We start from the raw sequence: 133,297 nt of genomic DNA, 5'->3' as shown, positions 1-133,297 counted from the left end.
ACATGAATATTCATAGCTGATTATTTCATCAATAGATAAAAACTGAACATAACCCAAATGTCAATTAACTGGTGAATAGATAAATCGAATGTGGTATATCTACACAATGGGATATTATTAAGCAATAAAAAGGACAAATTACTGACGCATGTTAAAACATGGATGAACATCAAAAACATTACACCAAGTGAAAAAAAAAGCCAGATGCAAAAGACCTACATATTGTATGATTTCATTTATATGAAATGCCCAGCAAAGGCAAATTTATAAAGACCCAAATAAAGCAGATCAGTGTTTGCCTAGGCTTGGGAATAAAAGTGGGGATTAACTACAAAAACGCACAAAATAACTTTTTGGGGTGGTGTAGATGTTTCAAAACTGGATGGATGGTGGTAATGGTTGTACTGGATAAATTTACTAAAAAATCATTGAAATGCACATTTTAAGTTGGACTTATATATAAACTATACCTCAATAAAATAAATATTAAAATTTAAACATGTAGAAAACACCACACCCAACACATGGGTAAGCTTTCTTGGAAGCAGATCCTCCAGTCCTATTCAAGCTGCCCAGGCTGTTACCTCTTGGGGTAGAGGTCAGCTGAGACAGCTGACCTCTGCCCAAGTTGAAAATTTGTGGGCAAAAGAAATACACACACATACACAAACCAATGGCCTACTAATATAAATAAAATCTCATGTTCTCACAGATTCTAATATATTTCCCCTACTTTCTTGAAGAGAAAACATCTGTCACTGGAGAATCCCTAGCAGTGAAGTGCATTTTACAGTCACTATCACCTTGAAGCCTCACAAAAACCCTAGCAGGTAGTTACTAGTAGTATTAGAGTTCTCCAGAAGGACAGAACTAACAGGATATATGTATATATAAAAGGGAGTTTATTAAGGAGAATTGACTCACACGATCACAAGGTGAAGTTCCATGATAAGCCATCTGCAAGCTGAGGCGCGAGGAAGCCAAGAGTGGCTCAGTTTGAGTTCCAAAGCCTCAAAAGTAGGGAAGCCAACAGCGCAGCCTTCAATCTGTGGCTGAAGACCAGAGAGCCCCTGGCAAACCAGTGGTGTAAGTACAAGAGTTCAAAGGCTGAAGAACCTGGAGTCTGATGTTCAAAGGCAGAAAGCATCCAGCATGGGAGAAAGATGAAAGCCGGAAGACTCAGCAAGACAGCGTATTCCACCTTCTTCCACCTGCTTTTTCTAGTCACACTGGCAGCAGATTGGACGGCGCCCACCCACATTGAGGGTGGATCTTCCTCTCCCAGTCCATTGACTCAAATGTTAATCTCCTCTGGCAACACCCTCACAGACACACCCAGAAGCAATACTTTGCATCCTTCAATAGAGTCAAGTTGACACTTAATATTAGCCATCACACTAGTATACAAATAATGTAAAACAGCTCAGATTGTAAGATAATTCCAATTTCATTGCTATGATTTGAATATTTGTCCTCTCCAAAACCCATGTTGAAATTTGATCCCCAGTGGGGCAGTATTGAGAAGCTGGGCTTTAAGAGATGATTGGATCATGAGGGCTTTTCCTTCATGAATGGATTGATTCATTCATGGATTAATGGGTTATCATGGGAGTGAGACTGGTGGCTTTATAAGAAGAGGGCATGAGCATCTTAGCAGTCTCAGCCTTCTCACCATGTGATATACTACACTCTCTTGGGAGTTTTCAGAGTGTCCCCACCAGCAAGAAGGCTCTCACCAGATGTGGCCCCTCAACCTGGGACTTCCCAGGCTCCATAATTGTAAGAAATAAATTCCTTGTCTTTATAAATTACTTCATTTGAGGTTTTCTGTTAAAAGCAACAGAAAATGAAGTAAGACAATTCATAAACATTGAAATACCAGAAAAAAGTCCACCTTCCAATGAAGGAGATATTTTATTAGCCTCATTTTACATATACAGAAACTGAAGTTTAAAGAGAAAAAATAATCTTATGAGATCCCATAGCCTGTCAGTGACCACACTAATGGCCATGCTATTAGCCAGGGCACTGTACTGCCTTCCACTGCACTATTATATGCTTTTTCAAAATATATATGCTACACGCACACACACACACACACACACACACACACACACACACATACCCAAATCCTATTTTGAGGATAGTTGATCTCTCAGAGGGTGGGATTTGGCATTCACTGTCTACCCTGGTAAGCCCTGGAAAGTCAGGCCAAGAAATGTTGCTTATTCCTTTATTGTAGGGAGAACAGATGAGTGACCCTCAACTCAGTGAGCCTGTCCATGTTGTGTGTCTGTCTCTTGGGCTTTTATTTGTCCAAGGGCTCCATCCATTGGTGTCCTAGGGAAAAGGGACATACTCTGTCAGGAGATCAGAAAATGGAAAAAGTGAGAAGAGATTGAAAATGAGAGGGTCGATAGGTGCAGTAAACTACCATGGCACACATTTACCTATGTAACAAACCTGCATGTCTTGCACATGTATCTAGGAACTTAAAATTAAAAGAAAAGAAAAGAAAATTAGAGTGTCAGCACACTTTGTGAAACTTGAAAGTAAAAAGAATACAGCTTCCGGCCAAGCTTGGTGGCTCACGCCTGTAATCCCAGCACTTTGGGAGGCCAAGGCAGGTGGATCACGAGGTCAGGAGTTCAAGACCAGCCTGGCCAATACAGTGAAACCCCATCTCTACTAAAAATACAAAAAATTAGCTAGGCATTGTGGCATGCGCCTGTAGTCCAGCTACTCAGGAGGCTGAGGCAGGAGAATCACTTGAACCCAGGAGGAGGAGACGGAGGTTGCAGTGAGCCGAGATCGCGCCACTGCACTCCTGCCCGGGCGACAGTGTGAGACTCCATCTCAAAAAAAAAAAAAAAAAAAAAGAATACAGCTTCCTGGGAAAAAGTGGACAGAAAGCATATTTGACCGGGAGAAAAGGCTTAAGACTTTGGGCGAGGCCCTTTTGCTTGCTACAGGAGACTGTGCTGTTTGGAATAGGGAGTGGGGAGAGGGCAATTGATTAGAAATGGAAAGGAGAGCCACAATTTCTGGGTTTTGACAGAAACATCCCATAAAGGATGTGCTTACATAAGTGATTGCTCTGTTGTTAATTTCTGAACTCTCCCCAGCCCACCACCTTGGCAGGGAATGGGAAACAACTAAGTCACATCTTAACATTAACATCCCGCCCACCTCAAAACAAAGCAAACTTTTGGTATCTGGATTAAAATTTCTCCTGCCTGTGTAGGAAAAGGAGGTGGAATTAGTATAAATGTAGGTGTTTTAACTACACAGCTGCTGTAGCCTTTGCACCTTAGCAAAGAAAGATCACCGTATTCAGCTGGTGTTAAAAAGTCTCAGGCAACTGGCAGGTTTAAGAACATTAAGCCTCTCAGAATAATTTTCAGATATTTCTAACATAGAACGCTGGAGAGAGGAAAGGAAGAAGGAGAGAAAGAGTGAGGGGGAGAAAGACAGAAACAGATAAGAAACTGCAAGACAGAAAATTCAGTATTGGAAGCAGGGATACTGCCAGGTCATTCCTGAATACGTCATTTAGTGCTGGATTCCACAATCCCCTGGATTACTGTGGTTTAGCATTTGGGCAGTCATAATAGATATGGCATATGTTTGGATCCTTGCTCTGAGTTTAAGCCTAATGGAGTAGAATTTAATAATAATTACATTACATAGAATTATGAATACACTAATTGATCCAGCAGTGTGCCAAGGTTGTAAGGATATAGGTGCTGTTTGCCCTGGTGCAGACCATAGTGGGCTTATTGTAGGGAATTTAAGAATAATATAAATCTTTCAGTAATTCTACAGAATGCCAGTGATGACATACTCCTATCCCCCAAAATATATTACTGATTTAAGTTCTAAATAATCACTGCAGTTCCTCTTAAGGTTTTTTACCTTAATTCACATACCATAAAAGTGACCTATATAAAGTGTACAATAAAATGATTTGTAGTATATTCACAGAGTTGTGTAGCCATCATCATAATCTAAATTTAGAATATTTTCATCACCTATTGAGTTTTAATACACTTACATAAGCTTCTAATTAGTAAATTTACATTACTAATCCTTTAATAGCTTTGCATACTACTACATGGAAGTTAATTTGGAGAATTTCCAGTTATACTGTTAGCCTCTGACCCATGGAATTAAACTATATGCATTTGTTTTGAAAGTAAGCTCATAACAGATGATAATTGTTTGAAGTTTCTGGGCAACCAACTCCATCACTTACGCATTCCTGCATTTAAACAGTGGATTCAAGACAAACAATCATAGATGTAAGCAATATTTTTTGAATTTTTTTATGGCACAAAATTTTTAGATGAGGTTAATCAGATATAAAAGTGTTTGCAAATAGCCACAATCAGACTTGAATAATATACAATGAAACACAAAACTTTAAAATTATTCCTTGAAGATCTGTGTATAGATATTGTAGAGAAGGCTCTACAACAACAAAATGTAAGAAACTTGGATATTTACATTTAACAAAGGATACAAGTTCAAAGAATGCCAAGACAAACAATGAAAAAATTGGTATTTCATTGCTAGAAGAAATCAAAAGTCAGTGTTTGAATACCAAGCACTGGATACCCATTTTAAAGCAATGGATTAAAAAAACCAAAAAGCCAATGTTTACTATTATTCAATCATTTTTCTCAGATTCTTGTATAAGATGAAAACCGGGAAGCTTTTACTAAATTATAGAAAAGAAATTTCTGACAAATATTTCTGGTGAAGATAGCATTTTAATAGAAATTTTTTGGGAGACCTTTGAAAGCCCTTAGAATTATTCCTAAAGACAAAGATATAAGGATATTACAAATTCCAAAATTTCTTGTTAAATCCAATATTTATGACTCTGCCAAAATTATCTTCATGTTTAAATGTAAGTCTGTTGCCTCATGTGAAAGAAACTTCCAAATTAAAATTATTATAACATATTGTTTTCTCTCAATATAGATTGGTAGGTAAATCCTGCTAGACTATTCATTGAATGTGAAGATGTGAAGGTCAAATTTGATGAGGTCATTGATAAATTTGTCTAAGTTAACACTTAAAAAGAGAAAATGTAATGTTATTCATTACTGCTATAGACCAATATATAGGTATTTTCCTTTGTATCAAAACTGTTAATGTGGTTAAAAAAGATCAATGTTTTATTTTCCTTTATTTTACTGAAATGTTTAATTTTTTTATTCTTACTTTTACCAAAATGATTATGTATTTGAAGTTAGATAAAAGAAAATTTCTCCATCTGCATTTCTTTTCTGGCCATTATTAGTCATTTCTTTTTACGGTGTTACTGAAAATAATTTTGTCATATAGAATGGATGGAGGGGATATTAATATAAAATTCTGCCCTGCACAATATTTGACTACTGCACTGTTTATATTTGAAAATTATGTTTATGTTTGCTTTCTTTTCTTTAAAAAAAATCCATGTTATAATGAATAAATATGCACCAATGACTTCCTTTCTACAAATTACTTTGTTAGAGCCTAGGGGGGCAACATGACTCACATCTGATACATGTATCAGATTCTGGGGCAGGCAGTGTTGCTTGATTCAATCATCACATCAAAACCCTAAAGTAGGTTTTATCATTTTTATTTTATAGATGAGGCTTAGAGAGCTTCAGTGCAAGGTTACATAGTAACATGTGGTTTCCAGCTAGTAGATTTGAATCCACATCTGTCTATCTCCAATGAGTGACATTGCTCTGCAGGTGTTCATGGTCTAATTAGGAATTCAGAACACGTACATGAAGATAATATAAGTAATATGTCAAGTACCCAGAAAAGACCTGGACCAAAACCTCTATAGGGCCAGGAAAGGGTGCCATTACTGAGGGCTCTCACAGTTGAGATGTTTTGTGGGGGAAAGCTTGAGTAGGGCCTGAAAAAGAAGCATTTTGATTCAGAATTTAAAAAAAAAGAGGAATAAACATGAGGAAATCTGAAGGGCTGCTCCTGGCCTGTTAAGACTCTAAGTACTGAATTTAATTGATTTAGAGGGACCTGCTTAGAGAAGAAAGTTAATGTCCTCTTGGTCTACTGATGTAAGTGAGGCAAAACCCTACTGTTTTTGTTCCCACAGGTGCAGGCTAGCTATTTCATTGCATGCTTAGCTAACAGAGACTGGATTGTTTCCAGCCATCTTCAAGTTTAGGCTTGGATTTCAGAAACTATTGACATTGCACTCAGTGTAACAAATATTTAGATAATGGTAGCTATGGATAAAGCTTTGCATTGATTTTTCTTGAAATTTTATGGTATTGTAATTACTTATATATGTATATATGCACAAATATACACCTGAATATATATTTTCATGCAAATATTGTGAAATGGTAGCTATGAATGGAGCATATACATACTGTTCTGCACCTTACTTTTCTTAACATATATTGTATAGAGTTTCATATCAATATGAAAATATCTGCCTCATTTCTCTTAAGGGCTGCCTTTTAATTCATTGTGACCATGTGCTGTGATATAGTTAATTTGAACCCTATTCTTTAAACCTCAGGTTGTTTCTTTTGGTTTGCTATTACAAATTTTTTCCATGCCATGTAGTAATCTTAAACCTATCTCATTTACTCATGCGTGAATAAATCTATAGGACAGATTCCTAGAAATAAAGCTTTTGGGCCAAATGTTAAGTGACTTTTTAATTTTTAAAGATAGTCCCAATATTCCTTTCATAGACATTGGCACTGATTTTAACTTACCTGGAACCTAATTATTTTCTTGTAGAAACAAAAGATTGATTCATTAATGCTTTGTAGTGTCTGCTGGGTTCACCGAAGCAGCCTGCTATGAAAGCACATTCAATTCATTTAATCCCATGGTACAGGAGCCTGTGCTATGTGCAAAGCATATTTTAAAACAGTGAGCAATAAAATGAACTGTGGGAGGTGACATTGTAGAGATACACTACAAATACTACAGAATACAAAACTACCAACTCCATCAAACATCCACTTTCACACGGGTGGAAAGCACTAAGAACAGCGTGCAGAGAAATCTTGAAATAAGACATCTTTTCTGTTCTTCCCTGGGCTGCTCTCAAAACCTTGAGACACTTGGGGCAGATGAGGTCAGTGGTGTCTTTGGTGCCCCAGTCTTGAGAATCCAGCAACAGAGATCAAACTTGGAATAAATACCCTGAGAAAATGAACACAATTTAGGTGATCAGTCAAGAAAAAGTTTGGGTGGCTGAAGAAGAAGAGGAAAATAGCTTTGGAGGGGAAACAGAGAGGAAGAGGGGTTTGGATTCTTTGGTGGGCAAAGAGAAAAGCTCATGGGGAGACAGGCAGCTTAGAGAGGTCATACAAGAAAAGAAGCCGGTAGGGTTTGTTGAAAAAGGCTCATTGCTGTCTTTACTGTCATTATCTCTCAGGCTTTTTCCACCGAAAGACATTTAATGGGTTCTTACTACCTAGAATCAAATTATTTCCATTTTCTTTCCACTGAAAAGACTCTTTTTCTCTCTTTTGGTCTTCTTCCACGTGACACAGGCCAAAACATTTGGTGTCTTGCCTTCCACTTCCTTGCTTCTTTCCTTCTCTGCACCAAATGGTTACTGCAAACCTAAGCACACAGTTACCCCATTTATGAACCAGAATTCTTATTCCTGTACCTCTTCTTCATCCCAATAGACAGGATGCATGATGCAGGGTAAATCCATCACCTGAATGCAGCCTAAGGTTTGGTTTGTTGAGAAAAGCTCTGAGCTCACTCTATTTCCAATTTCTTCATCATGTCCTCCAAGAAGAATTCCTCTTAAATATCAAACTCAAGAATAAAATACAGATGAAATGCCTAATGGAAGCAAACACTTAGTAACTTCATGAAATCATAGATTAGAAGTTAGGAGAAGATATTAGGGGTCCTTGGTCCCATACTTTAACAAATACAGGAATCACAGACCACTGGCCTGTAATAATAAGAAACTAGTGAGTTTGGGGAAACAGATCAGCTCCTGGGGTAGTTTGATTATTCATACTCCTCCTTATAGTGAGCCTAAACTTGCTTTCCTTGTAACATTTACCTATCAGTCCAATTGCTATCTCTAGAGTCATATGAAATAAATGTAATTTCTCACTCCTCTGATTGCTTATAGTACTTACTATCTATGTCATTTTTCTGGGACTTATTATCCCTTATCTTGAGATATTTAATATAGCAGTTCATCAGTGAACACCTATGAACAATCCATAATATATGTCAGGCGTTTGCATACATTCTGTGAGTATTTCAATAAATAAGACAGTCTATGCCCTCAAAAGCTGATAGTACAAAAGGGGCATATAAACAAATGATAATACCAAGTGTTAAGTCCTATCTCTATTAGAAGTTTGAACAGAACACCACGGTACAACAGAGGAGGGAATAATGGAATGTGTAGATAAGAGACAAAAATTTGAAAACAATTTAATGGTTAAATGAATAGTTGATCTGCATTTTGAAGGATGATTATGCATCTGGCAGGTGACAAAATGGGAACAAAATTTGAGAAGATGTTGGTTTTGGGGATTTCTTTTAGGCTTACAGAGAGGCAAGCTAGAGTATGGAGGCCTAACCTTCTCTGCTCCCTGTTGTGGACAGACTTTAAGATGGCCCCTGAAGATTCCCATCTTCTGGTATCATGCCCTTGTGTAATCCCTTCCCTTTTATTGTGGGTGGGATCTGTGACTTGTTTCTAACCAACAGAATACTACAAAGGTGATAGCATATAGCATTTTACTTCTGCAATTACATTATTAAGGTACAATGCCCATCTTTTAGAAAAGGTTTTTGTGGATACATAGTAGTTGTATATATTTATGGGGTACATGAGATATTTTGGTATAGGCATGCAATGAGTAATAATCGCATCATGGAGAATTGGGTATCTATCTGCCCAAGCATTTATCTTTTATCTTACAAACAACCCAATTATATATACCCTTTTAGTTATTTTAAAATGTACAATTAAATTATTATTGAGTATAGTCACCCTGTTGAGCTGTTGAATATTGGATCTTATTCATTCTTTCTATTTTTTTGTACTCATTAACCATCCCCATTTCTGCCCCCAACAAGCCCCCCACAATGCCCATCTTGCTGGCATTGATGAAGCAAAGGGTCATGTTCAGGAGGCCCATGTGGCAAGGAACTGAGGGTGGCCTTTGGCCAACAACCAGGCAGGAAATGAAGACGGCCTCCATTGACGGCAAGAAAAAGAGGCTCTCAGTCCAATAGGCCATGAGAAACTGACTTCTGCTACCAACCATCTGAGTTTGGAACAGATCTTTCGCAGTCAAACCAACCTGACCAACACCTTTGATTTCAGCCTTGTGAGACCCTGACACTAAGCCATGCCTGGATTCCTGACCTACAGAAGTTGTGTCATACAACAGCAAAAACGTGGAATCAATCCAGGTGCCCATCAAGGATGGATTGGATAAGGAAAATGTGGTGTATACACACCATGGAATACTACATATCTATAAAAAAAGAAAGAAACAATGAACTTCACAGCAACGTGGATGCAGCTGAAGGCCATTATCCTAAGCAAGTTAATGCAGGAACAGGAAACAAAATACTGCATGTTCTCACGTATAAGTGGGAGCTAAACATTGGGTACACATGGAAGGCATGTTTACCATAAAGATGGCAACAACAGACACTGGGGACTACCAGAGGGAGGAGGCAGGGAAACAGGGAAGTGCTGAAAAACTATTGGGTAGTGTGCTCAGTACCTGGGTGATGGGGCTGTTTGTACCCCAAACCTCAGCATCACACCATATATTCACGTAACAAACTTGGACATGTGCCCCTGATCCTAAAATAAAAGTTGAAAAAAAAAAAGAAAAAGAAAGTATGAGCTAATAAATGTGTTATTTTAAGCCACTAAATTTCTGGGAATACTGCTTTGCAATAATAAGTAACGAATATACTTCCCATCCATCTTTTCTCTTCTGATTCCCTTTTTTCCCTCTTCTTTAAATTCTTTCTACTGAGGTATCTCCAGCTTTTCATTTATTTATTTATTTATTTATTTATTTATCTATTTATATTTTTTGAGATGGAATTTCCACTCTGTCACCCAGGCTGGAGTGCAATGGTGCTATCTTGGCTCACTGCAACCTCTGCCTCCTGGGTCGAAGCAATTCTCCCACCTCAGCCTCCCAAGAAACTGGGATTACAGGTACCCGCCACCATGCCCAGCTAATTTTTGTATTTTTAATAGGGACAGGGTTTCACCATGTTGGCCATGCTGGTCTCAAACTCCTGACCTCGGGTGATCCGCCCGCTTCAGCCTCCCGAAGTGCTGAGATTACGGACGTGAGCCACTGCGTCCTGCCTAAGAGCTTGGATTTTTAGAGTCAGAGAAACTTAGATTTGAATCCTGACCTCTCTACTTAACAGCAATGTGAACTTGGGCAAATTATTTAATGTCTCTGAATTTCACTTGCAATATAATGGCTATAAAAAATGGACTCTCAACGCAGCTAATGAGTGGCTAATGGCTCTCAACAGCAATGCCAGCTAGTGTTAACTTGCAGCAGAGGACCTAAAAGAAAGCTAACTTTTCACACTGTTGAAATTAGCCTCCTGTCAGCATAGCTCCAGTATACAGAAAGGATGCCTGTCTCCTCCTTGGCGTTGAATTGTACTGCTCTTCTGTGTTTTCACAGCCTTAGTGTGTACCAGGAATCAAAAAAGAAATGCAAGAAAAAAATTTGCCCCACCATGCCTTGCACCACTATGTCTTCTAGAATTTTAAGAATAGCATACTTGCAGTTCATAGTTACAGCATTTCCCTCCTTCTCCCTCTCTTAGCCTCCTGTCCTTCCCAGAAAACTCTGGGCATGAGCCCATGTGATGGTGGAGACTTGGCTCAATGAAGAATCTGAGTAGAAATATTATGTGTTACTTAAAATCATTCCTTCTCAGTGATGACTAAGGCTTTGGTCCTAGATTAAGTTTGTCTGCTTCTCTTTCTCTCTTTAAATTGTGATCTATTTTAAGCATTTGGAAAATGCCAAAATTATGTTAAAAATCCCCACTCCCATGCCCACACCCTAGATTCAATGAATGTATATATTTACAATATTTAATGTTTCAGATAAAATTAAAGACATTTCATCTCCTACTTCTTTCTGAAGAGGTAGTTCCTATACTGAAGTTTTGTGTGATCCTTCTTGTGTATGCTATTATAAATTTATTACACATTCACAAACATATAGCTGTACATATTATATTATTAGCTATATATAATATTGCTTTGTGTCTTAAAATAGCACATTAATGGTATCACATTTTATCAAATTATAATCTCCTTTCTTTGCTCAACAAAAATATCTTTTAGTTTTATTGATTTTTATGCATATAGAACTTCTTAAGTAATTTTAGATTTTTTTATTTTTATTCTTTACTATTTGATTTTTAATTTTAATTTCTGTGGGTACATAGTAGTTGTATATATTTATGGGGTATATGAGTTTTTTTTAATACAGGCATGCAATGTATAATCATCACATCATGTAAAATGGAGTACCCATCCCCTGAAGCATTTATTCTTTGTGTTACCAACAATCCAATACATTATTTTAGTTATTTTTAAATGTACACTTAAATTATTATTGGCTACAGTCACCCTGTTGTGCTGTCAAATACTAGGTCTTATTCATTGTTTCTAACTTTTTTTTTTTTTTTACCCATTAACCATCCCCATTTCCCTCTCCCACTTCCCTTCCTAGCCTCTGGTAACCCCTCTTCTACTCTCTATCTCCATGTGTTCAATTGTTTTGATGTTTAGATACCACAAATAAGTGAAAACATGCAATGTTCGTCTTTATGTGGCTGGCTTATTTCACTTAGCATAATGACCTCCATAGAACTTATTAAGTAATTTTAATTGCTGTATATTATATAAGAATATATGACAGTTTGTCATTAGCTCATGTCAATGGACATGTAGATTATTTCAGTTTTTTATTTTTACTAATAATACACCACTGACGGCTTTTGCTTTTTGGATCTTAGAATTGAGCAAAAGTTTTTCTGAGTTAAATTCTAGACATGAAATTTCTGGGTCATAGAGTACATGCATTTTCAATTTCACTCAACTTCGCCAAATGGTTTTCCAAGCTTGTTGTACCAACTTACACTCCCTCATTCTCCTCAACATTTAGTATTATCAGACTTTTTTGATAATCAGATGTATGTCAAATGGTATTTGTGTTAGGCTGTTCTTGCATTGCTGAGAAGAAACACTTGAGACTGGGTAATTTATGAGAAAAGAGGTTTAATTGGCTCATGGTTCTACAGGCTGTACAGGAAGCATAGTGCCGGCATCGGCTTCTGAGGCAGGCTCAGGAAACTTACAATCATGGCGGAAGGCAAAGAGGGAGCAGACATCTCACACGACACAGCGGGAGTAAGAGAGAGAGGGGAAAGTTCCACCCTTTCAAACGACCAGACCTCAAGAGAACTCACTCACTATTGTGAGGACAGCACTAAACCATGAGAGACCACTCCCATGATCCAGTCACCTCCCACCAGGTCCCACCTCCAACACTGGGGATTACAATTGAACATGAGATTTAAAGGGGATGCATATCCAAATTATATCAGTATTTTCTTGTTTATTTTTAATACTACGTTTTCCTGATTACTCAAGAGGTTGAGCACCTTCTCCCTGATTATTGATCATTTGGGTTTGGGGGTCCTTGTCTGTGAACTGCCTGTTCACATCTTTTGCCATTCTTAAAATCTTTTCTTTATGAATTTGTAGAAATTCTTTATACATTCCAGGTTCTAGATGGATTGTATTTTGTTAAGTAGAAGTTTTAAATATCCATGTAATCAATTATCTGTGTGATCTATATAATTAGGTCTTTTTCTTCAGAGTTTGTGCTCTTCGGATGTTGTTTAAGAAATCTCTCCCTATGTCAACTTCATTAAAATTTGTTTAGCTGTATGTTTCTTTTTTTTTTTTTCCCCAAGATGGAGTCTTACTCTGTCTCACAGGCTGGAGTGCAATGGCATGATCTTGGCTCACTACAACCTCCACCTCCTGGGTTCAAGTGATTCTCCGACCTCAGCCTCCCTAGTCGCTGAGATTACAGGTGCCTGCCACCATGCCAGGCTAATTTCTTGTATTTTTAATGGAGATGAGGTTTTGCCATGTTGGCCAGTCTGGTCTTGAATTCCTGACCTCAAGTGATCTGCCTGCCTTGGCCTCGTAAAGTGTTGGAATTACAGGCGTGAGCCACCACACCTGGCCGCTGTTTGTTTTCTAAACATTTTAAAGTTTGCATTTTATATTTAGATCTTTAATTTACCTGAAATGTGTTTTTGTATGGAATGATAGAGTTATCTGATCTTATCTTTTTCCATATGGTTAGACAATTGTCTTGCTACTGTTCATATTTATGTGGAACTGTTACGAACTCGCTATTCTTTTTCACTGGTATTTTTGTGTCATATTGCAGTATGCTGTTTCAATTATTCTGGCTTTATAATGAGCTTTGCCTTCCTTGTAAGATAAGCGTCCCTTTCTTATTTGCCTTGAAAATTATGTTGCCTTTCTTTATTCTTTCATATGAATTTTAAGATCAGCCTGTAAATGTGTATGAAAAGCCTTGTAGAGATTTCAATTTTAATTACATTAAGTGTAAAGATTAATTTGGGGAGAAACTGACATCATTATGATGACAGTTCTTACAATTTTTGTATACACTGTGTTCTTCATTTACTTAGGTCTTCTTATGTATTCTTTACTAAAATTGTATACTTTTCTCCATAAAGATCTTCACATCTTTCATTAAATTTATTTCTTGGTATTTTGGTAATTATTGGTTGTATACGAATATAATGGATTTTGATATCATGAGCTTGTATTCAGCAACCTGTATGATTTTCTATGCTCTAATGATTCCAAGATGTTCATGTCAACAATCTTTAGGGTACCATGTATATCCCAAAATCAAGAGTAATTGTAAGGTGACAGCTAAGACTCTGGAAATCATGAAGTGACAGACAAATAGACCACCTAGAATTGTATTCATCCTTATCAATTCTTTTGTCTCTTATTTAAGTTTCTTGGTCTCCCTCGCCCAACTTCCCCACTGACTGACTAGGACCTTCAGGGACTTGTCGGTATATAGTTTTTAAATTTTTCTTTTAAAGAGATGGGGTCTTGCTATGTTGCCCAGTCTGGCCTCAAACTCCTGGACTCAAGCAATCCTCCAGCTTCAGCCTTTGGAGTGGCTGGGGCTATAGGCGTGCACCACAATGCCTGGCTTGTACATAATTTTCATAGTCAAATAATACTACAAGGTTCTGAAGAGAAAACAGCTGTCCTCTTAGTTACCCAGTTTGGGGAAAATCAAATTTAATATTTTAATTATTATAATCAGAAAAATAGTATTCACAGCAGAGCTACGCACAACTTTTTATTGTCTTATATCACACTTACTTGTCTTGGAGTTTATAATGCATCTATTAACTTTAAAATTTTTTCGCTGTTGTTTTTTTTGCTTCAGTTTTTCACATTAAAGGTTTACCTCACAGGTCTGTCGATGATTGTCTATCGGTTCACATTTAGGAGTGATGATGGGTATTACTTTAGGGTTATTTATTTGTATTACAAATGTTAGTATTTTCGCTTGGCTACTCTGTCAGGCTACAGTGGAGAGGGGACATGGGAAGGAGTTATAAGCAAGCTGTCAGTAAAAGGGTTATAAGGCTCACCATTTAATAGATATATCTTAACTTCGCCCTTTGGTTTTTAATTCAGCTCTTCACCGTATCTAGGGTGCTGGAGTCCAGTGTCCCTCCATGACAACTTCTCCCCAGGGTAAACCTCAAATCGTCTTTCAGAAAATGTGCAGAGGGACAGCCATGCCCAAGTGAGTATCACAGGGTATTTGGTAAGAGGTGTCTACATCTCCTTGGTCAGATGGTTAAGCTATCCTTCTGTTTGCAGTGCCAAGCTTCTCCCACCATGTTCAAAGTTAATGCTCAGTTCCTGACTCTCCATAGGGTTTATGTTCCTTCTTCATATTTTTATATGAGATTTTTGAATTAAATTTTTATTAATACAGAAAAATTGAAAAGTAACATTATATATGTTTGTAATACTTGCATATATAACCCTCTCCTCCTCCCAATTTCTTATTCATCTTTTGACTTTATTTCTTGGGTGTTTGTGATGCAGAAGTTTTTTTTGTTTTGTTTTTTAAAATGAACTCGAAAGTTATGGCTTCTGTATTTTGTGTTATAAAAGTCTTTACTACCTGAAGAGTTAAAGAATATTGTCCTATCTTTTCTTCTAGAGCTTTATAGTCCCTCTTTGTCTTCACAGTTTTGGGGAGGTACATGAATCTGAAATTTATCTTGTTTTCAGATATATCAGGTAGTGGTAGGTATCCAACACTATTTTTTTCCCAGCTATCTATCTAGTTGTTTCAGCACAATACTTTGGATTTCTTATCCTTTTTATGATGATTTGAAGTGTTACTTTTATATTGAATTAAGATCCTTTCTAAGTTTCTATTCTTTTTCACAGATTAAAAAAATATGCTCCATTTATCACATCATTCCAATTATTATTGTAGTTTAAATATAGGTTTAACTATCTGGCTTGGTAATTTGGGGTTTAATAATAGGTTTTGCTATCCTCCTACAGAAATCTGGAGAACATCCCAGTAAATGCTCAGGTCAAAAGCCTTGCAGTAATCCTTTTCTCACACACTACATTTAATCCATCAGCAAATCTGGCCCATTCTACCTTCAAAATATATCCTGAATCTGACCAACTTTCTAGCACTCCATCCTAGACAAAGCCACCATCATTTCTGTCCTCTGGATTATTGCAATAGCCTCCCAAATGATTTCCTTGCTTCTGTGCTTGGTGTCTCTATTATTTAGTTTCCACACAGAAGCCTGGGTCAGAATAAAAGCCACCATGGCTAACACAGCTCTAATGACCTCTTGGACCTCATCCCCTCCCACTCCCTCTGTCACTCAGCTCCAGCCCCACGGGCATTTTAGCTATTTCTTAAGCAAATACATCAACAAACTAAGCATAATTTACCGCAGGATACCTTTACCCTTGTCATTCCCATTTCCTGGAACTTGCTTCCCTCAGCTATCCATTTAGGATGGTGGCAGAGACGCAAGACAGGGAGAAAGAAGTGTAAATATACTATGTCATAATTTCTTAATAGGTAGTAGCTAAATACCGTCTAAACAAATAGGGCCAGGTGCAGTGGCTCATGCCTATAATCCCAGCACAGTGGGAAGCTGAGCACAGGCGGATCACCTGAGGTCAGGAGTTCTAAACCAGCCTGGCCAACATGGTGAAACTCCATCTCTACTAAAAATACAAAAAATTAGTTGGGCGTGGTGATGGTGCTTGTAATCCCAGCTACTCAGGAGGCTGAGGCAGGAGAATTGTTTGAACCCAGGAGGCAAAGGTTGCAGTGAGCCGAGATCACCCACCGCGTTCCAGCCTGGCTGCCAGAGACGCCATCTAAAAACAAACAAACAAACAAACAAACAAAACAAATAGAAGAGTATGTATATTTCACAATAAAGATAAAACAAAAATACAAACTTTTCCAATTGTCAGAAAAAATGTAACAACACAAAACAAGCATAGAACATATAGTGAAATATCATTAAAAATAAGCTAAAAATAAGAAAGAAATCATCAAAAAAATGATAGAACTAGCACTCATCTGTTATATCCATAAATGTAAATATGCTAAACCTATCTATTATAAAATAATCTGCTTGGATTATAAAGCAAAGAACATTTACATTGTATACTCTGTATATAGAGAGAGCACTAAATTAAAATTACTTAGAAAACTTTAAAAGAATGAACAAAGACATTCTAAGAAAATACAAATAACAGGAAAGTAGAAGTTGCAATATAAACATCAGATGAGACTAAATTTGGAAAATAATTACAAAGATGGCACTTTATAAAGGAAGCAATACACAACGATTTTACAGATATGTCCAACTTATGTATACATTTTGACTAAAATGTTGGAAGTTGGAACTGGGATAGGGTGGGCAGTGGTAGACAAACTGGAGGCCCATGTGTTGCTCTCTATGGCCTTGAACCATCATTTAAGAGCCCCTTCACTTTTTAGGCCATGTCCAAGGACTGCCTGTCTAGTTATTTACCTTTATTTTTCTTTAAAGTAATTCATTTCTTAACTGAAATAGGTTTATTTAAAATAAAAAATGTGAGAGTTAATACCTTATCTTTAAAGGTCAGCTGTTTTTCCATTCTGAGACTACAGTCCCATGTTACCAGATCATTCAAAAGAAGTTGGAAATCCATCTTTTGGATAAAATCTTCTGATTTTTAAATGTTAGCTTAATGGGACAAACACAACTTGCCTATGATTCTTTTGAGCATGAGTCCAACAGCTTTCAGTCTTTATGTTGGTAGGTGCTGGGAACACACAAAGGGAATCCGTCTCCTTGTCTCCTCTCTCCAGTCTCGGCCAATGGCTCCCACAACTCAATACCTCCTTCTCTCTTCTCCCTTCATCCTCAGCCACTGATACACCCCTTATGACACATCTGAGCTTTAAACTCCTTAAGGGCAAGAATTATGTCTTACTGCACTTTCCCTCCTAGGGCCTACCAGAATTTCTGGCACATAACAGGTGCCCATTGACTCATTCATTCATTCAACATATGTTAGACAGCAGGGAAATATATAAGACTTTATAGCTTAAGTAAAAAGGTTTATAGTCATTGTAAAACTATTGACAAAAGCTATGCACAGTTCTAAGGGCCATAAGGAAGGGGCACCTAATTTACCTGACTGAAGGAGTAGGGATGGCTCTGCAGAGGAAGCAATATGCAGATTTACCCAGGAAAAAAAAAAAAAAAGACCAGCCTGGGCAACATGGTGAAACGCTGTCTCTACAAAAAAATACAAAAATTAGCTGAGTGTGATGGCACATGCCTGTAGTGCCAGCTCCTCATGAGGCTGAGGTGGGAGAACTGCTTGAACCCAAGAGGTTAAGTCTGCTGTGAACTCAAGATCACGCCACTGCACTCCAGCCTGAGTGACAGAGCAAGACTCTGTCAAGAAAGAAAAGAAAGAAGGAGAAAGAGAAAGAAAGAAAAGAAAGAAAGACAAAAGCAAAGAAAGAAAGAGAAAGAAAGAGAGACGTGGGGAGGTGTTGCAAGAAATTAGAGCAGCTTGGTGTGGGATCTAGATTAGATTGGAATAGCTGATTTCTAGGGTATGGGTTGCAGATGAAGGATGACAGTGCCAGAGGGGTAGTCAAGCTTGGTCTTGAAGAACTACACTGAATAACCTTGATCTACACTAGCATACTACGCAACCTAATGCCTCTTCTTTTCCCCAGTGGCTTCCCGCCCCCCATCCCCTACCCCCACAGCCCCTCTTAACTTCCTCTTATTCTTGGACTGGGCACATCTCATCTATTCTTTGTGTGCCAATTCAAGTGCCACTTTCTCTGGAAAGACAGTCAGTCTAACCACCCTGTAGCCCCCAAGAACAGAATTTGAATAGACTGAACAACTGTACTTTGCATATACTTTTATTTTAACACTAGTTATTCTGTTTTATAGGTATTATTATTAGTTTTCCTGCTAGGCTGGAATTGTTTTAAATTTTAAAAATTAATCTTTGTATCCAAAGCATCAGTATGATACCTTGTACTTGTTCCCTGAATGAATAGATACCTGCATATGAGTGTTTCGGAAATGCAAAAGGAGTAAGATTGTCAGTGATGTCAGAGGACAGAGAATTTGAAATGGACATTAAGAATAGGTAATGTTTAACATAAAAAAAGAATGAGAGAAGACATATGCAAATGGAATAGCATAAGCAAAGATACGGAGGCCAAAATGTGAAGGCAAATACTGCAGAATAATGAATAATGACAAGGGCTGAAACGTAAGGCAGGCATTAGGGAGTATTTAATGATAAGAAAGTTAAGTTAGGGCTATATTATGAAGGGCCTTGAATATCCAGTGAGGGGTTCAGATTTAATCCATTAGTTCATATGGACATTATTCATAAATGTTTATTTTCAGATTTTTAAAAAATTAAATAGAGTAATCAAAAGACAATGGGAAGACAAATGCAAATGTATCTACTTTGGATGTTTATTTGCGGATTGTCCAGGAATCGAAACGTGGGAGTTCTAGCTGTTTAAGAGCCCTTCTCTCTGAGGTCAGTTTACATCTCTGAGGTCATCATGTCTAATATAGGACTAGACATTACAGTGAATATTTAATCAGTATTATTGGCGTCCTGAATATTGATGGCTGCTTTGGTAGAAGGTTAGCTAGTAGTCCACTTTGAGAGGGAATAGAGTCCTTGAAAAATAATTGATGGAGAGTAAAAAGATTATGCCATGAAGTAATTGGGAAGTAAGCACTGGGAAGAACTGAAATTGAGAAGAGGAAAAATAATAATAATAAATAATAACATGGTGTCTTGGCACTTATTATGAACCAGACATTGTGCTACGTGCTTTAGGTATATTATCTGCCTTGTTCCTGACAACAGCCTTTTGAAGTAGCTATCACCTTTTGTATATTACACACACAGAGTCTGAGGTTCAGAGATTCAGAGGTTCATTTGCTGAGGGTCACACAGGTGATAAAGTGGGGTGGAGCCAAGATCTGCAGCCAGCTTTGTCTGATAATAGTCGTCTCAAAGAGTAGAAAGGTAGCAGAAAAAGAAGCAAAAGAAATGTTGTAACATCTCTCTCTTTTTTTAAATGTATAAAGGATGGAACAAAAAAAAGCAGAGAGATAAATTCTGCTGTACCTTGAGGAGGGGAAAAGGCAAAAGGAACTTCTGATAGGGTTGGGACATCTGCTTATTCCTCTAAGGTCACCGGAATTAAAAAGGACTGCCAGCAATGTCTCAGGGAAAAAAACACTTCATCAGAAATCTCTGCGAAGATTATCTGTTGCTAGGATTAATTTCCAAGTCAGCTGGTCCTCAGGGATTATATAGGTGAAACTTTGATGTGAAATCCCATTTTGCCTAGTTTTAGACAGACTGTGATGGAGTGTGATGTAAAGCTTATGGTTTATGTGTGAAGAAACATCTGAAGAAATAAGATCTGAAGAACAGTTTTTAAAGGACACAGGATTAAGCAGCAAGCTAAATATTTGTCTACATACATTATTATTCAGGAATAAAATTGTTGGAGATCATATGATTAGGTGGAAGACATATTGTGGTAAAGCAGCATAATATTATAATCCAGGGCAGATTTTTGATATGTGGACCTGAGAATATAAAGGTTTGGTGGCACTGTGACCAGTAAGTCCCAAAAAAAAAAAAAAACCACTCTGAAATCTGATATCCAGTTAGAGACTATTTTAGATGTTGTGGAAGCTGAAGTCTGTGTAATGAATAGAAGTCCAGAGAGCATGTCAATTTGGGTCAACTCATGCTTAAATGCCTCAGATAAGAAGGAAAGGGACCAATTCACATATAAAATCTATGCCAAATAGCCTGTTGTCTCTAGAGTCAGAATAGAACAAACAGGAGGAGGACAAAAAAATCAAAGGAAAGTAGACATTATCCATATCCTTGCAAAAGGTGTGTAGCCTGAAGGATCAGAGCTACATAAATAATAAAGAGATAAATAAGTGGGAGAAATTTGTAGGCTTCAGGAAAAAAAAATTAAGGGAAGATCTTCAAAAAAGAAGCATGGAGATAGAGGAAGGGACAGAAGAGAAAAAATGAATTAAAATGAGTTAGATTCACATTTGGTCATGATACAAGAGGTGATCTGTTGCTGCAGAAAGCATATAGGACTTCACGTCAACATTATATACCTTCTTTGTTAATGGCATGACCTTTGCAAGGCACCTAACTTTTCAGGCCATCTATAAAATAAGGACCAATAAACCCTACCAACTTTACAGATTTGCTGTGAAGATCAACTGAGATGATATATGAGAAGCATTTTAAAATCTCTATAAAACCCTATGCAGAAATAATAGTATTCATTAGCAGGCAGGTTCTTATAAAATCTAGTTTAAACTGATGGTGCAAGTGATTAAGTGGGGATGAAAATTGAATGGAATTTGCTTAGAAGGAAGGTTGTCATGGAATTCCATGTCACACTGAGCTCTGCTTCTATTGTTTGGGCTGTATTCAAACATTGAGAGTGAGCCTATTTGTTTATTTGTGTTAGTGCCATTGAACAGACAAGTATGACAGGTGTTTCCTTACAGGTCTCTTCCTTATGTATACTATTATAAAGATCCAGGTCATGCTGGATTTTTTCCATGCAGTGTTTTCCAACTATTAAAACCCAAAGAGCTCCCACCTCTTTTCTGGATCTCTCTGAATTTTCTGCTTATACAATAACTTCCAATATAAATTATAATCAGGCTGGGCACGGTGGCTCATGCCTGTAATCCCGGTACTTTGGGAGGCTGAGGCAGTGGATCACTTGAGGTCAGGAGTTCGAGACCAGCCTGGCCATCATGGTGAAACCCCGTCTCTACTAAAAATACAAAAATTAGCTGGGCACACCTGTAATCCCAGCTACGCAGGAGGCTGAGGCACGAGAATCACTTGAACCTGGGAGGCAGAGTTTGCAGTGAGCTGAAATCGCACTACTGCACTCCAGCCTGGGCGACCAAGCGAGACTCGGTCTCAAAAATAAATAAATAAATAATAATCCCCAAAGGCATGTTTACTTCTTTTCTAATTGCATACTTTATACCTTGATTTCTATCTGTAAAGTGACTTTTTAGCTTGCAGTTGGTATTTGTAAGACATCATAAATACTACAAATATATAAATACACAGAGATATACCATAGAAAGTTGACTCTTCATTTCATCCGAGTGCGGAATTATGAATATATGGAATCCTTCTTACCCAGCAGGAAAAAAAAAACCCATAAACTTAAAAGAGTAAGGGTAGAGAAATGTGCTTCACCCCAGAAGTGTATTAAACATTTCCTATAATTTAAGATGTATTTGAAGGCAATGTGAGATTAGAAATTTTATTTGATATTACATGTGGAATTTCTTAGAGCTCTCTGCCAGTGTGCATTTTTCTGTCCTACTGATAAAAGAACAGTCTAAGATCCCCTTACTTTGATCAGCTTACAGTCTGGTTTTTGATTCTGCCCTTAGGGTTTATATTCGCCCCTTTCTTAGCACACCAATAAAAAATTAGACGGTTGAAATCAACTTGCTTCTTTGAAATCAAGTGGCACACGTGCATTCGTCAACAGTATCACTGTTTTTCTAATCTTGATGAAGTGTTAATGAGAAACTTCTACAAAAAAGAGACTTTGACCCACTCCCACCTATTACCTTACCACAGAAATGTGTTGTCAGGCCTCCCCCTGGTGGACATGGTAACAAGTGCATAGAGGTCCCTAAAACTTGGATTTCTCACTAGGCTTTCCCCCTATGGAGCAGATATTAATAAAGGAGGCTAAAGGACAAAAGAGGAACTAGAAAAAAGTAGAAATGTTTGAGCTACTTCTCTCAGTTCAGATTTCCAACCTCCTCACCTTTGTGTGATGTGTTTATTGCTTCTGTCCTTCTCCAGTTTCTTCTTCTGGGTCTTTTAACATTATTAATCAAAGGGTATAACAAAGAAAGCAACCTTAGTCCCCAGAACAACTGTAGTTGGTTGACTATAGTTACCACTAAGCTATAGTTTCTAATAAAGAAAATGGCTTCTTTGAATGGAAACACTCATGACTATGCAGTAGTTATGATTCCTACTCATTCTGACATGCTGTTAAACTGCTGAACCAAAATGGACAGTAATGAATAATGGAACACACTTACCAGGTGTTGTGCACAGTGGAAAGTGCTTCCTGTGCATTCCACCTTCATGACAACTCTGTGAGATAGTTTTCTTATCCATGTTTTTTTTTTTTTTGAGACGGAGTCTCGCTTTGTCGCCCAGGCTGGAATGCAGTGGCGCGATCTCGGCTCACTGCAAGCTCCACCTCCCGGGTTCACGCCATTCTCCTGCCTCAGCCTCCTGAGTAGCTGGGACTACAGGCGCCCGCTGCCACGCCCGGCTAATTTTTATTTTATTTATTTATTTTTATTTTTTAAATTTTATTATTATTACACTTTAAGTTTTAGGGTACATGTGCACAATGTGCAGGTTAGTTACATATGTATACATGTGCCATGCTGGCATGCTGCACCCATTAACTCGTCATTTAGCATTAGGTATATCTCCTAATGCTATCCCTCCCCCCTCCCCCAACCCCACAACAGTCCCCAGAGTGTGATGTTCCCCTTCCTGTGTCCATGTGTTTTCATTGTTCAGTTCCCACCTATGAGTGAGAATATGTGGTGCTTGGTTTTTTGTTCTTGTGATAGTTTACTGAGAATGATGATTTCCAATTTCATCCATGTCCCTACAAAGGACACGAACTCATGATTTTTTATGGCTGCATAGTATTCCATGGTGTATATGTGCCACATTTTCTTAATCCAGTCTATCATTGTTGGACATTTGGGTTGGTTCCAAGTCTTTGCTATTGTGAATAATGCCGTGATAAACATACGTGTGCATGTGTCTTTATAGCAGCATGATTCATAGTCCTTTGGGTATATACCCAGTAATGGGATGGCTGGGTCAAATGGTATTTCTAGTTCTAGATCCCTGAGGAATCACCACACTGACTTCCACAATGGTTGAACTAATTTACAGTCCCATCAACAGTGTAAAAGCGTTCCTATTTCTCCACATCCTCTCTAGCACCTGTTGTTTCCTGACTTTTTAATGATTGCCATTCTAACTGGTGTGAGATGGTATCTCATTGTGGTTTTGATTTGCATTTCTCTGATGGCCAGTGATGGTGAGCATTTTTTCATGTGTTTTTTGGCTGCATAAATGTCTTCTTTTGAGAAGTGTCTGTTCATGTCCTTTGCCCACTTTTTGATGGGGTTGTTTTTTTCTTGTAAATTTGTTTGAGTTCACTGTAGATTCTGGATATTAGCCCTTTGTCAGATAAGTAGGTTGCAACAATTTTCTCCCATTTTGTAGGTTGCCTGTTCACTCTGATGGTAGCTTCTTTTGCTGTGCAGAAGCTCTGTAGTTTAATTAGATCCCATTTGTCAATTTTGGCTTTTGTTGCCATTGCTTTTGGTGTTTTAGACATGTAGTCCTTGCCCATGCCTATGTCCTGAATGGTAATACCTAGGTTTTCTTCTAGGGTTTTTGTCAATAAATGTAATCCAGCATATAAACAGAACCAAAGACAAAAACCACATGATTATCTCAATAGATGCAGAAAAGGCCTTTGACAAAATTCAACAACCCTTCATGCTAAAAACTCTCAATAAATTAGGTATTAATGGGAAGTATCTCAAAATACTAAGAGCTATCTATGAGAAGCCCACAGCCAATAGCATACTGAATGGGCAAAAACTGGAGGCATTCCCTTTGAAAACTGGCACAAGACAGGGATGCCCTCTCTCACCACTCCTATTCAACATAGTGTTGGAAGTTCTGGCCAGGGCAATTAGGCAGGAGAAAGAAATAAAGGGTATTCAATTAGGAAAAGAGGAAGTCAAATTGTCCCTGCTTGCAGATGACATGATAGTATATCTAGAAAACCCCATTGTCTTTGCCCAAAATCTCCTTAAGCTGATAAGCAACTTCAGCAAAGTCTCAGGATACAAAATCAATGTAGAAAAATCACAAGCATTCTTATACACCAATAACAGACAAACAGAGAGCCAAATCATGAGTGAACTCCCATTCACAATTGCTTCAAAGAGAATAAAATACCTAGGAATCCAACTTACAAGGGATGTGAAGGACCTGTTCAAGGAGAACTACGAAGCACTGCTCAATGAAATAAAAGAGGATACAAACAAATGGAAGAACATTCCAAGCTCATGGGTAGGAAGAATCAATATCGTGAAAATGGCCATACTGCCCAAGTTAATTTATAGATTCAATGCCATCCTCATCAAGCTACCAATGACTTTCTTCACAGAATTGGAAAAAACTACTTTAAAGTTCATATGGAACCAAAAAAGAGCCCACATCGCCAAGTCAATCCTAAACCAAAAGAACAAAGCTGCAGGCATCATGCTACCTGACTTCAAACTATACTACAAGGCTACAGTAACCAAAACAGCATGGTACTGGTACCAAAACAGAGATATAGATCAATGGAACAGAACAGAGCCCTCAGAAATAACACCGCATATCTACAACTATCTGATCTTTGACAAACCTGAGAAAAACAAGCAGTGGGGAAAGGATTCCCTATTTAATAAATGGTGCTGGGAAAACTGGCTAGCCATATGTAGAGAGCTGAAACTGGATCTCTTCCTTACACCTTATACAAAAATTAATTCAAGATGGATTAAAGACTTAAATGTTAGACCTAAAACCATAAAAACCCTAGAATTTTTTGTATTTTTTTAGTAGAGACGGGGTTTCACGGTGTTAGCCAGGATGGTCTCGATCTCCTGACCTTGTTATCTGCCCACCTCGGCCTCCCAAAGTGCTGGGATTACAGGCTTATCCATGTTTTGTAGGTTCTTAAAGAGGCTAAATGACCTGACCTAACGTCCTTATCTCTTTGTTAGGGATTCCCCCAATGTGCTCAATAATGAGCAGTGAATAATGAAAAGAATGGTCTTGATATAAATACCCACTTAACCTTCTTCTTCAAAAATCACATGGTGGTATAGCTTAATGTATTTATTTTTATTTTTAATTTTTTTGAGACAGAGTCTTGTTCTGTCACCCAGGCTGGAGTGCAGTAGTGTGATCTTGGCTCACTGCAACCTCCGCCTCCTGGGTTCAAGCGATTCTCCTGCCTCAGCCTCACGAGTAGCTGGGATTACAGGCACCCCCCACCACAGCCGGCTAATTTTTTGTATTTTTATTTTTAGTAGAGACAGGGTTTCACCATGTTGGCCAGGCTGGTCTTGAGCTTTGGACCTCAAGTGGTCCATCTGCCTCAGCCTCCCAAAGTGCAGGGATTACAGGCGTGAGCCGCCACATGTGGCCGGTATAGCTTAATTTAAAACATCACTGTTTGTACTGAGATCATGAAACATTTGTATCCAGGTCAGGTATTTCTTCATTAGGAAATGAGAGGACATAACCACCAGTGATTTAACATTTTAGCCTCTCTGGTGAAGTGATCATGGTTGTGTAAACCAAAAAGTATCAGACAGGTCTCAATCAATTTAGAGATTTATTTTGCCAAGGTTAAGGATTGCGACCCATGACATATCCTCAGGAGGTCCTGAGAACATGTGTCCAAGGTAGCTGGGTTATAGCTTGGTTTTTGTGTGAAGTATATATTGGTTCCATCCAGAACATCAGGACCATTCAGGTCACAGGTGGATTCAAAGATTTTCTGATTGGCAATTTGTAGAAAGATCTAAGTTATTATTTACAAGCTGGGATAAACAGAACAGGGTGTCTGGGTTAAGATAAGCAGTTGTGAAGATCAAAGTTATTATGTAGGTAAAGCCTCAAAGGTGGCTGCTTTTAGAGGCAATAGATGGCAAATATTTCCTCTTCAGACATTTAAAAGATGTTAGAGACTCTCAGCTAATCTCCTCAGGATCAGAAAAAGATCTGGAAAGGGAAGGGGATTCTCTATGGAATGCACATTTCCCCCACAAGAGGCAGCTTTGCAGGGCCATTATAAAATATGTCAAAGAAACATATTTTGGGACAAAATACTTTCATTTCCTTCAGGGCCTGCTATTTGTCATGTAATGCTATACTAGTGTCAGGTTATTTCATCTTTTTTTTGAGACCAAGTCTTGCTCTGTTGCCCAGGCTGGAGTGCAGTGGCACGATCTCGGCTCACTGTCACCTCCGCCTCCTTGGGTCCTGTTTCGGGATCCTGAGTAGCTGGGATTACCATCACACCCCACTAATTTTTGTATTTTTAGTAGAGACAGGGTTTCACCATGTTGGCCAGGCTGGTCTTGAACTTCTGACCTTAAGTGATCCACCTGCTTTGGCCTCCCAAAGTGCTGGGATTACAGGCATGAGCCATGGCACCCGGCTGGAATTTCATGTCTTGTTGCTACCAAGTCTGTCAGTCTTAAGATCTCTATTTTAATGTTAATGCTGGTTTGTTGTGTCTAAACCCCAAAAGGAAGAGGATATAATGAGACATATCTGAGTTCCCACTTCCCAACATGACCTGATCTGGTTTTTCATGTTTGTTTGGCATCACTTTGGCTGAGAGGGGGTCCATTTAGTGGGCTGGGAGGCTTAGTTTTATTTTTGGTTTACATTTGAATACAAGACCTTTTAAGTCTTGGCCAAGGCAATGTGAGCTGCCTCTTCTAACTACTTAATCCTGACATTGAGTCAGGAGTGACAACTAGATTTCATCTTGCATATTAAAAGTCAAGAGAAAAAAAACTATTAATGATATTATTCTACCGGAAGGCACACTGCAGACATAACAAGTGGTGGAACCAATCACATCCATCTTGGTGGAAAGGGCAAGGTGTATTTCTCTGAACTGGTCTCCAAGCCTTGAAACTTGCTGCCTCCATTTCCCTTCAAAAACATAACTCATTTTTTAATTCTTATTGCCCTGACATGGGTGGTTCTAGATTTATGCCCCTTGTACTTATATAGCTTTTGTACTTCACTCTCTCACCTCATAGCTCTAATCATATTAATTAATAAGGACCTTTTTATTTGTCTCTAACACTAGCCTTTTCTCCTACTAAGAGGGATGTGTGTATGTGTATTGATGAACTCCATGAGGGCAGAAATTGTTTCCGTCTTGTTACCTACAGTCTGGCAAACAGTAGGTGCTCGATAATGTGAAAGAAAAGTAACTCAGAGCAGTCTGAGCTATGTGAGGTATGCAGAATTAATCAGGCGAGAGACAGGAATAAGAGACTTCAATCACACCCTTACCCACTGATATGGTCAGGCTTTGTGTCCCCACTCGAATCTCATCTTGAATTGTAAACCCCATAATCCCCATTAAGTCAAGGGAGAGACCAGGTGGAGGTAATTGAATCATGGGGGTCATTTCCCCAATGCTGTTCTCACGATAGTGAGTTCTCAGGAGAGCTGATGGTTTTATAAGGGGCTCTTCCCCCTTTGCTTGGCACTTCTCCTTCCTGCTGCCCCGTGAAGAAGGTGCCTTGCTTCCCCTTCACCTTCTGCCATGAGTTTAAGTTTCCTGAGGCCTCCTCAGCGGTGCTGAACTGTGAGTCAATTGAGCCTTTCCTTTATGAATTACCCAGTCTTGTGCAGTACTTTATAGCAATATGGAAACAGACTAATAGACCCACCCACTCATGCCTGGGGGCAATTTTTTAAGGGCACTTTGTTTCTCCTTTCCTTTCCTGTAATTTCCAGACTAGCTAATAAATTACCTAAAATGTTATCACAAGTTACACAATGTAACCCTTACCTGTTATCTTCACGTTACTGGAATTTGTAATAGGAAGAACGATGTATAGCCCATCAATAGCTTATTATGGTTAATGAACCAATGAACCAATGTAAGAACTACTGCCCCCCCCTTTCCCCCACCCCCACCATACACACTTTTTTTTCCTTTAAAAACCCACTTGTAACTGCTGCTAATCAGGGTATACCTTCAGGGCAACTTCAATCTGTGTCTCCTGGGTTGCAGTCCTCAAATATGGCCCAGGTAAACTTTTTGCCTATATTAATTTTGACTCAGTTTCTTTCTTTAAGCCAACAATAATTATTTGTAGAAATTACTATAAAATGGTCATTTTTTCTCTCATGCATAAAAGTTCTAAAAATTTTCTTTTTCCAAAATTGTTTTAGGAGGTTAACAAGTTTGCCAATGTTCAATCATTTCTCCATATTAAAATTATGTAGGAAACAACTCTGAATCATTGTACTACTTTTAGCAAGTGACATGATTTTAGGCTAAGGAGGCTAAGCTAGTCTATATTATGTGCGAGATACTGTGATAGATATTTAAATTCATTATCTCTAATGCTTGAAGGGTAAGGACAATCTCCCTTTTACATGATAAAAAAGTAAATAGGATGGAGAGAGATTATTAGGAATTGGTTCACGTGATTACGGAGGCTGACAAGATCTGCAGGGTGAGTCAGCAAGCTGGAGACACAGGAGAGCAGATGTTATAGTTTTAGTCTGAAAGTAGGCAGGCTTGAGATCCAGGAAGATTCCTTATTTCAGTTCAAAGTAGTCAAGCAGGAAGAATTCTCTCTTCCTGGAGAAGGACAACATTTTTGCTTTATTGAAGCCTTTAAAGGATTGAATGAGGCCCACCCATGTTAGGGACGGTAATCTGCTTTACTTTGTCTACTGATTTAAATGTTAATCTCATCCAAAACCACTCACAGAAACACCCAGAAGAATGTCTGAACAAATATCTGGGCACCTTGTAGCCCTGTCAAATTGCAACATAAAATTAACCATTAGAAAGAATAATTTCTTCAAGATCTCAAATAATGAGGGGCAGATCAGGGATCTGATTTTAAGTCTGACTTAGAATTCCATGATTGTTGTCCCCACATTGCCCCAAGGGCAATCACCAGGACTTCCAGGCTGACAAACACTAGAAACTTTAGTTGTCTTTATAGCAGCTTTCTCCCAGAGCACTGGCCAGATTTGAAATAACCAAGTACCACATATCTCCCCAGTTATGTATGATACACCATGTGCACACTGGTTTAAAACAAGCTGACTTGGATAGCAGTTTTGTTGGTTGGTTGGTTTTTATACCACAAGTTTAGCCACAGAAGTGCTGATTAGGTAGACTACTTTATAGCCAATCTTGTCAGAATAAGAGCTATTCAGTACATTTTCCTAAAAGCCATGTTCAAAAATTTAGAATACATGATGTAAACAAATATGAAAAAAAAAAGGTAATCAGGTTTGGGGGCAGAACAAGACAAAATATTGACTTCTTGGCAGTTACCTTTGTATCCTTTAAAAATCGTGCATTCAAATCTATTTATTAAACAAGTATTTACTGAACATCTGCTATGTACTTGTAACTGTTCTGGGTACTGAGACTACTGTAATAATCAAAATTTTAAAAATTATTTTCTTTCTCAGGGATTAAAAAAGGTGAGTGCTTGAACGTTATAATTATTTTCCAAACCAGATGCCAAAAGCGTAAGGGAGTCACAGAAATGTAAACTGCTGCAAGTGACCGAACTTTTTGGAGTACAAAGGTACTGCAAGTTCAGGGACATATACCAAATGCATATACTAGATGGCATTGTTAAATTATGAAATGTAATTTATGGTTTCATATTTTCATTATCAGAGACTCAACACTAGGTGGCATCCAGGGTCAGGCTGAAAGCAGTAACTAGCAATGGAAAGCCAATCATACTAGCTTCTGTGCTAGATGCAGCTTCCCTGTGGATTCTAAGAGAAACAGTTTTAAAAGAGAAAGCGGTGAGGTTGCTTTAACTAATGATCAAAATGTTCTTTGCTGGGAGGGATGTGAAAGTGAAAAGATATAGAAGGTTCATGTGAAGGCTACAGGGTAGACTGCATTGGAAAGATGAAGGCTGAGACATTTTAAAAGTTTAAAATCATGGTATTCAAGGAAAACACATAGCATTATTGTCTAGAATAAGGAGAAGAAACCTGTTAAGAAAGTTTAGGATTAAAAAAAAGATTACTGTGCAGATATGGATGACATAAGTGGAACTCTACTTTTCACAGCTGGGAGACTCTGAAATAAATTTAACAGACTTTGCTAAGTTTAATTGATGATAAAGCCATAAGAGACATAATCTCTCGTCTGTATCTCATGTCGATCTTGTATAATGAGTTAGATAAACCACTGCTTATGAAATTGTTGGCAGGCAGTATCACCAGCAGAAAAATTATTTACCTCCCAGTAATGAGCATTCAGGCAGGTGGGCAATGCTCGAAATTATTTTAAATGAAAAAGCTGGGAATCTACATAATGCTGCATATTTACAAATGAAAACGATGTCACAATTAAAGAACAAAATATTAACATGAATTGACTTCTGGTTATCTGTAAGGGACAGGATGGAAGAACTAGAAATACATTATCCACAGAGACACAGGTATTAAAGAGAACATCTATTTTACACAATATCTAGCTGACAACATTCTAAGCTCAGCATTTTTCTGTTCCATGCTTGGGGTTGAACTGTCTTTTTTGTTGTTCAGGGATGTAAGAGCTAACACCATAGCAACACTTCTAATTTATAATCTTGTATTTCCTCACTGATTTACTGATTAAACAATTTTTCCCCTTTAGGGCAATTCCTGGCAATTTTGGTTAACACATTAACAATAGATCTCCCTGTTGTGTGTTTCATTTAATCATTTAAAGTTATGGGTTGGGCACATATTAGGATGTATTGGCTTTACCCTTAGTTTGGATCCATGATGGTAAACTGAATGGAAGTAAGGACTTTTTTTTGTTTTTTACAGTAACTTTCCATGAAGTCTCACCTCAACACATTGTGCTAATGAAAAATTCCATATAACACAAGCTAAATCTCAAAATAAAACTGTTACTTTAATACCTTAATAAGTCTCAGAACTTTAGATAGGATGTTGGCTTAGTGGTTCCCAGACTTTTAAATTCCATGGAGCAGTGAAAAAAAAAAGTAGGGATCAACATTGGGCTGCCACCTTACTATTTTGCCAAGCTACTACAATCAACATTTCATAAAAGACACTTAAATACCATAAGAGCTGAAATAATCATAATAAAAAAATCAAATTTGAGCTTTCTATCAGCATTATTTATATTTTTCCTTTGAGGAGAGCTGAATATTTACTGTTGGCCTAGAATATGGGAACAATTGCCTAAAATGCCATTTAGTCCATTCACTTCACAATTTAAAAGGCTGAGAGGTGAGTGGCTTTGCCTGAGGTCAGCTAGTATTAAAATCAAGGAGAAAAAGCACAGCTTCTGACAACTAGAATTACACACCCTCACAGATACCCAAGCACAAAATACTGTGTGTTGCTAATCAGAAGCTATAGTCAATGCCTATCTTAAAGCAAAACCAAATCAAAAACCTCCCTAACTAATGTAAAATCAAAAAATCTCACCTACTTTGTAGGAGAAATAGTAGGTATACATGGTTGTAGCTGTTTTTGTCAAGAAAGTAAATCATAAATTATCATAATTATATAACCTATGCCATAAATAGTGTGAGCTTCTAATTCTCCAAAATGTTTCTCTGTCTCAATTATATGGTCTACAGATGCCTAATAAATGTCTGTTGCATGAACAGATGAACAAGATTTTTCACATTAGAAACTTCTCAACCTAGTACACTCTTCAGAAATAACTAGAATATAAATGACATAGAGAAAAAAAAGATGAAAGCCCCACTTGTCTTGCCTCAACGAAATGAAAAGCACTTAGAAGCATTAAGGTGCTTAGCTAGAACAGTAATTGCACACAATGATTTTTGTGTAAAAAAATCTCATATTAACCTAACCACACTCACTTTGGTTTTTAGGTCAAATAACCTGAAAAGGGTTTTAATCATAAATGAATGCTAGTTCAAAAGCATGTAAACATTTTAACATGACCTTGAAAATACATTTACCTAATTATTTTGGCCTTTCAAAATGCTCAAGATCTATATTTCACAGTAAGGTGGTCATTTATAATTTTGCCATATGTATACACACACTCATATAATCCTATAGTTTTGAGAACTGGTACCAGGTTCCCCCTGACATTACAAAAATGCATGACTAACAATATAATTTCAAATTCAAGATAAAGAATAGTCTGTTAAGTTAGAAGGATGTCCCTTTATCAGAAACACTGGGAGTTGATGCATTTATTTTTCTTTAAAACAGTTCATCTTTAAAAGCATGATTGCTCTGTTTTGCTGACATGCATACTTATCTTAAAAAGAAGGAGGTGGGCAAAGAAAAAATTTACCCTAAGAATCTAATAGAATCAGTTTGTAGGATTTTAGATTTTATGATGAATATGTGACTTAAAGACATGTCCAAGTTAGTTACATGGGCTTCTTAAAACCACTGTACAATTTTGTTACCAACTTTTATCTACAGTAATACACAAAACTACATATTTAAAAATAGCCATGATCATATATTACATAGGATATGCTGCTGTCAGGTTTGATTCCTGTCAAGGTAAATGGATTTTAGCAAGTAGAAATTTGTGATTGACTACTACTGAGAATTCATGTATACTAAAATAAATGATGATGTTTACCTGCTTTATCAATTTCAATTGTTTGCCCAATTTTCTGTAAATTTTGCCATGATTTTCCTTCTAACCTATGAAATTCAAAAACCTAATCTCTTTAAAAATATTTATGAACTATTTGTCTTAAATCTTTTATTGCTAATTATTTTCAGTTTTTATATTTTCTTTTTTCTGAATCAACAATGAATGCAATGTTTCTGCTCGGAGTCTTTGAAGAATATTACATAAACAAACACTTGTCTTCAAATTTTTGCTTTTAAGAAAAAGATCATACAATTTAAAAGCCATGTGCTTGATTAGCTAGAGTGGGAAAAAAAAAAATCTTCCCACGCCTTTGATCTAATCTTGTGACTACTATTTCTGTCAGGATATGTGGCTTAGTGATCAAAAGACTTGACATTATATGTTCCAATTCCTTCAAAATCCTCAGTTCAAGTGCTTACCATTCCTTGGGCCAGAATTCTGGAACATTAGATTTTAAGACATTCTTCATGACTAATTTAAATCTAATATCACCTTTAACTAAATTTTCACTATTGGCTCCTTTAATGGATCCATCTTCATTAAATATCTGTGAAGATAAATATGAGGAAGTTACCACCCCTTTATTATTGACCTGACTTATGAAATTAAACAGAATAACATTTATCAATCATTTTGATTGAAAACGGTGAAAAACAGAAGCCATATTTTCTCAGTGTCATTACCAATGTCAAGAAAATCAAGGCTACAACAGGTCTTTCCTAGATTGTATTAAGAAATTAATGTAGCTGAATCACATCCTATTTAGTTTCCAGGTCAATATGAAAAGATGGTAATTTTTCTTTGAAACTTACAAGTACAATCTGCAAATACATAATTTTGAGAATAATTTAATATGTTGACTTCAAGATACAACTATATTCTATATAAGGTACAACTCTATATGTCAGTATTTTAAAGAAATGGATCCTTACAAGACCAAAATAACCCACAGGCCATGCAGGTTGGTTTTTCCTTTTTTTTTTTTTTTTTGTTTAAACAAATGTGCACCACGATGTTTCAACAAGACAAATGCCATAAATGTGAAAGCTGCAGTTTGCAATATACCACATTTAGAATCCAGCGAAGGTGAATCAGACAGAGGTGGTAGTCATTCTAATTAAACAATCAGGTAACTTCACGACAAGCTGATTTGCAGCATCAAAAGTGTCCATTTAAGTTTCTTTTTTCTTGATGATCAGAGGGCCCACATTGTCTCCAGTCTCTTCGTTATGTTTTGTGTGAGCCCCATCACAGAATGGGAACTAGGAAGAGAAAGAATGAATGTGAAACATCTAATCTCAAAATCAGTATTATGCTCGGCAGAGTGGAAGGTGATGCTTAATTCATATAACATAAAGATTTTCTTGGCTATCTTATATAGGCTTTCTTAAACAGCATATGTAAACTACATATGCTACTTAGTAAGATGAAGAAATTGACTTGTGCATAATACACACATCATTTATTGAATTTCAGTGTGATTGTGATGAGTGTTGAAGGCCTTTCTTATGTTTATATATTAGTTACATTCCTTTCTAGTGAACATGTCCATTGCCTATTTACTTCTAAGAGTTTAAGTTCATTTATTTAAAATCAATTTGCGGCCAGGCGCGATGGCTCATGCCTGTAATCTCAACACTTTGGGAGGTTGAGGTGGGTGGATCATTTGAGGTCAAGAGTTCAAGACCAGCCTGGCCAACATGGTGAAACCCTGTCTCTACTAAAAATACAAAAATTAGCCAGGCATGGTGGCGAGTGCGCATAATCCCAGCTACTCAGGAGGCTGAGGCTTGAACCTGGGAGGGGAAGTTGCGGTGAGCCGAGATTGTGCCACTGCACTCCAGCCTTGGTCTCAAAAAACATAAAAATAAAAAATAAAAAATAAATCAACTGCATATTATTCCTCTGTTATTTTTGCAGCAGTCTTTCCCAAATCTTTTCATTTTGCTTATTTTTTCATATTCTCAATTTCTCCACTTTCATACAAATATGTCAATATCTCCCTTTTTAACATCATTCATGGAGACAGCTTTCTTCTAGAGATGTGAGAAATACAAATTTCCATTCATTTTCATGAATTCACATTTTAGATATAACTGCTGTTTTGGTGTCCAGTGGGAGGGAGAGGGACAAAACTAAATTTCTAACATAGTGTTTTGCAGAGTGTGGTCCAAAGAACCTGAATCCTGCAAGACACTCTGATTTGGTTTCATTCTGTGTTAAAAAAACATATCATATAGCCCATTTGAATCACAGCACACATTATTTTAATTTTGCTATAAAAAACACAATTTTATCCCAGAGTTTCTCAAGGTGACTGGACTATGGACACTTTAAATTTTGATTTCTATTATCATAGTTTTCTGTAGAGCACACTTTGCAAACGCTGTTCTAAGATCCTGTTGCTTCAGCATTACTGGAGGCTATTGCTTCCCACATTATTACCTTTATTCGTAACTTTATCAAAATAAATTCTACATGTAAAAGCACCTATTTATAGGTTCTATGTTACGTTGATCGGCCTACTACGCTGGGATATTTGCATTTTAAACATTTCAGTGTTTTGTAGGGCTAGTTTTCCTTCATTGTTTCTTTTTTTTACTTTTTTTTTTTTTTTTGAAACGGAGTCTTGCTCTGTCGCCCAGGCTGGAATGCAGTGGCGCGATCTCGACTCACTGCAAGCTCCGCCTCCTGGGTTCACGCCATTCTCCTGCCTCAGACTCCTGAGTAGCTGGGACTACAGGCGCCCGCCACTACGCCCGGCTAATTTTTTGTATTTTTAGTAGAGACGGGGTTTCACCGTGTTAGCCAGGATGGTCTCGATCTCCTGACCTCGTGATCCGCCTGCCTCGGCCTCCCAAAGTGCTGGGATTACAGGTGTGAGCCACCGCGCCCAGCCTGTTAACTTTATTAAACTTTATCACTTTATTCCTCCAGATAAGCTTGAGAATGTTTTTTGCCAAGTTTTAATTTCTTTTGTAGTTTTCATCCTCAGATCTCATGTATATTCTGGTAAGATTATTTCTGTCATATTTTTAATCACTATTATAATTTATTTTCATATCTGAACATTCTTGCTATATAAAATCATTTTTAACAAGTATATCCTCTATTGTAAAATGAAAAAATAAGAATTTAATAATATTTCACTTAACTCTTCAGGATTTTACACTTAGAAGGAATAATTATCAGTAATTTTTTTGTTTCTCTATATTTGTATCTTTTATTTCTATTTCATGTCAAATGACAAGAGCTAGCATCTTTGCCTTAATCTTGGTGTTTTGAATGTATCTACACTCTAGAATCTAGAGTTTCACTGTTTAGTCTAAGGTACACTGTTGCTTTGAAGAAGCCTATTTAGAAGAGTAAAGTAAGAGGATTCTTAGCCTTATGAGTAACAAGTACCTCATTACGTGCAGTGAAGGGAGCATAACAGATCAGTGAAACTTCACAATGATGGTATTTAATCTTAAACTTTGATATCCAAAAGGCTACTTAATGTTAAAGTAATCAAATTTTAATCTATCTGTAAATAATTGCAAGAGGCACTAAATTAGCTAAAAATTACAGAAAAACTCAAGGTATTGGCATATCTTATATTTCCAGATATAAATTCTATCCTGTCGTAGAGGGCAGTGTAAATGTAATATATGTAAAGTTTATATTATTTCTTTTTTTGAGGTCAATAAGATGTGGTACACAGTATATTCATATTAGAAACAAGCCTTGATGCAAAAACATAAAGTCAAGCTTTCAGTTTTTTCTTGGCATGGATGAGGAAAGAGGCGATAAAAATTAAACTAAAATGTATCCCACAGCAAAGTACAGCATTTCAAAGTGACATATGTTTAATAAACAAACACAGATGATTTTACAGTGAGCATAAAAGTTTACATTGTAAAGACTCTTTTTATAAATAGCACACACAAAACACTTCACTATAAATTAAATCCATGCAGGCAACATTTCTGAAAAATGAAATATTTCTAAATAACTTACTGAAATGGCATGTTTAACTTTTATTTTTTAATCTTATGTTGAAAATATTAGAAACTAACATTTTCTCAAATTATTTTCCTCCATATACAGAATAGGAGAGAAATCTATAGAAAAAATATACAAAGAAAATCTTACAAAATATAAAGAAAGTCATATATCAAAAGTGAGAATACATTTTTTCTCATCACCCAATTCTGCCTAAAAACTGAAATTAGCCTGTTTCTTCATATTCTTAAAAGCAAACACATATTTCTTTAAAAAGCAATGAGTAGTTTATCCTGGTTATTTGTTAATAAACTTTCATGCGATTAAAGTGTATAAAGCTTTTATGCCTTTATAATGCAAACTAGGTGTTAAAAATAATTTTGTGCAGAGACGTATTTTTTAATAGTACTTTTTATATCACTTAACCCTAGGAATTACTGCCTTATGTGTCTTGCTTTATTTCTGATCTATGCAGGAGAAAGATAATATGTGGTGGGTATACAGTTTTTTTTTTTTTTAAGAGATTAAATTAGATTGCACAGTGGTGCAATCGCAGCTTACTGAAGCCTCAATCTCCCAGGCTCAAGGGATCCTTCCATCTCAGCCTCCTGAGTAGCTAGGACTATAGGTGCATGCCATCACACTCAACTAATTTCTGCATTTTTTTGTGGAGACAAGGTTTCACTACATTGGCTGTTACATTCTCAAAGTGTTGGAATTACAGGCCTAAGCGACTGTGTCTGGCATTATATACTTTCAAATACAATGTAGGAAGTACAGTAATTTTTACATTAAATAATGTACAAAAATATGAGAATTTTATTAACTTTTTCATTAAACATTTTGAAATTTGTTAAATTGTTTTAAATTATGAAAAAAACACAAAGAATATTAAATTCAGTTCGTGTAGTATTGATACTTAATTTATTCTAAGATGTCAGCGTTTGTTTATTAACAAATCCTGGAAAAAGTCTGTAAATCAAATTTCCTTTATGTCCAGAAAACATCCTTTTATGTTTGTTAACCCAATTTGAACACTACAAATCCCAAATATCTTTAAAAGTGGGGGAAGAAAGGGTTAGAAGAAGTTGGAATAAAGCTTTAGTAGAAAAAACAGTGGAGGTCCTTGCTCTCCACCTGGAAAGCTAGCAATGCTATATGGATCTTCATAAAAACACAACATTTCTTTTTAATGGCCCCACATCTCAAGTTATGCCTCTGTTTTAATAAATGCTCCTCTTTGACTTATCTCTTCCACCTGAAACAATTTTCTTTTAAAGACTATCTTCCTTCTCTGAACTTCGTACTTTGTATTAGAGTTTTGATTTTCTGTCCCAAGGAAGTTGCCTGGCACCATTTTGGCTCATTACCATAAACTGTCCAGAAAAATATGCTTGCTTTGGTTGAGAACGAAAACGAAGTAATGAGATTTTTGAGACTAACCTAGAGATTATGACATTTTATACCATTCTTATGTACCTATTTCAATAAACCTAAGACAGTAGCTATAATATGAAAATGTACAAAGATAAATTAAGATTTTTATAAGACTGTCTTTATGTGGATTGGCCAAGGAATGTCACCAACATTCAGAATATCGTTTTTATGAAGAAAGACTCAGTAAAATGCACTTCTAAGCCATTAACAGGATGGAGGATTTCTCTTTTTCCCCCAACACCCTCCCGCCAAAAAAAAACACCCAGGATCAAGCCTACTACCAACGACAAAACAAAAGTATCATTAACTCAAATCTTACCCTGTAAATGAAAGAAAATGAGTCTAAACATGTCCAGTTGCATTTCATTTCAATTTCAGTTCAGCTCCTGATGTTAACTGGTAAGACTTTCCTCTCTTTCTTCTTAGTCTGTATTCTTTTGCTGTCCTTGTTTGAACTGCCTCCTAGGTGGCCGTCATACAACTCAGCAAGTGATGTAACCAACCTGAAGTTGCAGGGAAAGGAACCTAGCAATACTACATCCCATACCCTTCCCTCTTACATCAGAGTCCTTTCATCTTCTTGTTTCGAAAGTAAGACTATCTCTTCCTTTTTAAGGCTGAGTTTCACATCTGTGCTGTTACTCTCATTTCCTTCCACCCTTTGTCAAGATACCGCTGACTCAAATAGTATCTTTCCCTGTAGTCACTTTAATCATTTCCTCTATACTGGCTCCTTTCATTCTCACTTCAAATATGGATAGCCCTTTTGTGAAATACAATTGGCCCCATCTGTATCTGTGGGTTCCACATCCATGGATGCAACCAACTGCTGATAGAAAATACTCGCTAAAATAATTGTATGGGTACTGAGCATGTACACTTTTTTCCTTGTCATTATTCTCTAAACAATACAGTATAACAACTATTTACATAGCATTCACACTGTATTAGGTATTATTTGCAATCAAGAGATGACGTAATAATTTAAAGTATACAGGATTATGTGCATAGCTTATAGGCAAATACTGTCATTTTAAATCAGGGGCTTGAGCATTCTCAGATTTTGGTATCCATGGGAGGTCCTGGAACCAATCCATGGACACCGAGGGAAGCCTGTACTATAAAATAAACCAATTTCTGGGCCGGACACAGTGGATGACACCTGCAATCCCAGCACTCTGGGAGGCCAAGGCGGGTGGATCACTTGAGGTCAGGAGTTCAAGATCAGCCTGGCCAACATGGTGAAACCCTGTCTCTACTAAGAATACAAAAATTAGCCAGGCATGGTTGTGCATGCCTGTAATCACGGCTACTCAGGAGGCTGAAACACGAGAATTGCTTGAACCCAGAAGGTGGAGGTTGTAGTGAGCTGAGATCACGACACTGTACTCCAGCCTGGGTGACAGAGTGAGACTCTCTCAAGAAAAAGAAAAAAAAAAAAAGCCAAGCCAATTTCTGAAACATCAGATGACATACCAATGCTGGCAAGAGAAGCACTGGACAAAAGGGAGGGATATGTTTTTAAAAAATGTAATTTCTGCACATTACTAAGAAATCTGATTCATTAGGGTTGGGAAACCTGCTCAAGATGTTACAGACACACAACAGGTTACTAGTGACTGCACCTTAAGAATGAATTAGATTTGAAATTTGTATCGCATATAACATTTTTTCCATTGGTAAAATGATGTTTAAATTTTGTTATAAATACAACTGGTTTGTATGAGGGAAAAATTACTGACTATAAACTCAATGTAGCCACTTAATCAAAGGTATTAATTAGTCTTTGTGAACTGGCGTTTAAGTGTGTGACTTGGCACCTGTGTGATAACCTTAGAACCACAGGAATGTGGGGAGTTTCCAAAAGTCTCTGAAGAATAACAACATTTGTTAACTTGGGTAATATTCAAAGCAAACTGTTAATTGATTAATGCAGGAATAAGTGCCCAAGATGCAATGAAAATTCAGAACTGACAAATTCAAGACACAAAGAGGATCACTAAACAGCATAAAAGATAAGCCAGAGGGGGAAAAAAAGGCATGAGAAAACTGGAAATAAAATGACTGGTCTCATTCCCTCTCTTAGTCCTCTCTCAGTCCACCTACAGGAAATGGCAGTCCCTGGCCTAACCATCTGGAAACTCTAAATTGTAAAATGAAAGAATAATCCTGGAATGTTTTGAATTATAAAGTCTAATAAACATTTACACCACTAGTTTGTGTCCACTGGTGATTCTTCCTGAAATATTTGAGATCTTAGTTCATGAAAGCCCATATTTAGTTTATTGGATTCTTTGCCCTCTGGGAAAACCCAATCAAAGCAAACACCCTTTACTTGATCTCAAAGCCAAGCTGTAGTGTTCACTCAAGCAATTATGTTACTTTTCTTTCCATTCACTGTTGCATCTACGGAAAATATGACATAGACTTCTGTCGTTTCTTTATTAGTTAATTTGCACTTTAACTCACATGGACATAGCTTCTATTCTAATTACTCCGTTGAAATGACACCAAAATGGCAATTGCTTAATCTAATAGTCTTGTCTATTCATGTAGCTGTCTTTGCACAGGCCAATGTTCAGTACCAGATCATTGAAACTTTTCCCTCTTCTACTTTGAAGCTATGATATTTTTAGTTTTATTCTAACCTCTCTGGCCCATTCCATCTCCTTAAATGGCTCTTGTCCCCCTTCCAAAATGCAGAAAATTCCCCAAGATTTCATATTTAGCCCTTGATTTTTATCCATATCAAAGATCAGTTGCATTCCTACACTTGACTCATCAGTTTTGCTGATCTCTATCTCCAACCCTGATGTCTCACATTTCGTGTTGTCTGCTGTGCATTTCCATTCAACTATCATCTCAAATTCACTCTCTGAAACAGAACTCCTTATCGCTGTCCTGGAAAATTTGCCTTTTACCTCGAATCTCTTATTTCTGTTAATGGCATAACCCTCTTCTAATCCTACATGCTTAGATCCTTCAATGAGCTTTAGTTTTTCTCCCCTAGTCTTTCACACAGAAGTCAGTGCATTTGGCTGATCCTTTCCCCGAAATCTTTTATGTCTCTGATCATTTGTCTCCATTTCCATAGCTAGCACCCCGGTAAAAGTATCATAACTCTATGTTTGAAACCCCTGTCAAGGAGCTCCCCATGTCTGGAGTCACAGACTCCTCACACTGGTCCTCAAGATTGTCCTCAGTTTAGATTTATTCCTTGGGGAAGGGCAGTACAAGAACCAGACTAGATTCTTTATTCATTTCACCTTTGTTCACAAGTCCTTCCTTGCAGATTTTGAGAGTCTCCAATATATGCAGTTTATTCAAATGTTACCAATTTTTCTCAGAGCAATTTAACTCCCAAGTATATGACTATGCTTTCCCAGAAGATGTGATGTTTTTTTAATTAAGAAAAAACAAAAACAAACAAAAAACAGAGACTGGGTCTCACCATGTTGCCCAGGCTGGTACTGAACTCCTGGCCTCAAGTGATCCTCCTGCCTTGGCTTCTCAAAGTATTAGCATTACAGGTGTGAGCCACTGCACCCAGCCTCATGGTGTAATTTCTTCCTTTTAGCTTCCATTTATTTAGACCACTTACACTGCATGTACTATATACATCTGTGACATCTGCTGTTTTACTCTTTAATGTTTCTCACGCATGCATATATAGTAGATAGTAAATGAACTACTGAAGATCACTAAGGAACTATAAAACTCCAACTTAGAAATTCCACAATTTCTAGATTACTTTATTATTTTCTAGTAACCCCACCAGTACTTATCAACAATTTCAAATTCCAAATGAATAGTGCTCTTCATAATTTGTTGTAATGAGCCTATTAATTTCTGGTTTATATTCAATATAGTCATCAAGGAATTTTTGAACAAAATGGCATAATCTAAGTACTTTATCACTGGATTTATTGGGAGAAAGGAGTGAAATATGCTTTCTAGTATGGGTTGAGTAATCCTTATCTGAAATACTTGTCATAAAAAATGAAAATAAATGCTTGGGACTTTTCATAAAAATGAAAAGAAAATCTGAAATCCAAAATGTTTTGGATTTCAGATTTTTTCAACTTTTGAAATGTCTGCATATACATAATGAGGTTATCTTGGGGATGGGATCCAAGCCTAAACACAAAATTTACTTATGTTTTATATATACCTTATACATGTAGCCTGAAAGTAATTTTATACAATATTTTACATAGTTTTGTGAATGAAACAGTTTGTATACAAGGAACCATCAGAAAGCAAAGGTGTCACCATCTTAGTCACACATGTGGACTATCTGTGGTTATCTTGTATCACCATCATTCCCGACTATGAATTTATATGCTACTGATAAGCAATCATTTTCTTGCATGTATTCACATGTCAGTACTTAACAGTAAAAAACATAACATACCATTAATTCAGTTAACAAAAAAAGTGCTCTGGGAAATTAAGCAGCATAATAGCACCACCAGAATACCTACATCAGCAGCTGGGGGGGCCTTTTTTTCCCTTTGGGTCACTGACTTAACTGTGTCCTCTGCGTCTGTGTTTTGACTTCAACCGGTGAACTGTCACATGAGGTCAGGTATGGAATTTTCCACTTGTGGTGTCATGTCAGTGTTCAAAATATTTCAAATTTTTGAGCATTTCAGATTTCAAATTTTTGGATTAGAGATGCTCAACCTGTACCTAGTATGTGGCTTCTTCCATATTTGTGACAAGTTATTTGCGAAAATGACCCTCTACTATGGGGAGAGATCCCCAACATAACGTGCTTTCAAAAACAGATACATCATTTTTATTGATTTTTTTGGGGGCCCTTTAACATTATTTTTTTCATTGTATTTTATTTTATTTTTTGAGACAGGGTCTCATTCTGTCGCTGGAACGCAGTGTGATGCAATCACAGCGTGATGCAATCACAGCTAACTGCAGCCTCAACCTCCTGGGCTCAAGTGATCTTCCTGCTTCAGCTTCCTGAATAGCTGGGACTACAGGTGCATGCCACCATGCCTGGCTATTTTTTTTTTCAACAGATGGTCTCACTATGTTGCCCAGGCTGCTCTTGAACTAATGGGCTGAAGTGATCTGCCTCAACCACCCAAAGTGCTGGGATTACAGGTGTGAGACACCACGCCCTGCTGAAATCCATTTTATTTGAATGCTAAGAGTGATAGTACAGTGTTTATACCATATTTCTCACAACACACCAGAAATCCTGAAGTCATTCGGTGTACAAATCCTTTTGAGATGCTCGAGACAGTATTTTATCAACTGTGGATCACTAGCTGCCATCATGTCTAAAACCTGCAGGTTTCATAGATGACACCTCCAAAAGGGACTTGATAAAATACAATTCTCATATAAGAAAATAAGATTTTAGGATCCTATATTGTTAGATATTTAACTAGAGGAGTTGCAGCTGAAAGAAGGTATAGGACATTTACCACATAAGTTTTTACGGGTGATTTTAAAGAAGTTTCTTTTCAAATTTCTAACACTTGTCTTAGTATCTGGTGCTTGAAAGCTCAAAAAAAATTTTTACTTCTTCTGCTTCTCTTTGTGATTAGGCTGTACACTTCACTTTCTGGGACAGTGGAAGCTAAGAAATCCTAAGAGCAAATTAAAGGGATTTTCTTCTTTTCTTTGGCCAAGAATATGGTTAAATCTGCCTGAACTCGATGAGGGTACAACGTAATTCTACTGCATACTGGTTAGATATTTTAGAAAATATATTTCTTTAAGAGCATATGGAAGGCAAAGAAGAATAGGATTCATTAAAAAAAAAAAAAGAAAGAAAAAGTGATATTATAACAGGTCACACGTGGTGGCTCACACCTGTAATCCCAGCTACTCGGTGGCTGAGGCACAAGAATCACTTGAACCGGGAGGTGGAGGTTGCAGTGAGCTGAGATCACACCACTGCACTCCAGCCTGGATGACAGAGCAAGACTCTGTCTCAACAACAACAAAAAAGGGATATCATAACAATATCTGGTGAACAAGTCTGACAGAATAATTTAAAAAGAAATATAACATTAAAAATGGTACTGTATGAAGGAATTGCTTTCCTCACCTTTTTGGACCTCCAACAACGGCAGTACACAGCTTTATCTCCCAAATCCTCCATGTCAAAAGCATGTACTATCTTGGGGTTGTCTTTCTGGATGTGAAGGTTTATCATAGCTTTATTTCGATGATCTTTAACATAAAATCTTTTGTAAGCTAGATAACCAATTGCAGCTGTCCCAGCAGCAATGGTAACTGCTGCGATCCATTCAACTAGAGCAGGGAAGGAAAACAAATAATTATCAAAACCAAAATATACACCAATAATATCACATGCATGTCAGAAAATCCAGTTTTTGAGTATTAAGCATCCTAATAGTCCAAGGTTTTTAATGTTAACAAAATGATCAGAAAACACTGGTATAATAGTCCTTTGTTATGACTTTCCCTGGCCCTTATTGAAGCAATTGTGTATTTTCTACTGAGTGATGATAGCTACATTAAGTAGAAGAAACTTAAAATTATTATTTTAGAGCTGGAGTAAAAAAAACCCAAAGCTCAATAATCATTTAAAAAGTGTTTATAAGTAAATTTTAAATAACATGTGAACTTGCAGGTAACTATTGCTTAAAAAAAAAAAAAGCCCCGAAACATAAAAATTCAGATTACAAATAACATTTTGTTATGTTAACAAAATGACTCCTTTGAGTTTATTTAAATAGTAAGATCCCTTAGTGATTTTTAAATTATTTAATTTACCAAAACTCAATTGCAACTATCACAGAAAGCTGTAAGAGAAATGATACCCAAAGAAACAGATAAACAAAACAAAACCACCCTTAATGTTAATTTTCAAAGGAATATATGTAGCAGGATTCCAGGTTTCAAAGTCATTCTTCATTCAAAAGTCCTTTGTTTAAAATTTCAAAGTGTTTTCTCATTAAAATAAAAATCAGAATGTACTAACTTCATATTTTGTAGAAAACATGATTATATAAGTATAGTTATATTCTCATTTAATAAATTCTAAATATATTTTAATTTTCTATAAAATTTATTTTAAATTTAATGGCATTATTCTGCTTTCTAATAATAAAAAAACTGACTAACAAGCCATCTAGTTATTCTTTTCAAGCAGCTTTTCAAGTCTTTAGAAACCCAAGGACTTAACAACTACCCCAGCTCCAGGCAATGTTGGAGAGAAGAAAGTTCTGCATAATCTGGTTAGCCTCAGCCTCAGAGGAGAGTTGTCTATTCCCAGCATGGAGTGGGCTGCAGGAAGAAGTTGAACAGGGGTCAGGATAAACACACTGGACTCCTTCCCAGCACTTCCTGAGTCAGATCTTCAGTGTTTGAAATAAGTTCCCAGACTATCAAATAAAACCCTAGACAGACAAGTACAAAAAAACACATCCCAAGGCCAAATAAAAACACATAATTAATAATTAGTTGTATAGTTTACTTGCACTATTGAGTCAAATTTCTTATTTCACCATACCTAATAGTACCTTACATAAAACTGGAGCTTAATCTTCTAAAACTGTAATATAAAGGATCATTCTCAGTCTCTTGTATCTTGGTCTTCTTTTCTAGTTTATTTAATAATTTAGACTTTATCTAACTTATTCCTGCATTTTGCTCATCTCGTAAGAGAGCATAATTTCTGCCTCTTCCGGTTTATCCTCACTTTCTAATTAATGTGTTCCTTGGATTTTATTTTCAACCACGGTAGTATTTTTCTTAACAAATTAATTTATACTGTTTTCCTTCCCGTAGCATTATCATTCTTTCTTGCTATAATTCCCTAATAAACACTAATGTTTCGTCTTTCCCAGGTCCTGCATGACTGAGAAGACAAGTTAAGTTAATATATCACCTGACAGCTTCAAACCTTTGGCCTCATCAGAAGACATTTTTTAAGTAGGTACACATTATGTGTAGATTTATCTCCAACTTTAGTGCTGCTTCATGGTATTACCCTGTGGTTATTCCAAGCAGGTCTACAATTTTGCTATGACTTCTGGCTAGATTCATGATCTTCCTTTCTAATGTTATTTACCATGGAACTTTCTTGAGAAAACATTTCCTATGCCAGGAGCTGTAGCAATCCACTTCTTAGCTAATGGAAAGCCACTCTGAATAGCTAATGTACCTATCACAAAATGGGCGAAAATGCTGCTTTGCATAGTATATGCACCACAACATTTGCTGAACATCATCTTTAGTACAAACTTAAAGGGGGGCAATATCCCAAAAGACTAAAATAACGCAACTTCCTTAATGCTGTCGATTTTAGTTACACTTTACTTTTTAGGTGAATTATAAAGTACTTCATAACATATTTGTTTGATGGCACCTGCATATTGCAAACAGTCCTGAGATCCAAAGAACTACAATTGGTTAGTATTGGTTAATTTGTTTCATGACCTAAAAAGAGAATACTATAGGAATTTCTACATGAAACTCATCATGATAAGTGAAAATAATCTCTCCTAGTCATTAAATCCCATTCTTCTTGCATTCTTTTTTCTCATGTAATTTGCCAACTGCACCCACAGGTCACTTTTTTTTTTAAGCTTTACCTCCCTTGGATTTTGTGATGGTGGGAGACAGGACAGAATAACTGACATGGAAAAGGGGTAACACCAAAGGCATCATTGAAAGAAATGGAAACTGACTCCAGATACCCAAGACTAGCTGCCCCATGGGGAATCAAAACACACACTTTGTGCTCTACCCCCAACCCCTAGCAAGGGCCACTTATGACCCTATGCCAATGTCACAGTACCATGTGTTCGAGGAAAATAGCTTTGTATTTGCTCTAAGGTCTTGAGAAAACAATTTCCATTTCTTTTTTTTTTTTCCCTTCCCAAATTCTAATTCTGTAATCTCATTAGGGACAAATGCAACAGTTCCCAGAAGTAAAAAAAAAAAAAAAAAAAAAAAAAAGTTGTTATTTTATCACTTCATGAGTGTAGCCTGAATCATCAGTCTTTTCTGGCAAAAAGCTGTGGATGCCACTGGCAACTCTAAAGGAAAAGGAAACTATACAGAGATAGACAAAAATGATGACAGGTCCAAAAATCAACAATTAGGATAAAGAAAGAACTGAAGACCTGAGAAATTGAACAAATAAAAATAGCAACATCCAATAATCCCTGATAAATGGGTATATGCCTATTAAGAATTGTCATAATCTCAGAAGCAACAAGGAACTTTACTGAGACCCAATTCTTTTTTCTTTTTTCTTTTTTTTTGAGATGGAGTCTTGCTCTGTTGCCCAGGCTGGAGTGCAATGGCACAATCTCAGCTCACTGCAACCTCTGCTCCTGGGTTCAAGCAATTCTCCTGCCTCAGCCTCCCAAGTAGCTGGGATTACAGGCGCCCACCACCACACCTGGCTAATTTTTGTAATTTTAGTAGAGATGGGGTTTCACCATGTTGGCCAGGCCGGTCTTGAACTCCTGACCTCAGGTGATCCGCCTGCCTCGGCCTCCCAAAGTGCTGGGATTACAGGCATGAGCCACCATGACCAGCCCTCGCTTTTCTTTTCTATAGACATTTCTCAAGGACAGTTAATTCCTGTAGTTAGGTCAAACCTCACCCTACCAGACCTTGTGTAATCATGCTTTATATCTACACAAATACCATTAAAGATCACAAATGTAGAGAAAGGTAACACTTCCAATAATTTCTGAATAATCCTCCCATTTGCTTATTCTTCCATTGGAGTACTATTGTATAATCTTTGGTTTTCTCTTTAAAATTATTCAGAGAGAGAGAAAACGTGGACTTGTTCCCAAACTCATCAGCCTTGTATATAACCCAATCTTCAGCTTTTTTTTTTTCTTTTACTGTGAGCATTATTTTGCTTTAACTTAGAAATCTCTCTCGGCTTCTTTTACCTTAGCCCCTTTTCTGCTCTAAACTGCCCTCTCCAGCCCACCATCAACTGCCATAGAATCATAATGTTTCTCCTCTTCTATGAGGAGAGGGGGAGGGGAGCTGTGCTTAAACCCTTCCCTCCCTTAGATCTCCCATAGGCTGGCAGGCCGTGCCTGGTAATTTTTTTTTTTCTCAAGGCCTGGCATATAAGTGATATTCAATAATGTTGGTTGAGTCAAAAGAAATAATGGATGACTAATTTAAATTTGCAATTCCTATGTGCAATTTTTCTATCCTTACACTGCATTGCTCTTATACTAAATGACTTATCTTTACCTTCTTCTTAACCTGCTGTATCAGGGTGTGGAATTTACTCCCTGATACATATATTAAAAACAAACAAACAAACAAACAAAAAACTTCAGGTATATATAAGAAGCTATGTTTTAAAAAAACTTTATTATGGACCATTTCAGACACACACAGGGAATACTATAATGAATCCCATTTACCCTCAATTAGCTCTAACCACCATCAATTTGGCCAGTCTATAGCTCCAAACTCCCCCCTTATTTTTCTTTTTTTTGCGATGGAGTCTCGCACTGTTGCCCAGGCTGGAGTGCAGTGGTGCAATCTCAGCTCACCGCAACCTCTGCCTCCTGGGTTCAAGCAATTCTCGTGCCTCAGCCTCCCAAGTAGCTGGGACTACAGATGCGTGCCACCATGCCTGGCTAATTTTTTGTATTTTTAGTAGAGACGGGGGTTTCACCATGTTGTCCAAGCTGGTCTCGAACTCCTGACCTCATGATCTGCCCGCCTTGGCCTCCCAAAGTGCTGAGATTACAGGCGTGAGCCACCGCACCCAGCCCTCTTATTTTTCATTTATTGTTTATAACTTATAGGAGCTATCCCTTTTATTTTCAGTATGATCCATACCTTTCTTTTCAGACAAAAACCCTTAAATAATGACTTTAAATGACTTGGTGAATTTAGTGAACCAAAACAATATTTTCCTATGTTGTGGTTAAATGAATTAGAAAATTAGTTTCAATAAAATACACAAGAATATGAAAGAGAATAAGAATTTATGAAATGTAATTTTGGTTACAAGCGTTGTAGTGATCAGGGTTTGGGATAGATAATGAAGTACAAGATGAACAGACAAATCCCTATGTTGCAACTTGAGGGTAAAGTAAAAAAAAAAAAGTGATTTCAGGGGAAGGCAGGTTAAGGGATGCCTTTCAAAATTACCTGGTATAGTTGGCTTTTTTTTTTTTTTAAAGATGAGGGTGAATTATGAGTGACTTAAGGCTGAAGAAAATCTTTATGAGGCACTAAATATTTACGAACAACAGATATCACTGAGGCAAAGATTTAAGCAAAAGAAAACGGCATCTGGAGGACATGGAGAGAGAACAGCCTAAGAGTTAACATCTTCCTTGCAAATAGAAGAGAAAGGGTTAAGGGTGAGAGTGATCAATGAGTGCTAGAGTTATCAAGGAGCAGGATGATGTTCAGAAAGGTCATCTATTTGGATATGAGGAGGAATCATAAGAGACTGGACGAGTAGGCAGTGAAGGCCACTTAGTACTAGAAAATATAATAAACTAATGGTCTTATCGACCATACTGGTATCAAGAGCTATCTCAATGATCAGGATCTTAAGAGTATTTCAGTTCCAATCATTCATTCTCACTGCCTCTGCCTGATTCCAGTCCTGGCCTGATTCCCGTTAAATTTTTTTTTATAAACTACCTTTTATTTTTCTTCTGATGATGAACAAGAGTTCTGCATACACGTACACACTTTATATTTAACATATATTTATATAGTGCTTACCACTGTCACATATCATTCTAAACCCTTTATAATTACAAATTCATTTAATTGAGAAGAGACATGATATCTTTCCCCCAATTAAAAGATCTAAATTGATTTTCAATCTGTAGGAATAAACTTGGTTTAAAGTTTGAGAAGAGAACCAAACTTGTGTGTGATCTAAACATTAAAAGTTAAATCCCCTCGACATTCTCTTTCCCTACCTTGCCTACCTACTACTATATTGAGGAGGAAAATGTTGGTAGAAGAGATTTACAAAGGCTTTGGGCCTCTCCCTACAGTCCTCATGACAACTTGCATGCTTTTTGGTGAAATAAAAAATAGTCGGCCGGGCGCGGTGGCTCACGCCTGTAATCCCAGCACTTTGGGAGGCCGAGGCGGGCGAATCACGAGGTCAGGAGATCGAGAGCCATCCCGGCTAAAACGGTGAAACCCCGTCTCTACTAAAAATACAAAAAATTAGCCGGGCGTAGTGGCGGGCGCCTGTAGTCCCAGCTACTTGGGAGGCTGAGGCAGGAGAATGGCATGAACCCGGGAGGCGGAGCTTGCAGTGAGCCGAGATCCCGCCACTGCACTCCAGCCTGGGCGACAGAGCGAGACTCCGCCTCAAAAAAAAAAAAAATAGTCATGGCAACGTGTGGTGTCTCACATATGTAATCTCAGCACTTTGGGAAGCCAGGGGACCAAGGAGAAAGGATGGCTTGGGCCCAGAAGTTCAAGGTTGCAGTGAGCTATGATCACAACACTGCACTCCAGCTTGGGCCACTGAGTGAGACTCTGTCTCAAAAAATAATCACTCCTCCTAACAAAGTTGAATACTTCCAGTTGAAGCCAATAACCTGCTTCAGTGATTTCCTATTCCTTAGGCAATGGAAAATGATTGGGAAAGTTGCCTTTGAATTCCCCTATGGTTAGACTTGAAAAACAAAACAAAACAAAAAACCTTGTCTTGTCTAAAAAAGAAATCCTGCAGACCAGCCTGCAGATAGCGGTAAGTCCTAAGGGGTTCACCCGTTTCACATTTCAATAATATGCAACCTAAATAGAGTTTAGTGTTCATGTACACAAAATGATCCCGTATTTTAAACACACACTGTGGAATCTTTTGGTCCACCTCAAACATGTGCAGTCTTCCTGTAAAATTAAAAATATCAGCGGCACAAGTCACATGAACATCTCATTTCACAAGTCTTAATCCCAAGAGAATATAGTTTTTTAAAAAACAAAAACAAAAATCACACCCTATTTTAAATGCACCAAGCTGCCTCTATTAAAAAAAGTCTCAAGATGAGTATCCTTTAATATAATTTTTGCAAATAATAATCTCTATATCATTAGTAACTTCGAAATGTCATGGAATATCACCCTTAGCCAGGTAAATTTTGTCAACAGAAGTGGAACTCTCCAATTTTTGGAAACTACCTATTAAAAAATTAGGGCTCAAGTTAGTAGGGACTTTTTATTACCTGGCACTACAGATGTTCAATATTTACTGAACGTATTTTTAATTAACCTCTAGACAGTCTCTTTGCCTTTACTCAAAACCTTGCGAAGTGGCGTTTTATAGAGGGGCAAAGATCACATATATTGTGTGTCTGGTACACAGTATTATATTAACAATTATAACATCACCAAGAATGGTTATAAAGTGAAACTCCACATTAAATGACTGCTTATAAAGTCTCTTAATTTTATTATAACGGGACTTTCTGCGAAATACTGTTTCCAAACGCTAGGTACTAGCACAGGGGAAAGAAGACTCAGAAAGCTGAAGGTTCAACGAACGCAGTTTTCAATCCTTTATCCTGGACTACTGCCACCGAGTGTCAGATGCCAGAGGAATAATAAAAAACCGGGAAAACTGAAAACCTCGGATTGCGTTTCATCCCTTAAAAAAAAATCTGCAAAACTAAGATGTGATTAGTCACGCAATGCTTCAGGATTGCAGGAAATCGACGTTGTGGCCCGACGCTGACTGAAACATGAGAAGGGCAAACAGGTTTGCTGTTGTTTTCTCCCACCTTTCCTTCTTTTCCAGGCTATGTGACTTAAGGACATGAAAGCGTCTTAGGGGTGAACAAGAAAAGCTAGCGGCGCGGTCATTAGGTGTTAGGGTTTGGCTAGCTGGGGTAAACGTGGACTCTGGTCCGGCATGGCCCCAAACCATCAATCCATCCCTGACCTCGCCCCCTTTCGCTGTCCGGCCCGGAGCCCGCAGCCGGGCCGAGCGCTTGCCCTTCTGCATCTCAAGGTTATAGGACCGGCGGGCGCGTAGGGCAGTGGTAAAACAACCCAGTCGAACTGCGGGCGCGGCAACCGCTGAGCCTCACCAGCCTCACCCGCTCCCAGGCCCCACTTCACCTCGTACGCTGGAACTGGAAGTCAGACTCATGGCGCCGTCGCTTGCAAGGCGTGTGCACTAGGATACCGAGCTCAAACGGGTTCGCGCGGCCGGCGAGAGTAAAGGTGCCAGCGGCGTACTAAAGCACCGACTCCGCGATGCTACCGCGCAGGCGCCGCGGCGGGTCGTAGGCACGTGTGTGAGCTCGACCCTGGTAGGTGCTGAGCATGCGTGGAGCTGTCCTGGCCATAAGGAAGTCTGGACTCCGGATTTTGACAGCTACGGGAGGTGGGAGGAGGAAAAGACTTAGGTAGCAACAGAGTTTGCGCAACGCCGAGGGGCGGGGCCCTGAAGCCGAGGGGCGGGGCCCTGAAGCCGAGGGGCAGGGCCCTGGGATTAGGGAATCCAGGCCAGATTTTACGTCTCTTCCAGGTGTGTGGGCTTCTGGGGGCAGAAACAGGTGTTAATAGGACACTTACTTTAATCAGATACCTAAGATTTGACCCCAGTTTTTCTTGCTCGGGGCTTGTGACGATTTACCTTCAAGGCCAGGTCCAGCTTTTATATAACATGCCAGCGGCGGACATACAGGAATCAATGACTGAGTCCCATTCCAGAACCTCGCGTAGCTACCGGTGTCCATCCCTTTCTGCTTTTGATATAATTATCTACTCAGGACCTTGGAACCTGCACTATCTTAAAGGTCGAGTGGGAGAGAAAAAACTTGCTCCTTTCTTTAAAAAACATGTTCACTTAAAAAAATTAGAAGTTTTCTCTGTCTTCTACAGTCTGAAATTCGTGTCGGTTCCAATTTTATTTTATTTTTATGTGTTTTACTTTTTGGTAAGAGCGGTTTAGAGACAGCAATCCGGGGAGGGGGGCTGAGATTAACTCGAAGGGTATTTTGAAGGCGCATCTCTAATAAGCTGCCTGCTTTTACTTCTGTTGTTTTCGTGCGGGGTGGGAGTTGGAGGGAGTTGAGTGCAGTTAGGGGTGGCCTTTAGAGCCACCCTTGGCAATGCTAGTGCCTTCCAATTCTTGCCGGACTGCTCCGCACACTTAGAAGTCCCTGGCTTCTCTGAGCTGACGCGCTGAGAAGCGTGTTGAATGAATGAGGCCACAGCAGCACGCGTGACTTCGAAATGCCCGCGGGGTGGGGGTGAGAAGAAACAGGGGTGCGCTCGCCCTATCCCTGTCGCCGTCGCCAGGTCCTGGCAGCACGGCGCGCCCGCCCCGCTGACTTGGGGGGCCGGAATCCCGTTGGACGGCCTCTGGGCATGCTCAGTAGCGGCGGCAGCGGCGGTGCGGGCGGCGGTGACGCGCGCGCGGCAGCTGAGGGGACTGGAGGACGGCGGGAGGGGGCGGGGGCGCAGGAGGTGGGNCCGCCGTCGCCGTCAGGGCCCCAGGGAGCGCGGGGCGCCGCTGCTGCTGTTCTTCGGCTCGGTTCTGTCTACCGGGCAGCGCCGGGGCCGGCGGCTGCGGCGGCAGAGGAACAGGAGCCGGGAGCCGCGTTCCGCCGAGAGTTGGGCAGAGGAGCGCCCGCGCCCCGGCGGCGTCATGGGCCCCCTCCCCGCGCTTCAGAGGGCACCAGCCGCGGGAACCCCCGGGCCTCCTCGCGCCCGAGCCTGAGCGACCCTCGGGTTCTCCGGCGCCCCCTCCCTCGCCCTATTTTTTTTCCTACTCTCGCTGCCGTTACCGCTTCTGCTCTCCGTTATGGCAACAGAGCCACCATCCCCCCTCCGGGTCGAGGCGCCGGGCCCCCCAGAAATGCGGACCTCACCGGCGATCGAGTCCACCCCTGAGGGCACCCCGCAGCCGGCGGGCGGCAGACTCCGCTTCCTCAACGGCTGCGTGCCCCTCTCGCATCAGGTGGCCGGGCACATGTACGGGAAGGACAAAGTGGGTAAGTGGGGGTGGCATAGGTCTCGCCGCTCCCCTTCCGCCTGTGCGAGCCCCCTGTCAGCGGAGGCAGCCTAGCGCTCTCGGGCCTGCCTGGACGCCCCCCTGGTGTGCACGCCAAATCCCTGGCCTCTTCCGCTGTCCCCCGAAGCCTCGCCACTCGAGCAGAAGGGGCTCGGAAAGTGGGACAATTCCTAGGGTGTGGGTCGTCAGGCTTGCAGCACGGGTGGCAGGGAGAGGCGTGTCTGGTCTCACCCACCCCCCAGGGAGGTTGGGTGTTGATTGGAGACGGCGTTGTTAGTGAAAATAAGGAACTTCATTTTTACTGGACGGGGAAGTAAATTCTCCCTTGAGCACAAGGTCTGTTTATTATAGGCGAGTAGCTATTGCAAAAGAAAAGGAATGAAATGCAGATGATGCTAATCTAGTACTTCTCTGCTGGGTGCAGCTGCATAGCTGGAGGGGAAGAAAAACACTGGGCTTTTTTAGGGGGAGGTGAGAAGGGAAGAAAGCTTGTCCGTGATTTTTCCCTGTCCCTTGAGGAGGTTTTTCTGGTGTCTCCTTGATTTCTCTGGGAGGCGTGGTTCCAGTAGTGCAGAAACTCGGATTCCTGGTGGGAAATTCACACGCATATTGTACCAGAATGATACACAAAATGTTCAGCTATTCTTGTTCATTTTATAAGGCTGTATCATGGCCACTGTAATACATTTTCTGAGTTCACAAGTTTAAAGCCTATCTCAGTTTAGGAACTCTAATTCATCTAGTTTACCCGTAGTGGTTCCCTGGGCCATGATTACTGGGGTAATCTGATGGATGAGTATGTGAGTATTGTGGATCTTTGACCCGGAAGAGCCACTAGAGACAATTTAGTTTATGCCGGTAAAACGATTCGGGTTTAGGTTGCTAATACTGACATTTTTAGACGAGGTGACTAAGGCCAACCCTGGTTAAGAATGACGTGCCTGAAGTCACGTTACAATATGTTAAGAATTGTGAAACCAAGAGTTCTTCCTTTGAGTACTGTATTTTTTCACCATGTATTGTGTTTGCTGAAACAACTCAAGGCTTTTAGAAAATGGATAAGTATTAATTTGAGTATATGCTATTTCTCAAAGCGACATTTTCCACTACTTTTATTTTTACCTACTTTGTTTGTGTGCCTTTCTCCCCACTGAATTGTGAATTCCTAGATGTTAGAGAGAGAATCTGTATTCTCTCATAGCCTTGTGCACGGACTGGGAATCAGTAACACTCAGGAAATATTGAATAGTGAAAATTGACAGTTGTTTTAGTATACCGAGGTAAAGAAACAACGTCCTCAAGTTGCTCAGCATAGACATTTCCTCCTGTGTGCCAGTGTCTTGTAATGAGAATTTGAGAGTACTCATGGGGTTTCTGTTAATAGAGGAATGCCTATTGATTTATATTAATACATTGTGATTTTACTATTCCTAATAATATTCTAGATGCCTGAAAAAGTAAATGTTTCCCTAAAGGTCCCTAGAGATTGACTTATATGCAAAGGAGAATAGATTTTAAAAATCTCAACATAAAAACAATCTAAATAATTGTCACTTAAGAGTGTAACCACTGCTTATTACAGTATGTAATAGTGATCCCATTCAGAGTGATTGCAAATAGTGGCTGAAAAGTTAATTTGTCACCCAAATTGCCTAATTAATGGAAAAGTTTAGATTCTAGAGGTAGTAGTCCTTAATTTTATTATGGCATTCAGTGTAAAATAAACTTTTTTTGCAATTTCATAAGGGTCTTTTGAGTAGGGACAGTGTTTGTGTCACCATAGTAGAATGGCTTAAACATACTGTGCTAGCAACCTAATATTTGTTGAATTTAATTCTCAGATAGTTATACAATCCTGACTGTATTGTTAAGTAAAAGGATACTTGACTGATGATATATTCCCTATTTGTAAAATGGATAAGATGGTCACTAATTCAAAGTTCAACAGTTTTATTATGTTTCTCCACTGTCATAAGTCATGTACAGTTTACATCATTTAGATCATGCTTTGGTCTGTCAATTGAAATAATTCTCAGGATAAGCTTTGTTAAGGACGTTATGTTGGTATTTGTTTTGTTTTTAAATTTGTGTTACTATCAGTAAGTAACCAGAAATGTTCCATTTAGAATTATTTTACCTATTTCCAAAAAGGAGTTGTTGGCTTTGTTAGTTTAAAAATTAAACTCATGGAACTTGATAGAACAAAGGTGCTTGAACAGAAAAATAGATCTTGTTATATATGCTAAGTAACAAGCATATATTAGTAGTTCAGACATCCGTTATATTTTGTGTTCTTCACTGAAACCATATTTCATCAAAATACATTTAAATCTTAGTTCTAAGAATACAAAGTATTTTGTTTTTTAAACTGTAAAAATTGTATAGTACACGGATCTTTTAGGAAAAAAATTCAGTTTAAGTAGTGCCCTTCCCCCTACTCATTCTCCCAGGGGCAATCACTGGTAACTACTTCCTGTCTATCCTTTCAGGCCTTTGTTTCTGGGCACATACATAAACACATTAGCGCGGTTCTGTTTTTTTATACAAATAAATCTATCAGCAACTTTTCTCATTCTGTATTATATCATGTATTATACCTATATTTTTGCACTTACGGTATACTTTATTCTTTCTAAAAATTGTGTTCTACAATGTGGATGTATCACAATTTATTTAACTATTTCTGTAATCATAGATTTTTAGACTTTTCACCATTTGTTTGCTGTGATAAGTAATGTACTTATTAAACATTCTTGTATATAATAGCATACCTTGCACGTTGTGTACCTATCTCTGTAGGAAGTTTTCGCAAAAAAAAGATCAATATAAATTCCCAAAACTCACCAAAGTTAGCATAAAATTCTTTTAATATGTATCATTAAGTTCTTTAAAAAGTCCTTAAAGTTTTAAACAAATGATGGAAATCTGATATTTCTTGATCTGATGTAGGATGTAGAAATGGGGTAGTCTATAGGGAAAACAAGGATTTAAACTGATAATTGTTGTGGGGGAGAAAGACCTACAATTATCTTGGCTTAGTAGTCTCTTTTTATTAGATATCCTCTGAAACTAATTAACCTAAAATAATTTCAAGCCTACAGAAAAGTTGCAAGAACAATAGAAAAGTAACATTTTGCAAAATTTGTTTTATTATCTCTCAATGCAAATAATTTTTCTTAACTATTTGCAAGTAGGTTGCATACATTATGCCACTTTACATGTTAATACTAAAGTGTGTCTTCCTTAAGAACAAGGATATTCTCTTCTGTAGCCACAGCACATTGATCAACTATGGGAAATTTAACAGGGATATAATACTTTAATCTATAGTCCATAGTCTCACTTTGTCAACTGTTCCAATACTGTAATGTCTTTTATCACATTTGTTTTTCTCAGTACAGGATCTGGTCCAGAATCATTTATTGCAATTAGTTGTTATGTCTTTTAGTGTCCTTTCATTTGTAACATATCCTCAGCCTTTCCCTGTCCTTTATGACATTGTCATTTTGAAGAGTACAGGCCAGTTATTTTATGAAATGTTCTTTAATTTGGGTTTCTGATAGTTCCTTACGATGGGATTCAGATGATACTTTTCCAGCTGGAACATTGTGTAAGTGGAGGCCAACAATAGCTGCCCTTTGGTAGTGGATTATTTCTGGTTGTCTGATTCAAGTGTAGTCTGGCTTCTTCAGTATATCGTTTTGTTTGTTTGTTTTTTGAGACAGGCTCTTGCTGTGTCACCTAGGCTGGAGTGCAGTGGCGTGATGTAGTTCACTGCAGCCTCAAACTTCAGGGCTCAAGCAATCCTCCTGCCTCAGCCTCCTGAGTAGCCGGGAGTATAGGTGCACACCACTAGGCCAGGCTAATTTTTTTTTTTTTTAACGGAGTCTTGCTCTGTTGCCCAGGCTGGAGAACAGTGGCGCGGTCTTGACTCACTGCAACCTCCGCCTCCCAGGTTCAAGTGATTCTCGTGCCTCAGCCTCTTAAGTAGCTAGGATTACAGGAGTGCACCACCATGCCTGGCTAATTTTTGTATTTTTAGTAGAGACGGGGTTTTGCCATGTTGGCCAGGCTGGTCTTGAGCTCCTGGCCTCAGGTGATCCACCCACCTCTGCCTGCCAAAGTGCTGGGATTACAGGCATGAACCACTGCTGGGCCAGGCTAATTTTAAAATTTTTTGTAGAGATGGGATCTGGCTTTGTTGCCCAGGCTGGTCTTGAACTACTGGCTTCAAGTGATCCTTCTGCTTCAGCCTCCCAAAGTGCTAGGATTACAGGAATGAGTCACCATGCCTGGCTTCAGTATATAGTTAATGTTTTCTGTTCTACATTTAATAAGCTATATGTGAGGAGACACTTTACAGTCATGCAGCTATCTGGATTCTCATCAACTTCATCCCTAGATTTGGCATCTGTTGATTCTTGCCTGAAGCTGTGTTTATTCTGATAGTTACAAAATTGTGATTTTTTCCCCCCATTCTTTCACTCCCTCTGCTTTAACAGCTAGCATTCCAAGAAATAGCTCTTCCTTTACCCTTAAGTATTTATGTCCTTATTTATAATCAGTTTGCATCATGGATTCCTATTTGATAACATGTATCATTACCCATTATGGAACTTATTTATTGGACTTTAATCACATCTCAATGTTTTTAAAAAAGGAACTTATTTATTTTGTTGCTCAAATGGTCCCAAATTTGACCATTGAGAGCACTTCCTTTCTGTCATAACAGATTTTTTAGAATTATCTCATAACTTTCTTCCCCAGCCCTAGAGTCAACCATTTCTTCAAGGAGCCCTGGTTTCTTTTTAGTGGAAAATGGTATTTAGAAACCAAGATCTGTGTTACTAGGTATTGTCATAACTGTTGGAGTATCATTTCTTCCAGGACTTTTCAATGGACATGATTTTTAAAGTATGTATAAATATTTTAGAAATTATAATTTCATATTTCAAATTTCATTTAAACCCGAGTTCTTCCTTTCCCTTGATTCTAAATTTGTATTTCCCTTCTTCTGTAGTAAGAACCCTGGCTCCCAGTGATATTAATATGTTTATTCTTTTGCTTAATCTTACAATTTTCAGAATTTCTACACCCATACTACTTCAGAAAACAAGCCTAGAATAAAGAATTCAGGATGAGATTTTTTTATTTATTTATTATACTTTAAGTTCTGGGGTACATGTGCACAACGTGCAGGTTTGTTACATATGTATACATGTGCAGTGTTGGTTTGCTGCACTCGTTAACTAGTCATTTACATTAGGTATTTCTCCTAATGCTATCCCTCCCCCATCCCCCCAACCCCACGACAGGCCCCGGTGTGTGATGTTCCCTGCCCTGTGTCCAAGTGTTCTCGTTGTTCAGTTCCCACCTATGAGTGAGAACATGCGGTGTTTGGTTTTCTGTCCTTGCGATAGTTTGTTCAGAATGATGGTTTCCAGTTTCATCCATGTCGCTACAAAGGACATCAACTCATGAATTCAGGATGAGATTTTCTTATACTGAGGGTATAAACTGTGTTCAAAAATTACTTGGGGCTGGGCACGGTGGCTCATGCCTGTAATCCCAGCACTTTGGGAGGCCAAGGCCAGGAGGTTGAGACCAGCCTGGCCAACATGGCAAAACCCTGTCTCTACAAAAAATGCAAAAATTAGCCGGATGTGTTGGTGGCGCCTATAGTCCCAGCTACTCAGGAGGCTGAGGCAGGAGAATCACATGAACCTGGGAGCGGAGGTTGCAGTGAGCCGAGACTGTGCCACTGCACTCCAGCCTGGGTGACAGAGCAAGACTGTCTAAAAAAAAAAAAACAAACAAAAGTTAGTTGGATTAGGTTTTTTGTTTTTGGTTGTTATTTCTTTTTCTCCCTTTTCGCAGTAGTAGTATTCATTTGAAATACAGTTGGGTTCATTTGTTTCTGTTTAAATTCATCCCTGCTTCCTCAAATTTTGTTTGTTTGATTATATATTTGAAAGCTTATAACATTAACATGCTTCCAAAAAACAAAACTTTACAGAAAAGTATAATAAAAAATTTCACTCCCTTATCACTCCACCCCATCCACTCCTCAGCATCTCTTGTAGGTAATCAATTTCATTGTTTTCTGATTTACCCTTTTTGAGTTTCTTTTTACAGAATTAAATAGATCTATGGAAGTTTTATTTCCCTTTCTTTCTGATACAAAATCTAGTATGCTGTATATACTGTTTTTCACATGGTTTTTAAGAGTTAAGACTATATCCTAGAAATTCGTATGTATCAGTTCATAGAGTTCCTCCTCATTTTTTTTTTTTTATAGCTCAGCCGTGCATATTCAATCAATTTCCTGGATTTGCTTTTGGCCTTTTATTTTCATTGGCTTGTTTATCCTACTTCACGATCTTGATTCAAGTTATTTTATAATAAGTCTTCATGCATCCCACTTACTATTTCAAGATTGTCTTGGCTTTTTCTGGTCCTTTGCATTTACATACAGATTTTAAATCAACTCATTACTTTTCCCCAGAAACAGGATGAGATTTTATTTGGCATTGCCTTGAATCTGTAGATAGCTTTGGTGAGAATCGATTTATTTGCAATATTGAGTCTTCCAATACTTGAACATGGTATATCTCTCTATTTAGTCCTTTAATTTCTCTCAGTGAGTCATAGTTTTCAGTGTACAGGTCTTACACATTGTTTACTAGGCTTTTCCCTTAAGTATTTGATTTTACTGTAAATTGTACTGCCTTAAGTTTTTTTTTGAAAAAAATTTAAATTTATTAAAAATATGCCAGAATAGTACAGTGAACTAATGTATGCCATTCATCTGGATTTATCAATTGTTAATATTAATTTTGCCACATATGCTTTATTACTCTCTGTATATGATGATTGTGCATAAACATTTAAGAATAAATTTTAGACATCATGACCCCTTTTCTCTAAATAATTGTGTATATTGCCTAAAAATAAGACAATTTTCTCACCTAACCATAGTAAAATTACAAAATTCAGAGTATTTAGCATTTGGCTTTTGCCATTATTCCAATAATATCATTTACAGCACTTTCCTTCATCCAGGATCACACATTGCATTTCGTTGTTACGATTCTTTAGTTTCCTGTTATCGGGAGCACTTCTTTCTTCTTTCTGTATCTTTCATAACCATGGAATTTTTGAAGAGTATAGGTGTATGACATTTTAGAATGTCCTTTAAGTTCAGTTTGTCTGATTGTTTTGTCATGATTATATTCAGATTATGCATTTTTGGTAAGAATATTATATGACTATGTCATGTCTTCAAAGCATATCATAAGACATAGGATGTCAGTTGCATTATTGGTGATGTAACTTTGATCACCTGGTTAAGTGATTTCTGCCAGGTTTTTCCACAGGAAAGTTATCGTTTTTGCTGTTAAGTAATTTGAGAGGAATATTTTGAGACTGTTAGATATTCTGTTCCTCATGAAACTTTACCTTGATTGATAATATTTGACAGACTCATATAGTACTATGATAATTGCAAAATAGTAATATTCTAACTATCATTCGTGTTACATTTGTTTTTCTTTTTGTTTTTTGAGACAGGTTCTTGCTCTGTTACCCAGGCTCGAGTGCAGTGGTACAGTCATGGCTCACTGCAACCTCCGCCTCCCAGGCTCAAGTGATCCTCCCACCGAAGCCTCCTGAGTAGCCGGGACTATAGGCATGCACCACCATGCCTGGCTAATTGTTTTTTTTTTTTTTTTATGTAGAGATGGGATTTTACCATGCTGGCCAGGCTGGTCTTGAACTCCTGAGCTCATGCGATCCACCCACCTCAGACTCTCAAAGTGCTGGCATTATAGGCGTGAGCCATTCTGCCCAGCCCTCATTCCTATTACATTTGTTAGTTGGCATTCTATGTTAAGGAATAGATTTCCCTCCTCATTCATTCATTCATTCATTCATTCATTCATTATTAAGGTGGATTTTTTTCAAATTTCAGTGGATAGATATCCATTATTGTTGCTGCTTGATGTTATGGTTGTCTCAGATTTGAGCAGTGGGAACTTCAAGCTGGCTCCTGTGTCTTTTTGATATTTCCTGTTTTTTCTTTCAAAGCATTTTTTAACTTTCTGGCATAAAAAGATATTCCACATTCCTTTTGTGTTTTCCCTGTCTCGGCCCTGAAATGAGCCGTTTTTCTTCAAGAAACCCTTGTTCCTTTAGGGGTAAATGGTATTTAGAAACTATGGTCTGGCCACTAGGTGTGCTCATGGTTCCTTGGGTGTGATTGCTGTTTGTCCATTCACAGACTGGACTAAGAAATGTATTTCATATTATTAAACATTTGAGTTAATCCCCATACCTATAATTTAAATTCAGCACCACAAAGTTCTTTTTTGCCTCCCTCCATTCTGTATTTACATCTCCCTTCTTCCTCAGTGAGAACTCTGTCTCCTCAAAACATCAGTATATTTATTCATTTTGAAATATTTAAACCAACTTATTTTCCCAGAACCATCTAAAAGAACCACTTTTTAAAATTGCATTGATTTTTCTTCGTTGTCCATTTCTTATTTCTTTGATTTTTCATTCCTATCTTTCTATTTATTTGGAATTAATATGTTCTTTTTTCTGACATCTTAAATTGGAGACTTCCTTTTTCTTCTCATACAAGCATTTAAAACTGCCCATTTCCCTTTAAGTACTAAACAATATATTAGCTGCGTTTCACAAATTTTGATATAGATTGAGTTTTTATTATAATTTATATTAAAAATACTTTCTAATTTCCATTGTGAATTTTGATCCATTAATAATTAGGAGGGTGTTGTTTACTTTCCGACTATTTGGTATTTTCCTAAATATCTTACTGTTACTTCCATTGTGGTCAGAGAATATTCCCTATGTGAATATTCTGTGTGATTCCAATCTTGTTAGATTTTAGACTTGTTTTATGGTCCAGCACATACTCAATCTTGGTAAATGCTCCATTTATATACTAAAAGAATGTATATTCTGTTGGATATAGCATTCATTCTGCAGGTGTCAATTTGGTCAACTTGTTTGTTGCTGTTCAAGTTTTATATATCATTACTAATATTCTATTTTTTGTTTGTTTGTTTTGAGATGGAATCTCGCTCCGTCGCCAGGCTGGAGTGCAGTGGCATAGTCTTGGCTCACTGCAACCTCCACCTCCTGGGTTCAAGCAATTCTCCTGCCTCAGCCTCCCAAGTAGCTGGGATTACAGGCACGCACCACCATGCCCGGCTAGTTTTTGTATTTTTAGTAGAGATGGGGGTTTCACCATGTTGGCCAGGCTGGTCTTGAACTCCTGACCTCATGATCTGCACGCCTTGGCCTCCCAAAGTCCTGGGATTACAGGTGTGAGCCACCACGCCTGGCCTATTCTATTTGTTTTATCAATTATTGAGAAAGTAATTGTGGATTTGTCCTTTATGGATTTGTCTGTCCTTTCAGTTCTGTCAGTTTTTGCTTCATGTATTTTGAACCACCAAATAATTTAGTACACACTTATTTAGGATTTTTATATCATCTTAATGAACTGACCTTTTTATTGTTATGATATGTCTCTCTTTGTGTTTAATGTTCTGTTTCTTGTAGTCTGCTGTCTCTAATACTATGTAGTCTGATATATAATATTACTATATCAAACGTTCTTATGAGCAATAATTGCATGATGCATCTTTTCCATTCTTTCACTTTTAACTCATCTGTGTCTTCAAAAAGTGTCTAGGGGTTTGATATTTTTCAGTCTGTTTCGGATTCTCTGAGCATCTTGGCTGTACGTTTTTATGTTTCTTAATACTTTTAGAACATTTCAGCCATTGCCTTGTCAAATATTTTCTCAGTACCTTTCTCACATTTTAAAAATGTTCTTTATCTTATTATTTTATTTTATTTATTTATTTTTGTTTTTGAGACAGAGTCTTGCTCCGTTGCCCAGGCTGGAGTGCAGTGGCATAATCTCAGCTCACTGCAACCTCTGCCCCCCAAGTTCAAGAGATTCTCATACCTCAGCCTCCCGAGTGGCTGGGACTACAGGCACATGCCACCATGCCCAGCTAATCTTTGTGTTTTTAGTAGAGACAGGGTTTCACCATGTTGGCCAGGCTTGTCTCGAACTCCTGACCTCAGGCGATCAACCCGCCTTGGAGTCCCAAAGTGCTGGGATTACAGGTGTGAGCCACCGGGCCTGGCTGTTGAAATACCCTGTGTTTAATTGAAATTAAACAGAATCTATAATTCTCTTAGTATGTATATAATGTATATACTTTCCTATATCACAGGTTTTCTTTTCTAATAATAAAAGCAAAATGTTGTTTTCGTTTGTTTTATTCTGTTTGTTTTTAGAAGCAGGGTCTTTTACACTCAGACCAGAGCGTGGTGGTGTGATCACGGCTTACCAGCAGCCTCAACCTCCTGGGCTCAAGTGATCCTCCCATCTCAGCCCCTTAAGTAGCTGAGACCATAGGCATGTGCCAACATGCGTGGCTAATTTTCATTTATTTTTTGTAGAGATGGGATCTCACTATGTTGCCGAGGCTGGTCTTGAACTCCTTGGCTCAAGTTTTCCTCTTGTCTTTCGGGGGAACCAGCCCCCAATATTTCAACATAGGTTCTTATCTATTTTCCCTAAGTGTCGGCTGGTCTGACAAATAAAGAGAAAGAGTACAAAGAGAGAAATTTTACAGCTGGGCCTCTGGGGGTGACATCACATGTCGGCAGGTTCTGTGATGCCCCCTGAACTGCAAAACCAGCAAGTTTTTATTAGGGATTTCAAAAGGGGAGGGGGGTACGAACAGGGAGTAAATCACAAAGATCACATGCTTCAAGGGGCAATAAAAGATTACAAGGGCAGAAGGGCAGAGCAAGATCACAAGGCCAGGGCGAAATTAGAATTACTGATGAGGTTCCATGTCCCACTGGGCATGCATTGTCTTGATAAACATCTTAACAGGAAACAGGGTTCAAGAGCAGACAACTGGTCTGACTAGAATTTGCTGGGCTGGAGTTTCCTAATCCTAGCAAGCCTGAGGGCACTGCAGGAGACCAGAGTGTGTTTCATCCCTTATCTTCAACCGCATAAGGCAGACACTTCCAGAGGGCCATTTTAGAGACCTCTCCCTGGGAATGCATTCCTTTCCCAGGGGTATTCCTTGCTGAGAAAAGAATTCAGTGCTATTTCTCCTATTTGCTTTCTGTAAGAAGAGAAATATGACTCTGTTCTGCCTGGCCCCGCAGGCAGTCACACCTTATTGTTATCTCCCTTGTTCCCTGAAAATTGCTGTTACCCTGTTCTTTTCAAGGTGGCCAGATTTCATAATGTTTAAACACACATGCTTTACAAACAATTTGTGCAGATAACGCAATCCAGGGTCCTGAGGTGACATAAATCCTCAGGTTATGAAGATGATGGGATTAAGAAATTAAAGACAGGCATAGGAAATTATAAGAATATTGATTGGGGAAGTGATAAATGTGCATGAAATCTTAACAATTTCTGTTCAGAGATTGCAGTAAAGACAGGCATAAGAAATTATAAAAGTATTAATTTGGGGAACTAATAAATGTCCATGAAATCTTCACAATTTATGTTCTTCTGTTGTGGCTTCAGCCGGTCCCTCCGTTCGGGGTCTCTGACTTCCCGGAACACTGTCTCAGCTTTCCAAAGTGTTGGGATTATAGGTGTGAGCCACCACACCTGGCCAATATATGTTTATCATAGAAAATTCCAGGAGAAATTTACAAAAAAGAAAAAAAAAAGAAATATAAATTACCTAGATGGTGATATCATCAAGATGGCAGAATAGAAGATCCCCTACCTCACTGCTTTCATAAAAATACAATTAGAAACCATTCAAAGACAAGAGCACCAGCCTGAATACACCAGAGCCCAGGGGAGAATCAGAGAAATCCCCTGTATCCACAGACCTGAGAGAAACCTTGACTGATAAGAGAAATCATTTCAGACTGTGTCACCCCCTCCCCCAAACTGGCATGACACCACTCACAGAAAATTTCCCTAGACCCGTGGTTTCTGAGGTGAGAGGAGAGAATTGGAGGTGGATGTTTGATCTTTTCACTGGTCTGGGAATCTTCATGGAAAGCCCACTCCAGCTCCATGTCACAGGAACCATTGGAAATGCCAGAAGGGCTGAACCAACTGGAGTGTATTGGGAACAAAAGTGGGTCAGTGATTGCAGTGACAGGTGTGTGGATCTTTGTGGCTACTCAGTACTCCAATCACCTGGGAAACCACGTTGAAGAGACTGGCTGATGCCATAGAGCTGTAGGGGGACAGTCTGTGGGATAGCCTGAGTCCCAGGCTTTCCACAAAGCCCAGGTGCTTGCATGGAACCTTCCCTGGATAGAAACAACTAACAGCCATGATTAAGTTCCAGTGCCCACTAAAGTTTTCCCCAGTTTGGGAAACAGTGGTAGAGCAGCAATGTAGTTCTGTGGCAGTGTTTAAGCTTTGGTGCTCACTGTAAGTCTTCCCTGGATTGGGAAACAATGGCAGGGCAGCGATTTCATCCTGCAACAGCATTTATGCTTCAATGTTCACTATAAGTCTTCTCCCAGAACAGGAAACAATGACAGGGCAATGAATTAGTTCTAGTGCAGGGTTTTAGTTCCAGTACTTACTATAAGTCATCCACTGAACAGGAAGAAACAACAGGCCATGTTTAAGTTCTGATACTAAAAAGTAAAGGTCTGACACCAATAAGGAACACCTGCAAAAACTAGAAGAGGTAACTGTCTCTTCAAATGTGCAGGCATCAACATAAAGATGCAAGGATTGTGAAAATCCAACGAAGTATGGTACTACTAAAAGAAACCAGTTCAACTCCAATAATGAACTAGAAGAATTGAAGATCTACAAGATTTTTGAAAGATAATTTAGAATTTTTTTTTGAAGAAGTTCAGGGAATCACAAGAAAATATGGATAGAAATCTAAATGAAATTTGGAAAACACTCCAGAAACGAAATAAGAAGTTTGACAAAAAATAGAAGTGATTTTTTAAAAAAGAGAGAGATCCTATAAATGAAGAGTACCATAACTGAATGCAAAAACTCATTAAAAGGTTTTGACAGCAAACTTGATGAAACAGAGGAAAGAATTATTGAGCTTGAGGGTAGAAGCTATGAAGTTATCTAAACAGAGGAGCAAAAAGAAAAGAATAAAGAATGAAGAGGGCCTACAAGAATTACGAAACATCAATAAGGGAAGCAACCTCTGATAATTGGAATTTTTAAAGGAGATGAGAGTGAAAAAGGCCTAGAAGGTATATTTGAGGAAATAATGGCTGAAAATTTCCAAAATCTGAGGGAAGATGACAACATCTAGGTAAAGGAAGCTCAAAGATTACCATTCAAATTCAACCTAGAGAGGGAATTCCCCAAGGCACATTATAATCAAATAAGCAAAAATCAAAGACAGAGAAAAAATACTCAAAACATCAAGAGAAAGGAAACATATCTCAGTCAATGGAGCCCCAATATGGCTTTCTGTGGATTCCTCAGCAGAAACCCTGAAGGCCAGGAGAGACTGGAGTGCTATATTCGAAGGAAGGGAGGGAGGGAGAGAGGAAGGAAAATTGTCCTCCAAGACTATTGTACCCAGTAAAGCTATTTTTCTTTTTCTTTTCTTTTTTTTTCTTTTTTTTTTTTTTTTGGAGATGGAGTCTTACTCTGTCGCTCAGGCTGGATTGCAGTGGTGTGATGGCTCACTGCAGCCTCCACATCCTGGGTTCAAGCATTCTCCCGCCTCAGCCTCCCGAGTAGCTGGGACTACAAGTGCATGCCACCATGCCCAGCTAATTTTTTGTATTTTAGTAGAGACAGGGTTTCACTGTGTTGCCCAGGCTGGTCTCGAACTCCTGAAACTCCTGAGCTCAGGCAGTCTGCCTGCTTCGTCCTCCCAAAGTGCTAGGATTACAGGCTTGAGCTACTGTGCCTGGCCCAGTAAAGCTATTTTTCAAACACAAAGGAAGGATAAAGACATTTCCAGACAAACAAAAGTTGAGGGAATACATCAATGCCAGACCTGTTTTACAAGAACTGTGTATTAGTCTGTTCTCATGCTGCTAATAAAGACATACCCGACACTGGATAATTTATAAAGGAAGGAGATTTAATTGACTCACAGTTCCACATGGCTCAGGAGGCCTTACAATCATGGCAGAAGGTGAATGAGGAGCAAAGTCATATTTTACATAGCGGCAGGCAAGACAGCTTGTGCAGTGGAACTTCCATTTATAAAACTATCAGAGACTTATTCACTACCAAAAGAACAGTATGGGGAAACCACCCCCATGATTTAATTATCTCCACCTGGCTTTGCCCTTGACATGTGAGGATTACTACAATTCAAGGTAAGATTTGGGTGGGGACACAGCCAAACCATGTCAGACTGCTAGAGAGAGTTCTTCAGTCTGAAGGAAATGGATGCTAAGATGTAACAAGAAAACATCTGAAGTTAAAAACCTCATGGATGTGGCCGGGCACAGTGGCTCATGCCTGTAATCCTAGCACTATGGGAGGTCGAGGTGGGTGGATCACCTGAAGTCAGGAGTTTGCGACCAGCCTGGCCAACATGGTGAAACCCCATCTCTACTAAAAATACAAAAATTACCCAGGCGGGTGGTGGGTGCCTGTAATCCCACCTATTCAGGCAGTCGAGGCAGGAGAATCACTTGAACCCGGAAGGTGGAGGTTGCAGTGAGTAGAGATTGCACCATTACAGTGCAGCCTGGGTGACAGAAGGTGACTCCATCTCAAAAAAAAAAAAAAAAAAAGAAAAGAAAACTCTTGGATAAAAGTAGAACAACTTAACTATTTGGTATTATGTTTATTATCTGTGTGATGAAATAATCTGTACACCAGACTTCCATGACATATAATTTACCTACAGAACAAACATGCACATGGACCGCTGAACCTAAAAGTAAACCTTAAAAAAAAAAAAAAAAACAGTCAAATTCAGAATACTCTAATACTGTAATTATGGTAAGTAAAACCACTTATATCTTAAAGATGAAGACTAAAAGACAAAACTCTTAATAACTCCAACAATTGGTTAAGAGGCAATATAAAAAGGTATAAATTGAAACAGTCAAAGTACCGGGGGTGATATGGTGTTAAAGTATAGAGTTTGTTTTTGATACTTGACAGTCCACATTGAGTTGTTATCAGTTTAAAATAACCTGTTGTAACTACAAGATGTTTTTTATAAGCCTCGTGGTAACCACAAACCAAAAACTGTAAGAGAGACACTAAAAATAAATGGCATAGAATCAAAACATACTGCTAGAAAAAAATCCTTAACTACAAAGGAAGACAGTAAGTGGAAAAAAGGAAGAAAAGATCTACAAAACAACCACAAAACAACTAACAAAATGGCAGTAGTAAACCCTTACCTATCATACCTTGAGTGTAAATGTATTACATTCCCCAGTTAAAAGACATAGAGTTGCTGACTGGATAATAAAACAAGACCCAACTATATGCTGTCTGCAAGAAACTCACTTTACCTTTAAAGACATGCACAGATTGAAAGTAAAGGGATAGAAAGATATTCCATGCAAATGCAAACCAAAAGAGAGCTGGAGTAGCTATGGTTGTATCAGATAAAATAAACTGTCAACAGTGTTACAGAGGACAAAGGAGGCCATTTGTTACATAATGGTGAAGGAGTCAGTAGTACCGCAAGAGGATATAACAATTGTAAATGTGTATGTACTCAACACTGGAGGACCCAAGTATATAAAACATATTAGTGGACCTAAAGGGAGAAATTGACTTTAATAGAATAATAGTAGGAGACTTCAACACCCCACTTTTGGCAATAGACACATGATCCAGATAGGAAAATCCACAGTCTCCAGAGTTAAATTGGACTGTAAGCCAAATGGACCCAACAGACATTTACAGAATATTGCAGTAAACAGTTGCAGAATACACATTTTTTTCAACAGCACATGGGGCATTCTCCAGGATAAATCATATGTTAGGTCCCAAAGCAAGTCTTAACAAATTTTTAAAAATAATATCAACTATCCTTTCTGACCACACAGAATAAACCCAGAAACGATATAGAAGGAATGATGGAAATGGTACAAATTTATGGAAATTAAACAACATGCTCCTGAACAATGAATGGAGTCAATTAAGAAATTAAAATAAATTATAAAATTCCTTCAGACAAATGACAATGGAAACAGCATACCAACACATGGGATGCAAGAAAAGCAGTTCTTTGAGGGAAGTTTTTAGCAATAAACACTGATGTCAGAATGTAGAAAGACTTCAAATAACCTAATGATGCATCTCAATGAGTTAGAAGAGCAAGAACAAACCAAAACCAAAATTAGCAGAAGTTAAATAGATGAAAAGTCTCTAAGGATGGTTTGACATACTATGGCAAATCAAGAAACATGATACATCACATTCACAGAATAAAGAACAGAGACTGTATAATTATTTCAATAGATGCTGAAAAACATTTGATAAAATTCAACATCACTTCCTGATAAAAATTCTCACCAAACTGTGTATAGAAGGAACATACTTCAGAACAATAAAGGCCATTTGTGAAAACTCACAGCTAATATAATACTGAATTGGGAAAAAGTGAAGCCCTTCTTCTGAAATCTTAGAAGAAGACAAGGATGCTCATTTTCACTACTCCTATTTGAGTGGAAGTCCTACTCCTAGGAGTGGAAGTCCTAGTCAGAGCAATTAGTCTAGAGAAGGAAATAAGAAAGGAAGAAGTCAAATTACACTTGTTTGCAGACAACATGATTTTATATTTAGAAAAATCTAAAGACTCCACCAAAATACTGTTAGAGCTGATGAAAGAATTCAGCAAGGCTGCAAGATACAAAGTCAACATACAAAAATCTGCATTTCTATACATCAGCAGTGAACAATCTGAAAAAGAAACTAAAAAAGCAATCTCATTTACAATAGTTAACAACAACAACAACAACAAAAACCCTAGGAAAAAATTTAACCAAAAAAGTGAAATATCTTTACAATAAAAACTATAAAACACTGCTGAAAGAATTGAAGAAGACACACAATATGAAAAGATATGTTCATGGATTGGAAGAATTAATATTAAAATGTTCGTACTACCCAAAGCAGTCTACAGAGTCAATGTAATCCCTATCAAATCACCAAAGACATTCATCAGAGAAATAGAAAAAAGTCCTAAATTTGTATGGAACCACAAAAGACCTCAAATACCCAAAGAAATGCTGAGCAAAAAGAATAAAGCTGGAGGCATCATACTACCTGGCTTCAAAATTTACCACATAGCTGTAATATCCAAAACACCATGGCACTGACATAAAAACAGACACATAGTCTAATGGAACGTAATAGTGAACTGGAAATAAATTCACTGGTTTCCAGCCAACTGATTTTTGGCAAAGGTGCTAAGCCACATACATTGGGGAAGGGATGGTGTCTTCAATAAGTGGGGTGGGAAAACTGGATATCCATAAGCAGAAAAATGAAACTAGATCTGTATCCCTTACCATATATAAAAAACCAATATGTATTTGATTGGATTGGATGTAAAACATAAAACTACTAGAATAAAATACTGAAGAAATGCTTTGGGACAATGGTCTGGGCAAAGATTTTCTGGGCAAGACCTCAGAAGGACAGGCAACAAAAGCAGACATACAAATGGGGTTACATCAAGCCAAAAAGCTTATGCACTACAAAGGAAACAATCAACAGAGTGACAGCCTATAGAATGGGAGAAAATATCTGTAGACTATCCTTGTGAGAACAGATTAATAAGCAGAATGTATAAAGAACCAACTCAACAGCAAAAATAATCCAATTAAAACTGGGCAAAGAATCTGAATAGATATCTCTCAAAAGTGGACATACAAATGACCAGTTGGGGTATGAAAAAGTGCTCAACATCACTAATCATAAGAGAAAAGCAAGTATAAAAAACAATGAGATATTATCTCATGCTAGTTAAAATGGCTATTATTAAAACGTCAAACTGAGCATGGTGGCTTATGCTTATAATCCCAGCCCTGGGAGGCTGGGGTGGGAGGATTGCTTGAGCCCTGAGGATGGAGGCTGCAGTGAGCTATGATTGTGCCGCTGCAGTCCAGCCTGTGTTACAGAGAGAGACCCTATCTCAAAAACAACAACAACATATACATCTTTTTAAAACAGTGAAAGGATAGCAGATGCTGCCAAGGATGTGGAGAAAGAGAACACTACTACACAGTTGTTAGGTATGTAAATTAGTATAGCCACTTTGGGAAATAGTATGGAAGTTCCTCAAAAAACTAAAAATAAATCTACCATATGATCCAGCATTCCTGCTTCTGAATATATATCCAAAAGAAATCAGTATGTTGAAGAGATATCTGTACTCACCTGTTTATTGTAGCTATATTCACAATAGCCAAGATATAGAATCAACCTACGTGTCCACAACAGATGAATAGATAAAGAAAATGTGGTTCATAATGGAATATTTTTCAGCCATAGAAAAGAATGAAATCCTGTCATTTGCAGCAACATGGATGGAATTGGAGCTCATTATATGAAGTGAAATAAACCAGGCATGGAAAGACGAATAACACATGACCTCATTCAGATGAGGGAGCTAAAAACATTGATCTCATGGTGGTAGAGAGTAGGATCATGGTTGCCAGAAGCTGGGAAAGGTTGTTGGGAGGAATGAAGAGAGGTTGTTTAACGGGTGCAAAAATACACTTAGAAGGAATAAGTTCTAGTGTTTAATAGCACGATAGGGTGATTATAGTTCACAAAAATGTATATTTCAAAATAGCTAGAAGAGAATATTTGATATGTTCCCAACACAAATGAATTATGTGTTTGAGGTGATGGATACACTGATTGCCCTTATTTGATCATTACACATTGTAAGCACATATCAAAATAAATATATGTGCACACACATAAATATGTACAGTTATGTATCAAAAAAATTTAGAAAATGCCTTCTGCAGATAGAAATTTTAGCGTGCATTTATTTTTAATATTTGTAATCCTGCTGAATATACAACATTTTTAATTTTGTTAAAAAACACAGTTTGCCATCTTGGCCATTTTTAAATGTACAGTATTCTTAATTACATGCACATTGATGTGCAACAGATCTCTGGGACTTTTTTTTTTAAATTCATTATTATTATACTTTAAGTTTTAAAGTATAATAATATACTTTATTATCACATAAAATAGACTGAAGTGAAGTATAAACAGTGTTTATCAGTAGGTGGTGGGTTGTAGCCCTTTATGTTTTTTATTCTTTGCACTTTTCCCCGATTTTTCACAAGGAGCATGTGCAACTTGCATAATCATAGAAGGATGACTTTGTTTTTAATATAGGTGTTCATTTAGTAAAGAGAAAAAAGGGGCAACACATACATAAAGGAAAAAGTCTGTAGCTGTGGAGCAAGCTGTGGATATCCACTAGCTAATTAGAGGGCTTTACTTCCAAATTTTAATTCATCCCATTACTCCTTTTAATGTGAGAGTTTATTCTATGTATATCAAAAGCCTTGCATTTCTAATTCTTTTTTATTTATTTATTTATTGTTATACTTTAAGTTTTAGGGTACATGTGCACAATGTGCAGGTTAGTTACATATGTATACATGTGCCATGCTGTTGTGCTGCACTCACTAACTCGCCATCTAGCATTAGGTATATCTCCCAATGCTATCCCTCACCCCTCCTCCCACCCCACAACAGTCCCCAGAGTGTGATGTTCCCCTTCCTGTGTCCATGTGTTCTCATTGTTCAGTTCCCACCTATGAGTAAGAATATGTGGTGTTTGGTTTTTTGTTCTTGTGATAGTTTACTGAGAATGATGATTTCCAATTTCATCCATGTCCCTACAAAGGACATGAACTCATCATTTTTTATGGCTGCATAGTATTCCATGGTGTATATGTGCCACATTTTCTTAATCCAGTCTATCATTGTTGGACATTTGGGTTGGTTCCAAGTCTTTGCTATTGTGAATAATGCCGCGATAAACATACGTGTGCATGTGTCTTTATAGCAGCATGATTTATAATCCTTTGGGTATATACCCAGTAATGGGATGGCTGGGTCAAATGGTATTTCTAGTTCTAGATCCCTGAGGAATCGCCACACTGACTTCCACAATGGTTGAACTAGTTTACAGTCCCAGCAACAGTGTAAAAGTGTTCCTATTTCTCCACATCCTCTCCAGTACCTGTTGTTTCCTGACTTTTTAATGATTGCCATTCTAACTGGTGTGAAATGGTCTCTCATTGTGGTTTTGATTTGCATTTCTCTGATGGCCAGTGATGGTGAGCATTTTTTCATGTGTCTTTTGGCTGCATAAATGTCTTCTTTTGAGAAGTGTCTGTTCATGTCCTTTGCCTACTTTTTGATGGGGTTGTTTGTTTTTTTCTTGTAAATTTGTTTGAGTTCATTGTGGATTCTGGATATTAGCCCTTTGTCAGATGAGTAGGTTGCGAAAATTTTCTCCCATTTTGTAGGTTGCTTGTTCACTCTGATGGTAGTGTCTTTTGCTGTGCAGAAGCTCTTTATTTTAATTAGATCCCATTTGTCAATTTTGGCTTTTGTTGCCATTGCTTTTAGTGTTTTAGACATGAAGTCCTTGCCCATGCCTGTGTCCTGAATGGTAATGCCTAGGTTTTCTTCTAGGGTTTTTATGGTTTTAGGTCTAGCGTTTAAGTCTTTAATCCATCTTGAATTGATTTTTGTATAAGGTGTAAAGAAGGGATCCAGTTTCAGCTTTCTACATATGGCTAGCCAGTTTTCCCAGCACCATTTATTCAATAGGGAATCCTTTCCCCATTGCTTGTTTTTATCAGGTTTGTCAAAGATCGGATAGTTGTAGATATGCGGCGTTATTTCTGAGGGCTCTTTTCTGTTCCATTGATCTATATCTGTGTTTTGGTACCAGTACCATGCTGTTTTGGTTACTGTAGCCTTGTAGTATAGTTTGAAGTCAGGTAGTGTGATGCCTCTAGCTTTGTTCTTTTGGCTTAGGATTGACTTGGCGATGCGGACTCTTTTTTGGTTCCATATGAACTTTAAAGTAGCTTTTTCCAATTCTGTGAAGAAAGTCATTGGTAGCTTGATGAGGATGGCATTGAATCTGTAAATTACCTTGGGCAGTATGGCCATTTTCACGATATTGATTCTTCCTACCCATGAGCATGCAGTGTTCTTCCATTTGTTTGTATCCTCTTTTATTTCCTTGAGCAGTGGTTTGTAGTTCTCCTTGAAGAGGTCCTTCACATCCCTTGTAAGTTGGATTCCTAGGTATTTTATTCTCTTTGAAGCAATTGTGAATGGGAGTTCACTCATGATTTGGCTCTCTGTTTGTCTGTTGTTGGTGTATAAGAATGCTTGTGATTTTTGTACGTTGATTTTGTATCCTGAGACTTTGCTGAAGTTGCTTATCAGCTTACGGAGATTTGGGCTGAGACAGTGGGGTTTTCTAAATATACAATCATGTCGTCTGCAAACAGGGACAATTTGACTTCCTCTTTTCCTAACTGAATACCCTTTATTTCCTTCTCCTGCCTCATTGCCCTGGCCAGAACTTTCAACACTATGTTGAATAGGAGTGGTGAGAGAGGGCATCCCTGTCTTGTGCCAGTTTTCAAAGGGAATGCTTCCAGTTTTTGCCCATTCAGTATGATATTGGCTGTGGGTTTGTCATAGATAACTCTTATTATTTTGAGATACGTCTCTCTGGGACTTTTTCATCTTTTTTTTTTTTTTGAGACAGAGTCTTCCTCTGTCACCCAGGCTGGAGTGCAGTGGCATGACCTCAGCTCACTGTAGCATCCGCCTCCTGTGTTCAAGCGATTGTCCTACCCCAGCCTCCCGAGTAGTTGGGATTACAGGCATGTGGTACCACCCCTGGCTAATTTTTGTGCTTTCAGTAGAGACGGGGTTCCACTATGATGGCCAGGATGGTTTTGAACTCCTGACCTCGTGATCCGGCTGTCTTGGCCTCCCAGAGTACTGGGATTATAGGCATGAGCCATTATTTTCTAGCCTACTTTTTCATCTTTTAAAACTCATGTCCACTGAACAACTCTTTTCTCCCTTCTCCTGGCCCCTGGCAGCTATCATTCTATTTTCTGTTTTCTAAGAATTTAACTGCTTTAAATATCTCCTATAAGTGTAATCATGTAGTATTTATCTTTTTGTTACACTGGCTTATTTCACTTAGCATAATGTCTTTAAGTTTTATCCATGCTTTAGCATAAGACATAATTTTCCTTTTTGTATTTTTTAATTTTTTTATTTTAATTTGTTTATTTTATTATTTTTTTTTTTTTAGTATTTATTGATCATTCTTGGGTGTTTCTCAGAGAGGGGGATGTGGCAGGGTCATAGGATAATAGTGGAGAGAAGGTCAGCAGATAAACATGAGAACAAAGGTCTCTGGTTTTCCTAGGCAGAGGTCCCTGCGGCCTTTGGCCCTGTTTGTGTCCCTGGGTACTTGAGATTAGGGAGTGGTGATGACTCTTAATGAGCATGCTGTCTTCAAGCATCTGTTTAACCAAGCACATCGTGCACCGCCCTTAATCCATTTAACCCTGAGTTGACACAGCACATGTTTCAGAGAGCAGGGGGTTGGGGGTAAGGTTATAGATTAACAGCATCCCAAGGCAGAAGAATTTTTCTTAGTACAGAACAAAATGGAGTCTCCTATGTCTACTTCTTTCTACACAGACACAGTAACAATCTGATCTCTCTTTCTTTTCCCCACATTTCCCCCTTTTCTTTTTTTTCGACAAAACCACCATCGTCATCATGGCCTGTTCTTGATGGTCGCTGTCTCTTCGGAGCTGTTGGGTACACTTCCCAGACGGGACGGCCTGGCAGAGGCGCTCCTCACTTCCCAGACGGGGCGGCGGCCGGGCAGAGGTGCTCCTCACCTCCCAGACGGGGTGGCTGGGCGGAGGCGCTCCCCACCTCCCAGACGAGGAGCGGCCGGGCAGAGGCACCCCCCACTTCCCAGAGGGGGCGGCCGGGCAGAGGCGCTCCTCACTTCCCAGACGGGGCGGCCTGGGCAGAGGCGCCCACTTCCCCGACGGGGCGGCTGGGCAGACGCGCTCCCCACCTCCCAGACCAAGGGCAGCCGGGCATAGGCGCTCCTCACCTCCCAGGTGGGGCGGCCGGGCAGAGGCGCTCCTCACCTCCCAGACGGGGCGGCCGGGCAGAGACGCCCCTCACCTCCCAGACAGGGTGGCCAGGCAGAGGCGCCCACTTCCCAGACGGGGCGGCCGGGCAGAGACGTTCCCCACCTCCCAGACGAAGAGCGGCCGGGCAGAGGTGCCCCTCACTTCCCAGGCGGGGCAGCCGGGCAGAGACGCCCTTCCCCTCCCAGACGGGGCGGCGCGCCAGGCAGAGGCACTCCTCACATCCCAGACGATGGGCGGTCGGGCAGAGACGCTCCTCACTTCCTAGACGGGGTGGTGGCCGGGCAGAGGCGCTCCTCACTTCCCAGATGGGGCGGCCGGGCAGAGGGTCTCCTCACATCCCAGACGATGGGCGGCCAGGCAGAGATGCTGCTCACTTCCTAGATGGGGTGGCGGGTGGGCAGAGGCTGTAATCTTAGCACTTTGGGAGGCCAAGGCACGCGGCTGGGAGGTGGAGGTTGTAGCGAGCCGAGATCACGCCACTGCACTCCAGCCTGGGCAACATTGAGCATTGAGTGAGCGAGACTCCGTCTGCAATCCCAGCACCTCGGGAGGCCGAGGCGGGCTAATCACCCGAGGCCAGGAGCTGGAGACCAGCCCAGTCAACACGGGGAAACCTCGTTTTCACCAAAAATATATAAACCAGTCAGGAGTGGCGGCACGTGCCTGGAATCACAGGCACTCGGCAGGCCGAGGCAGGAGAATCACCCGAGCCCGAGGCAGCGAGGTTGCAGCAAGCTGATATCATGGCAGTACGGTCCAGGCTCCGCAAGAGAGGGAGACCGTAGAAAGAGGGAGAGGGAGAGGGATTTTCCTTTTTTTAAAGGCAGTGACATTCTATTGTATACATATACAATGTATATCCATCCATGCAATGCATATGCATGTATACATACAAAATAATGAATGACATTCTATTGTATGCCTATACCCCTTTTTTTTTACCCTTTCATTTGTCAATGGACATAGAAGTTGCTTCCACTTCTCAGCTATTGTAAATAATGTTATAATCAACATGGGTGTGCCTTTCTCTGATTTTTTTCCTAGGATAGTGTATTAGTTCATTTTCACACTGCTATAAAGAACTACCTGAGACGTAATTTATGAAGAAAAGAGGTTTAATTGACTCAGTCCCACAGACTGTAGAGGAGGCATGGGTGGGGAGGCCTCAGGAAATTTTCAATCATGGTGGAAGGCAAGCACCTTCTTTACACGGCAGAGTAGGAGGGAGAGAGAGAGAGAAGGGGGAAGTGCTACACACTTTCAAACTACCAGATCTTATGAGAACTCACCATCATGAGAACAGCAAGGGGGATATCTGTCCCCATGATCCAGTCACCTCCCACCAAGTCCCTCCCCCAACACAGGGGATTACAATTCAACATGAGATTTGGGTGGGCATACAGAACCAAACCATATCAGATAGTTATCATAGACTGTTTGATATTATTCTATAGATCTGGGATGCTTTCTTCTGATTTCTCCTTCCTTTTTATTTTTTCTCCCTTTGTGTTTCAATTTGTATAATTTCTATTTATCTGACACCAAATTTACTGATTCTCTCCTTGGTTGATTTGAGTATAGTGATGAGCCTGTAGAAAGCTTTCTTCATCTCTGTTATACCATGTATTTTATTTCTACTATTTCCACTAAGTTCTTAAAGTTTCTCTCTGATGGACACACTTGTCTTTTGTTTTCTTTTCTTTTTTTTTTTTTTTTGAGACGGAGTCTCGCTCTGTCGCCCAGGCTGGAGTGCAGTGGCACAATCGCGACTCGCTGCAACCCCTACCGCCTGGGTTCACGCCATTCTCCTGCCTCAGCCTCCCGAGTAGCTGAGACTACAGGCGTCCGCCACAACGCCTGGCTAATTTTTTTATGTATTTTTAGTAGAGATGGGGTTTCACCATGTTAGCCAAGATGGTCTCGATCTCCTTACCTCGTGATGTCTTTTCATCCATGTTGTGTACTTTTTCTATTACAGCTTTAACATATTAATTATGGTTAAGTTCCCCTGTCTGATTATTTTAACATCACTGTCATTTCTGATACTGGTCTGTATTTTGCTGTATTTGTTGACGGTATTATTTTCCTTGCTTTTTTATCTGTTGTAATTTTTATTAAATTCTGGTGGGCATCATGTGTAGGACTGTAGCAAACTGAAGCCAACAGTATTTGTTACTGAAATGATTATACCTCTTCTGCTTGACTGGTAATGTTGGTGATTTGAACCAATCTAATGAGGAGTTGAGATAAATGTAAGTATTGTTGTTATAGTTGGTTTCTGTTATGGACTGAGTGTTTGTGTCCTTTAAAATTCATATGTTGAAGCCCCCCTCCCCTGTAAATGTAATCATATTTGGAGATTGCACCTTTATGGAGGTAATTAAGGTTAAATGAGGTCATAAGGGTTAAGTCTTGAACCAACAGAATGTATCATTATAAGAAAAGGCACTAGAGAGTTAGCTGTCTGCCATGTGAGAACACAGTGAGAAGGTGACCTTCTACAAGCTAAGAGAGTCCATACTAGGAACCAAATCTCCCAGCACCTTGGTCTGGGACTTCTAGCCTTCAGAAATATGGAAAAATAAATTTCTGTGGTTTAAGCTGCTCAGTCTATGGCATTTTGTTATGCAAACCCTGGCTGACTAAAATACTGTCAGTGCACCACAGATTTGAAATTCTGCTAGTGTCGTCTTTTGTTTAGGGTGGGTCTGATTTGCCAGAGGATTTTTCTCAGTATTTCTGTTTAACTGTCTACTTTAGGTCTTCTTTGTGCACCTAGGCCTCAGAGGTGGTTTTCTCTATGTTCGTGCCCCTCCCGCAAATGTAGATTACTATTATTTTTTACTTGGTGATAGCTACCCTGGTGCTAGGCTGCAGAGGTATCCTCTATTGTCTTGGCCCAGATTCAATGTTAGGTAGGCTCTGTGATCCTAAGTTTTGGGGAATGGGACTTGTTCAGGTATCCTGCCCCTCTTTCCTGTAGAAGTCAGACTGCCTTCTGCCTTCAGCAAGTCGTTTGTATGAGTTTCCTTCCCACCCCCAGCAGTAGGAGACCTCTAAAGTTAGGACTGCATATGATTTCCTGTCTTCCTTCACCCTCCCAGTGTTGGAGAATATTTTTCTTTATTCTTCTGCCATCCACAATGGCTTGTCACTTGTTTCTTGGGGACAACATGATTTGCTGCTCTTACCTCAACAACTTAAGACTTTTGATCCAGAGGGGAAAAGGGTCTTTTTTAGTAGTGGTGCTTCACTTCCTTAATGCCTGTACCTCTGATGGTCACTTTTTCTGGCTTTCTGCCTCTCTCCAGTCTTTTTCTTGACGGCCTGGAAGAAAATGCTGCAAGTGTTTGCAACTTCTGGGAGTTCTATACCCTCACTGGAATCTACACTTTGCCATTAGCTATTTGTTAAAAATTTTAGCTTTATTATTCTAACCCCCTTGTAAGGTAACCCCACCTTCCCATTCCGCTCCATGGGTGAGTCAGTGCTCTCATTTGTCTTTTTTTTTTTTTTTTCGTGGTGTATGTCTTCCTTTAGATTTCAAGTCTGTTGGTTATTATCTCAACACTTTGATGGTTTCGTGAAAAGTTATGATTTTGTAGATTATCTAGCTTTTTCTTGCTTTTAGGTGGGAGCAATGCTTCTTCCAGCTTTCTATATCCTAGGTGGAAACTTGAAAGCCCAGAATTTTTTCTCTGGCCCATTCTCTTTTCTCTTTATGGGACCCCAACTACACATTTGTTAAAAACTCTTGGTATTACCTTATGGGTTTCTAATGCTCTATACATTTTTTTTTTCTTTTTAGATACTTTTCTGTATTTTCTTTAATTTAGATATTTTGTATTGGTCTTTGTGAATGTTCATTGCTCTGTTCCTCTGTGATTGTTTATCTGTTGATTAAATCCCATTAATTAAATTTTTTATTTCAGATACTGTGCCTTTTCAGTTTTAGAGTTTTTTTTTGTAGTTTATCTCCTGAAATACCTAATCTGTTTAGCATTTGCATTCATCTTTTTCTATTGTTTCTTTAGCATATTTATACTTTTTGTTTTAACATGCTTGCTTGCTAATTACAATGACTTGGTCATCTGTGTGTCATCTCCTATTATGTTTTCTCTTGATTGTGCTTTATGTTTTCCTGATATTTTGAGTATGTGTCATAATTTTTTCTTGAATCTAGGGCATTTTATTTAAAGAACCGTGGGAAGTGATGTGTACTATTTTTTGTTTTGTTTTGATCCCCCGTGCAGTACATGCCCTTTCCTGTGTTTAGGGTAAGGGACTGAGTTTAGTTGAGCTAGTGCTAGGCTGCAGTCTCAGTTTCAGTGTATCTGTTATTGGCTCAGCATTCCAAGGTGCCTCCTTTTTTATCTTGACAGTTTTTGAGCTGGGGGTGGGGATTTGGTTGCAGGCTCAGATACTGTTGGTTTACTGTTGGTTTATTTGGATCCTGGAATTCACTCACCTAGAGAATGCCGAGATTACCACCTTCTGTCTTCTCAAACGTGAGGGGTTATGTTGCAGGGTGAGTAATATGGGAGACATATTGGACGAAGCAATCTCTTTTTGTGTTGGGATTATTACAGTCTCTAATCCATCCTGCTATCCCATGCTGTTGTCTACCGCTTGGCTGATTACTGCTTGCCTGATAAAATGTATTTGTCTAATGGGAAGATCACCTGTATCTAGACCAAGGTGTTTGCCCCAAGGCAGGGAAGCTGTCATGGTTCTCTGCTTACTTATGAAAGTTCAATTTTTATTTTCCTCTGGAATTCTATTCATCAAAGCTTCTTTACTCATTTTAAGCCCCACAGAAAATGTTATAACCATGGGAATAAAGGCCTTTCTTGTGCTCCATCTGAACCTTCAGGAACAGAATTCTTCTTCAGAAATTTTTAGTTATATTGGACTACTCTTTGAAGTCTTTTGACTGTTTACCAACCAGTCTTATACAGAAAGATTAATATTTACCTACCTTCTATTCTATATCTAGGCCTTTTTAAAATTTTGAACAAATATTTTTAGAGAGGGGCTCTCGCTCTGTCGCCCAGGTTGAAGTGCAGTGGCCTGATCATAGCTAATTGCAGCCTCAAACTCCTGGGCTCAAGCCATCTTCCCACCTCATTCTCCTGAGTAGCTGGGACTATAGACACATGCCACCATGCCCAGCTAATTTTCTTTTTTAAATGTTTTGTAGAAACAGGGTCTGCTATGTTACCCAGACTCATCTCAAACTCTTCCAGCCACAGACTACCAAAGTGCTGGAATTACAGGTGTGAGCCAGCATGCCTGGCCTATATCTAAGTCTTAAGATTAAAAAAAAACAAAAAACAAACTTGATTTCTGTATCTCTTGAGACTTTCTGCTTCTGTTGGCTGAATTCTGCATTTTTGCCATTATTAAAAATTCTAGATCCTTTTGTAGTTCATAAGCACAATGATTGAATTTTCATGCTCATGTGTGAGATATGCCTCACTCCAGTCTTGTTACAGTGTTAGCACATTACCTATCTGATAGAAAGAAAAAAATTCCTAACACTTGCCAAAAAGAAAAGGAAACTCAAGTGGCATATTTAATTGAAATTCTAAATATGTTTATTTGAGCCATATTCTAGCTAGCATGATTTTATAAAATCCCAACACATCAAAATTTAAGATTTTGACGTATAAATTTGGAATGAGTCTTCATGGCATAGGGGTAGGACCAGTGTTGGTATATATATGATGACTTCATAAAAAGTCTCCCTCTTTGAATGGACAGATTATAAAAAGGTGCCCTTTCCTGCTCTAGGCTTGTTGCCTGATTTCAGCCCTAACTTTACCCATTGGCTAGATGCCCTGGTACTATCTATACAGTTGTATACAGTGCATTTGAATCAGCAAATATTTTAGTTGCTTTTAGACAAGAGAGACTTATAAAAAATTACCAAGTAGGAAATTCATATATGGCCACTGTTAACACATATGTTCTTTTCTGGTTTTAAAAGTGGGGTCAATTCGTGCTATTGCTTTTAACTTGCTTCTTATAACTATAAGTTAACATCTTACAGAAAGCCTATTACTGAGGACTTTCTATATAAATTGACACATATGTTTTATGTATTATAAAGCCCGAGGGTGCCAAAAGAGGTAGTGGTTGGAGACACTAAAATGAAGACATTTGGAATTTGTGTTCTGGTGCTTTGCTGTAATAAGTACTGAAACATGTTGGTTGAATGTTAAAATTTCTGAAATAAGTAAAAGTAAACCCTTAAGTTTAATGGAAGTAGTTTACCTGTCACTTCAGGAACTAATCTATTTAATGAAGCAAGGTTTACTATTATTAAAGCATTAAACAATTTCTGATTTTTGTTCCATAGGTATACTGCAACATCCAGATGGCACAGTTTTGAAACAGTTACAACCACCTCCAAGGGGCCCAAGAGAGCTGGAATTCTATAATATGGTAAGTGAGGTAAGATTTGTTTTGTTGTCTTCAAAGTGTTTTTCAGAGTTTTCTGGTGGTGACTCACAGTAAGACACATATTTGACAGCATAGTCACTGTGTGTATGTAACGGAAACAAAAGCTTCATGGAAAGCAGTGCGTATCTTTACTGTATGTGATGCAGTCTAGTATTTTCTATTCTATTTCAGTTCTTAGATTCTTCTTCTGTGTTTATGGTAGATACTTCTTCTCAGGTTAAGGAAATTAAAATTACCCTCTGTGTGAGGCAACATTTTGTCAAGAAACAAATGGTATGCTCTGTTGGTTTCATAAAGGGACTATTTACAAAGGTAAGGTTAGAGCTTATGGCAACCTGCAAGAGATGTTATAATGTTATACCATCCCTGGGCCTGAAGTGGAGAGAATGGTTCCTGGAGCCTAGGGAAGGTAATTTTTATGAGAAGACATGACCTGTTAAGGAGGGAGCTAGAAAAGTAAATAACTGATCTCAACTCTTCTCATACCCTCCAGTCTCTTGTTTGTGTCTTGTAAGGGCAAGAGGGCAAGGGATCTCATTGATGCAGTTGATTCAAGTCAGCCTCTTGGGTGGAGAAGGGTGGAATGGGAAAGGGACGATACATAGCATCTTTTCTAGTTTGATTTTTTCTTTTTTGAGATAGGGTCTGGCTCTGTTGCCCAGGCTGAAGTGCAGTGGCATGATGTTGATTCATTGCAACCTCTGCCTCCCAGGCTCAAGCTATTCTCCCACCTCAGCCTGTGCCTCCTAAGTGGCTGAAACTACAGGCGTGTGCCACGCAGCCCGGCTAATTTTTGCATTTTTTGTAGAGATGGGGTCTCACTTTGTTGTCCAGGCTGGTCTTAAACACTTAAGCTCAAGTGATCCTCTTACCTCAGCATCTCCCCACCCCAACCCAACCTCCCCACAGTAGCTGGAACTACAGGCACAGGCCAGCAAGCCTGGCTAATTTTAAAACAGTTTTTTTTTTTGTAGAGAGAGGGTTTCACCAGTTGTCCAGGCTGGTCTTGAACTCCTGGGCTCAAGCGATCCTCCTGCCTCTGCCTCCCAAAGTTCTGTGATTACGGGCTTGAGCCACGACACCTGGCCCTTCTAGTTTTCAGAAACAATTTAATGCATGAGTGAATATTGAATAGTTTCCAGCTGCCTTTTTGGTATCTGTTGAAATGATCATATGAATTTCCTTCTTTAATCTGTTAATATGGTAAAATACAGAAATAGATTTCTGTATCATCACCTTTCATTTCTGAAATAAAACCTACTTAAGTCTTTTTAATTTTTTAATACTATGCATTGTGAGATTTTGCTTGGGAGTGCTTAAGATCTTTTCCAGCTGTGTGCACAAATGAAATTAAACTCTTATTTTCTTCACATATTATCTTTATCTGCTTTTGATATGTTTCATTTAGCTTCATAAATGTGTCCAGGAGCCTTTTCGTATCTATTTTGTTAAAGAATTTGCATCAGATAAGAGTTTTGTTCTTTAGGTATGGTGGCTTATGCCTATAATCTCAGTACTTTGGGAGGCCAAGACAGGTGGATCCCTTGAGGTCAGGAGTTCAAGATCAGCCTGGTCAACATGGTGAAACCCCGTCTCTACCAAAAAAAAAAAGAATTAACCCACTGTGGGTGGCACGTATCTGTAATCCCAGCTACTTGGGAGACTGAGGCAGGAAAATCATTTGAACCCGGGAGGTGGAGGTTGCAGTAAGTCAAGATTGCACCACTGTACTCCAGCATGGGGGGACAGGGTGAGACTCTCTCTAAAAAAAAAAAAAAGTTCTTTAAGAAGTTCTTTAAGAGTTTTGTTCCTTAAAGGCTTGATAGAACTTACCTATAAATTTGTCACAACAGCCTACTGGTTGTCTCTCTCTTTCTTTTTCTTTTTTTTTAAATTTTTTATTACACTTTAAGTTCTAGGATACATGTGCACAACGTGCAGGTTTGATACATAAGTATACATGTGCCATGTTGGTTTGCTGCACCCATCAACTCGTCATTTACATTAGGTATTTCTCATAACGCTATCCCTCCCCAGCCCCGCAGCCCCTGACAGGCCCCGGTGCGTGATGTTCCCCTGTGTCCAAGTGATCTCTTTGTTCAATTCCCACCTATTAGTGAGAACATGTGGTGTTTGGTTTTCTGTCCTTGTGATAGTTTGCTGAGAATGATGGTTTCCAGCTTCATCCATGTCCCTGCAAAGGACATGAACTCATTCTTTTTTATGGCTGCATAGTATTCCATGGTGTATATGGGCCACATTTTCTTAATCCAGTCTATCATTGAGGGACATTTGGGTTGGTTCCAAGTCTTTGCTATTGTGAATAGTGCTGCAGTAAACATACGTCTACATGTATCTTTATAGTAGCATGATTTATAATCCTTTGGGTATATATCCAGTAATGGGATTGCTGGGTCAAATGGTAATTCTAGTTCTAGATCCTTGAGGAATCGCCACACTGTCTTCCACATGGTTGAACTAATTTACACTCCCACCAACAGTGTAAAAGTGTTCCTATTTCTCCACATCCTCTCCAGCATCTGTTGTTTCCTGACTTTTTAATGATTGCCATTCTAACTGGTGTGAGATGGTATCTCATTGTGGTTTTGATTTGCATTGCTCTGATGACCAGTGCTGATGAGCATTTTTTCATGTGTCTGTTGACTGCCTAGATGTCTTCTTTTGAGAAGTGTCTGTTCATATCCTTTGCCCCCTTTTTGATGGGGTTGTTTGTTTTTTTCTAGTAAATTTATTTGAGTTAGTTGTAGATTCCGGATATTAGCCCTTTGTCAGATGGGTAGATTGCAAAAATTTTCTCCCATCCTGTAGGTTGCCTGTTCACTCTGATGGTAGTTTCTTTTGCCATGCAGAAGCTCTTCAGTTTAATTAGATCCCATTTGTCTATTTTGGCTTTTGTTGTCATTGCTTTTGGTGTTTTAGTCATGAATTCCTTGCCCATGCCTATATCCTGAATGGTATTGCCTAGGTTTTCTTCTAGGGTTTTTATGGTTTTAGGTCTAACATTTAAGTTTTTAATCCATCTTGAATTAATTTTTGTATAAGGTGTAAGGAAGGGATCCAGTTTCAGCTTTCTCCATATGGCTAGCCAGTTTTCCCAGCACCATTTATTAAATAGGGAATCCTTTCCCCATTGCTTGTTTTTGTCAGGTTTGTCAAAAGATCAGATGGTTGTGGATGTGTGGTGTTCTTTCTGAGGACTCTGTTCTGTTCCATTGGTCTATATCTCTGTTTTGGTTCCAGTACCATGCTGTTTTGGTTACTGTAGCCTTGAAGTATAGTTTGAAGTCAGGTAGCATAATGGCCCCAGTTTTTTTCTTTTTGCTTAGGATTGTCTTAGCAATGGGGGCTCTTTTTTGGTTCCATATGATCTTTAAAGTAGTTTTTTCCAATTCTGTGAAGAAAGTCATTTGTAGCTTGATGAGGATGACATTGAATCTGTAAATTACTTTGGGCAGTATGGCCATTTTCACATATTGATTCTTCCTGTCCATGAGCATGGAATATTCTTCCCTTTGTTTGTGTCCTCTTTTATTTTGTTGAGCGGTGGTTTGTAGTTCTCCTTGAAGAGGTCCTTCACATCCCTTGTAAGTTGGATTCCTAGGTATTTTATTCTCTTTGTAGCAATTGTGAATGGGAGTTCACTCATGATTTGGCTCTCTGTTTGTCTGTTAATGGTGTATAGGAATGCTTGTGATTTTTGTACATTGATTTTGTATCCTGAGACTTTGCTGAAGTTGCTTATTAGCTTAAGATTTTGGGCTGAGACGATGGGGTTTTCTAAATATACAATCATGTCATCTACAAACAGGGACAATTTGACTTCCTCATTTCCTAACTGAATGCCTTTCACTTCTTTCTCCTGCCTGATTGCCCTGGCCAGAACTCCCAACACTATGTTGAATTGAGTGGTGAGAGAGGGCATCCTTGTCTTGTGCCAGTTTTCAAAGGGAATGCTTCCAGTTTTTGCCCATTCCGTGTGATATTGGCTGTGGGCTTGTCATAAATAGCTCTTATTATTTTGAGATACATTCCATCAATATCTAGTTTATTGAGTTTTTTTAATGAAGGGCTGTTGAATTTTCTTGAAGGCCTTTTCTTCATCTCTTGAGATAATCATGTTTTTTGTCGTTGGTTCTGTTTATGTGACGGATTACGTTTATTGATTTGCGTATGTTAAACCAGCTTTGCATCCCAGAGATGAAGCCAACTTGATCATGGTGGATAAGCTTTTTGATGTGCTGCTGGATTTGGTTTGCCAGTATTTTATTGAGGATTTTTGCATCGACATTCATCAGGGACGTTGGTCTAAAATTCCCTTTTTTTTGTTGTGTCTCTGCCAGGCTTTGGTATCAGGATGATGTTGGCCTCATAAAATGAGTTAGGGAGGATTCCCTCTTTTTCTATTGATTGGAATAGTTTTAGAAGGAATGGTACCAGCTCCTCTTTGTACTTCTGGTAGAATTCGGCTGTGAATCCATCTGGTCCTGGACTTTTTTTGGTTGGTAGGCTATTAATTATTGCCTCAATTTCAGAGCCTGTTATTGGTCTATTCAGAGGTGCAACGTCTTCCTAGTTTAGTCTTAGCAGGGTGTATATGTCCATGAATTTATCCATTTCTAGATTTTCTAGTTTATTTGCATAGAGGTGTTTATCGTATTCTCTGATGGTAGTTTGTATTTCTGTGGGATCAGTTGTGATATCCCCTTTATCATTTTTTATTGCATCTATTTGATTCTTCTCTCTTCTTTATTAATCTTGCTAGTGGTCTATCAGTTTTGTTGATCTTTTCAAAAAACCAGCTCCTGGATTCATTGATTATTTGAAGGGTTTTTTGTGTCTGTCCCTTTCAGCTCTGCTCTAATCTTAGTTATTTTTTGCCTTCTGCTAGCTTTTGAATGTGTTTGCTCTTGCTTCTCTAGTTCTTTTAATTGTGACGTTAGGGTGTCGATTTTAGATCTTTCCTGCTTTCTCTTGTGGGCATTTATTGCTATAAATTTCCCTCTACACACTGCTTTAAATGTGTCCCAGAGATTCTTGTATGTTGTGTCTTTGTTCTCATTGGTTTCAAAGAACATCTTTATTTCTGCTTTCATTTCGTTATGTACCCAGTTGTCATTCAGGAGCAAGTTGTTCAGTTTCCATGTAGTTGTGCAGTTTTGAGTGAGTTTCTTAATCCTGAGTTCTAATTTGATTGCACTGTGGTCTGAGAGACAGTTTGTTATGATTTCTGTTCTTTTACGTTTGCTAAGGAGTGCTTTACTTCCAATTATGTGGTCAATTTTAGAATAAGTGTGATGTGCTGAGAAGAATGTATGTTCTGTTAATTTGGGGTGGAGAGTTCTGTAGATGTCTATTAGGTCTGCTTGTTGTAGAGCTGAGTTCAACTCCTGGATATCCTTATTAACCTTCTGTCTCGTTGATATGTCTTAATATTGACAGTGGGGTGTTAAAGTCTCCCATTGTTATTGTGTGGGGGTCTAAGTCTCTTTTTAGGTCTCTCAGGACTTGCCTTATGAATCTGGGTGCTCCTGTATTGGGTGCATATATATTTAGGATAGTTAACTCTTCTTGTTGAATTGAGTGATCCCTTTACTATTGTGTAATGGCCTTCTTTGTCTCTTTTGATCTTTGTTGGTTTAAAGTCTGTTTTATCAGAGACTAGGATTGTAACCCCTGCTTTTTTTTGCTTTCCATTTGCTTGGTAGATCCTCCTCCATCCCTTTATTTTGAGCCTATGTGCATCTTTGCATGTGAGATGGGTCTCCTGAATACGGTACACCAATGGGTCTTGATTCTTTATCCAATTTGCCAGTCTGTGTCTTTTAATTGGGGCATTTAGCCCATTTACATTTAAGGTTAATATTGTTATATGTGAATTTGATCCTGTCATTATGATGTTCGCTGGTTATTTTGCCCATTAATTGATGCAGTTTTTTCATAGCATCGATGGTCCATACAATTTGGTGTGTTTTTGCAGTGGCTGGTACTGGTTGTTTCTTTCCATGTTTAGTGCTTCCTTGAGGAGCTCTTGTAAGGCAGGCCTGGTGGTGACAGAGTCTCTCAGCATTTACTTGTCTGTAAAGGATTTTATTTCTCCTTCACTTACGAAGCTTAGTTTGGCTGGATATGAAATTCTGGGTTGAAAATTCTTTTCTTTAAGTATGTTGAATGTTGGCCTCCACTCTCTTCTGGCTTTAGGGTTTCTGCCGAGAGATCCGCTGTTAGTCTGATGGGCTTCCCTTTGTGGGTAACTCAACCTTTCTCTCTGGCTGTCCTTGACACTTTTTCCTTCATTTCAACCTTGGTGAATCTGACAATTATGTGTCTTGGGGTTGCTCTTCTCGAGGAGTATCTTTGTGGCATTCTCCGTATTTCCTGAATTTAAATGTTGGCCTGCCTTGCTAGATTGGGGAAGTTCTCCTGGATAATATCCTGAAGAGTGTTTTCTAACTTGGTTCCATTCTCCCCATCGCTTCCAGGTATACCAGTCAAATGTAGATTTGGTCTTTTCACATAGTCCCATATTTCTTGGAGGCTTTGTTCATTTCTTTTTACTCTTTTTTCTCTAACCTTGTCGTCTTGCTTTATTTCATTGATTTGTTCTTCAATCACCAATACCCTTTCTTCCACTTGATTGAATTGGGTATTGAAGCTTGTGCATGAATCATGAAGTTCTCTTGCCATGGTTTTCAGCCCCATCAGGTCATTTAAGGTCTTCTCTACACTGTTTATTCTAGTTAGCGATTCATCTAATCTTTTTTCAAGGTTTTTAGCTTCCTTACGATGGGTTCGAACATCCTCCTTTAGCTCGGAGAAGTTTGTTATTACCGACCTTGTGAAGCCTACTTCTATCAACTCGTCAAAGTCATTCTCTGTCCAGCTTTGTTCCATTGCTGGGGAGGAGCTGTGATCCTTTGGAGGAGAGGAGGCACTCTGATTTTTAGAATTTTCTGCTTTTCTGCTCTAGTTTCTTCCCATCTTTGTGGTTTTATCTACCTTTGGTCTTTGATGTTGGTGACCTACAGATGGGATTTTGGTGTAGATGACCTTTTTGTTGATGTTGATGCTATTCCTTTCTGTTTGTTAGTTTTCCTTCTAACAGTCAGGTCCCTCAGCTCCAGGTCTGTTGGAGTTTGCTGGAGGTCCACTCCAGACCGTTTGCCTGGTTATCACCAGTGGAGGCTGCAGAACAGCAAATGTTGCAGAACAGCAAATATTGCTGCCTGATCCTTCCTCTGGAAGCTTTGTCCGAGAGGGGCAGCCGCCTATATGAGGTGTCTGTTGGCCCCTACTGGGGGCTGTCTCCCAGTTAGGCTACACGGGGGTCAGGGACCCACTTGAGGGGGCAGTCTGCTTGTTCTCAGAGCTCAAACACCATGCCGGGAGAACCACTGCTCTCTTCAGAACTGTCAGACAGGGACGTTTAAGTCTGCAGAAGTTGTCTGTTGCCTTTTGTTCAGCTATGCCCTGCCCACAGAGGTGGAGTCTAGAGGCAGTAGGCCTTGTTGAGCTGCAGTGGGCTCCACCCAGTTCGAGCTTCCCAGCTTCTTTGTTTACCAAGCCTCAGCAATGGTGGATTCCCCTCCCCCAGCCAGGCTGCTGCCTCGCAGTTCGATCTCAGACTGCTGCGCTAGCAATGAGCAAGGCTCCGTGGGCATGGGACCCACTGAGCCATGCATGGGAGAGAATCTTCTTGTCTGCCAGTTGCTAAGACCTTGGGAAAAGTGCAGTATTTGGATGGGAGTGTCCCGTTTTTCCAGGTAGTCTGTCACGGCTTCCCTTGGCTAGGAAAGGGAAATCCCCCAACTCCTTGTGCTTCCCTGGTGAGGGACCCACTGTCCAGCCAATCCCAATGATGTGAACCAGGTACCTCAGTTTGAAATGCAGAAATCACCCGTCTTCTGCGTCGATCACACTGGGAGCTGCAGACCAGAGCTGTTCCTATTCGACCATCTTGGAACACCCCCCTCTTTCTTTCCTCTTTTTCATGCTTTCTTTCTTTCATTTGTTCCTGGGAAGGATAGATTTTTAACCAGTGATTTGATTTCTTAAAGTTCTTCAGATTTTTATTTTATTTGTTAATGTGATAGTACAATATATTTAGATTACTTTTTTTTTTTTTTTTTTGAGACGTGGTCTCGCTCTGTTGCCCAGGCTGGAGTGCAGTGGCGCAGTCTCTGCTCACTGCAACCTCCACCTCCCAGGTTCAAGTGATTCTCCTGCCTCAGCTTCCTGAGTAGCTGGGATTACAGGTGCATGCCGCCCAGCCCAGCTAATTTTTGTATTTTTGGTAGAGACAGGGTTTTGCCATGTTGGCCAGGCTGGTCTGGAACTCCTGACCTCTGACCTCAGGTGATCCACCTACCTCAGCCTCCCAAAGTGTTGGGATTACAGGCGTTAGCCACCATGCCTGGCCTAGATTATTTTTTAAATACAAATTGCCCTCTTGACAAAGCTTTTCCTAGTATTTAAAAAAAAAATTCTGCTCTATCAGTTGAGAGTCCCTTTTCTTTCCTAATATTGTTTGTTTGCTGCTTCTCTGTTTTTCTCTGTAAGCTTAGCTGCCAGCATTCTTGGAGTTCAGTGGTTGGGGGAGAGAGAAGTAAGCCAAGATTTTTATTTTTCAGGATTTTGAATTTTATTTACTCTCCATGTTTCAGTATAGTAACTCTGTCCTCAGCTCTGCCTCATCCCTGAGTTCTGAGATCCTTTGGTTCAGGTCTTGAGTGAACCTCTGTGAAGCCCAAACATCACTGCTTGGGTTAACACTTTTGTTTCATAGGCATGCAAAACTAAGAAGAATTCCCTTTTTTTTCCTTGAGAGCTCAGCTATGCATTTAAGAAAATATTTGTTATATTTTATTCTACATTTCAAGATAGAAAGGTTTTTAGGTTATCTTAGGCTGAGATGGGTGGATCACGAGGTCAGGAGATCGAGACCATCCTGGCTAACACGGTGAAACCTCGTCTCTACTAAAAATATAAAAAATTAGCTGGGTGTGGTGGCGGACGCCTGTAGTCCCAGCTACTCGGGAGGCTGAGGCAGGAGAATGGCGTGAACCCAGGAGGCAGAGCTTGCAGTGAGCTGAGATTGCACCACTGCACTCCAGTGTAGGTGACAGAGCGAGACTCCGTCTCAAAAAACAAAACACATACACAAAAAAGAAAGGTTTTTAGGTTATCTTGCCTGGCATGTTGCAGTAAACACCAGTCCCACTACTTTTAAAAAATATTCTAAATAAGAAGAGAAAATTTATCTCTCTTTCATTTCCATTCCAGAATTAAACTATGAGTAGTTTCAAATGAATATTTGTAATTTTTTCTGTGCCTTTACAGAGATGATACACACATATGTATCTTACTTAATTTCATAGACCTGCTATATATATTTTTATGTAATATGCCTTTTATCTTTTTCATGTATAAATATAGCATGGAGTTCTTTAGATCAGTACACAGAGATCTACTTCATTCCTCCGTCTTGTAATTAGCTCATCCTCAGCACTGCACCCACGGTCATTGTGCTAGGAATAGAGGGACGTTCAGGTATACTTACTCTAAATTACCTTGGCCTGGAAGTGACTAATATGAATCACTTCTAACATTTCAACAGGGGAATCTGGGAAATACAATGTACCACTTGGATATTTGGTCTGCCAAGAGTCTGCCACACTTGAGTTTATTCTGAAGAATTATGTTGCATACAACTACTTGACATAAATATGGTTTGGCATATATAATTAGATTCTAATACTAAGTTTTCGTAAGCATTTTACACCAGTAAACTTCATTAATTTTAGATAATTAGGTAGAGAATATTTAGGAAAGATCATTGGATAACATGTCTTACATGCCATTTTGTAAACAAAAAATATTCTGTCTTCTAGGAAAACTAGAATCTAGTTCTAGGATATTAGAATTTTCTAATATCTTTTAGCATTATTAATGGTTACAAATCAAGGAATTAAATGAGCAGCAGTTAGACTTACATTGTGTTAAAGGATTTTTTTTAAAAAAGATAAAAGCAAAAATCACCATGTAGATATAAAACAAATATGTGTTAAAGATTTGCTTTAACATATTATTTAATGAGGGAACCAGATAAATGTTAAAACTTGTTCAAAAGAGAAGTTAAAGAAACACACATTTATCTGGAATAATGGAAGTTTGATGTGAATTTTCATATTGCCACTACATTTCCTCCTCTCAGGGTGCATGGAGGAAAGTCAGAAGAATGTCCTCTGGCCAGAATTTATTTACATGTTTATGGACAAGAGTTATTTTGCATTTGCTATCAGTATCTATAACTTACAAAGTTGTAAAATAGTTCGATAGTAAAAGGCTAGAATTAGATAACCAAGAAGAGTGTACTCTAAATACATAGTTACTCATTGGAGACACACAGTAATATTTTTTGCTTGTTCCAAATTTACTTGCAATTGAAGCCATACCAGATGAATTATAATTCAACATAAATTTTATTTGAGAAATGTGCAGGGCAGTTACAAAGCATTGTAAGAATCTAGCAATGTTATATTTCTCTGTTTCAGGTTTATGCTGCTGACTGTTTTGATGGTGTTCTTCTAGAGCTACGAAAATATTTGCCAAAATATTATGGCATCTGGTCACCTCCCACTGCACCAAACGGTAATCTTGTCATAAAAATTATCTTTCAGTTTTAATTCATGAGTGTAGCTTCTTTAAAGGCCTTATGTAAAATTAAAATTTAACTGAGTATGTATTATAAAAACACAAAATATATATGTTTTGCTTTCTAATCTTTCTTTCACTAAATGAAACTTATTAATACTTTTGTTTTCATAACCATTTCTAAAATGGCATATACAAGTAAATGGCCAATCTCTTATAGTTGAATGGAAGCATATAGACTTAATACTATCTTAATTTGCAGATGTTCTGTCCTAATTTATTGTGTAGTTTCTTTTCCCATTTTGAGTGATTTTTTAAAAATCAAGAAAAATATTGTCTCTGCATGACTTCCTCCCAGTCTCTTATCCTGTTCCTTCATCCCTCACCTCCAGGCTTTAAATTACAGTCTTCTGAAAAGCACTGGTAAGTTTCATAGAGAATAAAATGACCTAAATAGGGCACAGAATTTCTCTTTTTTAAGATTAACTAATACCTGAAGCAGTATTTGCCCCCAGAAGGCCTTTGCCAAAACACATACAATTTAATTAAACAAGCAGCTTGACTGACTGACCATTGACAAAGGTGAATTGAGGGGAAAGGGCTTCAAACTTCAGTGGGTTTAAAAATAACCTATGGTCTTGTTAAAATGCAAATATGTAAGGCCAACTCCCAGACATTTTGTTTATACAGGTCTATGTTGGAGTGTAGTGATATGCCTGTTAAATAAAAGCCATGGGTGTTTCTGATGTGGATAGTTCTTGAACCACACTTTGAGGACAGAAAGAGAAGGGGATTCCAGTGTGAGCCTGCCTATTCCTTTTGTCAGTTCTTGTCTTCCTTTAACTTAATGACTTTGCGTGCCAGGTTTCACTAATAGGGAACCCTGGTATCTCTCTGTGAGTATCCTCAGCTAGCTGATAGTAAATTGATGGCTCCCTTGAGTATTTATGATTCCTCTGTACTTTAATTGTATGAAAAAAAGAAAGTGAGCCAAAGCTCTATTAACTGTCTTTTTTCCTTCCTCCCTTAATTCCTTCCTTCTTTTTTGTGGGCTTACAGGTCTTTTTAGTCCTAACTATATCTATTTGTCTATGATTCAGATCAACATTTTGCTTAAATTAGTTTACAAGTCATTATGATTGCCCTTTGGTCATCATTCCCTATATAATCTCTCGCAAACCCATTTAATGCCTTCCTTTTTTTTCCCTCTTTGCTGTAAGTGGAAGTTTTCAGGAATGCTATAAATGAGATAAAGGAAAGGAGAAGGTACAGTATCTAGATTCCAATGAACTTTGCTACTGATTGCTGTTTAATTTAGAGTAAATCATTATTCCTCAGTAAAGTGACGCTGAAAAATTAATGAAGGTTGCTGAGGATGGTGTTTGATTGAAAATCTACGTAATTAAATGCTTAGTTTAAAAGATTGTTTGGAAAGAGTAGAATAACTAGCAAATACAGCATAATTACTATGAATAGAGTATACAGAAAGAATTTGGATAAGAGAAGAAACATTTTAATTAAAGATAGCCTTTTTAGTTTAGGGTTACTAGCATATGATTTAAATAATCAAGGGATTGCTAGTAATCAACCTTTTTGGTCTTCAATACTATATAATCTTGAAGTTCAGCTATGCTAATATAGAAGGAGCAGTAACTTTGAAGTAAAAATATTTGGCCTCTATCTTGGTTATTTACAAATATTGTGAACTTGGCTAACTCAGTAATCTTTTTGAGCTCCACGTTTTCTTCTACAAATAGAAAGTAATACCACCAAGTTGTAAAGATGCATGTTATCTTATGTGAAAATATTTTATAAACTCTAATTCTCTCATTTGAAAATAAATGGAGATATTGGTGCTCCTAAGATGAGAGGATGAAGTGAGGAAGCTGAGTGAAGAGAGGAAAAATGTAAACTGAAGGGAAAAAAGGACAAGGAATAAAGTGTATATGATAACAGAGTGGTCCAGTAGTACCAACAGTTGCCTCAAGGGATTTTCTACTTCTTTCCTACTTTGTTAGCTCTGGAAGAAGTGGGACAAAACTGTTGGACCATGCAGATTGTTTTCTTTTGATTTTACTAGCAACTTCATAGAATCATCTTTCTGTTTTTATCCTTTTGATTGCAAATGAAAGAAATAGAAGACAGCAAACTTATGTACATGTTTAGCCCACAGGATCATGAAAACATATTTGCTTGAGTTGTAGTAGAATACTATGGTTTGCGTTACTGTGTTTTATGTAGTCTAAAACTAATGACATTATTTCCTGTTGGTTTTTGTTCTTGTTGTTTGGGTATCTTTTCTTATGTGTCCAGGGTAGAGTTTTATAAAGCTGATACTGTTTTTAATAATCCAAAGTAGTAAAATGCTGAAAGCCAACTTGTTCAACAAATTATCATATAATAATTTGAAGAATAAGAATGTTCTGACCAATGAGGTTTTTTCTTTTAATTTTGTTATGATAGTTTTATTGAGATATAATTTACATACCATAAAACTGATCCATTTAAAGCATACAACTCAGTGGTTTCTAGTATATTCGCAGAATTATACAATCATCACAATTATCTAATTTTAGAACATGAGCAGTGGAATTTTAAAAATATAACATTTGTTGGCAATTATCTTTGAACATTTCATGCTAGTTATATATAGTAAATATCTTTTGTACCTGTGTATAAACACATAAAAGGCTAATACATGTAGCATCAAAAACTGTTGGATATAATTATTTGGAGGGATAGAAAAGTATAACATCGAGTAGGTTTGAAAAAATTGAGAGTTTTCAAAATGTAATCTCTAGTCTGATTGATTGGTAGTTTTCTGGAGCTAGCTACTAGTCATGTTGCAGGAGGCATGAACTGAAACAAGCTGACATACATGTCTGTTGCATACCTCTTCCTTCACCCCTAATCTGGGGACCCAAGGTCTCTACTTATTATTCTTTCTGCTTTCAACTTGTATTGTTCTCAGAAATAGCTGAAGATTGATGTGGAAAAGAAAGGTCTTATTGTATTAGTCCATTTTCATGCTGCTTTAAAGATACTGCCTGAGACTGGATAATTTATAAAGAAAAGAGGTTTAATCGACTCACAGTTCTGCATGGCTGATGAGGCCTCAGGAAACTTAAAATCATGGTGGAAGGTGAAGGGAAAGCAAGGCACGTCTTACATGGTGGCAGGAGAGAGAAAGTGCAGGGGAAACTGCCACTTTTAAAACTATCAGATCTCGTGAGAATTCCCTCACTATCATGAGAACAGCTTGGGGGAAAACACCCCATAATCCAATCACCTTCCAGCAGGTTCCTCCCTCAGCACATGGGGATTCCAATTAGAGATGAGATTTGGTTGGGGACAGAGAGCCAAACCATATCATCTGTTTTTCCAGTTGGCTTCATAATCGAGCAGTGGTTCTTCATCTGGCTTTTCCTCCTTTTTTATGAGGTTTAGAAATCAAGATGGTAGCTGATACCTAGTAGATTTTCCAGATAGGATGAGGAAAACCTTAATGAAATTTGAAACCCATATTTTCGTAATTTATGAAATCAACAATATTGATTAAGGGGCTGTAAATAAGTATTCTTTCAATTCCCTAAATGCCCTCCCTGTTGCCTTCCCTTTAAAGGAACTAGTTATTTCATCTTTACTATTTAGTGATCTGTAGATTTTTCGAGATTTTTCTGTAGGGCTCTTTTTGCCTCTTTTTCTTAGGGTATCAAGACTAGCAGTAGAAAATTAGCTAAAGGAATTTTTTTTATACCTAACACTTATAAAACAATATGTATATTTAACTTACGTTTAAGATAGTTATATTTAATTATGTATGTTAAACAAGATAGAAAAGTTTCATTCATAGTAACCTTGTGTAATCTTTATTTTTAAATTTTTTAAAATTTCAATAGGTTTTTGGGGGAATAGGTGGTGTTTGGTTACATAAATAAGTTATTTAGTGGTGATTTCTGAGATTTTGGTGCACCCATCGCCAGAGCAGTGTACACTGTACCCAGTGTGTAGTCTTTTATCCCTCACCCACCTTCCGCCTTTTCCCCGGAATCCCCAAAGTCCATTGTATTGTTCTTATGCCTTTGCATCCTCAAAGTTTAGCTCCCACTTATGAGTGAGAACATATGATGTTTGGTTTTCCATTCCTGAGTTACTTCACTTAATATAATCTCATACTATCATCAGCATCATGAAATACATAAATATTTTGGGCATGAAAACAATATCCTTGGTAAAGCCACAGAGTGATCTTATGTAGTCTACTTAAAACAGCAGGAAGTGTTATATTTCTGAACACGTGGTATTTTCATGATCTTTACCTCAGAAAAATTAAGGCACTATAGAAATTCTTTATATACTTTCTATAAATTAATAAGTGATAGGTTATTAGCCATAGCCTCTTAAATGTAGCTTTATTTCTAAACATAGTTACCTCTTGAAATGAACTCCACATATTTATGAAGAGTAGATATCCTTTTATTTATTATACAAGTACCAGCACTAAGCTTTACAGACTCTCTGTCTTAGATCTGGGGTTTACAAGTGCCAGTCCTTAGACTTCTGCAGGACTCACTTCATAAGAGTCCTAAATAGAGTTTCCAGAGTTATAAAAGTAAATCTAGTTAATTGTGCTATCTTTATGATACACACACGTCTATGAGAGGTATATAGATATGTAAAATTAAGCTCTATTCTAATATTCAAAATTCTGCCTTTACTTGTAAACTACATCATGTGAAATACTCATAATTATTTTACAAGATATTTTCCAATCATCATATTAATATAGCCTAATTTATATTCTTGACCTTGAACAGAGTGAACTTAAACTATTCCAGATAGAACACATCTATCTTACCAGGCACATTGGCTCTCACCTGTAATCCCAGCACTTTGGGAGGCGAAGGTAGGAGGATTGCTTAAGGCAGGAGTTCAAGACCAGCCTGGGCAACATAACAAGACTCTATATCTACAATAAATTTTAAAAATTAGGCCAGGTGCAGTGGCTAATGCCTGTAATCCCAGCACTTTAGGAGGCTGAGGCGGGTGGATCACCTGAGGTCAGGAGTTCAAGACTAGCCTGGCCAACATGGTGAAACCCTGTCTCTACTAAAAATACAAAAATTAGCTGGGCATGGTGGTAGGCACCTGTAGTCCCAGCTACTCAGGAGGCTGAGGCAGCAGAATTGCTTGAACCCAGGAGGTGGAGGTTGCAGTGAGCCAAGATCACACCACTGCACTCCAGCCTGGGCGACAGAGAGAGACCCTGTTTCAAAAATAAAATAAAGAGAAAAGAAAAGAAAAAAAATAAAAATTAGCTGGGTGTGGTGACATGCACCTGTAGTCCCAGCTACTCAGGAGGCTGCAGCGAGAGGATCACTTTAGCCCAGGAGTTTGAGGTTGCAGTGAGCCATGATTGTACTGCTATACTCCATCCTGGGTGACAGAGTAAGACCCTGTCTCAAACAACAATAACAACAGAAATCTATCTTATTTTTAGTTCATTATATTTTTTTGGATCAGTCTTAGAACAAATTTCTTATTTGCTGTCATCTTTTTTATGTTATTATTGCATCAAAGAAAACCTAGCTGTAGTAATCTTTACTGTAGTAATCTTTACTATCTATAACCTTGACTAATCTGTAGCTTTTTCTTCAGAATTTAAAAAAAAAAAAATAGGCAAGCTGAGCTTATGGATGATGGGGGAAGGAAGGATGAAATAGTAGTCTCAGAGGATGGAAAAGTGAGGAGATTTGGGAAACAGATCATGATAGTTGAGCAACTTTAAGGGCATACTTGAGGTTAGTGGTCAGATTGAGTGTGTTTTGCAGTCATGACACATGCAAAAGAGAGTTACTTTAACTTGAGGTGAAATCAATATGTAATAAGTAGGTTTATTACATATAAGTATTCTTTTTAATATAACTAAAGGCTAAGGCTTGATATTAGCCTGAGGGTTGGAGAATATCCATTATCAAGTGCATAATTGAGTTATGAATACATCTTTTAATTTTGTGTGTATTATGCTTGTCTCATCTGGAAGGGTAAGAATAGACTCCAGGGAATCATCTTCTATTTTTATTTATACTGAATATCAAAGTTAGACCTGTACTCATTGGTGACCTAACATGGTTAGCAGGTTTTAATACTTATCAGTGACTTACTTGTTTAATATTTATATATACTTAGAGGTAAAATGAATAAATATTCAGTGAGTACCAAATACGTAGCAGCAATTATGCTAAGTGTAATGCGATTTCAACTCTTCAAAAGCAGCTCTATGAAGGCAGGTTTTTATCTGTTTTCTTCACCTGTGTGCCTTGACAGTAATTATATATGGAATGTATGAAATTTTATTTTGGAGGGGATATGGGAATGTGTAACCTGCATTTATGGGATGAGGACTGACACTATGCTAAGTGCTTTACTGTATATTATCTCATTTAGTCTTCTTAATATCCCTGTGGTAGAGTCTGTAATTATCTGCATTTTACATATAATTGAGGTTTTGAGAAGTGCTCCTGAGGTCACAGGCTAGCAAATTATAGAGTTGAGATTTGAGCCTCCTTTTTCTTCTTCTAAAGCAGTTGCTTTAAACTTTATCATCTCAGTTAAGATTCTTTGGGCACAAGTTATGGAAATGAACTTGAACATGATTAAGCAACAAGGAAAAGTTCTTATAAGGATATGAGGGTGTCTTATGAAAGCCAAGGGCCATGCATCTGAGTCTAAGATGGGACTGGAACTAGAATCTGAACCCTATCAAAGCCCAGGGAGATCTCTCTCTGCATATTTACTTAACCCTTCCTCTTCTCTCCTCTGCCTTCCTTGCTATCCACACCTCTCCCCTCCCTACCAAGGGACTTACATGTTACAGTACCAGTCACCCACAGAGGTCAGCAACAGGTTTTCTCTGCATTCCATTTCCAAATTGGCAAGACTGACCAAGCTTGTATCAGATATTTGCTCCTGCCCCAGTCAGTGACTGTGGGCCATGGGCTGGATTCCCAAAGTATGATGGTGTTGGCAAAGGGACCACTTCTGTAGGACTGAGGATAGTTCTTGAGCTGGGCAGACATGCTAATGACAGAGTGACATTCTATCTAGTCAAGTGTTTTTAAAACTTCTTTGTCTAAAAGGAAAAAAACAAGAAAACACTGGGCCTTTAGGGCATGGGGGGAATAAACTTCTTTGTCTATGATACGTAATAAATACATTTTTACATTGCAACTCAATGTTTATAAGACAGACCAACCCAGACAACAATACTTAGTCTTACTATCTGTGAGATAGTCTCATATATTCTCTTTTCTCTTTCATTTAGGAAACTTAGTTACAACCTATTAAGTTGAATTCATAATCCAATGATGGGTTGTGGCCTAGAAATGGAAAAATACTGCTCCACTCTATACCCAGAGGGGCCTAGCCGAAAAGGTGTCCTTTGTTAATCCAGAATTTGGCATTGCTTTGTAAGTGAGGCTGCCTGTAGTAAAATGTCTTTGGTCATTTAAGTAACTGAGTCTCAGGATTGATCTACCTTGAATTAAACTCTCTTCTAGGGAAAGAATTTGCTAATAGCATTTTTCAGGGTGAATTAATAATCAGATTTATTTCTATTAATGACAGCCTGTAAATCAGTAAAAATCTCAATGCTCAGATCATGCCCTGTTTTTCTATTTACCTTTTTCAAAAGCACTTGCAGTCAAGTTGTGAAAGACATGGTATCGCATTCTTTCATAAGAATTCTGCATCTCTAAAGCAGGTTTTGATGTTTATTTTTTAACTCAGAGGGAAAGATAGAAATGAGAATCTCAAATTCTTATTTTCACTTAAAAAAATGTAAGATTAGAGAACAGAAAGAAAACACCAAACCACTCTTCACTAGGCTTAACTTATGGTTTTATTTCTGAAGGCGAATAAGAAATAATTTAGCAGTTATTTGGTAATTCCAACCATATGAAACATAAGAAGGACCTGAAAGTAAAGTAAAGAAAAACACATTTGGATAGTCTAACAAAATATCAAATAAAACCCATGATATTCATCCCTATTTACTGAAGGGGTGCCTCAATTTATTATAGTGTGAGGAAGGCCAAGTCTAAAGTTTCACTGGACAATAGGAATGGGAAGGGCAAACATTCATTCAGCAAACATTTATTGTATTTCCACTATATATAGAGTTTGCATTTGTATTTTCCTCCTTTCAAAAAGAAAAAGTAAGAGATAGGAGATTTTATTTCAGAGTTGCAAAGCCTCTACCCTAGCTTCTCTTATCTTTATCTTATCATAAAAAGTTTGTTGTTTGTTTTTAATCACTGTCAGGTTGACAGGTAGAAGACACTAACCCTACAGTGAGATATAGATGCTGTGACATTTAGCTACGTTCTCTCACTATCTTTATACTCCCATATACAACTTGACCCCAGTAAGATTTCTGGAGTCTCTTGAGTCTAAATTAATGATAATAAATTTTTGAATGCCAAGGATCTACTGTACTATGTATTACTATCTAATTAGCTTTATTCTGATATTTGAAATTCAAGTCTTTTTACTGAAATTATTGAGCAGCCCTAGAGTGGGGCTGGATCTGTTTTCTTCCTTTTTGCTTAAGGTGGTTGGAGATGGGAGGAGAAAATCTGAAGGTAAATGTCCTGTGCTTCTTTCTTCTCTCATACCATCCATGGTTATCTTTTAGACACAGAAGCTTGGGTGTATTCCAACTCCTTGATCAGGATATTTCCACTTGTCCCATTAGTTTTCACAGACAGCAGTTTCATATCTCTGTCAAGATCTTTTGTTTTCTCTTATCCTGAAATTGTCTGTCTGGGAAAACCCTTCTTTCAAGTGTGGAAGGCTCCTTGGGTGTGTCAGTGCTTCTCCCTTGGACTGCAGTAACTTTTTTGTCATATTTGGGCTTAACTTCACTTAGTTCTACAGAGTTATAACCCTGCTCTCTTCTTCTTTGACTAAAGCATAAAAAGTATCTCTTGTCCTTTGAAGGAGAAGATTTATTCCTTTTAAATCTGAGGGGCTTAAAAATTTTTCAAGCCCTAACTGGGTTCTCACTTTTGTTTGAGCATAAACTTCTTTATTGTAATTCAGCAGCTATGCTAGTCTTGGTGGAATGGGGATAATGAAAGGACATCAGAGAGTAAGGCTTCTCTTACCCCGGTACTCTTTTATTTAATTCAGAGAAAATAAACACCTTCTCTAACCTTATTTGTCATGTTCACTGATAGTAATCTTTTCTGTGTTTGAGGAGAAATACTTCTTGTTACATTCCTAACTAAAAAATGAGTCATGATCTCATTCAGAACTTTGAGATGATTCTTTTTTTTTTTTTTTTTTTTTGAGATGGAGTTTTGCTCTTGTTGCCCAGGCTGGAGTGCAATGGCGCGATCTCGGCTCACCACAACCTCTGCCTCCCAGGTTCAAGCCATTCTCCTGCCTCAGCCTCCCGAGTAGTTGGGATTACAGGCACCTGCCACCATGCCTGGCTAATTTTGTATTATTAGTAGAGACGGGGTTTCTCCATGTTGGTCAGGCTGGTCTCAAACTCTCGCCCTCAGGTGATCCACCTGCCTCGGCCTCCCAAAGTGCTGGGATTACAGGCGTGAGGTACCTCACCTGGCCGAGACGGTTCTTTAACCCAGGAAAGGAGGGAAGAATTTCTTTCCTTACTGTTTCCCTTGGGACCTGGACCCTGGCTTTCAAACTAAAACTAAAAGCAGGTCAGCCATGTATGATAACTGGGGCTTTTATAATACTGTATTTGAATCTCTATTTAATTTTTTTGTGGAAAGATGTGTGCAGGATGCCAGCATGATATACAGAACAACTTTTGGGGAATGCCTGTGTTCTAAAAAAAAAAAAAAAAAAAAAAGCAAGATGGGCTGGGCATGGTGACTCACACCTGTAATCTCAGCAGTTTGGGAGGCCGAGGCAGGCAGATCACTTGAGGCCAGAAGTTCGAGACCAGGCTGGCCAACATGGCAAAACACCATCTCTACTAAAAATATAAAAATTAGCCAGGCAGTGGTACACGCCTGTCATCCCAGTTATTTGAGAGCCTGAGGCACAAGAATTGCTTGATCCTGGGAGGCGGAGGTTACACTGAGCCAAGATTGGCCACTGCAGTCTAGCCCAGGCAACAAAGCAAGACCATGTCTCAAAAAAATAAAAAGCAAGATTCGTGTTTTTCCTTTGAAACTGGTGAGACTTGAATGTATATTTGACAATTATCATCATTTGGATAGGTTTACCCTTTCTTAATCTGTACTTCTGTTATATTACTCTGTGGGAAGGATTTATTCCTATTACTAATTTTAAATGAATCAATTTTTAAAAATTATTAAAATACTAAGAGTTCTGCTGAAACATATGGCATAAATTGTATTCACAAGGGGAATGCATTCTGGAAAAGCTTTTGAAATGATCCCATTGCCTTTTTAATATTGTTGGAAACCTCGTATCTGCTGTCTTTTGCTTGTGGTTGAATTTATTTAATTCACCTCCTGCAAGAGCTTCTCTGTGATGTTTATACTTGTTATAAATTTGTTGTTTAGGTTTTTTTTTTAGGTAGAGTTAAGAATAATTATTGACTTTACATTTATTTTAACTTTTTTCTCTGTTTTAGGATTTTCTCATCTTGTTTTTCCCTGGCAAGTACTTGAGTAGTAATATGTTTGCCTATTACTAATTAATATTTTTCTTTAATAACAGATTTATACCTAAAACTGGAAGATGTGACCCATAAATTTAATAAGCCCTGTATAATGGATGTAAAGATAGGGCAAAAAAGCTATGATCCTTTTGCCTCATCTGAGAAGATTCAGCAACAGGTCAGCAAGTACCCATTAATGGAAGAGATTGGGTTCTTGGTGCTTGGCATGAGGGTAAGAGTGCTTATTAGTATAATATGCACATTTCTCTGTACATGTTCTTCCCTTGAAAATTATGGATGTCATTGTAGTACTAATATATCAGAAAATAATGTATTTTGGAATTGAGTTGTCTGTAACTCCCCAATGTGAAAAGTGAGGGCAAGGATTAAAAAATTTTTTTTTTTTGTTCACTGATATATGGTCAGTTTCTCTGGTTCGGGAACATAGTAGGGTGATTGATAAATAAATGGATGGATGGCTGAATCTCAGGACTATAATTCTGGTAATTTTGTTTTAAAGAAGTCTTAAATTTAGGTGCAAGCAAATATTAAATGTAAATGTGATATTGTTTATGATTTTCCCATGAGAAAAGTGCTAAATATATATATTCAGTCATTTTTCTGCATTTTCAAAATATAAAAGAAATTTAAAATGTGGTAATTGTGTGGCCGGGCACAGTGGCTCATGCCTATAATCCTAGCATTTCAGGAGGCTGAGGTGGGTGGATTGCTTGAGCTCAGGAGTTTGAGACCAGCTTGGGCAACATGGCAAAACCCCATCTCTACAAAAATGCAAAAACCAGCTGGGTGAGAGGTAGCGTGTGCCTATAGTCCGAGCTACTCGGGAGGCTGAGGTGGGAGGATCACTTGAGCCCAGGAGGTCAAGGCTGAAGTGAGCCATGATCATGCCACTGCACTCCAGCCTGGGTGACAAAGTGAGACCCTGTCTCAGAAAAACAAACAACGCCACCCCCCTACCAAAAAAAAAAAATAGGTAATTGTTTCAGACTTTTGGGGTTAAAACAGTTGTTTCATTTTCTCACAATTCTGTGAATTTGCAATTTGAGCTAGTCTCAAGTGTGCAGTTCTTTTGCTGATCTTATTTAGGGTTCCTTCTGCAATCATCTGATGGTTCAGCTGGGTATAGATGGTCTAAAATGACTCTCTCTCATTTATTTGGGTTGTATGTAAAACCAGAGAATTGTTCTTGTGTCAGGAAGTTGGTACTGTTGGCTGGGTCTTTTTCTTTGTGGTCTTATCTGTCAGAAGGCTAGCTTGGGCTTTTTAATTTTGAAGTACCACATTCTAAGAAGGAGGAATATAAGGGTTCTTAAACTCTAGGTTAGGAATTTATTTGCTGTCACTTCTATGAAATTCTATAGGGCAAAATCTAGTACAGGGCTAGCCCAGATTTATGGGGCGAGAAAACAGACTCCACCTCCGATGGTAGGAAAGGCAAAGTCACAGCATGAATAGCAATGTGCACAGGGTGAGGAGAATTTTGTTGAGGCCATTTTGATAAAAAAGAGAAAAAACAAAGTAATGTGGTGTAAAGTCCTCTAAACAAATGCTGCATCTTCTAGATGCGTGAAGGTAAAATTTGTGGATATACCAAATACTTGTTTATCTATATGTAAGCATAATGGGTAGTTCTGAAATTCATGTAAAATGATATATGGATCTTCCTTTTTGAGTTTTAAACAGAAGAGCTAATAGGAAGCATGATAGATAAATTGTCATTGTGATGGTAATAGCAAAATTGAATTTGATATTTGGGTTATGTATAAAACCAGAGAAATTGTTCAAGCAGTTATTTCATTTTAGAAAACTATAATTAAATATGAATGTATAGAAAAAGAAAAAATGGTAATGGAATACAGTTAAAACAAACAGGAAATAAACATCCCATAGGAATCTGACTGGGCAACTATTTAAGCCTCCACTGTTTTCAGATCTCTCACCCTCCCTCTTTCCTTCTGACTTTTAGCAGATGACTGCTTTCTGCTTTAGAAAAAATAAAAATCATCCAACAGGATTTCCCTTAATTTCTTGCTAACAGATGCACATGCCTTACCTGCAGTTGCTTTTATTCCCTCATTGTTCTTTCCCGTCACATTGAAGAATTTTCCGTCCTCCTATCTAAGGACAGTTCCTCTGTACGCCCTCTGAATCTCATTCCTTCTTATCTCTTCAAGAACCTTATACTATTGATTTTCTCTTATCTTTCTTATATTTTCAACTTCTGCCTCTTTACTGGCTTTTATCATTTTGCTTTAAATATCTTCAAATCACTGTCAAGTTTTTTAAAAAACAAAACATCAAAACCCCACCTTTAACCTGCTTTGCTTTCCAACTGCAGATTTAGCTTGTCTCGGCTTTACAACCAAACTCGTTATTTCTATTTCCCTATTTCCCATTCAGTATTTGGCTCATTCTAATCTGGCTTCTGCCCCATCATGCTAATGGATTAGCTCTTCATTAAGCACCACCATGCCACTAATTCCAAATGGCATTTTTCATTACCTTACTTTACTTTGAAAAGTAGCTTTCAATGCCAGCCACACCCTCCTTGAAACATTCTTCTTTGAATCTATGGCACCCATCTCTCTCCTGGTTTCTGCCTAAGGCCACTTTGCAATCTTCTTTGCCAGCCCATTTCTATTTTTTCTTTTTTTTTTTCTTTTTTTTTTTGAGACGGAGTCTCGCTCTGTCGCCCAGGCTGAAGTGCAGTGTCGCATCTCTGCTCACTGCAAGCTCCGCCTCCTGGCTTCATGCCATTCTCCTGCCTCAGCCTACCGCGTAGCTGGGACTACAGGCACCCGCCACCACATCCTGCTAATTTTTAGTATTTTTTTTAGTAGATATGGGATTTCACCATGTTAGCCAGGATGGTCTCAATCTCCTGACCTTGTGATCCGCCCGCCTTGGCCTCCCATAGTGTTGGGATTACAGGCGTGAGCCACCGCGCCCAGCCTCTATTTATTCTTTAAATGCTGAGGTATTCCTCTTGGTTCCATTTTAACATCTGCCTTCCTTTTCTATTTCTTCTTAAGCAGGGCTCTCTATTCTCATTTTAGTTACACACATAACTCATGAATGTTTATCAGCAGGCTCTGCTTTTTCTTTGATCTCCTGATATGTACATCTAACAACTTACTGGATACCTTACTTAAATATCTTAAGTGCTTAAAGACATCTTGAACTCAGTACATAAAAAACTGACATAACTTTTTCCATGGTTCCCCTTTCCTGGAGCACTCTAGCTCCACCACCATCGCCCAGAGCTCCCGGCTCCTGCTAAGCTAGCACCACTGTCCTCTGTCTCCCTTCAGCTGCCATCATGATTGTTTACCAGCATCTCATCAGCTATGATGAGATAGGTGTTATTCCACATTTATGAGATTTGGGAGATTGCAGATGGGCTGTGCCTGGTGGTGGAGGGGAATATGGTCAGTAGGACAGAGGGTAACACTGATGACTTGCTCATTGGCGGAAATGCCTCTGCTGAAGGTCCCGAGGGCAAAGGTACCAAAACCACAGTTATCACTGTTGATACTGTCACAGACTATCACTTGCAAGAAACCAGCTTCACAAAAAACACCTACAAGAACTACATCAAAGATTACATGAAAACAATCAAAGGCAAACTTGAAGAACAGAGACCAGAAAAAGTAAAACCTTTTGCGACAGAGGCTGCACATCCTTGCTGATTGCAAAAGCTACTAGTTCTTTACTGGTGAAAACATGAATCCAGATGGCATGGTTGCTCTGTTGGACTATCATGAGGATAGTGATCCCATAAATGATTTTCTTTAAGGGTGGTTCAGAAATGGAAAAGGGTTAACAAATTCGGCAATTACTTTGGATCTATCACCTGTCATCATAACTGGCTGCTGCTTGTCATCCATACAACACCAGGTCTTAAGACAAATGGTACTGATGTCATCTTGAGCTTTTCATTTATTTTGACTATGGATGCATGGAGTGGATGCATTGTTTTTAAGAAAAACGTGTCATGTAGGTTATCTAAAAACAAAATGCATTTAAACTCATTTGATAGAATACCTTTTACTTTAATACATATTTAAACTAAATCCATCTTGTAACGTTCCTGAAGAAGCTGGAGCCTGGTAGTAAGCCACTACTAGAAAGAATAAGACTGTTGTTAAATAACTTTCACGGTGGAAACTACTTCTGGAACTGGAATATAAAAAATAAGAAGCAAAAGTTTTAATTCTGAGTTGCAGTAAAGGGGAGAGACCATGCTCATAGCAATGCCAACATCTGAAGTGGACCTTATACATTTTATCACCTACAATGGAAGTAGTTGACTCTGGAAGAGATTACTAAGAGAATAAAAAGATTCTAATTTAGTTGGGGAAAAAAACCCCACAAAACTGACACACTCATTATCCCTCTTGCAAACCAACAACCACAACAATGAAAACAAATTTTTTTTTTTTTTTTTTTTTTTTGGTGAGATGTCACCCAGGCTGGAGTGCAGTGGCAAGATCATGGCTCCCTGCAGCCTCAACCCCTGGGTTCCGGATCCTCCTGCCTCAGCCTCTTCCGAGTAGCTGGGACTACAGGCATGTGCCACTACACTTGGCTGATTTTTTTTTTTTTTTTTAGTACAGATGAGGTTTCATTGTTGCTACTGTGCACTGTTTCACTGTTGCACTGAGGTTTTAGTACAGATGAGGTTCACGTTGCCCAGGCTGGTCTTGAACTCCTGGGCTCAAGTGATCCTGGGCAATCCCAAGCAGTGCTGGGACTGCAAGCATGAGCCACTGTGCCCAGCCTAAAAACAAATCCCTGTTATTCCCTGTCTCAGTAAATGGAATCACCATGTAACCAGTTTTACACATTAGAGACCGGGTAGTCAGCTGGGTGTGGTGGCTCATGCCTGTAATCCCAGCACTTTGCAAGGCCGAGGTGGGTGGATCACCTGAGGTAAGGAGTTCGAGAGCAGCCTGGCCAACATGACGAAACCCTGTCTCTAATAAAAAATATTAAAATTAGTTGCATATGGTGGCACACGCCTGTAATCCCAGCTACTCGAGAGGCTGAGGCAGGAGAATCACTTGAACCCAGGAAGTGGAGGTTGCAGTGAGCTGAGATTGTACCACTGCACTCCAGCCTGGGTGACAGAGCGAGACTCTGTCTCATAAAAAAAAAAAAAAAAACCGGGTAATCACTGTTACCTGTCAGCCATCCATCAATCCTACTGATCTTGATTCCTAAACTTCTCGAGTCCCATTATCACTATTATCCCTCTCCAGAGTCTAGTCTCTCAAGTTCAGTTTTGTTATTTTATAATTCTTTCTCTAAACATTGTAGAATGTATATCTAATCATGATGTTCCCTATTCAAAAACTCTTCTGTCAGATGGGAGGAAGATGGTGGATGGGAGGCAGGGCTAATGTGCATCTTCCACGTGGATGGACAGAACAGTGTGTGGAGATTCACAATGTGAACTATCATTCCAAAAACCACCACAGGAAAGTACCAGGAAAACCAAACGAATTCACAGATCTTTTGAAAGGATCACTGCAAACTCTGTGAGTTAGGTGAAAAACTGTGAATTCCCAAAGTGTGAGGGGGGAAGACCTGCCTTCGAACACATACCCCCTGAGTGAATCTGAGAATCCAGATCACAGTTGGAGGATTTAACCTTACCTAGAGGTGGAATGGATTTAGGGGGCCACGTAAAATGTAAAAGTAGAAGCAACAGCAGGAACAGCCTCGTAGGTACTCCCAGTCTCCAGCGCAAGCCCAGGGAAGTAATCCCTGACTATATTTCACATGGGATCTCAGGGAAGGCAGCCAGCGGAATTAGGGACTAGTCACAGGGTGAAAGAAGCTTGCAGCTGAATTTTGTGGCAATTTCAAGTGGGCACGAACTTACTTGAGCAGAATGCAGGGGCAAATGGGAAATGCTGCAGATAGGAGCACAGGAGCCATCACCATTGTTGGCAGACAAGGAGGGGTGTAGCCTGAAAGCCATGCTTGCTTTCTCAGTGGGGAAGCTTATGGCCCAGGGCAGGTCTGTGTTTCACATGCAGGCTGCCCAGATCTAAACTTGGGGCTGTTAACATGCACTGTGGGAGCAACACCAGCCTCGCCAACTGCGTGGGAGCTGGGTGAGTCCCTTCGCTACTGGCTATTCCCCACTTCTCTGGCAAACTATACAGCACAGCACAGACAGCAATACGTTCCTCTGGAATATAATCCCATTGGCCTGAGAACCACCCCCCATCCCCCACAGTGGCTGCAGCAAGCCCCACCCAAGGAGAGTCTGAGCTCAGACCTGCCTAACCCTGCCCCCACCTGATGGTTTTTCTCTACCTGCCCTGATAAGACATAAACTCTTGGGAGCTTTATGGCATTGCCCATCATGTGAGAAATCAGAATAATTCCCCCTTGCCAACTTAGGGCAAGCTCAGATCCTACTGCCAATACTGCAAGTGGTGCTCTCTTGTAAGCACTACCTCCTGGCTGGAGGCCAACCAACTCAGGCCATTACAGCAACTCATGACAGAATAACTGCTCCCAGGAAGGAGAAAACAACCGCTAAAGCTACTGCCTCCAACACCCTGACTAACCAGTGGTCCTCAGTCTGTCCATGTAACAACTTCACTGCTAGCATAACCAGCATTCGAGAAAGCCAGCACACTAAACCTACCTACGATGAAGGATTCTCACAGAGTCTACCTCACTCCCCTGCCACCTCCACTAGAGCAGGTGCTGTTATCCATGACTGGGAGACCTGAAGACTGATCGCATCACAGGCAGACATTCCCAGCACATACCGGAGCCTGGAGCCAGGTAGCCTTGCTGAGTAGCTAGACCCAGAAGAACAATAACGATCACTACAGTCTGGCTCTCAGGAAGCCCCATCGCCAGGGGAATAGGGAGAGCACCACATCAAAGGATCACCCTGTGGGACAAAAGAATCTGAACAGCAGGCCTTGAGTTCCAGATCTTTTCACTGGTGGGTAGTTTCTCACAGCAGAGACACAATTGCAGTGCTAGGTACAGCTGGGAAAGTCTGCATATACACTGCAACAGGCGGGCAGCCACTGTGATCATGAAGGACCTTGGAGAAGAGGTCCTTGTTCTCCCCAGGACTCCACTGTAGACATAGCTGGGGCATCCCCTACAGGAATGCAGCATGGAGGCACCTATAGAAAGCCATTCTGGAATAATCCAGGGTAAGTGCAGCCTGACAGGAGGAGCACCCCCCAGATTCAGGCCTGCACAAGAGGCAGAGTCACAATCACTCCCTGTTTGGAATAACAACATTCCTATAGATGAAAAGAGGTGCCTGTCTGATCAGAATAGCTGAAACACTAGTATAGGAGTGAGGCTGTGAGGTAAATAGTTTTCCCGCTGACTTGGTAGGGAAGCTGTGGTAGTTCCCACTCTTCACTCTGATAAATCCTCAGCACATCTAATTGAGAGCCACCCCAGCTACCCTCATCAAGGCTGGGACTTTGGCCCACCATTGGGTATTACATCTACTCACCTGCCTTAGCGACATCTGCTGCCTATGCAGGGATACCCCCTCTATGGGCCTGAAGCCGGAATCATCAACTTAGGAAAAAATTAAATAAATAAGGTGTACACCACGAGAGAACAAGATAAGCTTCAAGAGATCCCTGCCATTCCAACTCTATAGGAGACAGTGAACTCACCCACACACTAATAATATAACTACTATAGCCAGCATTAGGGAAAGCCAGCACACAAAGACTCTCTATAACTAAGGAACTCATACAGAGTCTTTATCCCTACAAGTACCAAGAATCAGTTTAGACTAAAATGAACATTAAAGTCTAATCCTTAAGAGAGAGAGAGAAAAAGTAAATAAAAAACAGTCAAATCAAAAATATATTCAAGAACAATTTGAAGAAGCAGTCTACCCAAACGAGAAGGAATTAGAAAACTAATTCTGGTAATATGACAAAAACAGGGCTCTATAACACCCCGAAAAGATCACAGTAGCTCCCTAGCAATGGATCCAAACCGAGATGAAATCTCTGAATTGCCATATAAAGAATTCAGAAGGCTGATTATTAAGCTACTCAAGGAGATACCAGAGAAAGGTGGAAAGCAACTTAAATTTTAAAAACAGGGCCAGGTGTGGTGGCTCACACCTGTAATCCCAGCACTTTGGGAGGCTGAGGCGGGTGGATCACGAGGTCAGGAGATCGAGACCATCCTGGCTAACATGGTGAAACCCCATGTCTACTAAAAATACAAAAAATTAGCCGGGCGTGGTGGCGGGCGCCTGTAGTCCCAGCTGCTGGGGAGGCTGAGGCAGGAGAATGGCGTGAACCCGGGAGGTGGAGCTTGCAGTGAGCCGAGATCGCGCCACTGCACTCCAGCCTGGGCACCAAAGCAAGACTACATCTAAAAAAAAAGAAAAATGAACAAAGCCTCCCAGAAATTGGGGTTTATGTTAAATGGCCAAACCTAAGAATAATTGGTCTTCCTAAAGAAATCTAAAAGTTTGGAAAACTTATCTGAGGGAATAATTACGGAAAACTTCTCTGGCCTTGCTAGAGATCTAGACATCAATTACAAGAAACGCAAAGAAATCCTAGGAAATTCATTGCAAAAAGATCATCACAATCCTAAATATATATGCACCTAACACTGGAGCTCCTAAATTCATAAAGTAATTACTACTAGACCTAAGAAATGAGATAACACACAATAATAGTGGGGCACTTCAGTACTCCACTGACAGCACTCGATGGGTTATCAAGACAGAAAGTCAACAAAGAAACAATGGACTTAAACTATACCCTAGAACAAATGGACTTTAACATGGATGTGTTGAAAAGAGAACACTTTTACACTGCTGGTGGGAATGTAAACTAATACAACCACTATGGAAAACAGTGTGAACTAAAAGAACTACCATTCGATCTAGCAATCCCACTACTGGGTACCCAAAGGAAAAGAAGTTGTTATATGAAAAAGACACTTGCATATGCATGTTTATAGCAGTACAATTCGCAGTTGCAAAAATATGGAACCTGTCTAAATGCCTGTCAACCAATGAATGGATAAAGAAAATGTGATTGCCTGTAATCCCAGCACTTCGGGAGGCCGAGGCAGGCGGATCACAAGGTCAGGAGATCGAGACCATCCTAGCTAACATGGTGAAACCCCATCTCTACTAAAAATACAAAACATTTAGCCAGGCTTGGTGGTGGGTGCCTGTAGTCCTAGCTACTCAGGAGGCTGAGGCAGGAGAATCGCTTGAACCCAGGAGGCGGAGTTTGCAGTGAGCTGAGATCGTGCCATTGCGCTCCAGGCCTGGGCAACAGAGCAAGACTCCGTCTCAAAACAAGAAAAGAAAATGTGATATATATATATATACATGGTGGACTATTACTCAGCCATAAAAAGGAGTGAAATAGTGGCATTTGCAGCAACTTGAATGGAGTTGGAGACCATTATTCTAAGAGAACTCAAGAATGGAAAACCAAATACTATAGGCTCTCACAAGTGGGAGCTAGGTTTTGAGGATGCAAAAGCATAAGAATGAGATAATGGACTTTGGGGACTTGAGGAAGGGTGGGATGCAGGTGAGGGATAAGACTACACATTCAGTAAAATGTGCACTGCTTGGGTGACAGGTGCACCAAGATCTCAGAAATCACCACTGAAGAACTTATCCATGTAACAAAAAAACCACCTATTCCCCAAAAGCTATTGAAATAAAATAATAATAATAGTAAACTCTTCTTTGGGTTTGCATTACCTTTAGGGTACATGGACAGGATAAGCAAATAGGGTATTGTATGATTTCACTCTGCTGGGATTTATTGTTTCCCTAGACATAAATGGAGGTTTATTTCTTAAAGAGGTTTAGTTTTTTAAAATAGCTTTAGCGAGATGTCATTTACATACCATTCTGTTAATCATTTAAAGTATAGAGTTCACTGGTTTTAATCAATTCATAGACTTGGGCAACTATTACCACATTCAACTTACAGTATTTTTTACCACTTCTGCAAAAACTTCATACACATTAGCAGTCCCTACCAATTTCCTTCCAAACTCCCTGTCCCTAGGGAACCACTAATCTATTTTCTATCTCTATGGATTTGCCCCTTCTGGACGATTCATATAAATCAAATTTACAGTACAATGTGTGGTATTTTGTGACTGGCTTCTTTGATTTAGTTTCGTGTTTTTAAAGTTCACCCATGTTGTCATATAAGTCAGTACTTTGTTTTTTATTGCCAAATAATATTCGATTATATGGATATACCACATTTTGTTTATCCATTCATTCATTGATGGACTTTGGGTTGTTTCTACTTCTGGGCTACTAATAACTGTTATGAACATTTGTATAGAAGTTTCTGTGTAGGTATATGTTTTATTTCTCTCAGGTAGATTCCTAACTGTGCAACTGGTAGGTCCTAAGGTTAAGTTTATGTTTAACTTTTTGAGAAACTGCCAAAGTGTTTTTCCAAAGTGACTTTACCATTTTATTTAGTTATTTAATTTTTTAAAAAATTATTTAAGTAGCTTTTGGGGTACAGTTTTTTGTTGTTGTTACATGGATGAATTATATAGTGGTAAATTCTGAGATTTTAGCGTACTCATCACCTGAGTAGCGTACATTGTACCTAATATGTAGTTTTTTAAATCCCTAGCCACCCTTCCCACTCTTCTCCTTCCAAGTGTCTAAAGTCAATTGTATTACTCTGTATGCCTTTGTTTACTCATAGCTTAGTTCCCACTTGTAAGTGAGAACATATGGTGGCTTCACCGTTCATTTTACATTCCCACCAGCAATTCATGATGGTTCCATTTTCTCCACATTCTTGAAACCTTTGTTCCTTTTTGTTTTTCTGCTATAAGCCATCCTAGTAGGTGTCGAGTAGCATCTCCTTGTGGTTTTGATTTGCCTTTCTCTAATGATTAATGATGTTGAGCATCTTTTCATGTGCAATGTTTTTGACTACATATGTCTTCTTTGGAAAAATGTCTATTCAGACATTTTGTTTTTAATTATTGAGCTGTATATAAATCCATCAAACTTTTGATTTGCAAATTTTTTTCTAATCTGATTTTCTTACTTGATAGTATTTGTCGAAGCCTCCAAATTTTTAATTTTGAAGTCCAATTTACTTTTTTTTGTTACCTAGGCTTTTGGTGTAAAATCTAAGAAACCATTGCCTAACCCAAACTCATCAAGATTTACTCCTATTTTTCTTGTAAGAATGTTATAATTTTATCTCTTGTATTGAGACTTATGATACATTTTAAGTTAATTTTTTGTATGCTTTAAGGAAGGGGTCAAACTTCATTCTTTTGCATATGGATATCCAGTTGTCCCAGCACCATTTGTTGATAGGACTGTTATTCCCCCAGTGAATATTCTTGATACCCTTGTTGGAATTAAATTTTTGACCATAAATGTTTTCCATTTTCATATTGTCTATCCTTATGCCAAGTACTACACTGTTTTGATTAATGTTGCTTTGGAGTAAGTTTTGAATTATGAGTCCTCCAATTTTGTTCTTTTTTAAATTTTATTTTATTTTATTTTGAGACTGGGTCTTTGCTCTGTCATCCAGGCTAGAGTGCAGTAGCGTGATCGTGTCTTACTGCAGCCTCGAACTGCTGGGCTCAAGCAATCCTCCTACTTAAGCCTCCCAAGTAATTGACACTACAAGTGTACACCATCACACCCAACTAATTTTTAAATTATTTTGTGGAGACTGTGTCTCACTTTGTTTCCTAGGCTAGTCTTGAACTCATGGGCTCAAATGATCCTCCCGCCTTGGCCTCCCAAAGTGCTGGGATTGCAGGTGTGAGCCACTGCACCTGGCCTCAGCTTTGCTCTCTTTTTCAAATTTGTTTTGGCTATTCTGGATCCCTTTAGTTTCCACATGAATTTTAGGATCAGCTTGTCAGTTTCTGCAAAGAAGTCGCAAAATGAGCAACTAATATGGTGACGTACGAGGAAAAGCTGGAGCTTGCTTTTGCTTATCATTCTGTCCTCCTACACCTGTTTCTCAGTTTTCTTTCCATTAAAAAAAAATTGGATACTTTTTTGTTACGTATTTACGTGTTTTTAGGTTGAGAATGTTAACTTTTATTACAAATATCTTTGCTACCACACCTAGCTTATTTTTTATTTTTTATAGAGATGGGGTCTTGCCATATTGCCCAGGCTCATCTTAAACTCCTACACTCAAGCAGTCTTCCTGCCTCAGCCTCCCAAAGCACTATTATTAAAGGCATGAGGCACTGTGCCTGGTTGCATTATGTTTTTTTAAAAAACAGTGTGTATACTTTAATTAAAAAATACTTATTGCTAAAGAATACTAATGATCATCTGAGCGTTCAGTGAGTTGTTTCCTTTTGCTAGTAGAGGCTCTTGCCTGTGGCTGCTGATTGATCAGGGTGGTGGCTGCTGAAGGTTTGAGTGCCTGCAGCAATTTCTTAAAATAAGACAGCAATGAAGTTTGCCACATAAATTTACTCTTTTTTAAATGAAAGGTTTCTCTGGAGCATGTGATGCTCTTTGATAGAATTTTACCCACAGTAGAACTTTGAAAATTGGAGTCAGTCCTCTCAGATCCTGCCACTGCTTTATCAAGTAAGTTTATGTAATATTCTAAATTGTTCATTGTCATTTCAACAATGTTTACAACATCTTTACTAGGAGTAGATTCCATCTCAAGAAACCACTTTCTTTGCTCATCCATGAGAAGCCACTCTGAGGCCAGGGGCAGTGGCTTATGCCAGTAATCCCAACACTTTGGGAGGCTGAGGCGGGTGGATCGCTTGAGCTCAGGAGTTTGAGAACAGCCTGGGCAACATGGTGAAACCCCGTCTACAAAAGAATACAAAAATTAGCCAGACATGGTGGCATGCACCTGTAGTCCCAGATACTCAGGAGGCTGAGGTGGGAGGATTGCTTGAGTACAAAAGGTTGAGGCTGCAGTGAGCCGTGATCGTGCTACTGCACTCCAGCCTGGGTGACAGAGCGAGACCCTATCTCAGTCAGCCAATCAATAAAACAAGCAAGCAAGTCACTGTTCATCCATTCACGGTTTATCATGAGATTGCAGCAATTCAGTCACATCTTCAGCCTTCAGTCTTAATTCTAGTTCACTTGCTCTTTCTACCACATCTGCAGTTACCTCCTCCACTGAAGTCTTGAATTGAACTCCTCAAAGTCATCCATGAGGGTTGGAATTAACTTCTTCCAAACTCCTGTTAATGTTGATATTTTGACCTCCTCCCATGAATCTCAAATCTTCTTTATGCCATCTAGAATGGTGAATTCTTTCCAAAAGGTTTTCAATTTACATTGCCCCAGTCCATCAGAGGAATTACTATCAATGGCAGCTGTATGTAGCCTTGCAAAATGTATTTCTTAAATAATAGAACTTAAAAGTTGAAATTACTCCTTGATCCATAGAACTGCAAAAGGAATGTTATTAGCAGGCATGAAAACAATATTAATCTCCTTGTACATCATCAGTAATCTTGTTAGGTGACCAGGTGCACTGTCAATGAGCAGTAATATTTTGGAAGGAATCTTTTTTTCTGAGTAGTAGTTCTCAATGGTGGGCTGAAAATATTCAGTAAACCATGCTATAAACAGATGTGCTGTCATCCAGGCTTTGAGCCCAGGCAGAGTAGATTCAGCACATTTTTTTGTTTGTTTGTTTTGAGACAGGGTCTTGGCCCAGGCTGGAGTCCAGTGGCATAATCATAGCTCACTGCAGCCCCCAACTCCTGGGCTCAAGCAGTCCTCCCACCTCAGCCTCTCAAGTAGCTGCGACTACAGGCATATGCCACCACACCCAACTAATTTTTAAATTTTTTGTAGAAACGGGGTCTCACTATGATGCTCAGGCTGTTCTTGAGCTCCTTGCCTCAAGTTGTCCTCTGGCCTCAAGCAATCCTCCTGCCTCAGCCTCCCAAAGGGCTGGGAGATTCAGCATAATTCTTAAGGGCTCTAGGACAAATGAGTGAGTATTGGCTTCAACTTAAAGTCACCAGCTGCATTTGCCCCTAATAAGAGAGTTAGCCTGTCCTTTGAAGCGTTGAAGCCAGATACTGACTTCTTATCTCTAGCTATGAAAACCCTAGGTGGCATTTTTTTCAATAGAAGGCCGTTTCATCTACATTGAGAATCTGTGGTTTGGGGTAGATACCTTCATCAGTTATCTTCTGGATAAGTTGCTGTAGCTTCTACAACTACTTCACCTTGCATTTTAGGTTAAATGCTTCACCTTGCATTTTAGGTTAAAAACAACGTCTTTCCATAAACTTCTGCTAGGGTCTATGAACCAGCCTTTGCTAGTTTGCACTTTTCTTTCGCAGCTTCCTCATGGTGACTCTCAGCCTTAATAGAATTGAAGAGAGTCTTACCCTGGATTAGGCTTTGACTTGAGGTAATGTTGTGGCTGGTTTGGTCTTCTATCCAGACCACTAACACTTTCTTCATATTAGCAGTAAGGCTGTTTCACTTTCTTATCATTTGTGTGTTTACTGTAGTTAGCACTCTGAATTTCCTTCAAGAGCTTTTTCTTTGCATTCATAGCTTGGCTGTTTGGCACAAGAGGCCTAGTTTTAGGCCTGTCTTTGCTTTCAGGATGCCTTCCTTACTAAGTTAATCACTTTTTAGCTTTTGATTTTAAGTGAGAGACGTGACATTTCCTTTCATTGAACACTTAGAGGCCATTGGAGGGTTATTAATTAATTAATTGGAGGGTTACTAATTATTAATTGGCCTAATTTCAATATTGTGCCTCAGGGGATAGGGAGGCCTGAAGAGAGGAAGAGAGATGGGGGAACAGCTGGTCAGTGGAACAGTCAGGACACACATATTTATCCAATTTGCCATCTTATGTGCGTGTGCTTCGTGACATCCCAAAATAATCACAGGAGTAACATCAAAGATCACTAATCACAGATCACTGTAACAGATACTTAAGTTTGAGAATTTTCAAAAATTACCAAATTGTAATACAGAGAAATGAAATGAGCACATGCTGTTGGAAAAGTGGCACCAATAGATTTGCTCAAGCTGCCACAGACCTTCAATTTGTAAATAATGCAGTATATTTGTAAAGCACAATGAAGTGAAACACAATAAAATGAGGTATACCTGTACAGCTGAGTAGTCTGCCTCCATACAAGATATCATATTATACTTATTTTTTCTCTATATACCCTTCCAGAGATATTTTAAACATGCAAATACTGCATATATGTTTATTACAAAACCTACCTTAAACACTTTGTTTCTTGTTTTTTCCCTCATAAGTGTAAACATGTCCTTTGTTCATCAAATAAATTTCAAACAGTTTTTTTTCTCTATTTTTCTTTTGATTTCTGCGTGGGAAAAACACTGTGAACACATAGAAATGATAAATATTTGTAGTGGTGAATACCCTAAATACCCTCACTTTATCATTACACATTCTATGCCTGTAAAAAAATATCACATGTGCCCCATAAATATGTACAAATATTATCTACCAAAAAGAACCAACTGACATTTCTGAGTTTTAGTTGGAAATGCTGTCCCTAGTTATTATCAGTTACTCAAGGATTCCTGTATGTTTTCGGGGACCGTTTTATCATTTCAATCTTTGATACATTTGGAATTTATCCTGACATAAGATATCAGGTATGAATACAAGTTACTTTTTTCCTGATCACTGTTTAATCAGACTAACACAATTTAATAAATAATCTTTTCCCATTGATTTAAAATCCCATTATCATATACTAAATTCTCACATATGTTTGATTCTAAAATGTGTTTTAATATCTGGTAGGATGGCAAGGTTAGTTCTACCTTATTAATCTTATTTTAACTTTTCTTGGCTCTTATTTATTTATTTATTTTTAAATATGTGAACTTCAGAGTTGGCTTATGGTTAAAAAAAATTATTGAGGCCGGGCGTGGTGGCTTACACCTGTAATCCCAGCACTTTGAGAGGCTGAGGCGGGTGGATCGTTTGACGCCAGGAGTTTGAGACCAGCCTGGCCAACATGGTGAAACCTCACCTCTACTAAAAATACAAAAATTACCTGGCTGTATTGTCACGCACCTGTAATCCCAGGTACTCGGGAGGCTGAGGCTCAAGAATCACTTGAATCCCGGAGGCAGGGGTTGCAGTGAGCTGAGATCACGCCACTGCACTCCAGCCTGGGCAACAGAGAGAGACTCCGTCCCTCCCCCAACCAAAAAAAAGTTGGTATTTTTATTATAATCTCACTTTAGTTGTAGATTAATTTAAGTAAAATTGATATAGTTTATTATGCTGAATCTTTTTTGAGAACATAGGTGTGTGTTTTAGGAATGTTTTAAAGATATCTTCTTTTACATCTTTTACTTATCTAGCTTATTTTCATGTTCTTTGGGGGTTACATTTTATAAATGGGGTCTTTCATTACATTTTCTAATGAGTTATTTGTGTTTAGAAAGCTTATTTTCTGTTTACTAATTTGTATTCAAATGCCGTGTCATATATTTTATTATTTGTATTTGTCTTTAATTTTATTTTCCAGTGTACAACTATTATCTTCAGAGTATTAACTTTATCTCCACCTTTCCAAATTATTATACCTCTAATTTCTTTCTCTCTAATTGCATTTACTAGGAACTCCAGAATATTAGATGATAATAATATAAAAGACATCATGATAAAATATTTTTGTGAAGGCTTCTTGTATTTTAAAAGAAGTGCTTTTTCAGTTCTCTCCTTTAAACTTGAGACTAACTCCTCGTAGGTTGAGGTAGATAGTTTTATCATATTGGAAATATTCATCTATCCTTATATTACAGAGAGTTTTCATCAGTAGTGGATGTTAAATTTGTAAAGTGCTTTTTCAGCATCCATTGATATAACTGCGATTTTTTTTTTTCTTCTCAAATCTATTAGAATGAATTACCTGAGTAGATTTCATCTTTAGCCACCCTTGTGGCTGGGATAACCCCACATGGTCAAGGAGTATTAGCTTTTTAATATTCACTGCTTTTTTTGACAGGTTTATCATGTTCATTCCGATAGCTATGAGACAGAAAACCAGCATTACGGAAGAAGCTTAACAAAAGAAACTATAAAGGATGGTAAGGACTAAAAAACTAATGCTTTTATGATTGAACAGTTAAAAGACTTCTAAAGTTATTTCAGTTTTAGTTGTCATTTGGAAAAGTGATTTGATTCATAATAAACATTTTTTAAATAATAATGAAACTTAGATTTACAGAATTGGATTAACCATAAGCCCTGGTTCATAATATATCAAGAGCATGGGACTATGAATGGCCCTCTGTTACATTTTCATTTATTTCTTATTAATATACTTAAAAAAAAAATGAACAGCTGTGTACCAGCCATCTAACTCAATACTGGAACTAGAGGTTGTGTATAAAATTATTTTGTAAGTAAACGTTATAGATCATAGTATATTAAAACTGCTTGTTACATAAGAGGCTTTAAAATATGTGTTGTAGCATTTAATGTATTTTTATTGAATTTTCCCATGTGTAGTTGAGCTATGTAAGTTTCTAGAGCTACATAATGAATAATTAAGTGGCATTAAACTGATTTAAATAAAATCTGTTAACATACATACATGCTTCTAAAGTATTTACGGCCAAGATACTACAAAAGCAACAATATCCTAGATTCCTGGAAATAACATTATATTACAAGTTTATTCTTAGCTCTACTAAGATATTTAGAGAAGAACTTATGCATAGTGTAAAAAGTTTGTAGAAGAATTCTTATTTTATATATAGAAAGCAAACATCCATAGCATGAGCTTAACAATTAGTGTTTGCTTTGGAGTACTTAATCAACAACAAAATAACATTCAGCTGGGCTATTTAAAAAATATTTTCCCAGGCTAATAATTTAGTCATATCTGAATATATCTTTTAATAGTTTCTGTCCCAAATTGGGGGAACAAGTTATTTGAAAGCAGAAATCAAATTATATATACCTATAAATTCCCAAGTATGATAAAATAGGCATAGTTTTTAAAAAGGCCTAATAATCTGATAGGTTAAAACATTTAAAGGTCTCAATTTTCAATAATATACCTAACGTGGGAAAGTGCTATTCCCAAAAGTGAGCTTAACTTTTTGGAAAAATTGACTTAATCAATATTATTGAGAGCAAATGAAAATTAGTAGAGTTATGGTAGAGTTATGGTTTGGTATTTAGTAATGGTACCATTAAAAAATAATTAAATTTGACTCTAGGTTTTAGTTAGCTCTAAATGAGATTCTAATAAGCAAGTTTTTGTTTTTTGTTTTGTTTTGTTTTTTGTTTTCAAGACAGTCTTGCTGTATCACCCAGGCTGGAGTGCAGTGGCACGATCTCGGCTCACTGCAACCTCTAACCTCCCAGGTTCAGGTGATTCTCGTGCCTCAGCCTCCCAAGTAGCTGGGACTACAGGCATGCGTCACCATGCCTAATTTTTGTATTTTTAGTAGAGACGAGGTTTTACCATGTTGGCCAGGCTGGTCTTGAATTCCTGACTTCAGGTGATCCACCCGCCTCTGCCTCCGAAAGTGCTGGGATTACAGGCGTGAGCCACTGCGCCCAGCCCGAACAAGTAATTTTACTGTAAAATTGCTCAAGATAGCAAATAGAGCAAGTCTTGAATCCTATTTCTTTTTTTTTTTTTTCTTTTCTTTTCTTTTTTTTTTGAGACGGAGTCTCGTTCTGTTGCGCAGGCTGGAGTGCAGTGGGGCGATCTCGGCTCGCTGCAAGCTCCGCCTTCTGGGTTCACGCCGTTCTCCTGCCTCAGCCTCCCGAGTATCTAGGACTACAGGCGTCCGCCACCATGCCCAGCTAATTTTTTGTGTTTTTAGTAGAGACGAGGTTTCACCGTGTTAGCCAAGATGGTCTCGATCTCCTGACCTCGTGATCCGCCCACCTCGGCCTCCCAAAGTGCTGGGATTACAGGCGTGAGCCACCGCACCCGGCCTGGAATCCTATTTTTTATTTATGTGTTTATGTATTTATGTATTTATTTATTTATTTATTTATTTATTTTTGAGACGGAGTCTCGCTCTGTCACCCAGGCTGGCGTGCAGTGGCCAATCTTGGCTCACTGCAAGCTCCACCTCCCGGGTTCACACCATTCTCCTGCCTCAGCGTCCGGAGTAGCTGGGACTACAGGTGCCCGCCACCATCCCCGGCTAATTTTTTGTATTTTTAGTAGAGACGGGGTTTCACTGTGTTAGCCAGGATGGTCTGGATCTCCTGACCTCGTGATCCGCCCGCCTTGGCCTCCCAAAGTGCTGGGATTACAGGCGTGAGCCACCGTGCCCAGCCTGGAATCCTGTTTCTTAAGAGAATATAGTGAGAGAAGTAAACTACCAGTCTACCTGTAATAAATTTCCTTTTGTCTAAATAGGATATTTCATATTATATTAGTGTCATTTAAATGTTTTCTAATAAGAGCATCTTCACCAAAAATCAAGCTGAGGTCAGACTTCTATATCTGACTAGAATTCTTAGAATTCTAGGATTAACTGTTCACTTAATTCTAAGGGATGATGGGGAAAATATTGGAGAATTCTGTGATGAGTTTACTTCCCAAATAATAGTTATTTCATAATTTGATTATAACGCTCATATTTTTCTTTTTATAGGAGTCTCCAGATTTTTTCATAATGGGTACTGCTTAAGAAAAGATGCTGTTGCTGCCAGTATTCAGAAGATTGAGAAAATTCTGCAGTGGTTTGAAAACCAGAAGCAGCTTAATTTTTACGCAAGTTCATTACTCTTTGTTTATGAAGGTTCATCTCAGCCAACCACTACAAAATTGAATGACAGAACTTTGGCAGAAAAGTTTTTGTCCAAAGGACAACTGTCAGACACAGAAGTACTAGAGTACAATAATAACTTTCATGTGTTAAGTTCCACAGCTAATGGAAAAATAGAGTCTTCAGTGGGCAAAAGCTTGTCCAAGATGTATGCGCGTCACAGGAAAATATATACAAAAAAGCATCACAGTCAGACTTCATTGAAAGTTGAAAATCTGGAGCAAGACAATGGGTGGAAAAGCATGTCACAGGAACATTTAAATGGAAATGTACTTTCCCAACTGGAAAAAGTTTTCTACCATCTTCCCACTGGTTGCCAAGAGATTGCTGAAGTAGAAGTGCGAATGATAGATTTTGCTCATGTGTTCCCTAGCAACACAATAGATGAGGGATATGTTTATGGGCTAAAGCATTTAATTTCTGTACTTCGAAGTATTTTAGACAATTGAATCCTCTGTTGCAGTCTTTTTAAGGGGTGGGCCAATCATAATGAAGAGGGGCAGTCAATATCTGCACCTTTAATGCTATGTAAAAAATTTGTATTATGAGTCGACATTTTATTTGTCTTTATACTTTTGGAAGAATGGTTAACTTTTTTATAATCTTACTCAGGAAAACTAACTATTTGTTCATTAGAAAACTATGAAGAATAAAGAAACTTAGGAATGTTAAGCAGGGAATGTGGTGGTACATGGCTTAAACATCTTTTTTGGCTCAAGCAAAATGCAAACCATTATTCAGTCATTAAGAGTTTAGTTAGCTTTCTGTAGCCAATTCATGAAATCTCTGTCCACCCAGCCTTGACAATGAGCCATATCTAAAATATTACATTATTAGAACACCTACCAAAATCTCGAAAGCACAGGTTGATGTCCTTAGTATTGCTATGTATGAAGTTACTAAAACTGGAGAAAATTCTACTTCAGAAATAAGTACTGTTTAGGTTTTATATTAAAAGTTCAGACCAGCATATCAAAGGGTGCTCCTTAGTGAAATGATTTAGAATTGTTGCATTCCAAAAGCAGGTTTTCTCTTTAATTTTTACATCTCTCTCTCAAAATATTATACTTCATGAAAAAGACAATTGATGTGGATGACAACAACAAAGTCTTGAAATTAAGGGCACACTAATTGTCCTTACTGGGGTTAGGGGAAGAGAGATATTATTTTCAAGGAACAAAATATTTTCCTTTACAATCTTTCATTCATGAGAAAATTGGAATATAAATTTATTACATTGTGAAAGTATCATAAACCATATACCTTTGTATCTAAATGCAGCTTCAAAAAAGTAAATAATTGAAGTTTTATTTCTCCTCTAAATAACTTGAATTTTTTTCTTTAAAAATTTATGTATTTATATGTCCCCATTTAGTTAAGTGGTAGTGTAAATGTATGTTGTTAAAAACAGTTTCTCAGAATTATAGTAAGCAATGAAAGACAATATCTAATTAGGTTGTTATCAAAAATACTGTGTGTAAATTAGTCCGTAATATAGGGTTTGGTGCGTATCTATATTCATGCTTCTATTTCACTCTTCCTCAAAACAGTTTTATATTATGTTGACCAGTGAAATTGTAACTTAATTTCATGGGGACAGGGGCAGTGCTACAGTTCCTGGAAAAATTAGATTTGTATTATCTTTGTTTCACACCCACCACCTTAAAAAAAAATCAACTAGTTATTTGTCATTTAAAACATTTAAAACTTTGAGTCTTCAAATACATTTGATGTTAATGCTGCCATTACTTGCACTTCCATTCACTAATAACATTTCTAGGTAGTTATCAGTTTTGTCATATTCCTGGAAAATATTTTGGGGTTGTAAATTCTTTCTCCTCTTTTTCTTCTGGAGTTACAAATTGAATTTTTAAATCCGAGCACCTTTATTGTGGTGTGGAGAAAATTATCACAATTTTATGTTTATTTTACCTTCTCAGCCTTCTCTGAGGGCACTTTGCAAATACCTGAGTCCAAACAGAAGTACCAACTAAATGCTCTATGAACTCTATCCTTAGTAAATCTATTAAACCTGAATAATTTAAAAGATCATGTTCATTTTGTAATAGCAAAATTTGATTTTAATTTTTTATTTAGAATTGGTGTATTTATCATAGGGACTTCCAATTTTTCTTCACTTTTTGAATGGATATTGGCTATAGTTTTATGTTTTAACGGGAATGAATTTCAAGTCATAATAATCAGAATTTTTAGTTTTACTTTTTTCTTTTACAATATGGATTTTGTTGTTATTTGGATAGTGGTTCAATAAATCTTAAGCTCAGATAATTAAACACTATTTTGAATCTTAACAAGATACTGAGGCTTTTTTTGTATGGGATGATATCAACCTATGTACAATGAATTTAATAAACTTAAGTATTGTCAGATTTTTTGCACATTTTAGCTCAATAAAATCTTAATGTTCAAGATTTTTTTATCTGCATTTGGAAATACAATTTTGTAAAATCAATGTCTTACCTTTTTGATACAATAGATCATGTTTTGTTTTTAATAAAGCAAGAAGCCCTTTTATCTGTTGTTTTTCAGGGAAGGGATTAACATTTAATTCTGTTTGTTTACATTTGTTATCATTGTTATCCAATGCTCATTTTATGTTGCTTTATAAGTAGGCTTAGGTATAACAGAATAAGTATCTGTTTATCTAATCTACATGTGACTATCTTAGTCTCTCTCGGTCACTTAATATTATGCTGAAATTTACCACTGTGGGGATGAATGATCGCTATTCACCAAGTATATTTGAACATGTAAATGCTTAAGAAATAAGCATAATGCGGATATAGTTTGGGTTAATAGGATTCTCATAGTTTTTTTTCCCCTATGAAACATAAGTAATGATTTTAGTGTATTTCTTATGGAATACACTCATTTAAAAAGGACTTTAAGAAATTGTGGATGTGAATAATACCTTTCTCTAATAAAAATTTAAATTGTATAATAGTTTTATAATATTTACATTAATTGATATTTTAATATGGATAGACATTGCATAGATTCAAATAAATTAAAATCAATGATAAATGCTAAATATTTTATCTAAATAGTTTTTCAAGAAACAGTTATGGAAATGTGTATATTAAATGGCTCTAATGTGGAGCTTGTGGTATTTCAACTCAGTATTCATTATTAGTTGTGTGTCTGGAAAGATTGTACTTACTTTTCCTCTTTACACTACAGTTTGCTCTTATGGGGCTCTAAACTGTTTAACTGAAGAACCTTCGTCTGTATTTTGATTGAGCATAATTTAGTATTTTATGATTTCCAAGATGATGTTCTTATGTCTATCAAGTCTATGTATCAAATTTATAACATCATTTAAGAAAAAGGAATTTCCACAGATACTTCAGTTGCAATTTTTTGTTTCATGCTACTGAAAATACATTTGTTTCTAGGGGTTGGAATATTATAGAAGATGTAGGATGAAAGAAAACGATAGAACAACGAAAGAATTCTGTTTATGAAATTACAGGAATTGTGTCCACTATGGTAAAGCATTGTCATTTTAGTACATTTTCTCTTAGTAGTTTGGCATTTTATACTTTAAAACTTGTTTTGCTTTAAAAATTGTTTATAATGCTTACCTTCTTTCTCCAGTGCCTTTAGTCTTGATTTGATATGTTTGTACCCTCAGTTACCCTTTCTATTACATGTTTTTGATGTTTTCATAGCCTAGGAAACATCGATTCCTTTTTAATAATTGTCAATCTGATTATTTAAAGAGGTAACAATTATCTGTTAATGCTTTGGAAAAACAAGTAGGGTTGCCTTTGGAGGCCAGGCTTCTTAGTTCATTCAAAAATATTCCTTGGATTTATGCCATGTATTAAGCATTTTTAGCCCCCAGTATTACAACTGTGAACCAAACGGATAAGGCCCTAACCATTTTCAGCATTCTCTTTGGATGGGGTGGGATTGGGGACTTAATTAAAATAGAGATATAGAAAAATAGGCATCTAAATAAGATAATAAGTGTGGGGTTGAAATGAAGCATCTAACAATAGTTGAAGTTAGAAGTAATATTTTACAGTATTGTAACCTCTATTTAAGTTTGGGTATTAGTTACAGATAGCATAAAAAAGCCTTAATTTTTCACTTTCCTTGCTGGCAAAGGTACATTTATTTAGACTGTCCATTTAAAGTAATGTTTAACATAAACATTACTGTGAAAAACATTCCATTACATATTCCCAAGCAAATGAGCTGCATCTTCTTTACTGTATTTTACAATTTAGTACAACAGTTTTAGGCCTCAATCTTAACATCACTGGTATTTTAAATTTGGCAATGAATATGAAATTACTTTTGACTTACAGATTGATTATATTATTACTTTGAAAATGCATTAATTTCTTAGAAAAGTTTGGAGCCTCTATCTTTTTTTGAGTTAATACTTAAATTCTCATTACTTATATTAATAGCCTGTACTAAGTGAAAATATTATTTATGCAAGTAAACAAGTCACTATAGGCTTTTAAGACTTTTCTTTAATTTTAGATTTTGTCATCAAAGTTTAAATTTTTTACCTACTGTCCACTTAAATATAATTTAACAGTTTGTAAAGTGAAATAGTTTTAAGTATGATGTATGATGCACCTGCATATAAATGAAAATGGCGTGCACAAAGACACTTTACTATGGGAACTGTACTGGAAGATTTATGAAAGCATGTGAAATTGCACCTAAAATTGTGTTATTAGTGACTATAAGCAGCAATGCTAAATTTATTGTACTTGATGAATGAATGTATTTAGTCACAGTTACTTTGGTTTAAATGTATAAATGTCTTTAGGGTTTTTTTTTAAATGTGTTTGTAATTTGTACTATTGTGGGGGTATACTTGGACTGCAGGGGTTATTGTCAATGTGTGATTTGTGTTTTTATTTTATAGAATCATCTAATGTGATATACCAATTTTTATAAGTGATATTTACATAATTCTAATAACTGTATATTTGACAACCTATTAAAATGTTTTGCATTGGAACTTTTTTCATTAATTGTAACATGCTAACGTGGTTTAAAAATAACTCATTCATTCAACAGATATTGAATGTTGTGTATCAGAAACTATAGGAATCACTGGGGAATCAAAGATGACAAAGTGCATCAGTGGAAAGATCCATGCTTTCAGACAAATTGGGGAAGGGATTTTTTTTTTAAGTGTACACATTGGAAATGATAAAGTATGTAAACCATTTTCCATGGATATTTATTTTTTCTGTCACATAAACAAATCTTTGGAATCAACCTAGAAGGGAGAAGTGGGCCATAGGAGAAACAAATTGATATGGCTATGAAAATGCAGTAACTTAAGCTTAAGTAGGTAAGGTTTTTTTTTTTTTTTTTTTTTTTTTTTGCATGTATTCGAAATTTCAGAAATTAGTGACCAAGTTATTATTTTCATTATTAGTTAAAAAGGATTCAGTACCTATTATCAAGATATATACTGGCTGGAAGAGAAAAAAAACATGTCAGTGTGGGATAAAATAGTGGAATTATGATTGACTTCTCAATATCCAGCAGGGTTGTGAAGACAGAGAAGTCATTCTATAGCATGCAAGAGGAAGAAGAGAGTGTGGTTTATAACATCATAGTGCTAAAGAAGGTTGTATTGAATTCCACCTTAATGCCTGCTTCTTTGTGAATGCTATGGGGAGGAGCAATACTATGTGATCTAGTAGTTTTTTCCCTCCTGATTAAGATAAGCTGCCTAACTGCTGAAAAGAATAACATGGAACCCCACTGCCACAGTCCCCAAGTTATAGCTAAGTGTAAAGACTAAATAAAAGCTAAAGAGAAAGAATAAAAAGTGAAAATAATTATAAAATAAGTAAAAATAATCACGTGGGGATTTTGTTCAAATGCAGATTCTGATTAAGTAGACTGGACTGGACTCTGATGCTGGTCCATGGACCACACTTTTGACTAACAAGATTTGCAACAAGTTCCTTGGAGGTAGGGTGTGCACTACCACTTGAACAGAGGCCCAACCAGAGCTGTTGGAAAGCCAAGAGAGAGTGCTGGCAACAGAAAAGGAAATGGGCTTAGAATGTGAAGAAAATACAGCCAGAAATGGCTTAATATAACGCTGGCCACTCTTAGTTGGAAGAAAAAGTTCATTGGAAAGTTAATGTCAAGGGCATTAAACCATGCCTCCTGCAACAAGTTTTGGGAGTCCTGTAATGATAAACTTGTTATTTTCTATTATTTGTGCCATTGGCCTTTTTTTATTTCTGTGTAAATAGTTACTACTTTGCCAACCTAAGAAAATAATCTGCGTATGCTTGTTAATTACATTGTAGTTGTCATCTGACAACATTCTAGAGGTGCTTTGGGCGTAAATGACATGGTACAATTGGCTCAAATGCCAAGAAATGTTGAAAACCAAGTCTTTCTAAGAGGAGCTAGGAAGGTCTTTAAAATTATTATTTAATGAAAGTTAACATAAATTGTTAAAGTGCCTTGGAATGGACTCAAGGAAAATGATGAGTGTGGAAGCATCTTGTGGAGATAGTGCACGGAGGAGTAACCAGTCTCACCTCATACACTTTAAAGATCATAGACTTCAGGTAAATAGACCTAGTTTATAGCTTTCGAGGCTTGAATCCAGTTCAAAGAACATCCTCATATTTATAAATTCATAAAGAAACTGTAATACCATAACTTTTCATTCTTACTCGTTTTAACTCTCAGTTTCCACTCTTCATAGTGGTTGGCCCTGACCCACCCAAGTTATGTCAGAGGTGGAGGGGATAATCAATCTAAATCATGGACTAGCCTGACCACTCTATCCACAATTATTGCTGCATAACACCCCGAAGTGGCAGCGTAAGTCTTAACCCCCTTTATTATTTGGATGGATCTGCAAGTTGGCTGGGCAGTTCTGCTGATCTTGGCTAGACTTATGTCTCTAGAATCAGCTGGCAGGTCATCTGGGGGTGCGGGTAGGACGATGTGTCTCATATTTCAGCAGGCTAGCCCAGGCATTTCTCTGAGTTGTAGTTAGGAGTCCAGAAGAAGAAGCTGAAAACATGCAAACAGGTTTCAAGTTTCTGTTTAAGTTTGCTACCGTTGCTGAATCCAGAGTCAGAGTGGGAGGACACTGAAGAAGGGTGTGGATACAGGGAAGTCACAGTACAATCAACCACATGCTCCAACCTCAGATTAACTCACACAGGGCACCAAGAAATTCTGTCTTGTCATAGTCCATGGCTTTATGGGGCAGCAATGTCAGAACAAGTTAGACAATGTGGATATTTAATTCTGTGGATCAGAACAGAGGCAGCAGGACAAGCAGCATATGCGAGTTTTAAAATCCCTAAAATGTTTCTTTTTTTTTTCTTTCATCCGTTACCTCTTCTAGGTAGAGCCCGCTGGGCAGTCCTAGAGTATTGCCATCTTCCACTTTAAATTATGATGTTATCGTTTGGAGAATGGTTTCGTATCCTAAGCAATCTTGTCTTATTCATGAGCTTCCTTGGTGATCAATGTCAACTGATTTTATTTCAAGTGTAAACAAACTGTTTGCTTCTATGACAGAAATTATGCAAAAGAATGCATATCTTCTACTATGTGTTGTAAACACCATTTCACTAGTTAATGTTGAAACTCTTTTCACAGATCTAGTAGTTTTAGTTCAGCTTTTAGATGAACTTGAATATGCTGTTTTATTTCCGTTT

The 133,297-nt window shown here is 38.3% G+C and overlaps 2 protein-coding genes, 1 non-coding gene and 1 pseudogene across 3 annotated transcripts, besides 9 other annotated features; 3 read left to right on the top strand and 1 right to left on the bottom strand.

The window, feature by feature from the left end:
* Positions 1-32,532: 32,532 nt before the first annotated feature.
* CISD1 (CDGSH iron sulfur domain 1) lies at positions 32,533-52,957 on the bottom strand. The gene is made up of 3 exons (NM_018464.5): positions 52,815-52,957; positions 44,797-45,002; positions 32,533-34,558 (listed from the first exon to the last, which is right to left on the bottom strand). Exons 1-3 carry the CDS (start codon positions 52,843-52,845, stop codon positions 34,469-34,471), a joined length of 327 nt encoding a protein of 108 aa, NP_060934.1. The 5' UTR covers positions 52,846-52,957; the 3' UTR covers positions 32,533-34,468.
* Positions 52,530-52,579: a silencer, noted in NCBI's record as "silent region_2377". NCBI's record gives its function as "represses an Ori minimal core promoter by ATAC-STARR-seq in GM12878 lymphoblastoid cells {active_cell/tissue: GM12878}" and the evidence as "EXISTENCE:reporter gene assay evidence [ECO:0000049][PMID:35858748]".
* Positions 52,695-53,251: an enhancer, noted in NCBI's record as "H3K27ac hESC enhancer chr10:60028628-60029184 (GRCh37/hg19 assembly coordinates)". NCBI's record gives its function as "activates a minimal SCP1, AML or CMV promoter by ChIP-STARR-seq in naive H9 embryonic stem cells {active_cell/tissue: H9 hESC(naive)}" and the evidence as "EXISTENCE:reporter gene assay evidence [ECO:0000049][PMID:30033119]".
* Positions 52,800-52,849: an enhancer, noted in NCBI's record as "active region_3384". NCBI's record gives its function as "activates an Ori minimal core promoter by ATAC-STARR-seq in GM12878 lymphoblastoid cells {active_cell/tissue: GM12878}" and the evidence as "EXISTENCE:reporter gene assay evidence [ECO:0000049][PMID:35858748]".
* Positions 53,170-53,229: a silencer, noted in NCBI's record as "silent region_2376". NCBI's record gives its function as "represses an Ori minimal core promoter by ATAC-STARR-seq in GM12878 lymphoblastoid cells {active_cell/tissue: GM12878}" and the evidence as "EXISTENCE:reporter gene assay evidence [ECO:0000049][PMID:35858748]".
* Positions 53,935-54,444: a silencer, noted in NCBI's record as "silent region_2375". NCBI's record gives its function as "represses an Ori minimal core promoter by ATAC-STARR-seq in GM12878 lymphoblastoid cells {active_cell/tissue: GM12878}" and the evidence as "EXISTENCE:reporter gene assay evidence [ECO:0000049][PMID:35858748]".
* Positions 54,225-130,602, top strand: IPMK (inositol polyphosphate multikinase). Its single transcript, NM_152230.5, has 6 exons — positions 54,225-54,697; positions 84,305-84,390; positions 94,980-95,076; positions 105,802-105,974; positions 122,798-122,879; positions 125,421-130,602. The coding sequence occupies exons 1-6, from the start codon at positions 54,508-54,510 to the stop codon at positions 126,041-126,043; spliced, it is 1,251 nt and encodes a 416-aa protein (NP_689416.1). The 5' UTR covers positions 54,225-54,507; the 3' UTR covers positions 126,044-130,602.
* Positions 54,696-54,990: an enhancer, noted in NCBI's record as "tiled region #9892; HepG2 Activating DNase matched - State 1:Tss". NCBI's record gives its function as "activates a minimal TATA promoter and a strong SV40 promoter by Sharpr-MPRA in HepG2 cells {active_cell/tissue: HepG2}" and the evidence as "EXISTENCE:reporter gene assay evidence [ECO:0000049][PMID:27701403]".
* Positions 54,696-55,054: a biological region, named in NCBI's record as "Sharpr-MPRA regulatory region 9892".
* Positions 54,945-55,054: an enhancer, noted in NCBI's record as "active region_3383". NCBI's record gives its function as "activates an Ori minimal core promoter by ATAC-STARR-seq in GM12878 lymphoblastoid cells {active_cell/tissue: GM12878}" and the evidence as "EXISTENCE:reporter gene assay evidence [ECO:0000049][PMID:35858748]".
* On the top strand, positions 83,359-83,462 carry LOC124902578 (small nucleolar RNA U13). Its single transcript, XR_007062411.1, has one exon. It is a non-coding gene; the product is annotated as a small nucleolar RNA U13 (small nucleolar RNA).
* Positions 108,663-109,794, top strand: TPT1P10 (TPT1 pseudogene 10; annotated as a pseudogene).
* Positions 111,285-111,785: an enhancer, noted in NCBI's record as "H3K4me1 hESC enhancer chr10:59970095-59970595 (GRCh37/hg19 assembly coordinates)". NCBI's record gives its function as "activates a minimal SCP1, AML or CMV promoter by ChIP-STARR-seq in primed H9 embryonic stem cells {active_cell/tissue: H9 hESC(primed)}" and the evidence as "EXISTENCE:reporter gene assay evidence [ECO:0000049][PMID:30033119]".
* Positions 130,603-133,297: the final 2,695 nt, after the last annotated feature.

Source organism: Homo sapiens, chromosome 10 (assembly GCF_000001405.40).
Source record: "Homo sapiens chromosome 10, GRCh38.p14 Primary Assembly".
Lineage (NCBI taxonomy): Eukaryota > Metazoa > Chordata > Mammalia > Primates > Hominidae > Homo > Homo sapiens.
Note: the sequence above shows the minus strand (reverse complement) of the source record. Positions and strands in the feature narration are given on the sequence as shown.

What these genes read in the sequence shown, in the direction of transcription:
- IPMK (NM_152230.5), top strand. Translation starts at nt 54,508, where the DNA reads ATGGCAACAGAGCCACCATCCCCCCTCCGGGTCGAGGCGCCGGGCCCC. An exon ending in AGCTGGAATTCTATAATATG is followed by an intron (nt 84,391 to 94,979) that starts GTAAGTGAGGTA and finishes TCTCTGTTTCAG; the next exon opens with GTTTATGCTGCTGACTGTTT. An exon ending in AAAAGAAACTATAAAGGATG is followed by an intron (nt 122,880 to 125,420) that starts GTAAGGACTAAA and finishes TTCTTTTTATAG; the next exon opens with GAGTCTCCAGATTTTTTCAT.
- CISD1 (NM_018464.5), bottom strand. Translation starts at nt 52,845, where the DNA reads ATGAGTCTGACTTCCAGTTCCAGCGTACGAG. An exon ending in TTCCAGTTCCAGCGTACGAG is followed by an intron (nt 45,003 to 52,814) that starts GTGAAGTGGGGC and finishes TCCCTGCTCTAG; the next exon opens with TTGAATGGATCGCAGCAGTT. An exon ending in GTTGTTGGAGGTCCAAAAAG is followed by an intron (nt 34,559 to 44,796) that starts GTGAGGAAAGCA and finishes TTCTCTTCCTAG; the next exon opens with TTCCCATTCTGTGATGGGGC.